General features: G+C 51.5%; 3 protein-coding genes across 3 annotated transcripts in view; 1 reads left to right on the top strand and 2 right to left on the bottom strand.

Annotated features, from left to right (window-relative positions):
- SEMA7A (semaphorin 7A (John Milton Hagen blood group)) overlaps nucleotides 1-34,246 on the bottom strand; it is a 44,130-nt gene extending 9,884 nt beyond the window's left edge. The window contains exons 1-10 of the mRNA XM_054169102.1: nucleotides 33,997-34,246; nucleotides 11,450-11,583; nucleotides 9,402-9,452; nucleotides 8,129-8,224; nucleotides 7,676-7,760; nucleotides 6,578-6,688; nucleotides 3,029-3,168; nucleotides 1,669-1,847; nucleotides 1,378-1,486; nucleotides 20-218 (exon numbers count right to left, since the gene is read on the bottom strand). Of these exons, the coding sequence (XP_054025077.1) occupies nucleotides 20-218; nucleotides 1,378-1,486; nucleotides 1,669-1,847; nucleotides 3,029-3,168; nucleotides 6,578-6,688; nucleotides 7,676-7,760; nucleotides 8,129-8,224; nucleotides 9,402-9,452; nucleotides 11,450-11,583; nucleotides 33,997-34,108 (1,216 nt within the window). The 5' untranslated portion in view covers nucleotides 34,109-34,246. The remainder of the gene's footprint in view (nucleotides 1-19; nucleotides 219-1,377; nucleotides 1,487-1,668; nucleotides 1,848-3,028; nucleotides 3,169-6,577; nucleotides 6,689-7,675; nucleotides 7,761-8,128; nucleotides 8,225-9,401; nucleotides 9,453-11,449; nucleotides 11,584-33,996) is intronic.
- Nucleotides 34,247-53,004: 18,758 nt separating this feature from the next.
- On the bottom strand, nucleotides 53,005-63,399 carry LOC128898013 (ubiquitin-like protein 7). Its single transcript, XM_054168871.1, has 8 exons — nucleotides 63,285-63,399; nucleotides 60,301-60,385; nucleotides 58,005-58,126; nucleotides 56,944-57,077; nucleotides 55,204-55,253; nucleotides 53,850-54,017; nucleotides 53,529-53,651; nucleotides 53,005-53,209 (listed from the first exon to the last, which is right to left on the bottom strand). Exons 2-8 carry the CDS (start codon nucleotides 60,349-60,351, stop codon nucleotides 53,072-53,074), a joined length of 786 nt encoding a protein of 261 aa, XP_054024846.1. The 5' UTR covers nucleotides 60,352-60,385; nucleotides 63,285-63,399; the 3' UTR covers nucleotides 53,005-53,071.
- Nucleotides 63,400-84,523: 21,124 nt separating this feature from the next.
- Nucleotides 84,524-139,814, top strand: PSTPIP1 (proline-serine-threonine phosphatase interacting protein 1). The gene is made up of 15 exons (XM_054168961.1): nucleotides 84,524-84,844; nucleotides 101,857-101,957; nucleotides 104,975-105,049; nucleotides 119,451-119,485; nucleotides 120,595-120,701; nucleotides 122,836-122,898; nucleotides 123,948-124,046; nucleotides 125,789-125,834; nucleotides 126,271-126,350; nucleotides 129,499-129,597; nucleotides 130,237-130,333; nucleotides 133,817-133,901; nucleotides 135,429-135,499; nucleotides 137,483-137,583; nucleotides 139,459-139,814. Exons 1-15 carry the CDS (start codon nucleotides 84,812-84,814, stop codon nucleotides 139,588-139,590), a joined length of 1,224 nt encoding a protein of 407 aa, XP_054024936.1. The 5' UTR covers nucleotides 84,524-84,811; the 3' UTR covers nucleotides 139,591-139,814.
- The last annotated feature ends 597 nt before the right edge of the window (nucleotides 139,815-140,411 follow it).

Raw genomic sequence — 140,411 nt, 5'->3', positions numbered from 1 at the left:
GGGGAGCGGTGCCCAGTACCTGTGGCCAGATAGAGGACGTTGTAGCGGTGTCCGTCCCCCGCAGCCACCTCGTGCACCCCAATCCTCTGGTAGCGGTGCTTGTTGTGGAACAAGGGGCTCTTGGTGGGGGACAGGGGCTCCACACGCTCCTCCACCTCTGGGTGGCTGTCTGCTATCTTGAAGGTCTCGCTGGGGGTGTGCTGTCCAGAGGAAACACACTGCAGGAAGAGGGGACAGAAGCCACCAGCAGTCAGACAGGTTCCCTGCGGAGGAGGCTCGAGGCAGGAGAGCCTGGCACGGGGCCTGCCCTGGGGGCAGACATAAGCCCTGGGGCTGCTCTGACCACGCTTGGGGCAGGTCCTACCAGCCACCTGCCCTGCAGAAGTCACACTTGAGGAAGGTGACACCTTGCCAACCCCTTGCAAGAGGCTCAGGGCCGTCTCCCCTGTCCCTGCTCTTGGCTGCCATGGCAGTGGTGCACCCTGAACCGGGTCACAGGCTCACAGGATGCTAGGGATTGGAAGGGACCTCCTGAGGTCATCCAGTCCAACCCCCCCTGCCAGAGCAGGAGCAGAGAATCCAGCACAGGGCACTCAGGAACACATCCAGGTGGGGCTGGAAAGCCTTCAGAGGAGACTCCACCACCTCTCTGGGCAGCACATTCCCAAGGCCAATCTCTCTGTCTGGGAAGAACTTCTTTCTAAGATCAAACCTAAACCTCCCCTGGCACAGCTGCAGACTGTGTCCTCTTGTTCTGGGGCTGCTTGTCTGCCTGGCAGAAGAGCCCAAGCCCCAGCTGGCTCCAACCTGCCTGCAGGGAGTTGCAGAGAGCAAGAAGGTCTCCCCTGAGCCTCCTCTTCTGCAGGCTAAGCAAGCCCAGCTCCCTCAGCCTCTCCTGCCAGGGCTGTGCTCCAGACCCCTCCCCAGCCTCCTTGCCCTTCTCTGGACACCTTCAAGTCTCTCAATGGCCTTCTGAAACTGAGGAGCCCAGAGCTGGACACAGGACTCCAGGGGTGGCCTAAGCAGTGCTGAGCCCAGGGCACAATGACCTCCCTGCTGCTGCTGGCCACACTCTGCCTGCTGCAGGCCAGGCTGCCCTTGGCCTTCTTGGCCCCCTGGGCACACTGCTGGCTCATGTTCAGCTGCTCTCCACCCCTCCCCCCAGCTCCCTCTCTGCCTGGCTGCTCTCAGCCACTCTGTCCCCAGCCTGCAGCACTGCCTGGGGTTGCTGTGGCCAAAGTGCAGCCCCTGGCACTTGGCTGTGTTCAATCTCCTGCCCTTGGCCTCTGCCCATCTGTGCAGCCTGGCAAGGTCCCTCTGCAGAGCTCTGCTGCCCTCTGACAGATCAACTCCTGCCCCCAGCTTGGTGTCACTCACCTGCCCAGGCTTGATCTCTGGGTTGGGACCATTGTAGCCTTTGAGTCTGGATGTCCTAAACACTCTGTCAATGTCCTCAAAGGAATAGACACAAACAGCAGAGCTGCCCCTGTGGGCAAGGAGACAAAGAGACGGTCAGGGAGACAGCGGCCACCACCCCTACAAGCCAGGGCACGGCCTTGGGCGGCGTGTTGCTACTGAGAGCATCCACTGTGGCCTCCAGGTGCCTGCCAGAGGGGCTAAGAGGGCTGGAAGGAGGGATCTGGGGCCAGGCTCTGCAGAGCCCCTCACCAGGTGTTGGTGAAGAGGCCGTAGGCTTTGGAGCGGCGCCAGTCCCTGGCCGGGACGAAGAAGACATCCTGCAGCCAGTTGAAGTTGCCCTTGGTGACTGGGTCCACACAAATCAAAGTGGCCTTCAGGAAGGTGGTCCACTTGGAAGCAGAGAGTGAACTGGTCCCCCCTTTATCTTCCTAGAGGGAGAGGGGAAGAGGGAGTCAGGGTTTGGCAGAGATGAACACAAAATTGGCCCCCTCCCCCCTGGGCCTTTGCCTGGACTAGAATCACAGAAGCAATAAGGCTGGAAGAGGCCTCAGAGCTGATCAAGCCCAAGCTGGCACCCAACACCTCCTGACAGCTCAACCATGGCTCCAAGGGCCACATCCAAGCCCCTCTGCAACACCTCCAGCCATGGGGACTCCACCACCTCCCTGGGCAGCACAGCCCAAGGGCTAACAACTCTCTCTGGCAAGAACTTTCTCCTCACCTCCAGCCTAAACCTCCCCTTGGATGGATAACTCTGGGACATGTTCCAGAGGTGCATTTGATGCTGGTCACTGCAGCAATCATGTTGGAGAGCCAGATAATGGTTGGACTTGATCTACTCCACCTTGGTGAGACCCCAGTTCTGGAGCCCCTCTTACAAGAAGGGTCTGGAGGGGCTGGAAGGTGTCCAGAGAAGGATGAGCAGAGGGCTGGGAGCTGCTCTGCTGTGAGCACAGCCTGAGGGAGTTGGGGTTGTGCAGGCTGGAGAGGAGAAGGCTCCCAGGAGACCTTCTGGTAGCCTTCCAGGATCTGCAGGGGGCTCCAAGAAAGCTGGGGAGGGACTTTTGAGGGTGTCAGGGAGGGATAGCACTGGGGGGGATGAAGCAAAACTAGAAGTGGGGAGATTGAGATTGGCTGTGAGGAAAAAGTTGTTGCCCAGGAGGGTGGTGAGAGCCTGGCCCAGGTTGCCCAGGGAGGTGGTGGAGTCCTCATCCCTGGAGGTGTTCAAGAAACCTGTGGCCATGGCACCTGGGGAAGTGGTTGAGTGGGCATGGTGGTGTTGGGTTGACAGTGGGACTTGATGAACTTAGAGGTCTGCTCCAACCAAAGCAATCCTATGACTCTATGACCTTGAAGGGTCTTTTCTAAGACAAAAGATCCTCTGATCCCAGTGAGACAGAACAGGGCTTGCTCTCCCCTGTGGCAAGTCAGGAGACAGAGGATGGGAAGGCCAAAGGACATGGCCATACCCACACAAACTCTGTGGCAGAGGAAAGAATCAAGCCCAAGGGGCCCAAGAATGAGCTAACATCACGAAGTTGAGGTGGTGTGTCCATTCCTCACCCCTGCACCACTCCTCTCTCCCCACCACACACTGTCCCCATAGTACCTTACACAGCTGGGCCACTCGGGAGATGTTTCTGGGGGCCTCAGGACTCTTATCAGGGTTGTCTTCACGAAAGAAGTAGTAAATCTTGTCCTGGTGAGGCTCTTCGTGCCTCAAGGTGGTGGCTTTGACAAACTGAGGGTCTGGAAAGGGAAGTGAGGCATCAGCAAACCTTGGCCTGAACGCAGAGGTGTCGTCTGAGCAGCCCTCACGTGCTCTGCAGCCACCCACAGCCCCTCAGACAGGATGAGGAACCACAAAGATCATTGGTGCTGCATGCAGAGGCCAGCTCCAAGCCCATCCTCTAGCCCTGCCCAGCCAGCAACTGCCACTACCAACTGCCCTTCACATGTCACTTTCCCAGGGGATTGCCCTTCCTCTCCCTCCTGCCCAACTCCATGGCCCCATTCGTTAAAGGCCACATCCAAGCCCCTCTGCAACACCTCCAGCCATGGGGACTCCACCACCTCCCTGGGCAGCACAGCCCAAGGGCCAATTCCTCTGGCTGGCAAGAACTTTCTCCTCCCCTCCAGCCTCAACCTCCCCTGGCACAGCTGCAGGCTGTGTCCTCTTGTTCTGGGGCTGCTTGCCTGCCTGGCAGCAGAGCCCAAGCCCCAGCTGGCTCCAAGCTCCCTGCAGGGAGTTGCAGAGAGCAAGAAGGTCTCCCCTGAGCCTCCTCTTCTGCAGGCTAAGCAAGCCCAGCTCCCTCAGCCTCTCCTGCCAGGGCTGTGCTCCAGACCCCTCCCCAGCCTCCTTGCCCTTCTCTGGACACCTTCCAGCATCTCAGCATCTTTCCTAACCTGAGGAGCCCAGAGCTGGACACAGGACTCCAGGGGTGGCCTAAGCAGTGCTGAGCCCAGGGCACAATGACCTCCCTGCTCCTGCTGGCCACACTCTGCCTGCTGCAGGCCAAGAGGTTGTCCTTGGTGGGGAGAAGTTGTTTGTGCCTGCTGTGGAACACCCAACAGTGTTCTTTCTATTACAAACACCATGGCCACAAAGGGCATCCCCAGCAGCAGCAGCAGAGTCCCACTGAGCATCATTAGTTGGTGTCCCCATGGCAGGGAGCTCTTGGGATTGGCCTCATAACTCTGGGTCCACCAGGCTGGCTTGCTGGAGTCCTGGTTTCACCCCTTCACTGCCCTGTGTGAAGCAGTCCTCCTGTGCCCTGGGGTCACTTGATTTGATTTTGTTGTTGGCCAAGGGTTCCACAGTCTCCCATTCCCCACTGGCACTGGGAAGGCATCCCTGGGGTGCATCAAGAAGATGTGGCCAGCAGGTTGAGGGAGGTTCTCCTTCCCCCTCTGCTCTCCCCTGGTGAGGCCACAGCTGTGTCCAGCTCTGAGCTCCCCAGTTCAAGGACAGGGACTTGCTGCAGAGGGTAGAGCAAAGCTGCTGAGGGCAGTGGAACATCTCTGTGATGAGGAAAGTCTGAGAGCTTTGGGGCTTTGTAGTGTGGAGAAGAGAAGACTGAGGGGGAGGCCTCCTCAGTGCTGATGGGTGGGTGTCAGGAGGATGGGGCCCAGGGACAGGACAAGGGGCAGTGGGCACCAACTGCAGCATAGGAAGCTCCATCTAAACACAAGGAGGAATTTCTTGACTTGGGGCAGTGGAGCTGGCTGCCCAGAGTGGTGGTGGAGTCTCCATCTCTGGAGAGATTCTAAACCCAGCTGGAAGTGTTCTTGTGTGACCTTCTCTAAGGGAAGCTGCTCTGGACTTGATGGCCTTCAGAGGTCCCTTCTGACCTCCACCATTCTGTGACTCTGAGATTCTGTGCAAGCAGCTGATGGAAAACTGAGGAGGGTCTTCCCCACCCTGTGCCATGGCCAGCCCCAGACATTTCCTCTCTCAAGCTGTGCCCCTGGCTGGGGATGTGGAAAGAGTTACTGCCTGGAGTGGAAGTTGCCCTTCCTGTTTCCAGCACAGCAGGCAGCTGATTGGCATCTTTACATCACCACATTTCCTTCCAGCATCTGACAGGGGACTTGCCACCCATTTCTCTCCATTTCCCCCTCACCCTCAGCAAGAGGAACTCCCTCATCAGCTGCTGTTTTGCCCCAGAAACAAAGAGGTGAAGTCTTCCCAGCTGGCAGCATGAGAGCTGGGAGCGAGCTGCTGGGTCCCTCCTCACCAGCACTGAGGTTGGGACCAGAGGATGGGGACCAGATCAGGCCTTCCAGTACCTGAAGGGGCCTCAGGGAAAGCTGGAGAGGGACTTTTTATAACTGATAGGACAAGAGGCAATGGTTTGAAACTAGAGCAGGAGAGATTTAGATTGGCCATTGGGAAGAAGCTCTTATGAGGGTGGCAAGGCACTGGAAAGGGTTGCCCAGAGAAGCTGTGGAAGCCTCATCCATGGAAGTGTTTAAGACCAGGCTGGATTGATGATCTGGATGAGGGCATTGAGTCAGTCATCAGGAAATGTGCAGCTGACAGCAAGCTGGGGGCAGGAGTTGAGCTGTCAGAGGGCAGCAGAGCTCTGCAGAGGGACCTTGCCAGGCTGCACAGATGGGCAGAGGCCAAGGGCAGGAGATTGAACACAGCCAAGTGCCAGGGGCTGCACTTTGGCCACAGCAACCCCAGGCAGTGCTGCAGGCTGGGGACAGAGTGGCTGAGAGCAGCCAGGCAGAGAGGGAGCTGGGGGGAGGGGTGGAGAGCAGCTGAACATGAGCCAGCAGTGTGCCCAGGGGGCCAAGAAGGCCAAGGGCAGCCTGGCCTGCAGCAGGCAGAGTGTGGCCAGCAGGAGCAGGGAGGTCATTGTGCCCTGGGCTCAGCACTGCTCAGGCCACCCCTGGAGTCCTGTGTCCAGCTCTGGGCTCCTCAGTTTCAGAAAGCCATTGAGAGACTTGAAGGTGTCCAGAGAAGGGCAAGGAGGCTGGGGAGGGGTCTGGAGCACAGCCCTGGCAGGAGAGGCTGAGGGAGCTGGGCTTGCTTAGCCTGCAGAAGAGGAGGCTCAGGGGAGACCTTCTTGCTCTCTGCAACTCCCTGCAGGGAGCTTGGAGCCAGCTGGGGCTTGGGCTCTTCTGCCAGGCAGGCAAGCAGCCCCAGAACAAGAGGACACAGTCTGCAGCTGTGCCAGGGGAGGTTGAGGCTGGAGGGGAGGAGAAAGTTCTTGCCAGCAAGAGGAATTTGCTCTTGGGCTGTGCTGCCCAGGGAGGTGGTGGAGTCCCCATGGCTGGAGGTGTTGCAGAGGGGCTTGGATGTGGTCCTTGGAGCCATGGTTGAGCTGTCAGGAGGTGCTGGGTGACAGCTTGGGTTTGATCAGCTCTGAGGCCTCTTCCAACCTTATTGATTCTATGGATGAGGCTTTGAGCAACCTGTCCTGGTGGAAGGTGTCCCTGCCCCATGGCAGGGGGGTTGGAGCTGGCTGATCTTCAGGGCCCCTTCCAACTCAATCCATTCCACGACTCCCACAGCTCCCTAGGCGCCCCCAAGCCCAAGGCAGAAGTTCAGCTGGGCAGAAAGGACTTCTGGCCCACAGCTGTGGACTGAGAGAAGCCCACTGCTCTGCCTGGGTGGGTGCTGGGCCTTCAGGATGTGCCCCACACTCACTCTGCATCACTGTGTCGCTGGTGTAGAGCTCCCCACCGCCCCTCACGCGCCGGAACCGCGGGATCTTGCCGTTCTGCTGGCTCTTCTTGATGGTGGAGTAGATGTCAGGACCTGGGGGGAGGGGAGAGGAGAGGAGGGCTCATTTGTGCTGGGCTCTTGCCCCAGGGAGCAGAAGGCTTGGTGGGAGGGAAGCAAAGAAGCCAAGAACTGACTGGCCACAAGGAACTCATAGAGGTGGTGGACAGAGGTGGAGAGACTCAGTCCTCACTGCTTAGTGCTGGGCAGGCCTGGTAGGACTCCTTCAATCCTTTTGCTTAAGGAGTGGACAGAGGGAGATCCTCACCTCTCCCTCTGCCAGGTCCAGAGCAGTGGAGTTACTGCAGCACCCTCCTTCCCCGTGGTTCTCATTGCACTCTGCCCTCCCTCACAGAGACTCAACCCTGGACCCTGGGCAGGTCCAGCCTGGTGCCATGCTCTGTCCTACAGGATGTGAACTCAACAAGAGCAAGAAGCACCCAGGCCAGAGGGAGCAGAGGGTCTTGAGGAGCTCTTGAAGCAGCCTCAAGCTTTTCATAGAATCATAGAACTGTCAGGGCTGGAAGGGAGCTCAGGGCTCAGCCAGCTCCAACCCCCTGCCATGGGCAGGGACACCTCACACCACAGCAGGTTGCTCACAGCCACCTCCAGCCTGGCTGCAAACACCTCCAGGCAGGAGGCTGCCACCACCTCCCTGGGCAGCCTGTGCCAGGCTCTCACCACCCCCATGGGGAAGAACTTCTTCCTCACATCCAATCTGAATCTCCCCACTTCTACTTTTGCTCCATCCCCCCCAGTCCTGTCCTTCCCTGACAGCCTCCAAAGTCCCTTTTTTGCTATGGGGAGCCCAGAGCTGCACACAGAACTCCAGCTGGGGCCTCACTCAGGCAGAGCAGAGCAGGAGGAGACCCTCCCTCAACCTGCTGGTCACCTGCAGTGGCACCTCAGGAGACCACTGACCTCCTTGGCCATGAGGGCACACTGGTGGCTCATGGTGCATCCTTGCAGCACTCCCAGGTCCTGCACAGCACCAGGGATGGAGGTGTGAGCAGCCAGACTTACCATCAACAACCACCAGGGTGTTGGAGTCAGGGGTGAAGGGTGCAATGCCTCTCCCATCCCACGGAGTGCTCTCCTTCCTCTGTGTCTGGGGAAGGACAGCAACAACCCCTTAGAAGGGTGCTCAGGGCAGGGCAGCCAGGTGCCCACCCCCTAAGGCAGGAGGAAAGTAGCTCTCCTGGGGCTGGCACAGCCCAAAGGCAGGCAGGACAGAGGGGGCAGAGCCCCTGCTGCAGGCAGGGGTGACAGGAGGGGAGCTGTGAGCAGGGAGGTGGCACACGCAGACCTCTGCCATCTGGGCTGATGCAGCGAGCAGCTCAAGGAAGGTGGCAGCTGGGTGTTTTGGAGCAACCCAAGAAGGAAAGAGGAGGGGGTCAGGGAAGCCTTTGAGAGATGGAGAGACCACAAAAGGAAGCAGTGAGAGCCTTGGTCCCGGCTGGGGCGGCCACAGCATACCAAGTTCCAGCAGGTGGGAGCGCAGGCGCCGGTGCCACAGACTAGCAGCACATCTCCATACTTCTCCACCAAGGTGAGGTAATTCCTGTTGGCCTCCTGCAGCACAAAGGAGAGGAGCATGGGCAAGACGGCAGAGCACAGCCCCAGGACTCCACTCCCAGCGCCCCAGCCTGGTGGGGGCTGGAAGAGACCTCTGGGGATCACCCACTCCAACCCCCTTGCCAGAGCAGGGCACCCACAGCAGCCTGCCCAGCAGCACCACGGCCAGGGGGGGTTGGGATCTCTCCAGACAAGAGAGATCAGAACCAAAAGAATCCTGACTCGTTGGATCAGAATGGTGGGAGCTGGCAGGGACCTAGGGACACCCTCCAGTCCAACCTTCCTGCTACAGCAGGGCACCCACAGCAGCCTGCCCAGCAGCACCACGGCCAGGGGGGGTTGGAAGCTCTCCACAGCAGGAGGCTCCACAGCCTCTCTGGGCAGCCTGCTCCAGGCCTCCAGCACCCTCACACCCAACAACTTTCTCCTCCTGCTCAGATGGAGCCTCCTGGGTTCCAGTTTGTGCCCCTTGCTCCTTGGCCTGTCCCTGGGCACCAGTGAGAAGGGTCTGGCCCCAGCCTCTTGCCCCCAGCCCTGCAGCTCTCACTGAGCATTGCTCAGCTCCCCTCTGGGGCTGCTCTGCTCCAGGCTCTCAGCCCCAGGGCTCTCAGCCTGTGCTGCTCCCAGAGCTGCTCCAGGCCCCTCAGCAGCTTTGGAGCCTCCCCTGGACTCTCTCCCTTAGTTTCCTGTCTCTCTGGAACTGGGGAGCCCAGAACTGGACCCAGTTCTCCACATGTGGCTTCACTAGGGCAGAGTAGAAGGGGAGGAGAACCTCCCTTGGCCTGCTGGCCACACTCTTCCTCAAGCACCCCAGGACACCATTGGCCTTCCTGGCTATGAGTGTGCATTGCTGGCTCCTGGGGACCTTGCTGACCACCAGCACTCCCAGGTCCTTCTCTGTGGAGCTGCTTCCCAGCAGGTCCACCCTTCTCCAGTCCTGCTGCAGGAGGTTGTTCCTCCCCAGGTGCAGGGCCCTACACTTGCCCTTGTTGAACCTCATGGAGCTGCCTCTTTTCATGGCTCTCAAACCCCGAGGAGCTACCCAGCATCATCTCATCTGATCTGCTTCACAAGTGCTGGAGGCCTTCAGCACGAGGAGCACACACAGAGCTCCTTCAAGCCAAGTCCTCCAGCCCTCACCCAGCACAGCTCTTCCACCACAGGTAGGACCTACCAGGCTCCCGGGCATCACGCACTGTCCTTCATTTTTCACTGGGAAGTCTTCCTAGGAGAAAAGAGGAAGAGAGATGCTTTAGCTCCTTCCCCCTGAAAGCCACCTGAGGTGGGCTCAGCCCCATGCACCCCACTCCCTCCACAGAGAGGCAGCAAAGGAAGCTCCTTGGTGAGAAGGTCACCGACCGTTGCATTGCAGCCCCTTGGCCCACCCCAGCATCTGAAACCCTTGGGGAGGTTGGGCTGGGTCTCTCAGAGCCTCGAGGTAATGGCTCTGTCCTGCTTCTGTCCAAGGACTCAGAGGAACTCCTGAGCAAGTGCTTTGGCTGCTGGAGAAGCTGGCACAGAGTCCTCTCGGGGTGACTGTGCAGCTCCTTCGCCCTCCAGGCAGGGAAGGCAGCCAGCTGTGCCAGCTGGCCTGGAGAGCCTCTGAAAGCCCTTGGGGAGGCTGGGCTGGGTCTCTCAGGCCCTCGAGGTGAGCCTCAAAGCACCAGGACAAAGCAGCCAACCTGGGCTGCTCTCCAGAGGAGCTTGGGAGAGGATCTGTCGTGAGGAGCTGGTGGTGGCCAAGGTAGCCACAGGAACCACACTGCTCCTGGGAGCAAGCAGGGAAGTTTCTGGGCCCAGAGTGGAGCAAATGGCTCATTGGAGAAGGACAAGAAGGGGGCATGAGGGAGGTATTCCTGTTGTGTGCACTCAGTGCCCAGCTGGTGCAGACCTTCCTGCTTCCAAGGAAAGGGATGGGAAGAGAGCTTAGAGAATCACAGAACTGTCAGGGTTGGAAGAGACCTCAAGGATCAGCCAGCTCCTGCCATGGGCAGGGACACCTCACACCACAGCAGGTTGCTCACAGCCACCTCCAGCCTGGCTGCAAACACCTCCAGGCAGGAGGCCGCCACCACCTCCCTGGGCAGCCTGTGCCAGGCTCTCACCACCCTCCTGGGCAACAACTTCTTCCTCACAGCCAATCTCCATCTCCCCACTTCTAGTTTTGCTCCATCCCCCGCAGTGAGCTGAGTCTGAGCAGCCCTTCTCACAGTGAAGAAATGGTCCCTCAGAAATAAAACCTCTCCCTGGCTCAGCAAAGACCTCAGAAGGACCACAGCCAGGGAAGAACCCATCCACAGCTACCTAGGACACTTCCCCCTTACCACAGAATCTCTTAGCCTGAAGCCCTTCAAGCTCCTCAAGGCCAGCCATTACCCAACCCATTTGCCAAGCCCACCACTAAAGCCACGTTCCTCATCCACCACATCTGCACAGCTTTTAAATCCCTCCAGGGCCACTTCCTGGGCCAGAACTTGACAACCTTTTCTAGGGAAGAAATTGTTCCTAACCATAGAATCAATGAGGTTGGAAGAGGCCTCAGAGCTGATCGAGCCCAAGCTGGCACCCAGCACCTCCTGACAGCTCAACCATGGCTCCAAGGGCCACATCCAATCCCCTCTGCAACACCTCCAGCCATGGGGACTCCACCACCTCCCTGGGCAGCACAGCCCAAGGGCTAACAACTCTCTGGCAAGAACCTTCTCCTCCCCTCCAGCCTCAACCTCCCCTGGCACAGCTGCAGACTGTGTCCTCTTGTTCTGGGGCTGCTTGCCTGCCTGGCAGAAGAGCCCAAGCCCCAGCTGGCTCCAACCTCCCTGCAGGGAGTTGCAGAGAGCAAGAAGGTCTCCCCTGAGCCTCCGCTTCTCCAACCCAAACCTCTCCTGGTTTCCTCTTGTCCTATTGCTTGTTCCTAGAGAGAAAAGGCCAACCCTCACCTCACCACAGCCTCCTTGTAGAGTGTGATAAAGTCTCCCTCCTCTTCTCCAGGCTAAACATCCCCAGTTCCCTCAGCCCTCCCCAGCCCTCTTCTCCAAACCCTTCCCCAGCTTGGTTGCCTTTCTCTGGACCTGCTCCGGCTCTCTGTTGCCCTCTCTCTGGACTTCCCAACTGGATGTGGCAGGCTAAGTAGAGACTAGATCCTTCCAGGCCTGGCTTTTCTGCTGGCAAAGACACTGCTTTAGGGGGGCTGTGGGGCCAAACCTGCCAGCAGAGGATCCTTACCGTGTAGTTCTCAGAGGTGGCAAAGTCGTAGTAGTAAAGCCTCCCCTCGCCCCCGACGTAGATGGCTGAGCTGTTTTCCTCGTGGTAGAAGACTGGGTACTTCTCACTCCTGGGGAACACATACTCTTTCACACCTAGGGCCAGCACAGAGAAGACACTGGGTGAGAGAAGCCAGCTGCAGAGAGCATCCCCAGCCACCCCCACCGGGCCCCTTCCGCAGCCTCGGTGCAAGCGACAAGGAGCAAGGACGGGGAGCTGGGAGCCCTCTGGGCTGCCAGGATCAGAGCCAGGCAGGCAGGGGAAAAGGCAGTTCCCAGGCTCAGAGCTGAGCTATTGTCCCCTTGGCCCCAGGGGAGCAGGAGAGCTGCACAATGGAGCCATCACCCCCTCCCGGTCTGGCCCCCGGCAGGGCTGGTGATAGAGGAAGAGGAGGAGGGAGGGAAACTGCTGCTGGAGCTCTTAGAATCACAGAATTGATAGGGTTGGAAGGGACTTCAAGGCTCAGCCAGGTCCAACCCCCCTGCCATGGGCAGGGACACCTCACACCACAGCAGGTTGCTCACAGCCACCTCCAGCCTGGCTGCAAACACCTCCAGGCAGGAGGCTTCCACCACCTCCCTGGGCAGCCTGTGCCAGGCTCTCACCACCCTCCTGGGCAACAACTTCTTCCTCACAGCCAATCTCAATCTCCCCACTTCTAGTGCTGCTCCATCCCCCCCAGTCCTATCCCTCCCTGACACCCTCCAAAGTCCCTCCCCAGCTTTCTTGGAGCCCCCTGCAGATCCTGGAAGGCCACCAGAAGGTCTCCCTGGAGCCTTCTCTTCTCCAGACTGCACAGCCCCGACTGCCTCAGTCTGTGCTCAGAGGAGAGCAGAGCTCTCTTGTAGGAAAGCAGAAGTTCAAAGTGACTTAGAACTGGCTCTGTAGGCTGAAAACCCTCTGCAGGGTCCACCTCCCTCTGCCCACAGGGAAGATCATCTCCTGCCAGCCACAGCCCAGCATCACAGCTCTCCTCGCCCACCTCCAGCATCATCCCCTCAAGGGTGTGGGAGGGATGGAGACGGTTTGAAGCCTCCAGGCCAGAGCTCACATGTGAAGGGAGCAACAAAAGCCACAACTCATGACTTCCCACCCCCTACAAGTGAGATGCAAGACCTAGGACCTGTGTCACAACCAGTTGCTGCAAACAGGGAGCTTTTCAGGCCCAGCTGGGAGGAAGCACTGCCTGTCCTCCCCTCTTTTCCTTCCTCTTTCACCTTCTGGCTTTTCCAGCCCCTCTTTCCTCTAAACATCTTCCCTTCCCCTCCATGTTGCAAGCTCAGGCGTGGGAGGCTGGCCCCACACCACAGCACAGTTGTGAGCTGCCTGCCCTGGGGCTTCTGCTTTCACTCAGTGGGGTCCTGCATCCCTCTCTGGGATGGTGCAGCCGCATCTGGGCAGCTCTGAGCAGCTGTGCTGGGGCCCAGCTCCACAGCAGGCTGCATGTGAGTTGCAGCCTGAGCAGGTCCAGAGAGGGGCAGCAGAGCTGGGGGAAGGTTTGGGGAATAGGTCTTGTGAGGAGCAGCTAAGGGACCTGAGGTGGTTTGATCTGGGGAGGACACTGAGGGGAGACCTCCTGGCTCTCCACAGCTCCCTGAAAGGAGGTTGGAGCCAGGTGGGTCCTGGTCTCTTCTCCTTAGTGTCAAGCAATGGGATGAGAGGAAATGGTTTCAGGTTGCCCCAGGGGAGGTTTGGGTGGGACATCAGAAGAAGCTTCTTGCCTGAAAGGGTTCTCAAGCACTGGCACAGGCTGCCCAGGGAGGTGGCTGAATCCCCATCCCTGGAGGTGCTTCAAAGAGGCAGAGCTGTGGTGCTGAGGGACCTGGTTTGGCAGCAGCCTTGGCAGAGTTAGAGAATGGTTGGACTGGATGAGCTGAAAGGTCCTGGCTCTGTGATCCCACAACAGCCTCCAGCAAGGGCATGAGAGGGATTGCAGCGAGGAGGAGGAGGAACAGGTCTCCCAGCAGGCCTGCCCTGGAGCTCAGTCAGAGCAGGCTGTTTCCAGCACTCCCTCTCTGCCCTTTCCCAGAGGAGAGGGGGGCCTCTCTCCTGGCAAGTGCTGCTGCTCCCAGCCAGCCAAGGGCACCAGACAGGCCATTAATCAGTGGCACGTGGCCTCTCTATTTATAGGGGGCTGCTTGGCAGGACAGCCAGAGGACAATCCTTGCACAGCCCAGAGCTCCACTCTCTGCCCCCAGCTCCCTGAACCCAGGCTCTGCAGAGCCTCAAGTACAGAAGGCTTCTTAGAGCACCGCAGGGCTGCTGAATGCCTGCTCCATGGGTGGCTTGCTCCTCCACTGTGCTGCTCACAGCCCCTTGGGGGGTCACACAGTCATAGGCTGGCCTGGTTTGGAAAGCCCTTGAGATCATCAGGTCCAACCAGAACCTAACATCTGCCTGACCATAACTGTTAGACCCTAAGCTCCGTGCCCAGAGGTCTTCTAAACACCTCCAGGGATCATAGAATCACAGGATTGTCAGGGTTGGAAGGGACCTCGAGGGTCAGCCAGCTCCAAAAGGCAGTTCCCAGGCTCAGAGCTGAGCTATTGTCCCCTTGGCCCCAGGGGAGCAGGCACAATGGAGCCATCACCCCCTCCCGGTCTGGCCCCCGGCAGGGCTGGTGATAGAGGAAGAGGAGGAGGGAAGGAAACTGCTGCTGGAGCTCTTAGAATCATAGAATTGATAGGGTTGGAAGGGACTTCAAGGCTCAGCCAGCTCCAACCCCCTGCCATGGGCAGGGACACCTCACACCACAGCAGGTTGCTCACAGCCACCTCCAGCCTGGCTGCAAACACCTCCAGGCAGGAGGCTGCCACCACCTCCCTGGGCAGTGTCTCACCAGGGATGGTGACTCCACCACTGCCCTGGGCAGGCTCACTGCACCTCAGCCACAAAGGGAGAGGATGGAGCCTCTGCCCTCCAGCCTGCAGCTTCTCACCAACAGGGTGCCCTCCCCTGCCCCGGTTTGCTGCACAGCAGCATGGGAGAGGTCCAGCAGTTGGGATTCCACAGCCAGAAAGCCTGGCTGGACGATGGTCCCTGTCCCCTCCTCAGCATGACCACCCTGCCTGTGTCCAAGGACTCAGAGAAAGTCCTGGGCAAGTGCTTTGGCTGCTGGAGAGCCTGGCATGGAGTCTTCTCAGAGTGACTGTGCAACTCCTTTGCTCTCCAAGCAGGGAATGCAGCCAGCTGTGCCAGCTAGCCTGGAGAGTCTCAGCAGCCACAGGCTCAGCTTATGCTTGCTGGGGGGGGGGGGGGGGGGGAGAGGACTTAGCCCTTTCCACCACCCCACTGCCTCACAGCTCTCTAAACATCCTTCTTGTTCCAACCTGCAGAGGAGGAAGGCAACAGCCCCTGCACAGGGAAGCCCCCAAAGCCCTTCTCCTCCCACTGAGCTACCACAACCCATCACCAGCACACCTCAGACAGGCCTGGCCAAACTTCAGCAACCTTTGCTCTTCTTTTCAAGCCTCCAGCCCACAGATTTGCTGCTACTCCACCTGCAGCCATGCCCCAACTCTTCCTCCTCCTCCACCTCCCCCCCTTTCTCCTGGCCCAGCCCTGGGTGCCCTTTGCTTTAGTTTTGAGGCTTTTCCCTTTAAGTTTCAGCTGTGAGAGCCATAGCAACCTGCAAGGCCACCCTTCTGCTCCATGCAGCCAGGAACAAACAAGCCCCAAAACAATCATTTTGGTTGGCTCCAGAGCATTATTTATCCTACAGCTCCCCAGGGACCACACTGAATCACTAAGTGGAGAGTAAACAGCTCTGCTAAGCCAAGGCCCAGGAGTGTGCTTGCAGCTCTGCTGCTGATTCAACTGGATCTGGAGGATCACAGGAAAGCCTGGCTGGAAAAGACCTTAAGAAGATTGAGTCCAACCAGCAGCCTAACATCTTCCTGCACACAGCTGTCAGACCATGGCCCCAAGCTCCTCATTCAGACAGCTTTTAAACACCTCCAGGGATGGTGACTCCCCTGCTGCCCTGGGCAAGGCTGTTCCAGTGTGGGGCACTGCCTCACAAGGGCACCTCAGCCCCAACAGGAGAGGCTGGAGTTGTGCCATGGCACAGAAGAAGAAAGCCTCTGCCCCTCCAGCCTGCAGCTCCTCACCCACACCACACCTCCAGGGTGCCCTTCCCTGCCCCACAGGGCTGCACAGCAGCAGGAGAGGGAATTGAATATAGGATAGAGTAAAATAGGATAGGATGGGATAGGATGGGATGGGATAGATAGGATAGGATAGGATAGAATTAACCAGGTTGGAAGAGACCTTTGAGATCACCTAGTCCAACCTATGACCCAGCACCAGCTGATCAACTAAACCATGGCACCAAGGGCCTCATCCAGGCTCTTCCTAAACACCTCCAGGCATGGGGACTCCACCACCTCCCTGGGCAGCACAGCCCAAGGGCTAACAACTCTCTCTGGCAAGAACTTTCTCCTCCCCTCCAGCCTCAACCTCCCCTGCCACAGCTGCAGACTGTGTCCTCTTGTTCTGGGGCTGCTTGCCTGCCTGGCAGAAGAGCCCAAGCCCCAGCTGGCTCCAAGCTCCCTGCAGGGAGTTGCAGAGAGCAAGAAGGTCTCCCCTGAGCCTCCTCTTCTGCAGGCTAAGCAAGCCCAGCTCCCTCAGCCTCTCCTGCCAGGGCTGTGCTCCAGACCCCTCCCCAGCCTCCTTGCCCTTCTCTGGACACCTTCAAGTCTCTCAATGGCCTTCTGAAACTGAGGAGCCCAGAGCTGGACACAGGACTCCAGGGCTGGCCTAAGCAGTGCTGAGCCCAGGGCACAATGACCTCCCTGCTGCTGCTGGCCACACTCTGCCTGCTGCAGGCCAGGCTGCCCTTGGCCTTCTTGGCCCCCTGGGCACACTGCTGCCTCCTCTTCAGCTGCTCTCCACCCCTCCCCCCAGCTCCCTCTCTGCCTGGCTGCTCTCAGCCACTCTGCCCCCAGCCTGCAGCCCTGCCTGGGGTTGCTGTGGCCCAATGCCAGCCCAGCAGTTGTGCAGCAGGAACAGGGAAGCGGTGGAGCCCCCATCCCTGGAGGTGTTTTAACAGAGAGCCTTGGGAAGGTGTTTCTGTGAGCAGGGGCTGGGGAGCCTCTGCCCTGCACAAGTGGCACTCAGCCTCTGCTCTGCCTCGGGTGAGTGGTTTGGGGGGGCGGAACAGAGGAGGTTTCACTTGAGCTTCTCTTTCTTCCCTTTCACTTTTGCTTCTCATTTGGCAGGATGAGGAAGAGCAGCCCTGCAACCCCCAGCCTGAGAGCTGGCTGCAAGAGGCGAGGCTGACTCTGCAGAGGGCAGGTGAAGGCTCACAGTGGGGTTTGAAACTGGAGCAGGCTTGGATGCCAGGAGGAAGCTCTGCACAATGAAGGCAGCGAAACATTAGAAGAGGTTGCCCAGGGAACTGGTGGAGACCCCATCTCTGGAGGCACTCAAGGCCTAACTCCATGGGGCTCTGAGCAACCTGATCTAGTTGGACCTTCTGGTGGCCTTCCAGGAGCTGCAGGGGGGGTGTCAGGGAGGGATAAGGGTCTGGGAGAGCTCTGAGGGGGGCAGGAATCAGGCCTGGGACAGGGAGGCAGCAATGGGCACTGGCAGCCCAGAAGGCCAAGGGCAGCTGAGCTGCCCTTGGCCTTCTGGGCTGCCAGTGCCCATTGCCAGAGGTGGAGGGAGAGGATCCAGAGGTGGAAGAGGTGGAAGCCTCCTGCCTGGAGGTGTTTGCAGCCAGGCTGGAGGTGGCTGTGAGCAACCTGCTGTGGTGTGAGGTATCCCTGCCCATGGCAGGGGGTTGGAGCTGGATGGTCCCTTCCAACCCTGACAGTTCTATGATCCCTGCTGACTGCAAGGGGGTTGGACAAGATGACCTTCGAGGGTCCCTCCCAACCCAATGCACTCTGTGGTTCCATGACTGTGTCCCCACAGAAGGGGGTCACCCCCATCCTGGCAAGTCCAAGGCTGCTTTTGACACTTCTCACTCCTCCTAGAAAGGGGAAAGCATGACCCTGCCACCACCCTCCCTCTGAAATGAAGCCCTGGAGCTCCAGAAGACACAGAGCTTATTCCCAGAGCCTCTCCAACCCTGCTGAGTCCCTTTGCCTGGCATTTGCTGCCAAGCCCCCAGCAGCAGCAGCTCAATGGCACAATTGTCAATTGAAATGCTAACCCTGGGGCTGGGGGGGGAGGGGGGGGGTGGGAGGGATGGGAGAAAGAGCAGCTTTGTGCTCTGCACACAGCAGATTGGGGAGGAACAAGATGAAATGAGGGAGAAATGGAGCCCGCTGCAGCTCGGAAGGATGCCTGCAGGGTGAGGTAACAGAAGAGGAGGAGGGGGGAAAGGAAGAAGGAGATGCCCCTGGATGAGGTCCATAGGATCAGAGAATGTCAGGGTGGAAGGGACCTCATGGACCATTTTGTCCAAGCTTTAAGCCAAATATATCCAAGTAAGTCCAGCACCTTCACATGGGCCTCCAAAGGAGCTGGACCCACGCTCAAGCCTCTGAAGCACACACAGACAGCATCAGCCTGAAAGAACCCCTGAACCCCAGCATGCTGGGGGCTGGAAGGGAGCTCTGGAGATCATCCAGTCCAACCCCCCTGCTAAAGCAGGGTCACCCACAGCAACTTCCCCAGGATCACAATGTCATAGAATCAATCAGGTTGGGAAAGACCTCAGTGCTGATCAAGCCCAAGCTGGCACCCAGCACCGTCTGATCAACTCAACCATGGCTCCAAGGGCCACATCCAATCCCCTCTGCAACACCTCCAGCCATGGGGATTCCACCACCTCCCTGGGCAGCACAGCCCAAGGGCCAATTCCTCTTGCTGGCAAGAACTTTCTCCTCCCCTCCAGTCTAAACTTCCCCTGGCACAGCTTGAGACCGTGTCCTCTTGTTCTGGGGCTGCTTGCCTGCGTGGCAGAAGAGACCAACCTGGCTTCAACCATGTCCAGGTGGGGCTGGGACCTCTCCAGAGAAGGAGACTCCACAACCTCTCTGGGCAGCCTGCTCCAGGCCTCCAGCAGCCTCACACCAAAGAAGTTTCTCCTCCTGCTCAGATGGAGTCTCCTGGACACCAGTTTGTGCCCATTGCTCCTTGGCCTGTCCATGGACACCACTGACAAGAGTCTGGCCCCAGCCTCCTGCCCCCAGCCCTTCAGCTCTTGCTGAGCTTTGCTCAGATCCCCTCTGGGACTGCTCTCCTCCAGGCTCAACAGCCCCAGGGCTCTCTGGGCACCTCCAGCACACCCTCACAGCAAAGAATTTTCTCCTCAGCTTGAAGTGGAACCTCCTGGGTTCCAGTTTGTGTCTGTGCTGAGAGCAACAGCCGGAGGAATCCTGCTTCCCATCTGACAGGGTGGATCAGGATTGCCTCCCATCAAACCCAGCTCTGCTGACACACCCAAGAGCTCTTTGGCTCCAGGAACACACTCAGCGAAGCCCTATGAGCCTGGGCAAAGCCTGGCCCTCCCCAGCACCTCTGCAAGGCTGGGGGGCTCCCAGAGCACCCCAGAGCTTTGTGCATGGCCCCAACCCCCAGAACAGATGTCCCAGCAGAGCAGCAGCCTGTGGGCGTGCAGGCTGGCTGCAGGCACGCTGAAGAACCCAGCTCTGCTCCTGACTCAGCTCAGTCCTTCCTCCCTCCCCGGTCTGGCAGCTGACTCCTGCATCCCAGACAGGGCTTAGTCACCAGCTTGCAGGGCTCCCAGTATTTTGGAGGGGGGAAAGGGAGGTGTGTGTGTGTCCAATTCAGAGGTGCTGAGGGAGGACTGTGGCTGCCTGAAATGGAGCTGATGGCCCATCAGCTGGTGCCAGCAATTTAAAATGAGGAACTGAGATAAAGCTCTGGGGAGGGGAGGGAAGGAGCATTAGAACCCTCTGCTTCTTGGGAGCAGCATTGATGCAGAGGAGAGGCAAATCCTTCAAGGGCAGGCTCACAGGATGTTAGGGGTTGGAAGGGACCTCTGAAGATCATTGAGTCCAACCCCCTGCCAGAGCAGGACCACAGAATCCAGCACAAGGCACACAGGAACACATCCAGATGGGTCTTGAATGTCTCCAGAGAAGGAGAATAGGATAGGAACCCTCTGCTTCCTGGGACCAGCATTGGTGCAGAGAAGAGGAAAGTCCTTCAAGGGAAGGATAAGAACCTTCTGCTTCTTGGGAGCAGCACTGGTGCAGAACCTTCAAGGGAAGGAGGATAAGAACCCTCTGCTTCTTTGGAGCAGCACTGGTGCAGAGGAGATGCAGGAACTTCAAAGGAAGGAGGATAAGAACCCTCTGCTTCCTGGGAGAGGCACTGGTGCAGAGGAGAGGAAGGTCCTTCAAAGGAAGGATAAGAACCCTCTGCTTCCTGGGAGAGGCACTGGTGCAGAGGAGAGGAAGGTCCTTCTCTTGCTCCTCATGAAACCCTTGTTAAGTGTGAGCCCTGTTGAAGGTTGGACTCAATGATCATAAACCAAATCTCTTCCAACCAAGACAGGTCTATGATTCTGTGACAGCATGAAGAGGGGGAAGCAGGCAGGGCCTGGGGCTCACCTGCTCCTTGGCACCACCTGTGCTGCCCTGAGCTCCTGCGGTCTCCTGAACTCTCCTGCTGCTGCCCTGTGAAGGGGACAGAGGGTTGGGTCCATGGGATTTAAGCTGGTGCAGCATGAAGCTCACCACTGTGCTGACTGCAGCCAAGTCCTCACTGCCACCCCACTTGCTGATGCCCCAGGAGTGCACCCAGCAGCCCCAGGAGCTCCTCTCACCGCCACACGCTGTAAGCCCCTCAGCTGTCGCTGCAGCGTGTCCCAGCTTCCCTGGCACACCGCCGGTGACACTGCCATCTGCTCTCCCTGCCTGAATCAGGGAACTCCTTTCCTGACTCCCACCTTTCACAAACAAGTTCTCATTCCCCAGGTGTCACTTCTTCCTCTTTGGACAGGCTGAGCAATCCAGGACCTTGACCCCACCACATCCCTGCTGCCATCCGGCTGCAGGAGGCAAAGCTGCTGCCCGCCCAACACTGACTCACGGACACAGGGCTCCGTCCCCTCCACCTGTGGCAGGAGCCTCACCCCCCCAGCAATGCAGGCTGGGCTGTGAGTCAGGGCTGAGTGTGTGGCCCGGGCTCCTGCACATCATCCTGCTGCCGGGAATGAGAGCAGCCTCAGCCCGGTGACATCCATCCCTCTTCCTCAGCCGCAGGACTTGTGACGAGCAGCCCAGCACGGGCAGGGCTTCCCTGTAAGGGCTGGGAACGGGAGTCAGCTTTGCTTCTGTTGCCTACTTTGGGAGCAGGATTCCTGCTAGCAGCTCCCGGTGACATCACTCTGAAACGTGGTTGCAGTTTCAGTATTCCCCAGGCAGGACCGGGAGTGCAATCCCCGGATTCCACTCCTGCGTGGTCAGACATCAACCTCGGCAGCCCTGGATTCCACACCTGCTTAGTCAGACACCGGCCCTGGGAGGCTCACCAGCAGCCTGTGCTCTCCAAGGGGAGCATGACTTGCTGGAGCGTGTCCAGAGAAGGGCAACAAGGTTGGTGAGGGGCTTGGAGCACAGCCCTGTGAGGAGAGGCTGAGGGAGCTGGGGTTGCTTAGCCTGCAGAAGAGGAGGCTCAGGGGAGACCTCATTGCCCTCTACAACTACCTGAAGGGGGGTTGTAGTGAGGCAGAGGTTGGTCTCTTCTCCCAGGCAACCAGTACCAGAACAAGAGGACACAGTCTCAGGCTGCATCAGGGGAGGTTTAGGCTGGAGGTTAGGAGGAAGTTCTACAGAGAGAGAGTGATTGCCCATTGGAATGGGCTGCCTGGGGAGGTGGTGGGGTCGCCATCACTGGGGGTGTTCAGGGCGAGGCTTGACAGGATGCTTGGTGCCATGGGTTAGTTGGTTAGGTGGTGTTGGATGATAGGTTGGACATGATGATCTTGAAGGTCTCTTCCAACCTGGTCTATTCTATTCTATTCCATTCTAAGAATCAGAGAACTGCTTCATAGAATCATAGAACTGTCAGGGCTGGAAGGGAGCTCAGGGCTCAGCCAGCTCCAACCCCCCTGCCTCACACCACAGCAGGTTGCTCACAGCCACCTCCAGCCTGGCTGCAAACACCTCCAGGCAGGAGGCTTCCACCACCTCCCAGGGCAGCCTGTGCCAGGCTCTCACCACCCTCCTGGGCAACAACTTCTTCCTCACAGCCAATCTCAATCTCCCCACTTCTAGTTGCTTTTTTTTTCCATTCCCCCCAGCCCTATCAATTGTTTGGGTTGAAAAAGACCTCCAAGATCATTGAGTCCAACCAGAACCCAGCTACCATGGCTACTAAACCATGTCCCCAAGTGCCATGGCCACACCTTTCTTGACCACCTCCAGGGCTGGGGACTCCACCACCTCCCTGGGCAGCCTGTGCCAATCCCTGACCGCTCTTGCAGCAAAGGAATTTGTGTTCAGCTTCAACTTGAACCCTCCCCTGGCACAATTTCAGGCCATTTCCTCTCCTTCTACCACCTGATACTAGGGAGAAGAGACCAACCCCCACCTTACTCCAACCTCCTTTCAGGAAGCTGTAGAGAGCAAGGAGGTCTCCCCTCAGGCTCCTTTCCCCCAGTTCCCTCAGCTGCTCCTCACCAGACCCTTCCCCAGCTTCACTGCACTTCTCTGGACACAACTCCAGCCCCTCAGTGTCCTCCTTGTAGCGAAGAGTGTCATCACCCAGCCTAGAGGGATGAAGACAACTCAGAGAGCTGCCATGGGTCCCCTCCATCCCTGGCAGAAGGGCTGGACCGCAGCAGAGTGCTCCCACCCAAGAGCCACTCGTGCCTGTCTCCACAGCTCTGCCACGGGTGCCAGCAGAGAGCCATTGAGATGTTTTGGCAGGGAGGAATTCATACCCTCGGGGAGCTGCTGTGCTCGTGGAGGTTTTCCTCCCCAAAGGGGAAGCAATGTGACGTGAGGAAACCACAGCTGGGGTTGAGAGATGCTCCCCAGAGCTCACCCAGCAGCCAGCCTCATCCCAGGGGAAGCTTGGTGAGCTTCTGGGACCCAGGAGATCCTTGCAGTGATGGTTTCCTTTCTGGGTTGTTTTCAGAGGAACAATTTGTCTCCAGCTGAGACAACCCAAAAGGGACACCCTGGAGGGTTTGCTCTGGCCTGCCATGGAGGTGTGGGGGAGAGCTTGCAGCTCAGCTGCAAGGGGGCTGGGAGCTGCAATGGGAGCTGCAAAGGGGGAGCTGGGAGCTGCAAAGGGGGGGAAGGAAAGCTGCAAGGGGGGGCTGGGAGCTGCAAGGGGGGGGGCTGGGAGCTGCAAAGGGGGGGGGGGGCTGGGAGCTGCAAGGGGGGGGGAAGGAAAGCTGCAAAGGGGGGGGGAAGGAAAGCTGCAAAGGGGGGGGGAAGGAAAGCTGCAAAGGGGGGGGGGAAGGAAAGCTGCAAAGGGGGGGGGAAGGAAAGCTGCAAAGGGGGGGGGAAGGAAAGCTGCAAAGGGGGGGGGAAGGAAAGCTGCAAAGGGGGGGGGAAGGAAAGCTGCAAAGGGGGGGGGAAGGAAAGCTGCAAGGGGGGCTGGGAGCTGCAAGGGGGGCTGGGAGCTGCAAGGGGGGCTGGGAGCTGCAAGGGGGGCTGGGAGCTGCAAGGTCTCCCCCACACCTCCTGGGAAATGCTTTTGCAAGAGGGGTTTCTGAGAGAGGGACCAAAAAGGGGCCCCCTGGTGCAGGCTGAACCTCTGCTCTTCCTGCCCTGACCGCATAGCACCAGCAGGGACCCCACTGATGACAGACTCATTTCTAGCCCCAGGTGCTGGCTTCCCAGAGCAGTCAGCAGCTGTGGCCACAGCTCTGCCAAGGGCAGGGTCTAGAGAGCAGCTCAAAGAAGCCCTGCTGTGGGCATCAGTCCTCTCCAGGAGCTTCCCAAGCAGGCAGGGTATGGCAGCAACACCGAGCTGAAGTCCACCACGAGTCAGAGCAAGCAGCTTCAGCAGCTTGCTCTTTCTCATCCTGCCTCTCCCCCAAGACACTTTGGAGATAAGCAGCATTTGATCATCACTCAAGAGCTCTCACACTACCCTTATGCACAAGCCCTCCCTGAACTGCTCCAACCCCCCCCACTACTAAGCACCCTCACAAAGGAAGGAGGAGGCCATAGATAGAGCAGCAACATCTACATCAAACATCCTCTCCACAGAGGGACTTCTCCACCCATGGCCAAACCACCCTCCTGGCTACCACCCCATGCTGGGGCTTGTTTCTTTTGAGGGGGTCAGGGCGGGATAGGACTGGGGGGCATGGAGCAGAGCTAGAAGTGGGGAGATTGAGATTGGCTGTGAGGAAGAAGTTGTTGCCCAGGAGGGTGGTGAGAGCCTGGCACAGGCTGCCCAGGGAGGTGGTGGAAGCCTCCTGCCTGGAGCTGTTTGCAGCCAGGCTGGAGGTGGCTGTGAGCAACCTGCTGTGGTGTGAGGTATCCCTGCCCATGGCAGGGGGTTGGAGCTGGCTGAGCCCTGAGCTCCCTTCCAACCCTGAGGATTCTATGATTCTTTGGCTCTTCTCCCAACCACTCCCTCCAAGACCCTGCAACCACAGGGGTGTTCATGTGGCTGCTTCCTGCTTGCCCTGCAGAGATCTTTGCCATCAGCAGCAAAATGCTTGGGAGCAGAGGAAACCATTCAGCCCATACTTATGGTGGGGGGAGGAGGAGGAGGAGGAGGTAGAGCCTCCAAAAGCTCTCAGCCTGCCTTGTGTGCAATCCAAATGCCCGGGAGGGCTTTGCTGGAGCAGCAGAAAGGCTCCAGCTCCCAGAGTACACTTCTTAGCTAGGCAAATGTGCTGCTTTTTCCTCCTCTTCTTTTTTTTTCAGAGTTACACTACAGAAGGCAAATATTCAGTGCATTAATGATTTCCACTCTATTTCTGGTAAGCTCTGGAGCATCTTGGCAGCAGGCAGCAAGCATTCAGCAGAGGGGTGAGCTAGGGCAGGAAGAAAAGGGGGAGATGGGGAAAAGAGGGGGAAGGGGGGGTGGAATATCAAGCCACCCTCTTTGGGTGCTAGAGAGGTGGCAACAAGCCCAAAACCTCCAGCAAGCAAGCAAAGAGACTCCCCTTGACCTGCACCCTAGAAGGAATGAGCCTTGAATGCCAAGCCTGAGCTATCAGGCAGGGCTTGGTGAGCAGGGGCAGAGCCATGGGGCCCGCTGGGCAGGGCTCTGCCTACCCTCTGCAGGCTGCCCCCCAGAGTGCTTGGGGCTCCTGGGAAGCTGCTTTCCTCCTCCTGGAACACAAAATGACTACCTGAGAGGGCAGGCTAAGACAAAAGCCACCCTCTTGGGTGGGTAACCCAGCTGCTGGGCGTGGGCATGCCCTGCTCAAAAGCTGCATCACCTCTGTGAGGTGGCCGCCAAGACACAGCCAGAGAGGTGGCAACAGGCCCAAAACCTCCAGCAAGCAACAAAAGAGACTCCCCTTAACCTGCAGCGTGGAAGGAACAAGACTTGAATGCCAAGCCTGTGCTATCAAGCAGGGCTGGCTGAGCAGGGGCAGCGCCGCGGGGCTGGCTGAGCAGGGGCAGCGCCGCGGGGCTGGCTGAGCAGGGGCAGCGCCGCGGGGCTGGCTGAGCAGGGGCAGCGCCGCGGGGCTGGCTGAGCAGGGCTCTGCCTACCCTCTGCAGGCTGTCCCCCAGAGTGCTTGGGGCTCCTAGGAAGCTGCTTTCCTCCTTCTGGAACACGAAATGACTACCTGAGAGGGCAGGCTAACATGTTAGCAATATCCCCTGCCCATTCCCACCCCTTTTCCTGCATCCTCACCCCTTCCCCTCCCCAAATTCTGCAGCACAGGAGCTGGTGCCCCTGCAAGAGGAGTCCAGGGCCTTTGATTGTGGGGACACAGCCTCACCATCTAGCAGGCAGGGTTTGGTTTTGGGGTTATTTTTGCCTTTATCCCCCAGCAGCCCTGAAGCCAAGCAGCTCGCTGCACCCCCACGGATTGCAGGTGCTAAATTTAGAGGCAGGTTTTGTTCCTTTCCCCAGAGGCCCTTCCCTGTAATGAGAGTCCCAGGCTCCTGCTGGAAGCTGTGGAACTTTGGCCTGTGATGATGGAAGGGGTTTTTTTGGGGGGTGGGGGTGGGGGGTGTGTTCTTTTAATTCATTCCATGGTCACTGGAACAATAGCAGAGCAACAAAAGGATGGTTTGAACAGGACAGCATGGCCACCCCCCTCCCTACTAGCAAGGATCAGCTTCCAGAGGTTGATTTATCATCAAAAAAGCCTTCCAGGATGAAAAAACAAAAAAAAGAAAAGAAACTGCCCCCAGCCCTTCTAGGAGCATCCACCAGCAAACCAGCCACTGTGCCTTCTAGCTTTAATTGGCAGCCAGCTCCCCACCCCTGGCCCTGCTGCTGCCGCCCAGGCCAGCTCAGCAACCCTGCTCAGCCGCATCTGCCCTCTTCTCCCACCCCAGGGAAACCAGCCAGGAGGCAGACACAGGGTAAGGGGACCTGTGTGGTCCCCCAGGTAGCCTCCAGCCTCTGCAAAGGTGTAGAGCTGAGCAGAAAGAGCTCTGGCTGCACAGTCACAGAATGGTTTGGGTTGGAAGGGACCTTAAAAGCTCATTCAGTTCCACTCCCCCCCCCCCCCCCCCCCCCCCCCCCCCCGCCCCAGCCAGGGGCAGGGACACCTCCCACCAGCCCAGGTTGCTCAAGACCTCATCCAGCCTGGCCTTGAACACCTCCAGGGAGGGAGAATCCACAACCTCCCTGGGCAACCTGTGCCAGTGTCTCCCTACCCTCACTGGCAAGAATTTCTTCCTAATCTCCAGTCTCAATCTCCTCTCTTCCAGCTTAATTCCATTCCCCTCAAATGGGGAATGAGGATGAAGTCTCAGCTGTCTAGAGTGAACAGAAGAGCAGCGGCAGTAAGGAGCCCTTTGGAATCCTCCAACTCACTGCTGCAGGCTTCCCAGCCCTGTAATGAGCATCAGCTAGGTCTCAGCCCTGCAGCCTCCTGGTCTGGTGCCAGGGAAGGCCAGGCAGACCTTCCTAGCAGCCCCTGCCTGCCCCCCTCCACCGGCAGGAGCCCTCAGCAACCATTCCTCTCACGTCCATCCTTGGCTGCAGCAGGGCAGTGCTCAGCCTTGGAAAGCCAAACCAGAGCCTTACTGGCAGTCAGCTGAAACCAGACACTCAGCTCTGACTCCCCCCAGAACTTCTCTTATCCCAGGTAGGATCAAACCCACGGCCAGGGTTGCTGTGAGCAGCCCAGAGGAGGGTGTCTGGCTGAGCTTCTCCCTGCATTCCTCAAGGAATGTCCCCCCCAGCTCCTTCAAGCCTGTGCTGCCCTTTTCCTCCCAGCACAGTCAGAGACAGAAGAATAAACCACAGTGCCACAGTACATTAGAGGTTGGAAGGGACCTTAAGAGATCACCCAGTCCAACCCCTGCCCAAAGCAGGATCACCCAGGGTAGTCCACACAGGAATGCATCCAGGTGGGGGTTGGAAAGTCTCCAGAGCAGGAGACTCCACAGCCTCTCTGGGCAGCCTGCTCCAGGGTTCCAGCAGCCTCACTGTGAAGAAGTTTCTCCTCATGTTAAGGTGAAACTTCCCACATTCAAGCTTGAGCCCCTTGTCTCTTGTCTTGTTAGTGCACATCACCATGAAGAGCTTGGGCCCCTCCACTTGCCCCCCACCCCTCAGCTATTGACAGACATTGATCAGATCCCCTCTCGGTCTTCTCCTCTCCAGACTGAGCAGCCCCAGGGCTCTCGGTCTCTCTTCACAGGGGAGATGCTCAAGCCCCCTAAGCATCCCCATGGCTCTCTGTTGGACTCTCTCCAGCAGCTCTCTGTCTCTCTTCAGCTGGGGAGCCCCAACCTGGACACAGGATTGCAGCTGTGCTCTCAGCAGGGCAGAGCAGGGGGGGGAGCAGAACCTCCCCAGCCCTGCTGGCCACACTTCTCTTGCAGCACCCCAGGCTTCCCTTGGCTCTCTTGGCCCCCAGGGCACATTGCTGCCCCCCAGCACTCCCAAGCTCCTTCTCCATGGAGCTGCTCTCCAGCAGGGCAACCTCTAACCTGTCCTGGTGCCTGCTGCTGTTCCTCCCCAGGTGCAGGACCCTGCACTTGGCCTTCTTGAACTCCAGGAGGTTTGCCTGCAGCCAGCTCTCAGCCTGCCCAGCTCTTGTTGGATAGCAGCACAGCCTGAGGGGTGTAACCCAAGAGGGCAATTAGGAGTGGAGCAATTACTGCAGGAGGATGCTGACACCAGCTGAAGGGTTCAGGCTGGGGCCTGGGTCATGACAGCAGTAGAGCAGCAGAGCTGTCCTTGAGGGCAGCTTCTCCTCCAGAGCCTGCTTGCTCAGACTTCAGCTGCTCTGAACTTGGTGGGAGATGCTTCCTACAGCCACCTCCTGCAGCACTCCTGACAGCATTCCTGTCACACCACACTCAGATGGAGCCTACTACACCGGCTGGAGCTGGGATTGAAGAGTGGCCAACAGAAGGAACAAATCCTATTCTGGGAGCCACCAGGAATAGCTGCACACCAGAGGATGTAGCTCAACAGGAGACAGCTGGCTGCAAAACAAGCAATTTCCTCCTTCCACCTCACCTTCCAAGCCCTTTTTCTGGCTGCAAGGGCTCTTTAAAAAGCACCTTGCCCTCAGCCCTTTGCTTTACTTTGTACTCGAGTGCCCAGGCACAGATTTAGCTTGCCAGCTTCAGAATACCTTCCCAGGCCAATTTTCTCCAGCTCTGACCCCAAAGCAGGCCGAGGGCTGGCACAGAGCTGGGGCAGCAGGGCAGCAATTTGCATCTGGCTCCTTTTCCCAGCCTCGAGGCTTTTCAGAGCAGCAGCCACAACTTTTCCTGCCTTGGCCCATGCCTGTTGTTTTTGTGTGTGTGTGTCACGCTCTTTGTGACAGGAGGTGGCTGTGATTCACTGCCTTGGTTTGTTTTGCTTTGGGTTTTCTTTTCCAATCTGCCCAGAGCAACACAAAAAAAAAAAAGAGAGGAAAATACAAATTTGTTTCAACATTTCAACATTTTCATGCTACCAGCAGCACCAACCCTGTGAAAAATGAGCTGGCTGCAGAAAATAGCAGTGCTGGGAAAGTGAGAAGCCTTCTCCTGGAAGTGGTGATGCTCTGAGAGCTCGATGTGAAACTGTCCTGCCAAGATGTTTCACGCCCGTGGGGGGGACCACAGCTCCTGAGAAAGGCCTCCTGCATTCAGTGAGGAGGGAACACTGGTGCTAGCACCACGATCTTCTCCTTTTGCCACCTCTCCCCAGCAGCCTCACCTCGGAGCAGCTCTTCCTGTGCTAGCTGAACGCAGCACCCTGAGAGCCCAGAAGAGTTCCTACGGCCCTCAGAGATCACAGAATGGTCCAGGACCTCCAAAGCTCATCCAGTCCAACCCCTTCTGCAGGCAGCAGGGAAAGCCTCAACTAGATCAGGCTGCCCAGAGCCCTCTCCAGCCTCACCTTGAGTATCTCCCAGGACAGAGCATCAACCACCTGCCTGGGCAACCTTTGCCAGTGTTCCAGCACTCTCATGGTGCAGAACTTGTTCCTAACAGCCAATCTCAATCTGCTCTGCTCTGAAGTCCTTGCCCCTGGTCCTGTCCCTGCAGGCCTCTGCAAACAGTCTCTCTCCATCCTTCTTGTAGCCCCCTTCAGGCCCTGGCAGGCTGCTATTAGGTCTCTCTGGAGCCTCCTCTTCTCCAGGCTGAACACCCCCAGCTCTCTCAGCCTGGCCTCAGAGCAGAGCTGCTCCAACCCCCTGAGCATTTTCATGGCCCTCCTCTGGAGCCTCTCCATCAGGTCCAGGTCCTTCCTATATTGAGGGCTCCAGACCTGAGATGCTTGACTTGCTGGAAGGTGTCCAGAGAAGGGCAAGGAGGCTGGGGAGGGGTCTGGAGCACAGCCCTGGCAGGAGAGGCTGAGGGAGCTGGGCTTGCTTAGCCTGCAGAAGAGGAGGCTCAGGGGAGACCTCCTTGCTCTCTGCAACTCCCTGCAGGGAGGTTGTAGACAGGTGGGGGTTAGTCTCTTCTCCCAGGCAGGCAAGCAGCCCCAGAACAAGAGGACACAGTCTCAAGCTGTGCCAGGGGACGTTCAGGCTGGATGTTAGGAGGAAGTTCTAGACAGAGAGCGTGATTGCCCATTGGAATGGGCTGCCCAGGGAGGTGGTGGAGTCCTCATCACTGGAGGTGTTTAGGAGGAGACTGGATGGGGGGGCTTGGTGCCATGGTTGAGTTGATTAGATGGTGTTGGATGATAGGTTGGACTGGATGATCTTGAAGGTCTCTTCCAACCTGGTCTATTCTATTCTATTCTCTGTTAATGAGAGAGAAGGGAGTCATTAAATTGCCAGACCCCATCCTCCCCCAAGGTGGAAATGCAGCAGAGAGGGGCTGGGGGGAGGCTGCGGTGGTGTTCGCCTCGGCTCTCCACACGTGCGAGTGAACAGGGACAAGGGACGAGACAAATCTTCAGCCTGGCAGGAGCTAAACATTCTTCCTGTGCTGCACCAAAGCCCCCAGGCCAGAGCAGGCTGCCCCTCCCCAGCCTTCAGGCTGTCCCAATGCGCGGTGACTTTCCGGTCATCAGACAGGCAGGCTGGGATGTTACCCTCCCGCCTGCCGCGCAGGGGCTGGAGCCGCCTGCTCCCTCACTCTGATGGAGCAGAAGAGCAAACAGGCTATGTGTGCTGACAGGCAGGAGCTCCACGTGGGATGTGGATGCCACCTTTTCCACAGCAAAGCCCAGCTGGTCAGGGCTTGGTTAGGAAAAATAAGTAAGTGGTAATACAGGAGGGCCAGGAGAGGAGGGAGATAAAAAGGAAGATAAGCAGGAACACAGCGTGCGAGGCTGAAGCTGCTGAGAGCTGAAGTTGTTCCCCATCAGCAAATCTCAACAGATAAGGAACTTGCCTTTTAGAATCGCCCTTGGCTAGCAGGCTGCAAAGGGTAACAGCCAGAAGAGCCCCTGGCTTGTCTGTGTGCTGGGTCAGCAGCAAAGGCAAAGAGGAGACAGAGAGCCCTATGTCTGGAAAAAAGGACCTTTAGGTAGGAGCAGTGCCCTGGAGCTGACCTCAGCCTCTTTCCCCTAAGAGGAACAAATCCTGCAGAGTCAGACCTGCTCTCAAATAGCTGCTTCCCCAGCTGGAGCTGAGAGCCAACCACCTGTGCCAGCTGCTAGCAGGGCTCCAGGGATGCCCTCACTCTGCCCTGGGTGCCAAACACTCCCTGCTGGGTTGATCCCTCACCTCTTGGCAGCAAGGAGGCAAAATAAAGGCAGAGCAGCAGCCAAGGCATTGGGGCTGGCTTCAGAACCCTGGAATTGTTTTGCTTGGAAGAGCCCTTTAAGACCACTGAGTCCAACCATAAACCCAAAACTGTTAAGCTCAGCACTAAACCACGTCCACATCCACATGACTTTCAAATGCCTTCAGCAGTGCTGACTCCATCACTGCCTTGGGCAGCCTGTTCCAGGCCTTGACAACCCTTTCAAAGAAGAAATTGTTCCTCAAGTCCAACCTAAACCTCCCCTGGTGCAACTTGAGGCCATTCCCTCTTGTCCTATCGTTTGTTCCTAAGGAGAAGAGGCCAACTCCCACTTCGCTCCAACCTCCTTTCAGGGAGTCGTAGAGAGCAACGAGGTCTCCCCTCAGCCCCTTTTACCTCCAGGCTGAACAACCCCAGCTCCCTCAGCTGCTCCTCCCAGGAGCTGTTCTCCAGACCTGGGGGAAGATCTGCAGAACACAGTGCTCCCTCCAGCCACCCACCACCCTGGCCCAACGCCACCAGCCCAACTCCCCAGGACTGTGAAACTACTTAAATCCAGGAGCTCCAAGTCCTGAGGCAGGCTGACTCTGTTCCTTTGTCTTTAGGTCTGAGCTTGGGATTTTGCTGCCTGAGCCCAGGCACTTTCCTCCCCCCCCCCCCCCCCAGTTCACAACGAGGGAGCCCAGGGCACAGCAGCAAGGTCAGGGCTCCCAGCCTGGGTCTGGTGGGGCGCTGGCAAGAGGAGCAAAGCTCAGAGATAGAAGGGAAGCCGCGACCGTGCCCAGCACCCATTTCCTGCTCTCCCTGAACGCTGCAGAGCCTGGAGAGGGATCCCACACACAGCCTCTCTCCTGCTGGAGCGAGCTGAGCTCTGGGCAGCAGCGGGAAGCTCTGCCTTGAGCCGCGGGCTGCAGCATCTCGAGGTGTTTCTGCTGAGGCTGCCGTACCTGACGCTACTGGTGGGCTGTGGCATGCGAGACGTTTAATTAGGTGAAGAGCTGCCAGCTCCTGCAGAGCCCAGGGCTGAGGCCAACCCTGCAGCACAGCACAGGCAGCCCCAGCCCCGCCACAAATGCTTATCTGAAGGTCCCAGAGCGTTTCTCTTCTCCACCCAGCTCCCAGCCTCCCACACCAGGGCTCCAAGCCACAAGCCAGCAGCCCCGTGGCCTTTTGCCCCGTGTGTGTGTGGAGCATTGGGGAAGTTCAAGAGGGCTCCCTCTCAGCCACTGCATCCCCTTTGCCCCTCTCTCATTTCTTCACCTTCCTCCAGAGCCTCCACTCTTCACCCACAGACCTACTTCCTCAAGGCTTGCACCGGGGGAGGGGGGGTTGGGGAGGCTGGCTGCTAACGAGGGTGCCACACATCACCGATGCCTCCCTGAAATCACCCTTGGGCCGTGCCACAGCTGAGCTCAGAAAACTGAGAGAGGCACAGAGCTAAGCACAAGCTCATCCCTCTGCAGGGAGGTGTCCCAGCACTAATTAGCTTTGGTGTTCCTGGGTGACAGATCCGCCCCGGGCTCAGTGCCGGGAAAGCCACCCCCTGACAGCTGCAGGGAGAGGCCCAAATGACTGTGCTGCAGGTGCACACAAAGCACAGCCCACAAGAGACAGGTGCAAAGCAACCACCTGGAGCCCTCCTTTTCCTCCTCAGCACAGTTTTCACTCCAGGACAGGTGTTTCAAACCACAAATTCAACTCCCCCCCCATTTCTCCCCTAAGCAGAGCAGGAGAAATGTCTATGGAGATAAGCATGACCTTCACACCCCCCCCCCCTACATCCCCACTGTCAGGCTCTGTGCTTTCTCCTCCTCTTGCTTCCCCTTTTCTAGAGTCATTAAGGTTGGAAAAGACCTCCCAGATCATCAAGTCCAACCCAACACCACCGTGGCCACCACACCACATCCCAAAGTGGCAGGTTTTGAACACCCAAATGCGTTTGTGTGCAGCAACCTGCTGATGCCCTCCGTGCCCTGAGCATCTTTTATTTTGAACACCTCCATGGATGGTGACTCCACCACCTCCCTGGGCTGCCTGTTCCAATGCCTGAGCAGATAAAAACCAAGGATGCAGTGCTAGGAGCAACCTCTCGCTGCCCTCCCTTGCCGGGGGGAGGGGGGTGGGTCTCTCCTCTTTGTGCAACCACGGCACCTCCAAGCCACCCACCGAAGCCTTCCCCTCTTTCTCCTGCAGGCAGCGATGGGCCTGAAGGAGAAAGGGACCAGAAATAACAGCAGTGGAGTAACAGATGGTGCAGGGGGGAAAAAAAAAGCAGGGGGAATTGGGTGTCCTCTGAAGTTGCTGCTGAATGGGAAGCACAGAGGAGCTGCTGTGCTGCAGAGCAGCGAGAGCTCTGCAGCCTGCCTCAACCCGCCGGGCTCTGAGGGGAGAAGAGGAGACAAGCTGGGGGCTTTCTCTTAAAGCCTCCCTGGAGGGTATTAATCCCTCCCCCCCCCCCCAAAAAAAAAGAGGGGGTGGTGGTGGGAAAAAACCCACCCCAAAATCCAACAAAAAAAAAGCTTGGATGACAGACATGGGAGCAGTAAATGTTAGCCTGCTCTTTTCAACACACGAAGCTGGAGGCTGGCCTCCCAGCTTGCCCCTTGCAAACATTTCTTTGTTCAGGTTTGTGCTGAGATCAGAGGTCCTGGAGTGGCATTTTTTTTTGGGGGGGTGTGGTGTGTGTGAGCTTTTCAGAGAGCAGAGCTTCTCTGCAAATATTTGCTCCCATCCCTCTGTTTGCAGCTAAGAGGGTGAGGACACAGCAGAGGAATAAGGAAAGGAACTGCATTGTGCAAAGAGATTTTTCTCTCCCCATTTCTCCCTGCAAGTTCAGGGGAAATGGTTACCGTGGCTGGGGGGCGGGGAGGGGGCATTGGGCTGGGAGGAAAACGGGGGGGAACACACCCAGCTGGGAGGAAAATGGGGTTAGGATACACACATGGAGGGTGGGTAAGAAAAAAAAAGACTAGATGATCTTAAAGGTCTTTTCCAGCCACAACAATCCTCTGTTTCTGTGGTCTAACATTTCAATTACAAGCAGTCAAGCAAATCAGGAGGAGAAGCAGGTTTGGCTCATTTTAAGGAGAGCCAAAAAGTCTCCCTGAAGGCACCAAGGAAATGGCAAACCCACCACCAACTCTTCTGCAAAGGCCGAGAGGCAGGTGAGCAAAGCTTCTCCGCCAAGCCGCCCCGTCCCCCCGGCAGGCACAGCGAGTAGCTGTCAGCTGCAGCCGGCCGCTGCCGCATCTCAAGGTTGCGGCGGCGCCGGCAACTTACCTTGCGGAGCTGTGATGATCCTGGGGTTCACCTTGGAGCGTCCTGCCGCCCACGTCCCCGCTTGGCTGACCCACAGGACCACAAAGAAAGCGACGGGGGATCTCCTGCCCATTTCGACTCATTCAGCGGAGCAGAGAGCTCTTGAAGCTTGTGAGGCTGACAGCTGCATTGCTGCTTCATACAAAAGAATGGGAAGCCTCCGCGGCAGCCAATGGCTGAGAGCAGGGAGGAGCTTCGTTAAACTTGAGGCGAAGCTCTTCGGAGCCCCAAAGTGACACTTTCATTTAGGAGCCTGCCCCCCACAGCAGCCTTTTCTGGGCTTCTTGGCCCTTTATTTTGTTTTCCCTGTCTCCTTTCCCTTCTTTCTGGAAGGGGAAGGTGGGAACCTGCTGCCCTTTCTTCAGCTTCTGGGCAACCTGATCTAGCGTGAGGGGTCCCTGCCCATGGCAGGGGGGGGTTGGAACGAGATGATCCTTGAGGTCCCTTCCAACCCTGACAGTTCTGTGATTTAGGCGCTTGAGGCACGCTGCAGGCAGCAGAAGGCTTAGGGTAACTTCTCGCAGAGGAAGGGTGAGGTTGGTGCGAGTGAAAATGAGGGTGAAAACCTGCGTGGAACGCCACACACGAGGAGTGACAGCAGACCAAGGGTGCAGAGGGAGACGACAAAAGATTGCAGATCCCACTAGCTTAAATGGGAGGGGTGGGGGTGGAGGTGGGGGCAGAGAGCCAAGCAAGGGTGTGGAGGCAACAGGACCAGCTTGCTAAAGACCCCTCTCCAGCACCGGGAGGATGCAGCAAGGCTGCGGCACACAGCCGGTGCCAGCGTTCGTTCCTGCCACTGCTTCAGCCAGAGAACAGCCAAGGGCCACTCCTAGCACAACGAAACGCTGCTGAACCCTTTGTCATCGGCAGCCAGGAAGGCTCTGAGACAAACAGCAGCCTGTCCTTCAGTCGGCGCCACACACCCTCACCAGACCAGTCCAACCCGCGCCGCGGTGCCCGGCAAGCGTGCGGGAGCAGGCGTGGGGCTGAGCGCCGGCCCCCAGCGCCCGGGGCACAGCCACTCGGGACTGGAGTGCAGGAAATCCTCGGGTTTGGGATGGGATTGGACTCGATGATCTTTAAGGTCCCTTCAGGGTGCAGAAATCCTCCCTCCCCCAAAATCCTGACCCTATTTTTGGGATGGGATTGGACTCGATGACCTTTACAGGTCGTGTCAGGGTGAAGAAATCCTCCCCCCAACTCCCACCCCCCATTTTTTGGAGATGGGGTCGGACTCAATGGCCTTTAAATGTCCCTTCCAACCCAAAGCCCTCTGTAGTTCTCTGATGCCGATGAGGATGCTGGGCACACCTGGCTCCAAGGCTCATCCTGGCGCAGGGCTGTGGCACAGCCCTTGGGAAGTCCTTTCTGCTTTGCCCAGCCCTTCCCCATCCTCCCTGACTGCCTGTCAGGAGGCCAGGAAGGGCTCTGCTGGGCTTTGTGAAGCATTGTGTGAGGGTTGTTAATGAGCAGAGGAGGGCATTACGTGCAAGGGAAGCGAGGTGGGACGTGACCAGAATAGGAGAGCCCCACGGGGAACCCGCAAGGATGGATGAGAGACGCAGCTGCGCCCTTTAAAGTTGGGTTTGAAGCTAGAGCCAAGCTGCTGAAGGAGATGAAGAGCAGCAGGACAAGGGAGGGCATTCTGGAGGAAGGGGAAAAAAAACCCCACCCAAAACACCCCTCCCCCCCCCCAAAAAAAAAAACCCAAACCCCATAGAAATTAATGAGCCAGCTAATGGTGAATTTTAAAGACCCAGAGGAATTTCCCCACCAGCTCTGAGTGTGGGGTTTCATCTTCAACCAACTGATCTGCTTGGGTAATTACAGGATGACAACACTGGGCAGCATTCTGGGCTTTTCTGCTTCTCTCATTCTGGTTTTTCACTTCTAGACATGGTGCTTCCCAGCACTGACCCATGTGGTGCTGCGTTCACCTCTGGAGTATCCTCAGCAGAAGAATCATAGCATCAGTCAGGGTTGGGAGGGACCACAAGGATCAGCCAGTTCCAACCCCCCTGCCATGGGCAGGGACACCCCACACTACATCAGGCTGCCCAGAGCCTCATCCAGCCTGGGCTTAGACACCTCCAGGGACGAGGCCTCAATCACCTCCCTGGACAACCCATTCCAGGGCTTCACCACTCTCATGGGGAAGAACTTCCTCCTCACCTCCAGCCTGAATCTCCCCACCTCCAGCTTCAGTCCATTCCCCCCCATCCTATCACTACCTGAGATCCTGAGCAGTCCCTCCCCAGCCTTCTTGTAGCCCCCTCCAGATACTGGAAGGCCACAATGAGGTCACCTCAGAGCCTTCTCTTCTCCAGACTGAACAGCCCCAACTCTTTCAGTCTGTCCTCATAGGAGAGGGTATTAACCTCCTGGGAGTGGCTCCAGAGGAGGCCACAGCACTGATGGAAGGGCTGGAAGGGCTCTGCTGTGAGGCCAGGCTGAGAGAGTTGGGCTTGTTCAGCCTGGAGAAGAGAAGGGTCCAGGGAGACCTTCTGGTGGCCTTTCAGTGCTTGAAGGGGACAAGAAGAAAGCTGGGGACAGACTTCCAGCAGGGCCTGTTCTGACAGGCCAAGGGGTGATGGTTTTACACTAAAAGAGGGAGGTTCAGGCTAGATTAATGGAGTCATTTTTTCACAGAGGATGGTGAGACCTTGCCCCAGGTTGCCCAGAGCAGTAGCAGATGCCCCATCCCTGAAACCATTCCCAGTCAGGTGGCTTGGGACTCAGCACCCTGCTCTAGCTGCAGATGTCCCTGCTGACCGCAGTGGGGCTGGACTAGGTGACCTGAGAAGGTCCCTTCAACCCAAGCCAGTCCAGGGCTCCATTCTCTGATTTTGCATTCCCACTCTCCTCCAAACATCTGCTCCTTCCCTACCTGCCACAGCTGCCCTTCTCCACCTGCCCCCTTGCTCCCAGAGGTCCTGAATCCCTCTTATCACTCCTTTCCTTGCTGAGGAGGCTTCCTGAAGGAGACTTCACTCATTAAGACACTTTCAGAGGGTCAGGAGTGACAGAGAAAGGTCCTTTGTGTATCAGCAGCTTCAGACACACAGCCCCTGCTGACTCCTTAGCCAATGTGGGGACTTAGCACGTTGCAGGCACCCCAAATTGGGCTGCACCAGAGGAGCTGCACAAGTTATTGTCAGCTTTGCCTTTGCAACACAGCTGGGGCGGGGGGAGAGGCTGGGCAAATGGCTTTCAACTCCCACTCTTGCCAGAGTTGCCAACTGGAAACACAGAAGGGTTCTGATAGGAGATGAAGGAGGAGAGTTTCTGCCTTTATTAGAACAGTAAAATCCTTTTGCTCTCTCCCCTTTTCCTCCCCCAAACCACACAGCTGGGCCCTCTGTGCAGTTGCCTTTCAGGTTTCTCCCCCCACCTCCAGCTAAATAGAGTCCTCCTGGGCACAAAGTTCAGCTTCAAGCTCCCCCAAGGCCTCGGAAGCATTCAGCTCTAGGCTCTTTCTGCTTCAACAGATTCACAGAAGGGTTTGGGTTGCAAGGGATCTTCAAGATCACCTATTTCCAACCCCCCTGCCATGGGCAGGGACACCATCCACTGGACCAGGTTGCCCAAGGCCTCATCCAACACATGATGTCACTCCACCTCCTGGAAGAGCAGGAGCTGAGCCACCCCATGGATGTGACTTTTGGGGTCACAATGATGCTGCAGCACCTTCTGCTGAGGAAGAGGCTCAGCAGACAGCTTGCTGTGCCTCAGACACAAAGCTCTGTGAGACTCAGCTCACAGGGGGAACAGCTGAGGGAACCAGGCTTGCTTCATCCTCAGGAGAGGAGGCTGAAGGGAGACCTCATCACCCTCTACAGCTACCTCAAAAGAGGCTGGAGTGAGGCTGGCATCGGTCTCTTCTCACAGGCAACAGGAGGCAGGACAAGAGGAAACAGCCTCAAGTTGCCCCAGGGGAGGTTTAGGTTGGACATGAGAAGAAACTTCTTCCCTGAAAGGGCTCTCAAACCCTGGAACAGGCTGCCCAGGGCAGTGACAAAGTCACCATCCCTGGAGGTGTTTAAGAGACACAGAGATGCGGTGCTGAGGGACGTGGTTAAGCAGAGGACTTGGGGGTGTTGGGCAAGTGGTTGGACCTGAAGAGCTTAAAGGTCTTTTCCAGCCTAAACAATTTTCCATTTCAGTGCTGAGCCTCAAGCAGCAGCTCATTAGTCATGGGGAAAAATCATGGGGGGTGGGAGAAAAGGAAGGCCTGACTCCCACAGACACAGAAACATCAGACCACAGCAGAGGATAAGGCTGGGAAAGAGGCTTCAACACACAGGCAAGACCTGCTGGAGCAGCTCTCCTACAAGGACAGGCTGAGAGAGTTGGGGTCTGGTTCAGCCAGGAGAAGAGAAGGCTCCAGGGAGACCTTAGAGCAGCCTTCCAGTGCCTGAAGGGGGCTCCAGGAGAGCTGTGGAGGGCTTGGAGTGACAGGATGAGGGGCAATGGCTTTGAGTTGGAAGAGGGGAGACTGAGACTGGAGATGAGGAAGCAGTTCTTGTCAGTGAGGATGGGGAGAGACTGGAACAGGCTGCCCAGGGAGGTTGTGGCCACCTCATTCTTGGAAGTGTTCAAGGCCAAGCTGGACAAAGCCTTGAGCAAGCTGGTCCAGAGGGAGGTGTCCCTGCCCATGGTGAGGTGGGTTGGGACCAGATGATCTTCAAGGTCTCTTCCAATTCAAGCCATCCTGCGAGCTGGGAGGGTCAAGGCCACAGCATGAGACACAACTCATCAGGGAAATGACCTCACTGTGAGGTGTGCTGCTGCCTGCATCTGCATGGAAATGTGACCACAGAGCAGCACAGCTCCTACACCTGGGAGGAGCACAGAGCTGCTTTCAAGGTTACTCCAACCCTGCAGCAGTGTTTCAGAAGCTGCTGAAGACAAAACACCATTGCCCTGAATACAGTCGGGGGGGGAGGCCCCCCACATCACTCAGCAGGAATCACACATCCCAAAGCAGGCACTGCTGGGGGAGAGCTCAGGAGCTGCTCGGCCTCCTGCCATGTCCTCCTCTAACCCAGGAGGAATTTGAACACTAGCAACCAGATCCCAGGCACCAGCCTCCCCCCCCTTCTCAACTCCTGAAGAGCTTCCCTCAAGTAGCAGAACTTCTACAGTGCTCTGGCAGCTTCTGCCAGCTCTCTCCTGCAAACCATCAGGCTCAGCCTTTTCCTTCAGAGGAAAGCTTTTTTATGCAGAGGAGACAGGCTGCTTTGAAGCTTCATGGCTGAGGCAACCTAGCCCTTATGCAACATCCCCTTCCTGTTTCAGCTGACAGGTAGGGCTCAACTCCAGGTTAGGAATATGACCTCTGGAAGCACGCAGGTAGGTGTGGCGGCGGCTCTGACCACGGGCAGCTCCTTCCATGGAAGGGAAGAAAAACCCACACTCCCCAAACCACAAACATGTTTATGTCTGCTCAAGCCAGACAAGAGCTCTTCTCTGTTGTGTCATCTCTTGCAGCAACCACGAGGGCAGCTCCAGAGGGACTTTCTGAACGTGCCACAGAGGCCTGAGGGTGGTCACCAGGTCCTCGGCGTCACAGATGGGTTGGGTTGGAAAGGACCTTAAAGACCATCCAGTTTCAACCCCCCCCACCCTGCCATGAGCAGGGACACCTCCTACTACATCTAAGCTGGCTTTGAACACTTCCATGCTTGAAGCCTCCCCACCAAGGTGGCTCTTTGACTGTGTGAAGGCAGGAACAAAGAACTGCCACACCGGTGTGGGTTTCACAGCCCCTGCCTGGATGAGGCTGGGGACCACCCACGGTGACATGGAGCATGGGTAGCTCCTGAGTGAATCCCTGCTGAAGGATGGACTCATGTCCCATGATGCTGGGTTGGACTTGATGATCCTTGGGGTCTCTTCCAACCTTAGTGATACTGTGCTACATCAGTATAAATGACAGCTGCAGAGCTTTGGAAGGTCACAGCTTCCACTTCTCCCCCCCTGCACCTCACCTTTGGGGAGCAGTCGACTTAAAGCCTGCACTTGGAGAGGCAAGATGTGGAATTCCACTCACTGCTTCTCTTGGCACTGCCTTGCAGCTCTTTCATTCCTCAGCTGACACAGTGAGTGAAGGAGGTCATTGATCAGCAAGCTGCTGCATTTTGCTCTGGACACACACACTGGAAGGGACGTTCTGACACACAAACCCTCCCCTCCAACCCACAGGTCCTCCTCTCCAACCTCCCTTCCCTGCAGACAGCTCCCCCAAAGCACAATCATAGAATCAATAAGGCTGGAAGAGACCTCAGAGCTCAGCAAGTCCAAGCTGGCACCCAGCACCTCCTGACAGCTCAACCATGGCTCCAAGGGCCACATCCAAGCCCCTCTGCAACACCTCCAGCCATGGGGACTCCACCACCTCCCTGGGCAGCACAGCCCAAGAGCAAATTCCCCTGGCTGGCAAGAACTTTCTCCTCCCCTCCAGCCTCAACCTCCCCTGGCACAGCTGCAGACTGTGTCCTCTTGTTCTGGGGCTGCTTGCCTGCCTGGCAGAAGAGCCCAAGCCCCAGCTGGCTCCAACCTCCCTGCAGGGAGTTGCAGAGAGCAAGAAGGTCTCCCCTGAGCCTCCTCTTCTGCAGGCTAAGCAAGCCCAGCTCCCTCAGCCTCTCCTGCCAGGGCTGTGCTCCAGACCCCTCCCCAGCCTCCTTGCCCTTCTCTGGACACCTTCAAGTCTCTCAATGGCCTTCTGAAACTGAGGAGCCCAGAGCTGGACACAGGACTCCAGGGGTGGCCTAAGCAGTGCTGAGCCCAGGGCACAATGACCTCCCTGCTGCTGCTGGCCACACTCTGCCTGCTGCAGGCCAGGCTGCCCTTGGCCCTCTTGGCCCCCTGGGCACACTGCTGCCTCCTCTTCAGCTGCTCTCCACCCCTCCCCCCAGCTCCCTCTCTGCCTGGCTGCTCTCAGCCACTCTGTCCCCAGCCTGCAGCACTGCCTGGGGTGGCTGTGGCCAAAGTGCAGCCCCTGGCACTTGGCTGTGTTCAATCTCCTGCCCTTGGCCTCTGCCCATCTGTGCAGCCTGGCAAGGTCCCTCTGCAGAGCTCTGCTGCCCTCTGACAGCTCAGCTCCTGCCCCCAGCTTGCTGTCAGCTGCACCTCTCCTGCTGCTGGACTCCATCCCCTCCTCCAGATCATCAATGAGGATATTGAGCAGGCTGGGGCCCAGCACTGCTCCCTGGGGCACACCACTGGTGCCTGGCTGCCAGCTGGCTGTGGCACCATTCACCACCACTCTCTGGGCTCAGCCTCCAGCCAATTCCTCACCCAGCTCAGAGAGCTGCTGTCCCAGCCAGGGGCTGACAGCTTGGCCAGGAGGTTGCTCTGGGGGATGGTGTCAAAGGCCTTGCTGAAGTCCAGGCAGATTCCATCCACAGCCTGCCCCACATCCACCAGGCAGTCACCTGGGCATGGAAGGAGATCAGGTTGGTGAGGCAGAACCTCAACCATCCCCTGCTAAAGCCACAGCCTTGGGATGGCCACCAGGACTTCAGTCTCTCCAGGCACACCAGCTCACCTCCACCCAGCCTTGAAGCTGGACTGAGTCTGGAGGGGCTGATCAGTTGGAGACACAGCAAAGCTACTGCCCCATGAAGGGTCACTAAAAAGGTCAGAAGCCAGCCCCAGGGTTTTAAAAGGGAGCCAGAAAAGGGGTGAAGGAACCATGTACCCCAGCACAGCCTTTTCCAGTAGATCAACCCCACTGACTACCAAAGGCTGCCCAGAGAGGTTGTGGAGTCTCCTTCTCCAGAGACTTTCAAGATGTGTCTGGCCACGTTCCTGTGCGATCTGCTTTGGCAGGGGGCTTGGTTTCAATGATCCTCAGAGCTCCTTCCCAACCCCCTGCCACCCACAGGATCATTTTGATTGGGAAAGACCTCCAAGATCATCATCCCAACACCACCATGGCCCCTAAACCACGTCCCCAGGTGCCACAGTCACATTTCTTGAACACCTCCAGGGGCAGGGACCCCACTGCCTCCCTGGGCAGCTTGTTCCAGTGCCTGACCAGTCCTGCAGGAAGGAAATTGCTCCCAATATCCAACCTAAACCTCCCCTGGTGCACCATTTCCTCTTGTTCTGCAAAAGGGAAACCTGTGGCAGAGACACCTTGCACTCAGCTCCTTGAAGGGCAGCACAAAACCCCTCCCTGGGACTCCCTCTCTTCCTCTGCACCTTCCCCTTGCCTGCTGAGGAAACCCCCGGGGGCTCAACCCCAGGCAGGGCCTCCCAAACCAGAGCTGCATGATGGCAGGAGCTTACAGAGGTCCTGCTTCAGGACTAGCCACCAAATCAGCTCACCTGGATGACCCTGAGCCTTGCCCTTGGCATTTCAACCCCTCCCATTTGCCTGGCAAATGCTGGTGACGTTCACAAGCAGCACCCTTCACAGTGAGGACCTGGGGCCAAAGCAGGGAAAGAGGCAAAACAGCCACAGGTGGGTGACACAGGCTGCCAAGTGTGTGCCCACCCTCCAGAGCAGGGTGCCAAAGGCTTGGGGCAGAGGAAATAAAGCCCAGTGCAGAGCCCTACCCAATTCAAAGGGAGAAAACAGAAGAGGAATGAAATTGCTCTGCAGAGATCCACCCAGGAGAGCTGCACCTTGATCCACCAGTGCTGCACAGCCTGCCAGCTCTGTCTTCCCACCAAGGCTCAGCAGCCTGGGCTGTGTTTTGCTCATCTGAGGCTCCTGGTGGTTCTCCTGCCCACAGTGCTCCTCTGCTTCCTGGCAGGTGCTGGAGCTCAGGGTAGAATCATCATGTGCTGCAGGGCAGCTCCCAAGGGAATAGCTATGCTCAGGGTGATGGAGCAGGCTGCCCAGAGAGGTTGGGGAGTTTCCTTCTCTGGAGAGCTTCCAGCCCCCCCTGGCCCCTGTGCTGCTGGGCAAGCTGCTGTGGGTGCCCTGCTCTGGCAGAGGGGTTGGAGCGAGCTGCCCCCAGAGGTTGTGGAGTTTCCTTCTCTGGAGAGCTTCCAGCCCCCCCCCCCGGCCCTTGTGCTGCTGGGCAAGCTGCTGTGGGTGCCCTGCTCTGGCAGAGGGGTTGGAGCAGGCTGCCCAGAGAGGCTGTGGAGTTTCCTTCTCTGGAGAGCTTCCAACCCCCCCTGGCCCCTGTGCTGCTGGGCAAGCTGCTGTGGGTGCCCTGCTCTAGCAGAGGGGTTGGAGCAGGCTGCCCCCCAGAGGTTGTGGAGTTTCCTTCTCTGGAGAGCTTCCAACCCCCACTGGCCCCTGTGCTGCTGGGCAAGCTGCTGTGGGTGCCCTGCTTTAGCAGTGGGGTTGGACTGGATGATCTCCAGAGGTCCCTTCCCACCCCAACATGCTGGGATCCAGCTGGGCAAAGCAGCCTCCTCCACAGCACTCTGAATGGCTCCAAGGCCAGCAGGGGCTCTCAGGGTCCCAGCACACACCACACCCCATAAAACAAGCTCCATTAAACCCTCCAAGTCCTCCTGGTAGCACTCAAACTCCTACTGCCCCCCCTGCAATCTGCTCTCCCATTCCCTGCCATAAGAGAGAGGTTGAATTGTAAGGCCACAGCTTTCTCTGGGGAATCAAAGCAAGTCCACCAGGTCCCCACAGAGCCACTTGGAAGCTGCTGCTGCTGGGGGAAAAGAGCCAAGCAGCTCCTCCACACTGGCCAGGAACAGAAGATGAAGTGGAGGCTGCTCAGGAAAGTAAACTCCTGTCAAGAGGTGATGCTGACCTTGCAGCACTCGAGCACGTCCAGCAGTGCTCTCTGTCTCGCCAGGAAGGGAAGAGGCAGCTAAGAAGTGGCTTATCTGCTGCTCCTCCTTCACATTTTGGCCCAAAGAGGCCTCCTGCTAGCCAGCCCTGGGCCAAGTGACGCAGAAGGTGAGTGTCTGCCGTTCAGCAGGGTCCTTGGCTGGGCCTTGAGAGCCTTGCCTGGTGCCAGGGAGGCTCAGCACCACTCATGCATTGGTTTCTCTTCCCCTCCCAGCCGTGGGAAGCCAGCCAGCTCTCCCAGCAGGACAGTGGCAGCAGCTCAGGATCTCAGTGTGTGCTGGACCCATCTGACTGTCCTTTCCTGTGTGACCTGTCAAAACTCTCAACAGGGACACTGACCTGGGCAGGGAAGAGCTCCTCTCTCATCCTGCCTCCTATCTGCCCTTCCTGGTTCAGGCTGGGTGCTTGTCAGCTGCTTCCTGGTTGTCCTGTGTCCCAGACCACCTCATTTGGGAAGGGGATTGCAGGAAGCCAGGAGCAAGCAGGTCACAGGCTTTATGGGAAGGGAAAAAATGAGGCAGAAAGGAAATAAGTGGAGGTAAACTTGCCTGACCAGCTAGCAGCTGGCAGGATCCACAGGGTGATGAAATCACACACAGCTGAGAATTCCTGTGGGCTCAGAGCACTTCATGCTAGGCAGCTTCACCTCAGAAAGGAATGTGCTGGAGACAACACAACATTCCTCTCCCTCTCACCTCATGCTGCTCCAGTGCTCCCAGCAGTCCCAGGCACCCCAAAAGTAGAACCTCAGAGCTTGCTGGGACTGTCACCACCCCTGGGGAGTGCAGCAAGCCAGCAGTTACCTGTGCCACAGCCCCACAGCTGACATCCTCCAGCCAGCTGCTTGTGGGTAGGCTTTGAACCTGTGCCTAAAGCACAGGGCTCCTGCTGCAGGATGCACAGAAGAAGTTGTATGGGGTCTGTTACCACCCCACAGCTGGCTCTGCAAGTCACAGAACCCCAGCATGCTGGGGGTTGGAAGGGACCTCTGGAGCTCATCCAGTTCAACCCCACTGCCAGAGCAGGGCACCCACAGCAGCCTGCCCAGGAGCACCATGGCCAGGGGGGGTTGGAAGCTCTCCAGAGAAGGAGGCTCCACAGCCTCTCTGGGCAGCCTGCTCCAGGCCTCCAGCACCCTCACACCCAACAAGTTTCTCCTCCTGCTCAGATGGAGCCTCCTGGGTTCCAGTTTGTGCCCCTTGCTCCTTGGCCTGTCCCTGGGCATCACGGAGCAGAGTCTGGGCCCAGCCTCTTGCCCCCTACCCTGCAGCTCTCACTGAGCATTGCTCAGCTCCCCTCTGGGGCTGCTCTGCTCCAGGCTCTCAGCCCCAGGGCTCTCAGCCTGTGCTGCTCCCAGAGCTGCTCCAGGCCCCTCAGCAGCTTTGGAGCCTCCCCTGGACTCTCTCCCTTAGTTTCCTGTCTCTCTGGAACTGGGGAGCCTCCCCTGGAGATCCTCCAGTCTGCCCCACCTGCTAAAGCAGGGCACCCACAGCAGCTTGCCCAGCAGCACAAGGGCCAGGGGGGGTTGGGATCTCGCTAGAAAAGGAGGCTCCACAACCTCTCTGGGCAGCCTGCTCCAGGGTTCAGCAGCCTTGCACCAAAGAAGTTTTTCCTCCTCTTCAGATGGAGCCTCCTGGGCTCCAGTTTGTGCCCCTTGCTCCTTGGCCTGGCCCTGGGCACCACTGAGCAGAGTCTGGCCCCAGCCTCTTGCCCCCCAGCCTTCAGCTCTTGCTGAGCATCGCTCAGCTCCCTGTGGCAATGCCAGCGATGAGCAGTGTGAGCAATCTGGCAGTGCAGGCCTAGAGCCTGACATGGTGGAAGGCCATGCTCAGCATGAGTGCAGAGCCAGCTAGCAGTGTACCAAAACAGTGCTGTGCCTGCAGCACTGTAACTAAAACAAGGCGCTGGTAGCTAGAAACGTCGTGAGTTATCTGGGGACAACAGGACATGCACCTGCATCAACAAACCTCCTGTGTCATCCATAGCTGGACCAATAATCTACAGTAGTGTGATGTGTGGTCACTCAGAGGGGACCAATGAGTCCATGCCAACAAGGCACACCAAGGTTATATAAACTGTAGCAGCTCCCTTGCTACGCACTTCTTCTTCTTCTTCTTTTCCTGCCTGTCCTATCTCCTTTCCTTCCATGCTTTACTGTGCCATGCTTTCACCACAGGCCTGAGCCACAGGCCTGCAATACTGGAACAATAAAGGATCAATACCTGATCATATTGGTCAGCTGTATTGATTCCAAGAACCTCCGTCGTCGCCAAAGCTGGCTAAAGATCCCCTCTGGGGCTGCTCTGCTCCAGGCTCTCAGCCCCAGGGCTCTCAGCCTGTGTTCCTCCCAGAGCTGCTCCAGGCCCCTCAGCAGCTTTGCAGCCTCCCCTGGACTCCCTCCAGCAGTTCCCTGACCCTCCTGAGCTGGGGAGCTCAGAGCTGGACACAACACTCCAGAGAAGACCTCAGACAGCTGCATGCTGGAAAATCTGTCAGAGCTGGAGCTTTCTCTGCTCGCCCTGCTCTTCAGTCTTGCTGCAGCACCTGCTACCTGGCCACTGCAGAAGACAGGGGACCCAGGCTGTGATCCTGCAGAGCCCATCTGATGTTCTTATCACCCCTGGAGGGGCACTCTACAGCCCTCCAGCTTCTCCCTCCAACTCAGCACCTCAATTAATGCAGCCTACTGAACAGGGAGGCCTTGCTCTTAAAGCAGGAAGGCCTCCCAGTGCTCCTGGGACAACCACTCTGCAACACCCAGCAGCCAGCTGCAGAGGCTGTGTGGGCAGAAGTGCTCCCCCAAATCCCTGGCTTCACCTTAACAGCTTGGGAGTTTCTGTTTGGTTTTGAAGCTTGCAAGGCTCAGCTCAAGAGGCTCAGCTGGAGCCAGGAAGCTTCTTGGTGCCCAAAGCCAGCATTGTTTTGACTTCAAAGGACACGTCAGGGGATGTTTAGCTTCCTCCCTCTGAACTTTGCTGTTGTTTACCATCCCCAGGCTCCAGCCCCCTTGTAAGGCTGAACTACAACTGCACACACTGCTATCAATCCCTGAATCCCAGCGTGGTGGGGGCTGGAAGGGACCTCTGGAGATCATCCAACCCCACTGCTAAAGCAGGGCACCCCCAGCAGCTTGCTCTGCATCACAGTGGCCAGGTGGGGCTGGAATCTTTACAGAGAAGGAGACTCCACAACCTCTCTGGGCAGCCTGCTCCAAGCCTCACACCTAACAAGTTTCTCCTCATATTCAGGCAGAGCCTCCTGGGCTCCAGTTTGTGCCCATTGCTCCTTGTCCTCTCCCTGGGCACCTCTGACAAGAGTCTGGCCCCAGCCTCTTGCCCCCCACCCTTTAGCTCTTGCTGAGCATTGCTCAGATCCCCTCTGGGGCTGCTCTCCTCCAGGCTCAACAGCCCCAGGGCTCTCAGGCTTTCCTCCTCAGAGATATTCCAGGCCCCTCAGCAGCTCTGTAGCCCTAAAAAATCAAAGGGCTGCTCCTAAATTTTGCAACCTATAAATATCAGAACTCTCTAAATACAGAAGAGTATAGAAGGAAATTAGAAGCATCCTCACAAATGTGACACTTCCAGTACATTTCTGCTTTCAGCAAGTTAGAATGAGTCAGTTGCCTCCAAACTGCACTGGTTTGCTCTGCAGTTGGCATCACATGGACTCAGCTGAGCAGAGCAGAGCTCCTCAGAGGCCCCCTCAGTGGCAGCTCACTGAAGCAGCACAAAGCCAAGTGAGGACCAAGACAACGTTTTCTGTGTTTCCTGACACTCTGGCATCCCTCACAAGGACAAAGCTGAAAGCAGCCAGCAAACCACAGAGTCCTTTGCAAAGGAGCTCCAAGGGCTGCCAGGTCAGCTCCCCTGCTGCTGTTTGGGATGTGGATGCAGCCTGCCAGGCTGCCCAAACTTACTGCTCCAGCCCCAGCAAACCCTGAGCGGCTGCGCTCGGGAGCCCCTTTCAGCAAGGTCCTCAAGCTGGGGTGGGAGGCAAGGTGTGGAGCCCCACACTGTGCTGGGGAGAAGAGAAGCATGTTCCCCCAGCTCATTGCCACGATGCCCAGGGCTGTGCTGATGGTTTGTGCTCCAGCTCCTGCACGTTTGTCTGGGATGGGGCAGGGCAAACCAGCAACACTGCTTGGGTTCAGGTGCCCTGCTGCCTCGGTGTGCCCACGGTCCTGCAAGCAGGGGACACTCAGAGCCTCTCTTTGGTTGGAGGAGCAAGGAAGCTAAACACTGATCCTGAAATCCTGGAGAGGTGTGGGAGGATGAGGAGGCATTCCCAAGTCAGAAAGCAAGGCTGAAGAGCTCAAAGCTGGGGGAAGTTTATGGTCTGAAACACTTCACCCAAACACAACCCACGCCAGGCACCAAAGTCTGCTCCTGGGTCTTGCTCCTTGTGGTTACTTCATACATGGGAAGGTTCCAGTGGAAGAAGGATGGAGGTGGGAAGCCATCCAGGTTGAGCTGCTGCAAAAGCCATCAGTGATGTGAAGCCTAGGAGACTGTCCTCTGTCTCCACTTCACCCTTCAGCTGGAAAATGATTGCTGTGCTCCACACAGAGACAGGCAGCTCAGGGCAGTCTTAAGCACAGAGACAAGGCAGGAGGAGTGGATCTGTTGGAGAGGGTCCAGAAGAGGCCACAAAGATGATCAGCAGTTGGAATAGCCTATGGGGACAGGCTGAGAGAGTTGGGGTTGTTCAGCCTGGAGAGGAGAAGGCTCCAGAGAGACTTTAGAGCAGCTTTCCAGTATCTGAAGGGGGCTACAGGAGAGCTGGGGAGGGACTTTTTGTAAGGATTGGTAGTGACAGGATGAGAGGGAAGGGATTGAAGCTGGAAGAGGGGAGAGTGAGACTGGAGATTAGGAAGAAATTCTTTAGTGAGGTTGGTGAGACACTGGAACAGGTTGCCCAGAGAAGCTGTGGACACCTCATGCCTGGAAGTGCTGAAGACCAGGCTGGATGAGGCTTTGACAACCTGTTCTAGTCAAAGGAGCCCCTGCCCATGGCAGAGGGGTTTGAGCTAGATGATCCCTTCCAACCCAACCCCTTCTATGAAGAAGCAGAAGTGAAGAGCCCAGATCCCAACCAAGCCCTGCAGGTGTCCACAGCATAGCCACCACTGATGGTCAAGCAGCTGAACAAACAAGGAGATGACTGAAAGCAGAGGAGTGCCAGCAGCACTGCTGACATCAACCCCTGCAACTGCTTCCCCTGGCAGCTCCACTGCTGAACCAAACACTTCTCTTTGATGTTCAGAAGCAGGAAGTCCCTACTGAAAGCTCTTACACTGAGGAACCATGGTCTGACCTCCACCTCTTTCCATGAGGTCAGCCTAGCAGCTCCCACAGCAGCCAGGCAGGCAGGCCACAGATGCTTCTTAGCTGGCAGAGGCTGGGCACACAGGCTGGATACAGATCAGCTGAGACTCAAGGAGAACAGATGTACCTCTAACCCAAGTATGCAATGGGCAACCAGGGCTGGTGCAGGAGGAGGAACAGAAGGTGTCAAGGCAGCAGCACCAAGGATGGGCCACAGGGATTAGGGCAAGTGGGAGCTGGGAATTTCATACAATCATAGAATTGTCAGGGTTGGAAAGGACCTCAAGGCTCAGCCAGCTCCAACCCCCCTGCCATGGGCAGGGACACTTCACACCGCAGCAGGTTGCTCACAGCCACCTCCAGCCTGGCTGCAAACAGCTCCAGGCAGGAGGCTTCCACCACCTCCCTGGGCAACCTGTGCCAGGCTCTCACCACCCTCCTGGGCAACAACTTCTTCCTAATATCCAATCTCAATCCACCCATTTCCATAATTGTTCCATCCCCCCAGTCCTATCCCTCCCTGACACCCTCAGAAGTCCCTCCCCAGCTTTCTTGTAACCCCCTTCAGATCCTGGAAGGCCACAGGAAGGTCTCCTGGGAGCCTTCTCCTCTCCAGACTGAACAACCCCAACTCCCTCAGTCTGTCTTCATAAGAGAGGCTCCCAAGGAGCAGAATCTGTTGTGTTCAGCCACTGGCTTAGCTGCTGTCTCAGCAAACAATGGATACCAGCAGCTCCCAGCTTTGCCCAGCACCTCTCCTGGGACACAGGCTCCTGCAAGGCCTTTAGCAGTCAGGACAACAGGCTCAGGGAACAGACCTCACACTACCTCCCCATAAGGCATGGTTAACCTGCAAACCCCAGACCTCCTCCTCAAGTGTGAGTGCTCTCTCCCCTCAGCAGAGCTTTTCCCTGCACTCAGAAGTGGAACTTTCATCTCAGAGCTGCTGAGAGGGCCAGAGGCACTGAGCCAGCAGAGCAGGTGGGTAGGCAGCGCTCACCTGGCTGCCGCAGAGCCAGCGCTCAGCGGCTCCGAGCTTCCACTCCCTTTCAAGTGCTCCTGCAGCAAAGCTTCCCCTTCCTCCTCCTCCTCTTCTTTCTCCTCCTCCTCTATCAGCAGCCCTGCAGGTGCCAGCAGAGCCTCTCTTCCCCATCCCTCCAGCTCTAAATTTGCCTGGTTGCTGAGCACGTCTATTCCCGGCAGCCACAGGCAGGGGAGATGAGGGAAGCGAAGCGCACGCAGCAGTCATGAACAGCAGCAAGCTCTGCCAAGTCCTGCTCTGCTCCAGCCAGTTCAGGGAACAGCTCTGATGTGACTCCAAAGAATGGGAAAGAAATCAGAGCTCTTCCCATACCAGAAGCTCAGGTTGCTCTCAGTTCCCTTGGCAGAAGCAGAAATAAACCACCTAAAAAGAAACTGCTTCGCGCAGGAACGTGGGGAGGAAGGAATCGGATCAAGGGCAGGAGGGACAAGCAGCAGCCACGTGGCTTGAGCTGAGAACTGAGGTGCTACAGCAGAGCAAACTAGTCACCCCTGCTCCTAAAGCAAGTCCTGCTAGCCCTGAGCAGGTCTGGGAGAGCTTAAGGCAGCAGCATCTGTGATACAGCTAATCCCCAGTCAGCACAGGAGGATTGAGGGCTGACAGCAGGGCTTGGCCCCACGGCGAAGGGAGAGAGGGAGGGAGGAAGGGAGAGAGGGTGCTGAGTACATGCTGCCCACTCCTCCAGCAAAGCATAAGAGATGGGAGCAAAGGAAGCAGTTCTCATCCACATCAAGCCCCAGCCATCACCTAGGCTGGGTTTGCAGAGCAGTAATGAGAGCAGCAACCTGGCAGGCTGTGGAGTCAGCAAAGCTGGTTACGTCCATCACATCTTATCTCATCTCCTACACCCTGCAGAACAAAAGCTGTCCCTCCCTCCTGAGACCCTTAATCCTCTAGACAGGATTAAAGTCTATCAGTGAGCCTCCCTGCAGAGAACAGCCCAGCATTTGCTGGGTGATAGCTGAGATGGTATCAGCAAGGCTTGGAGAGGCATTAGAGGGGAGCACAGGCAGCTCCGAGGCAGGGAAGTGCTCTCAGCCTCCCCGGCAGCGCAGGACGGAGCTGGGGAAGAGCAGCTCCTCAGTTCATGCCTTGTTAATCTTGATGGTACAATCAGAGTGAAGCCAGCCCCAGCTTCTCTCAGCTCCCCAGGACTGTAAGCACAGGCAAATGCCTTCCATTGCCTTTGCAGCTCAGCCTTGAGGCACAGGTCTGGTGGCCCCCATCATAAGGAGGATGTGGAACTGTTGGAGCGAGTCCAGAGGAGGGCCACAAAGGGCTGGAGAACCTCTGCTGGCTAAGGGAGCTGGGGTTGTTCAGCCTGGAGAAGACAAGGCTCCAGGGGGACTTTAGAGCAGCCTTCCAATACCTGAAGGGGTCCTACAGGAAGGCTGCAGAGGGACCTAAGGGTGTCAAGAGACAGGCCAAGGGGGAAGGGTTTGAAGCTGAGGGAGAGCAGGGTTAGAATGGAGCTTAGGAAGAAGTTCTTCAGTTTGAGGCTGGTGAGACTCTGGAACAGGTTGCCCAGGGAGGCTGTGGATGCCTCCTCCCCAGAGATGTTCAAGGCCAGGGTGGATGAGGCCCTGAGCAACCAAGTCTAGTTGGACTGGATGATCTTCAAGACTCCTTCCAACCTAAGCCCTTCTGTGATTCTATGATTAGAAGACACTTTGGAGGAGATGGCCAACAGACTAACCTGTGCTGACCAAGAGAGTAACCTGTGCCAGGCAGGCATTCCTCCTCCTGAGCCACCTGGTGATTGCTTCAACCCTTGTGGCTTGTCCTTTGTGTGCTCTCACCCTGTGGTGGCCAGGAACCTCTACCCCTGCTGCTCTCATCAGCTCACAGGACTCTGCCAGCCTCACCCAACACATCTAAGGACAGGTTTCTGCTAAGGAGGAGCCAAGAAGCTTCACTGCAGAAGCACAGAAGGGCAGGGGTTGGGAGGGATCTCTGGAGATCATGGAGTCACTCCCAGAGCAAGCTGCTCAGGTATGGAATGCCTCCAGAGAAGGAGATTCCACCACCTCTGTGGACAGCCTGTTCCAGTGCTCCACCACCTCAAAGTCAAGGAGATCCTCCTCATGTTTAGATGCAATTTCCTATGTTCCAGTTTGTGCCAGCTGCTTCTTGTCCTGTCACTGAAAAGAGCCTGGCCCCATCCTCCTGCCACCCACCCTTTCAGTATCAAGCATTGGGAAGATCCCCTCCCAGCCTTCTCTTCTCCAGCCTAAAAAGCCCTAAGTGCCTCAGCCAGGTGCTCTGGTCTCCTAACCATCCTTGCAGCCCTTTGCTGTACTCTCCAGCACTTCCCTGACCTTCTTGAGCCCAGAACTGGACACAGTACTCCAGATGAAGACCTCTAACACTAACAGTTCCCTTCTACTGGCCCCACCTCCTGGCAGAATGGCTGTGGAGGTCAGCCCCAGCCCAAAGACAGCTTTGCTGTGTTGGAGCCCTCTGCAGTCCTGCCACAGACAAAACCTTTTCACTGCCTTCCTTCATGCAGTGAGCATGAAGACAACCCAGGACAGATCACAGCCCAACCAAGAGGCAAGTGAATGAATGTAGTCCATTTAATACAGTCTGAGGGACCACAACAGCAGAACAAGAGACACATCAGGGGGGCGGGAATGAAACAGCAGACAGGAGAGGGTGCTGGCACATCTAAGACAGAGGAACCATGCTGGACAAAGGTCTGAGGTCTTGTTTCTGGTGGCCAGAAGGCTGGAGAGAGATTCCTGGAGCAGCTGCCCTCAGCATGGTCAGTGGCTCTCAAACAAGAGCACACTGCCCACCTACAAGGGAAAGGAGCAACCACCCCAAGTCCCAGACCAAGGAATGTGACAGCTGCCTCAGTCCAACTCCCCAGTCCAGCCTCTCCTGCCCCCAAAGCTAGGGAGCCCCACCAGCAAAGATAAGCTCCAGAGCAGCCTGAATGTCCCCTCCAGTGGCCTGCAGGGCACGGAGGCTCAGCTCATCGTCGTGGATGCCCATGTCTCGCAGCTGCTGGAGCTGGGGCTGCCACTGGCTCTGCAGGCAACAAAACAGAAGAAGCTGAGAGGAGGTGCTAGAGGTCCAAGCAGCAACCAAGCAGCCCTCTCCACAGCCTGCTCTCCCATGTTGCCTTCTGCCACCCCTCTCCAGCTCACAAGCACAGACCTCGAAGCTCGCAGGCTTGCTGCCAGCTCCCACGAGCCCATTTCCACCCAGCTCCTCTGCAAGATCTATCAGGCCCCCAGGAAGCCCTTCTCCAGTGATGCCTGCAGCCTCATGCCCTGCCTCAGGAGGCAGCTGGAAGAACCACCTGCCCTCTGCAGTGAGAGGTGGGGCTGGAAGCTGTGGCACTGACCTGCAGGCTGGGCTGCCCTGAGGCCTGCAGGGCGTGCTGTAAGGCCTGGCTGAAGAGGTCATTGGTGATGGGTGTCCCTGACTGCACGCTGGATGACATTGGGGAGGTCCCAGAGGAGTGACCCTAGGAGGAAAGAAGTTGCAGATGCATCAGCACACTTGGCACAGGAGCCAGGGCCAGGCCCGCTGCCCCTCACCCTCCCGGCCCCTCCGGCTCGCACCGGAGAGCCTTCAGCCAGAAGGAAGCAAAGCACAGGGAGGGCTCCCAGAGCTGCTGTGACAGCCCAGGAGGCCCTCCCCGGCCGGTGCTGCGTCTCTGTACCTGGGTGCCAGGGGTGGGTGTGTGGGAGCTGCTCTCTGGGGTGCTGGCCAGGGCCAGGGCGGTGGCCAGCTCGCTCTGGGTGATGGGCCGGGGGCCGGCAGCCCCTGCGTAGCCCAGGGAGGCCGGGCGGGAGCCGGAGGCGCTGCCGGACGGCGTGGATCTTGTGCTCTGCGTGGAGGAAAGGAACAAACACCCCTGAGCACGGAGCCCCAGCCTGCTGGGCTTGGAGCAGACCTCTGCAGATCACCCAGTCCAAGCCCTCTGCCAGAGCAGGGCACCCACAGCAGCCTGCCCAGCAGCACCGTGGCCGGGGGGGGGTTGGAAGCTCTCCAGAGAAGGAGGCTCCACAGCCTCTCTGGGCAGCCTGCTCCAGGCCTCCAGCAGCCTCACAACAACCAACTTTCTCCTTCTGTTCAGGTGGAACATCCTGGGCTCTCGTTTGTGCCCCTTGTCCATTTTCTAGGTACCTACAAGGAGAGTCTGGCCCCAGCCTCTTGCCCCCCACCCTTCAGCTCTCACTGAGCGTTGCTCAGATCCCCTCTGGGGTTGCTCTGCTCCAGGCTGAACAGCCCCAAGGCTCTCAGCCTTTCCTCCTCACAGATATTCCAGGCCCCTCAGCATCCCTGCAGCCTCCCCTGCACTCTCTCCAGAAGTCCTTAAACTGGGAGCCCAGAACACAGAACTCCAGAGCTGGCTTCACCAGGGCAGAGTGGAGGGGGAGGAGAACCTCCCTCGACCTGCTGGTCACACTCTTCTTAGTGCACCTCAAGACACCATTGGCCTTCTTGGCCACAAGGTCACACTGGTGGCTCCTGCTGACCTTGTTTGTCCACCAGCACTCTGAGGTGCTTCCCCATGAAGCTGCTTTCCAGCAGGTCAAGCCCTCAGCTGTCCTGCTACATGGTGCTGCTGGTGTCCACATGCCAGTCCAGTCTGGCTCACCTGCTTGTCCCCAGGGATCCTTTTCCCTACAACTCTCCCAGCTCACAAGTGTGGAGGTAAACAGGACAGGATGTGCTTTATTCCTCCCCACAGCCTCTTCTCTTCCAAAGCCATGGAAGCTGGCAGCAACCAAAGGCTATAACAGAACAACTGGCTGCTGACAGGCCTTTTCTTGGCCTAAATATGCAATTTCTCTGCTGAAAGTTGGAGAGGAAAAGCTCCTTCCATTGCAGAAGAAGGGCAGGGACCAACACTTGCATGTTTCCTAACATGGACAGCATCCAAGCATGCCACACTCAATATGTTTGGCATCACAACAGCCCTAAGGAAGCAGAGCAGCTCCTGCTGCTCATCAGCCTGGAAGATTGAAGCTCACTTCACACCCCAGGCAGGAGTTCCACTGGCTGCTTACCTGGTGGAAGTCATCTTCATCATCAGACAGACCTTCAAACAGAAAGCCACCTGCAAAGGAAAGGAGAGGAAACAGAGGCAGAGGCGAGAAGCACATGGAGTCCTCAGCTGCCATGCAGTCAGGCACAGCCCCAGGTCAGGACAGAGGCCTCAGCACCCACAAGCTCCTGTGCAGCAGATCAGGACAGGCCCAGCAACATCTGCACAACACAGACATTGTACACATCTGGTTGGGAATGGCCCCAAGGCCAAAGTGCCCCAGAAGAACCTCACAGTGCAGGAGCTTTGTGGCTGGAAAGTGCCCAGTGCAAAAGGACCTGGGGGGGTTGGTAAACAGGGGCTGAAGGTGAGCCAGTGTGTGTGCCCAGGTGGTCAAGGCTAACAGCATCCTGGCCTGGATCAGCAACAGTGTGGCCTGCAGGAGCAGGGCTGGGATTATCCCCCTGTACTCAGCACTGGTGAGGCCACACCTTGAGTATTAGGTTCAGTTTTGGGCCAGTGACTCCAAGAAGGACATTGAGGGGCTGGAGCAGGTCCAGAGAAGGCCAGCAAAGCTGGGGAAGGGTCTGAAGAACAGGGCTGGGGAGGAGTCTGGGGTTGTTCAGCCTGGAGGAAAGGAGGCTGAGGGGAGACCTCATGGCTCTCTATAACTCCCTGCAAGGACGTTGGAGTGAGGTGGGGGTTGGTCTCTTCTCCCACGGAACAAGAGGAAAGGGCTCAAGTTGCCCCAGGGAAAGTTTAGGTTGGACATCAGGGAAAATTTCTTCCCTGAAAGAAAGGTGAAGCCCTGAACAGGCTACCCAGGGAGGTGTTGGAGTCCCCACCCCTGGAAGTTGTTAGCAAGCCATGTAGATGTGGGGCTGAGGGACACAGAATCAGAATCAAGCAGGTTGGAAAAGACCTCAGAGCTCATCAAGTCCAAGCTGGCACCCAGCACCTCCTGACAGCTCAACCATGGCTCCAAGGGCCACATCCAAGCCCCTCTGCAACACCTCCAGCCATGGAGACTCCACCACCTCCCTGGGCAGCACAGCCCAAGGGCCAATTCCTCTGGCTGGCAAGAACTTTCTCCTCCCCTCCAGCCTCAGCCTCCCCTGGCACAGCTGCAGACTGTGTCCTCTTGTTCTGGGGCTGCTTGCCTGCCTGGCAGAAGAGCCCAAGCCCCAGCTGGCTCCAAGCTCCCTGCAGGAAGTTGCAGAGAGCAAGAAGGTCTCCCCTGAGCCTCCTCTTCTGCAGGCTAAGCAAGCCCAGCTCCCTCAGCCTCTCCTGCCAGGGCTGTGCTCCAGACCCCTCCCCAGCCTCCTTGCCCTTCTCTGGACACCTTCAAGTCTCTCAATGGCCTTCTGAAACTGAGGAGCCCAGAGCTGGACACAGGACTCTAGGGGTGGCCTAAGCAGTGCTGAGCCCAGGGCACAATGACCTCCCTGCTCCTGCTGGCCACACTCTGCCTGCTGCAGGCCAGGATGCCCTTGGCCTTCTTGGCCCCCTGGGCACACTGCTGCCTCCTCTTCAGCTGCTCTCCACCCCTCCCCCCCCCCCCAGCTCCCTCTCTGCCTGGCTGCTCTCAGCCACTCCGACCCCGACAGTGTACTGCTGGGCTTGGGTTCATCGTTGGACTCAATCTTGGAGGTCGTTTCCAACCTTATTGATTCTCTGAGGAAGCCCTAGCTGAGGAACCCAACTCTCTTTCCCTGCCAGGGAAAGCCTCCCTCCCCAGGGGTGAGGCTGTGGCTGCCCATACCTGGCATGTCACGGTAGGAGCCGGAGGCCATGCCTCGGGAGGAGGTCTCAGGGGCTGGCAAGGGAGTGCTGCCAGCCACTGAGTGCAGCACCAGGACAATGGCATTGACCAGGGCAGGGTGGGCTGGGATTAGCCTGCAGGGAGAGAGCAGAAGAATGAATGATGTGCACAGGGCACCTGGGAAAGCAGCAGCTCAACACTGGCAAAGAAGCTGGGGCACAGCCAGCCCCACCTCTGCCTCTGCCTGTCCAGCCACAGACATCTAAGTTCTGCAGCAGGAGGGTGGTGGAACACTGGGACAGGTTGCCCAGGGAGGTGGTTGAGGCCCCAGCCCTGGAGATATTCAAGGTGAGGCTGGACAGGGCTCTGGGCAACCTGATCTAGTTGGGGATGTCCCTGCTGGCTGCAGGGAGGTTGGACTGGATGAGCTTTGGAGGTGCTTTCCACTCCAGACCATTCTAAGAGTCTGTGATCTCTCCATGTTGTTCCACGTGGCTCCTTGATCCTCCTGTGACACAAACCATCCTTCAAGCTCTCACAGGAGCAACTCTCTGCTGTGAGCAGCTAGCTCCAGATGTGAACACAGCACCTGAGGGACTTTTGAGGGTGTCAGGGAGGGATAGGACTGGGGGGGATGGAGCAGCACTAGAACCGGGGAGATTGAGATTGGCTGTGAGGAAGAAGTTGTTGCCCAGGAGGGTGGTGAGAGCCTGGCACAGGCTGCCCAGGGAGGTGGTGGAAGCCTCCTGCCTGGAGGTGTTTGCAGCCAGGCTGGAGGTGGCTGTGAGCAACCTGCTGTGGTGTGAGGTGTCCCTGCCCATGGCAGGGGGTTGGAGCTGGCTGAGCCCTGAGCTCCCTTCCAGGCCTGACAATTCTATGATCTGGAGGTGATGATGGCCTTGTGTCCTGCTGTATATCCTCTAGTTTAACCCAACAGTGGGGTTAGATGGGTGTCCAAGTGTCAGCTCCCTCTTTCCTCCTGCTGAGGGAAGTGTCCCACCCGAACCTCTGGCCTGGTGTAGCCTTCCTGGCAGACAGGAGCAGAACTCTCTCCCCCTCACCCCAAGGAACAGTGCCCACAACAAAGGCACTGCTGAGTCACTGCCCCAGCTGACGTCAACTTAGGTGTCCAGCACGGTGGGGTCTGCAAACACTGAGAAGAGATCCTTATCCTGCAGGACTCCTGAGAGGGAAGAGGAAACACGAGGAGTGTGAGAGAGGATATGAGGAACAGGAGCCAGTCAGACCTGAGCCATGGGAAAAATAAACCAAAGAATGAATTGCTTTTCAGGAACTGAGTCACTACCCAGCACCATAAATACTTCATCACTGTTCTCCCTGAAGCTTTTTACCCCTTCCTGGGGAGACCTTCGACGGCAGGTACGGCCCTGAGGCTCGGGGCCGCCGCAGCACATCCAGCGCTGACAGCGCCACCCGGTGGTCAGGATCGAATCCAGCACCCAGCTGGCTCCATCCCATCATTCCACCCGCCCCGAAGCAGTGGGTCAGACCGGCTGCAAAACCCTGGGCCAGCAGCAGCAAGCTAAATGTAATGATCCCCTGTAGCAGGGGAACAGCAGCTGAGCTGCTCCGGGCTCCACGCTCCTGAATTCCTCTCAGAGCAGTAGGTCTGTGTGAACCTCAGGAGGTTCAACGAGACCAAGCACAAAGTGCTGCAACTGGGCCAGGGTAGTCCCCATAGACAATCCAGGCTGTGGATGGAGGGCTGGAGAACAGCTCTGAGGAGAAGGACTTAGGGGTGGTGGGGGGTGAAAAGCTGGACGTGAGCTGGCTCCGAGCGCTGCCAGCCCAGACCCAGCCTGTCCTGGGCTGATCCCCAGCAGCATGGGCAGGGAGGGGATTCTGCCCCTCTGCTGAGACCCCCCCCTGCAGTGCTGGGGCCAGCTCTGGAGCCCTCAGCACAGCACAGACCTGTTGGAGCAGGGTCAGAGCAGGTCACAGCAACGATGAGAGGGCTGAAAGCTCTCTGCTGTGAGGCCAGGCTGAGAGAGTTGGACTTGTTCAGCATGGAGAAGAGAAGGTTCCATCCTGGGAGACCTTCTGGTGGCCTTTCAGGGCTCAAAGGGGCCAGTCAGAAAGCTGGGGACAGACTTTTGAGGAAGGCCTGTTGTGACAGGAGAAGGGGTGATGGTTTGAACTGAAAGAGGGAGATTCAGACTGGAGAGGAGATTTTTCACACTGAGAGCAGCAGGACCCCAGAGAGGTGGCAGGTTCCCCATCCCTGGAACCATCCCAGGTCAGGCTGTTTGGGCCTCTGAGCAACCATTGCTGGTTGCAGATGCCTCTGCTGACTGCAGTGGGGCTGGACTAGAGGACCTTCAAAGGTCCCTTTCAGCCTAAAGCATTCCATGATTCTATGGAGCCAGCATCTATCCCAAACACGACCACAGGAGCACAACCCTGATGCCTGAGCAGGCATCGATTCTCACACTCCACAAAGGGACCCAAAAGCCACTTTGTCCCCTTTCCCTGTGCCAGGAATGAAAACCAAACTATCTTTATTTGCTCCTCCTTGCATCCTCTGGATCCCACCTAGACACCCAAAGAGTGGCTGTCAGTGGGTGCACCTCCAAGTGCAGGACAGAGACAAGAGGAGTCCCTCAAGGATCAGTACTGGGACCAGGCCTGGGGCAACCCCAGGCACCAGTATAGGCTGGGCAGGGACTGGCTGGAGAGCAGCCCTGAAGAAAAGGCCTTGGGGGTGCTGGTGAATGAGAAGCTCCACAGGAGCCAGCAGTGAGCACTTGCAGCCCAGAGAGCCAAGCAGAGCCTGGGCTGCAGCAAGAGAAGTGTGGCCAGCAGGGCAGGGAGGGGATTCTGCCCCTCTGCTCCACTCTGCTGAGCCCACAGCTGGAGCTCTGGGGCCAGTTGTGAAGCCCCTAGTACAGGAAAGATCTGGAGGTGCTGGAATGTGTCCAGAGGATGAGCAGAGGGTTGGAGCTTCTCTGCTGAGAGACTGAGAGAGTTAGGAATGTTCAGCTTGGAGAAGAGAAGGCTCCCAGGAAACCTTCTTGTGGCCTTCCAGTATCTGAAATGGGCTCCAAGAAAGTTGGGGAGGGACTCTTGAGGGTGTCAGGGAGTGACAGGACTCGGGGGGATGGAGCAAAACTAGAAGTGGGGAGATTGAGAGGAAGAAGTTGTTCCCCATGAGGATGGTGAGACTGGCAGAGGTTGCCCAGCGAGGTGGTGGAAGCCTCATCCCTGGAGGTGTTTGCAGCCAGGCTGGAGGTGGCTGTGAGCAACCTGCTGTGGTGTGAGGTGTCCCTACCCATGGCAGGGGGTTGGAGCTGGCTGACCCTCAAGGTCCTTTCCAACCCTGCCCATGCTGTGACTCACCCAAAGCAACAGGGTCGCTGCTGAGGCCAGGAGTAGCTGCAGTGATCTCATCCAGCAACTCCTTGTTCCCCAGCATCTTGAAGACCTGCCAGAGAAACCAGAAGGGCTCAGAAGTGTCACACAACAGGGCTCCACTGTGGGACTCTTGCCACAGATGGGCCAAAGAGCAGACACCCTGACAGCACAACCATAAGGCCCCTGACTCACTGCATCTCTGTAGGCAGGGCTGCAGTGCAGGGCAGTGTGGGGGACTCGGAACTCCTGTATGGCTGCAACCTTGTCCACAGGCTCTGAGGGAGGAGCAACAACAGAACAAAAGGTGGCTGTCCCTCTGCCAGCTTCACTAGCTGCTCTGCTCGTCACTGGGATCCTCTAACACCCACCCTAGATGCAGCTCATCCAAAGAGAGCAGGACTAACCACTGGCAGTGTCTGAAGGAGCTGCACTGTGAGCTCCCAGACAGGAAAACACAGAGGTACATCCTCCTGGACATAGACAAGGGAGCTGTGTTAATGCCACAGCTCTAAACTAACCCAGCTTTACACCCAAGCAGACCAGGGACACACCCCTGCAGCTGACTAACCACCTTCTTTGCTCCCAGTTCTCTGGCAACACCCTAAAATTGGTCACAGGCACTTATTTGCCCTCTACATGACAGAGCTCATTCCTTACCACTGCCATCAGCAGGGACACAACGCCACTCAGTGGCTGCTGTTAGAGGTGCACAGCACACACAGCCCTCAGCCATTACCAGCAGGGACACACAACACTCAGTGGCTGATGAGGAGCACACAGCCCTCAGCCAGTTCCATCAGCAGGGACACACAACACTCAGTGGCTGATGTCAGAGGTGCACAGCACACACAGCCCTCAGCCAGTTCCATCAGCAGGGACACACAACACTCAGTGGCTGGAGTTAGAGGTGCACAGCACACACAGCCCTCAGCCAGTTCCACCAGCAGGGACACACAACACTCAGTGGCTGATGTCAGAGGTGCACAGCACACACAGCCCTCAGCCAGTTCCACCAGCAGGGACACACAACACTCAGTGGCTGATGTTAGAGGTGCACAGCACACACAGCCCTCAGCCAGTTCCATCAGCAAGGACACACAACACTCAGTGGCTGATGTTAGAGGTGCACAGCACACACAGCCCTCAGCCAGTTCCACCAGCAGGGACACACAACACTCAGTGGCTGATGTTAGAGGTGCACAGCACACACAGCCCTCAGCCAGTTCCACCAGCAGGGACACACAACACTCACTGGCTGATGTTAGAGGTGCACAGCACACAGCCCTCAGCCAGTTCCATCAGCAAGAATCCTTGAACAGAACACAGGTTGGAAGGGACCTCAAGGATCATCTGGTCCAACCTTTCTTGGGATAAGCACAGTCATAATTTCTCCCCAAACCTCTCTGTTCCCATCTGTAAGGATGTTGTTTCCTACTGAAGGGGTTGGGGAAAGCCAGTGAAGGATGAAACCAAAGGGCTGCCCACCTCCAATCTCTCAGTGAGGCACTGAAGGAGGCCATGGCTGCCTTCACCTCCGGCCTCCTGCTCAGGTGTGCAGCCACAAAAGCATGAGATGGGGATGGAGAAGTTGGTGCCTGTGAGTGGGGGAAAAAAATACCCATAACCCCAAACTCTTAGAAAAAACTAATACTAATTACAAATCCAAAACCTGCAGGCTTTTGCACAAAGCCATAGTGGTTAATTGCAATTCTGAACCTCTCTATTGCAGCCCACGACAGGCTGCCAAGAAGGGATCTCCCCTATCAAACCACTGGGAGTTGGCTGATGAAGTGTAAGCCAGGACCCTGCCCCATTTCCCCCATCACACACACACACACACATATCTCGAATGCTGTAACCACTGATTTTTTGTAGTCCCAGCATTCCAGCATGCAAATAAAACCAAACAAAAAAGCTCCCCTGTTAAGGAGCACAACTCAAAAAAATAATACTAAAAAAAGAGTTATGCCCCTGCCACAAATAAAGTGCAAAAACCAAGCTGTGTTTAGGTACCCACACACGTGTGTGTGTGTGTGTGCAGGTATATATATGCATTAAATTAAAAAAAGAACAAGAAAACGTGGACAAAAATGTCCCTTATGGGTGTTTTTTGCAGGCAGACAGGGACTCCTGCATCCTGGCCAGCTCTCTGAGCAGCTCCACAAGACCTGTGCGGCTGCAGGGACACAGCGCCACTCAGTGGCTGATGTTAGAGGTGCACAGCACACACAGCCCTCAGCCAGTTCCATCAGCAGGGACACACAACACTCAGTGGCTGAAGTTAGAGGTGCACAGCACACACAGCCCTCAGCCAGTTCCACCAGCAGGGACACACAACACTCAGTGGCTGAAGTTAGAGGTGCACAGCACACACAGCCCTCAGCCAGTTCCATCAGCAGGGACACACAACACTCAGTGGCTGATGTCAGAGGTGCACAGCACACACAGCCCTCAGCCAGTTCCATCAGCAGGGACACACAACACTCAGTGGCTGCTGTTAGAGGTGCACAGCACACACAGCCCTCAGCCAGTTCCATCAGCAAGGACACACAACACTCAGTGGCTGATGTTAGAGGTGCACAGCACACACAGCCCTCAGCCAGTTCCATCAGCAGGGACACACAACACTCAGTGGCTGCTGTTAGAGGTGCACAGCACACACAGCCCTCAGCCAGTTCCATCAGCAAGGACACACAACACTCAGTGGCTGATGTTAGAGGTGCACAGCACGCACAGCCCTCAGCCAGTTCCATCAGCAAGGACACACAACACTCAGTGGCTGATGTTAGAGGTGCACAGCACACACAGCCCTCAGCCAGTTCCATCAGCAAGGACACACAACACTCAGTGGCTGATGTTAGAGGTGGGCAGCACACAGAGCCAAACTTCACATCAGGACACAAGAGCAGCTCTTCCTCAACAACCACACCCCAAGGAGTTCTAAGCAAGGACCTGCACTGCCTCCTCACCTGGTTTCAGATCAGGCTCAGGCCAGGACTAGCGCAGGACATGGACAGTGGAGCCGGACTGGATGCCATAAACATCCTGGGTCTGGTCATCCCTCAGCTTATTGCCACAGTAGATCAGATCTAGGAGAGAGAAACCCCTCAAGATAAGCATCTCTTCTGCTGGAGAGTAAGGGAGGCTCTGCAGACAAACCTGGGCCAAGGTCAATGGGCTGAGGGTCAACAAGGCCAAGGGCTGGGCCCTGTGCCTGGGTCACAACAACCCCATGAATGCTCTGGGCTTGGGGCAGAGTGGCTGGAAGCTGTCCAGAAAAGACAGACCTGGAAGTGATGGACAACAGCTGGCTGAAAATGAGCCAGCAGTGTGCTCAGGTGGCCATGAAAGCCAACAGCATCCTGGCCTGGATCAGCACCAGTGTGGCCAGCAGGAGCAGGGAAGTGATTGTGTCCCCAGTCACACCTCAGATAGTGGGGGAAGTTTTGGGCCCCTCATTCCAAGGACATTGAGGGGCTGGAGCAGGTCCAGAGAAGGGCAACCAAGCTGGGGAAGGGTCTGGAGAACAGGGCTGGGGAGGAGCAGCCGAGGGAACTGTGGTCATTCAGCCTGGGAAAAAGGAGGCTTGAGGGGACACCTCGTTGCTCTCTACAACTCCCTGAAAGGAGGCTGGAGCTAGCAGGGTGTTGGGATTTCTTCTCCCTAGGAACAATGGACAAGAGCAAATGGCCTGAAGTTGCACCAGGTGAGGTTTAGGTTGGATATGAGAAGAAACTTCTTCACTGAAAGGGTTCTCAAGCACTGGAACAGGCTCCCCAGGGAGGTGGCTGAATCCCCATCCCAGAAGGTGTCTCAAAGAGACAGAGATGTAGTGATGTAACACATGGTTTAGCAGTAACCTTAGTAGAGCTAGGGAATGACTGGACTATTTTAAAGGGCTTTTCTAACCAAAAGACTAATGTGAGCCTATGCTGAGCCTGCACACCATGCTAGCTGGCTGTGCCAAGTCTTCCTACCAGCCAAAGGGCCACCAAGAGAAAGGTATCAAGGAGAGGAAGAGGGTAGAAAAACCTCAACACGACCCCCCACGGGCACCTACCAGAGAGCTCAGGGTCCGGGACAGACTCCTGCAGTCTGCCAGTGATGAGCTGCTTGAGGTAGGAGATGCTGCACCCTCCGAGGGGACATTCTCCCAGCTGTCTCCGGCAAACGCAAGATGGATTTGGGAGCCAGGGGCTGGTCCGCCAGCTTCACCGCGATGTGCCACTCCGGCAGGGCCATGGCAGCCTTTTCACCCAAGGGAGCCGAGCCAGCCTAAGCCCCGCAAGGCTCTGGGAAGGGAGGAAAACAAACCGAAACGAGACACTCTCTGTAACCAGACACTTCACACACCCACAAGCCTCTCGGGAGGCCCGACCAAAGCAGCGCCGGGCTTTTAAGGTTCCTACCTCAGTGCGAAGCCATATCTGAAGCCAAAGGCAAGGCAGAAAGGCGGCAGAGGAGAGGCAGAAACGCCCCGGCCAGGCTCCACGCTCAGCCGAGGAAGAGCCACCAGCAGGGCCTAGCCCGCCTCTCCCCACCGAAGCCCCGTTCCCCAGCCCCGAGACGCTGGAGGGCAGAGGAAGATGCGGAGCGAGGGGTCCCAGCAGCGCCACTCCCCCGCCCGCCCCGGCGATCCCCGCCCCGGCGATCCCCGCCCCGGCGATCCCCGCCCCGGCGATCCCCGCCCCGGCGATCCCCGCCCCGGCGATCCCCGCCCCGGCGATCCCCGCCCGAGCGCCGCAGCTCCGCACTGCCGCGGCCCCGGCGAGCGCCGGAAGCGATCCGCCCCTGGGGGAGGCAGCTTCAGGACTGACAAGGATCGCTGAAGGCTCTCAGCTGCTGTGCCTGCCTGGAAACCTTCTTTGCTGACTCTTCCAGGGAAGATTATCCCCTAGGACTGGGTCTCTAGGAGCCAAATCCCACCTCAGAGGACAGGCACTCCTCTGTAAGCCAAGACTTGGACCTTCCCCCACCTCCAGCACCTTCAGGGGGGCTGCACACAACAGGAAGGTCGAAACTCTGAGCAGCCAGGAGGAAGTGGCACAGGGAGGTGGCACAAGGACACTCACCCCTCTGGCTGGCAGTCAAGCCCTGCAGGAGGAGGCCTGCTTCCTTTGCCTCCTGCTGCACATCTGCCTGCTGGCTGGCTGGGGGAGACCTTTCCTCTGCAGCCTGCAGCAAGCCCCCAAAGCAGCATTAGGCCATAGCTGAGCTGAGCCTGGGCCCCAAGCTGCCCCTTCCCTGCGAGGCTCAGAGCGTTCTCGAGCAGTCCACAGCCCAGCACCTGCTGAGCCAAGACCTCCCAGAGCAGCTCAGCTCCTGCCCTCTCCCAGCTTGCCCAGTGCAGCCCAGCAAGGTACCTGAGCTCCCTGCTGGGTCCTACTCACCAGGCCAAGCTCTCCTCTCACCTCCTCCAAGGCTAGCTGCAAGGGAACAGGACACCCAGCTGCCAGCTTCTGCTGCTCTCCAGCACTCTCCCCACCAGTGAGGTCCAGGCACACCTTGGGCACAGCCTCCTCCACCCTACAGGAGTCACAGCAGCAGCTCCTGAGCCAGGGAAGACCCTCTGGGGAAACCATCCCTTTGCCTACCAAGTTTTGGGATGGAGCCAAAGGAAGCTTTGGCCTTTGTCCCCCAGCTGTGGGGGTGGGGGCTGCCAGGCTCCTAACTCCAGCTGGGCAGTGCAGAGGCTGTGGCACAGCAGCAGAGCAGCTCAGCTGCATCCTGGCAGCCACTTGGGCTCCAACCAGCAGCCAAACTCTGCAAGCTCCTGGCCATGGGGGACCCCAAGATGCCAGCCCAGGCTCCATCCCTCCTGCCCCAGCCTCACCTGGGCAGCTGCAACGGGCTGGAGCTGAGGGCAGGCAGTGGCACTGGCGCCTGGCTTTGTGCCCTCCGGGCAGCATCCTCATAGACATGGAGCTTGGCCTGCAGCTCTGCCACCTGTGAGCAAGGGGCAGCCCTGGCTCAGAGCATGCCATGAGCCCCAGCAGCTCAGCAGGCTGGGTGCCAGGCAAAGCAGAGCCGCAGACAGAGCCCAGCTCTGCCCCCAGCAGCTCACCTCCGCTCTCAGCTGCGCACACAGCACAACATGCTGACAGACGTGGGAGTCCAGGCTGAGCAGGTTGCTCTTGAGCAGCAGGGAGAGGGAGGAGCGGAGCTGAGAGCAGCACCGGGACAGCTCCTTCCCCTCTGCTGAGGCGGCAGCAGGGCAGCTCCTCAGCCTCCTCTGGGCTGATGGGGCCCGAGGGGCTGCAGCTGACTCTGACAGGGGCTCCAGAGGCAGTCCAGCTGCAGCAGGGAGGCGGCAGCAGCCCGCAGCAGCCTGCCCCAGGCTCCTTCCCAGCCAGCCCCAGCAGCTGCCGGCCGTGGGGCCAGTGCTCACCGAGACCTGGATCTCCTTGGCCCTGCTGGCATACTTGAGGGTGATGAGGGTGTCCTGGCAGCAGAGCGGCGAGGGGCTGAGGGCAGCCGCCGATGGAGTCCTTCAGCAGCCGCCTCAGCTTGCTGTCCCGGTACGGGATGCGGCTCTGCTTGCCGTGCCCGGCACACCAAGGCTCTGCTCAGCTGCTGGCCCTTGGCTCCCAGCCCTGCCCACGCCCAGCCCACGGCAGCTCTCCCCTCAGCAGCAGCCTTACCTTGGCCCCACCAGAGCCTGGATGACGCTGAGCAGGGCCAGCAGCGAGCGGTTGATGCTGGCTCCCTCCCGCGGCCGCTTGCCCCTGGTCTTGGACACCGCGGCTCGCTCCGAGCCGGCCAGGCAGACCAAGCTCGTCTTGGCCACCTGCACAGCCCCACCGAGGCCCCCGGCACAGTCCTGCTGCTTCACGTAGACCTGGCAGGGCACACACATGGTAGGCTGCAGCTCCACAGGGCGCTTGGGCTTGCCGCTCGCAGCCGCGGCAGCAGTAGCCCTAGGACGCCGGTCCTGGCACAGCATCGCCGCCTGCCCCCTTCTGGGCACCGGTGCCAAGGGCTGCCCCAAGCACCACCCCTCACCTGCAGGACAGCGTGGGAGCGGGAGGAGGAGGCGTTGGCATCGGTGGGATGCTGCCTCCGGTTCCTGCTGCCCCTGAGCAGCATCTGCAGGAGCTGCTCTGCCGAGCTGGGCTGGCAGGGAGCACGCAGAGGGCAGGGATCAGTGCAGCCCCAGCAGCGGCACCGAGCGGCCGCTGCCCGAGCAGCCACAGGGACACAGGCTGAGGCCTCCTGCAGCTCTGCAGGGCTCCTCTGGCCTCGGGCTCACCTTTGCTGCCAGCCAGCACCCACCCAGCTGGCACCCCTGGGTCCCCATAGCCCCTGCCCTGGGTTCCTACAGCCCTCCCCTTCCCCCTCCAGGTCCCCCAATGCTCACTAGCACCCCTGGGGCAGGCACAGCGCTGCCCACACCTTGTGCCTGCTTCCACCCCCACCTGTGGGTTAAAATCAGAGGGCAGCCTAACAAATCTGACATCCTGGTTGGAGTCTGTTATAGACCACCCAACCAGGATGAGGAGGCTGACAAATTATTCTATAAGCAACTGGAGGCTGTCTCAAGATCATCAGATCTTGTCCTTGTGGGTGACTTCAACCTGCCAGATATCTGCTGGGAACTTAATTCAGCAGAGAGGAGGCAGTCCAGAAGATTCCTGGAGCGGCTGGAGGACTGCTTCCTGATGCTGCTGTTAAGCGAGCCTACCAGAGGTCAGGCTCTGCTTGACCTGCTGTTCTCCAATAGGGAAGGGCTGGTGGGGGATGTGACCGTGGGAGGCTGCCTAGGGTGCAGTGACCACGAGATAGTGAAGTTTTCAATATGCAGGGAGATAGGGAGGAGTACCAACAGAACCTTCACCTTGGACTGCAGGAGGGCAAACTTCAGCCTCTTTAAGAAACTTGTTTGTAAATTTCCCTGGGTATCAGCCTTCAAGAACCGAGGGGTCCAGGAGGGTTGGAGCTACTTCAAACAGGAGCTCTTGAAGGCACAGGAATTGGCAATTCCCATGTGCCGAAAGATGAGCCGGCGGGGAAGGAGACCGGCCTGGATGGACAAGCAGCTCCTGGAGGAGTTAAGGGAAAAAAAAGAGGCTGTATCACCTCTGGAAGGAGGGGAAGGCTTCTCCAGGTACATTCAAGGAAGCTGTTGGATTATGTAGGAAAAAAATTAGAAGCAAAGGCCCAGTTGGAACTGAAGCTGAACACCTCTGTGAAAGACAATAAAAAGCATTGTTACAAATATATCAACACTAAAAAGAAGGGCAAGAAAAACCTCCACTCCTTACTGGACCTGGAGGGGAACACGGTGACTGAAGACGAGGAAAAGGCTGAGGTCCTGAACGCCTTCTTTGCCTCGATGTTTAACAGCAAGGAACAGGAACTATGAAAACAACTTATTTGCAACAATTATTGAGATAACAAAGAATGGCAGTAACAAAAATAAGGATAACAGCACAAATTGAGACACCTAACAGTGAATAAACTAACACTGTAAGCCACCTTCGATCCACCACCTCAACGTCTGGGTGCAGCATGGTGGGACGGGTGGTGCCAGCTCTCCTCCTGAGAAAAGAAGAAATAACAACAACAAAAAAGGGAATATCCTTGATTTCTTTTGAATCAACCGTGTGTGGTGAGGAGGTTATCCATTTATGAATTATGAAATATGAATTATGAAAATATTCTTTTTATTAATATAATGAAATTGTTAATAACCAATGGATCACCAACTTATATACATGTTCTAGTGCACGTTCATGAAATAGATCCCATAAATGGCGTAGTATTATGATTAGAACTTATTTGAACTAATTACAGCTTATTTACGTATTTATATACAAGAAGGGTGCAGTTCTGCCGCTTGGCCACTAGATGGCGCCTCGGCGGGACGCGGCGGCTCTGATCGAGTTGAATGCAGAGGTCGATCTTGTTCGGGGCCGGGCGCGGGGCTCGGCCCCCGCGGAGCCAGCTCGGAGGGGCTGGCAGGGCTGGTCCCGGGACGGGCTGGCCCCCAGAGTCGACCCGTACCACAGGGCGGGGCGACGGCTGCCGGCAGGCGTGCCCGGGGAACGCAGCGGCAGGAAAATCTGCAGAGGTGGCCCTGGGAGTGAGGGATGCAGGTGGGGCGGGCCCGACAGGGGCCGGCCCGGGTCGGCAGGTCTCCAGGACTGAGGAATACAGCCTCAGAGACAGGAATGCGGCTGTGACAAGCGTCGGCTTCTCATTCGCTGGGCTTAGAGGGACAGCAGGATACCCGGAGCGGTCCGAGGGTTTGGTGCAGTGTAAGCACGAACGATGTTTAAGTAGTCCCTGGAGTTAACAGGGCTCAGAGCGGCACACGTGGTGCTCTTTTCTCCCACTACGGTGGGGTTAAGCGACTGGGCGGACTACCAGACTCGGTCAAGTCCTATCTCCCCGGCAACTGGGCAGATCTTACCCTCGGGGGTTGGTCCAGTCCATACGATGGCAACGGGGGGGCCTCTCCCAATCGATATGACTGGCTGTGGCGACGCTGGCTCCTTAGCTCAGCGTGGTGCCCTTCCTCTGTGGAAATAATTCTTCCAGTCGCTTCTTACATGCAGATGCTTTGATATGCATGCATGTATATAACAGAAGCTAGACAACAATAAACTCAATTGCTGAGGCTGCGGCTCGGACTTACACTCTCAAGCAAGCACAGAGACAGAATGGAGGAGGAGGGAACTTGTTTACTAACTGGGGTAATACTTATAGAATCCCTCAAGGCTGGGTTTGACCAATGGGCGCTCTCATAAACAACTGGCTTCAACCTATGAGAGAACATGAAGCTAGAATTCTACCATATTTGGCGAATGCACGAGCACAGCATGCACTAGATGCGTGCTAGCCTGGCAAATGCCTTGGCTTTTGTCTTCCTCCTAAAGGAGGGGGAGCTCGCCCCCATGCTGGGGCAAGATTCAGTATCTGGGCATAATGTGCCTTCACCACACCGTGTAGGCTGAGCGAAACTCTAGAGCCTTAACAGAACGAACCTCTCTGGTTGTTGCGGAGGGCGAACAACTGCTCGTCTGGGCCTCTCCTCCCTGGAGGGTGACAGTGGCCTACCAGCCTAATGGTGAGAAAACACTGCAGCGTCACAGCCAAGTTAGGAAAGAGTCTCTGGTTTTTTACTAAAATACCGTAGAGAAACATTACCATTGGTGGCCTGGCTGGCATCTCAGAAAGCTCTGGAAATGGATCCAGGGTGGTCTCATCCTCTCTGGCAGTGGCCATCTCTTCCAGCTCGAGTGGTAACACCTCACGATTCGGGTGTGAGAACGCGCAGCTCCACCCCTGCGCATGCGCTGTAACCCTCTATGGTTCAGCCACCATGCTGTGACGCATGTTGAAATTGGGATATTGGGATTGGACGTGGCACTTGGTGCCATGGTCTAGTCGTGAGGTCTGTTGGGACAGGTTGGACTTGATGATCCTTGGGGTCTCTTCCAACCTTAGTTATACTGTGATACTGTGAAATCAAGGCCCCAGCTAGCAAAAGAGTTTCTGTTCTATATGATTGTTTTAATTGTGTTGTATGGATCTGTTAGATCGTTCAGTCTCAATGCATAAGCATATTCAAGAACTGGACTAGAGAGTAACACATTTGCAGATTGATAATGAAGGTTGGTTTAAAGGATGGGAATTCTCTGGTTGGTTTCTTTTGATTGTTAATGTTACTGATGTTGCCTTGCCCGATTAATCTGTTGCTGGGAAATTGTGATGAAGTTGTGGCCCCTTTGATGGGCCAAGAAGAGCTTGCCCTTGAAAGTATTGCTGTGTATCGGTGAGAAAATATTGTTTTGTACCCATGAATGAATATATTGCCACGTCCCTTAGACTAGCTGGCAAATCCCTGAAATGAATGTCATTTGTAACAAGCTCTCAGCAGAGCCTGTGTCCGTGCAAATTCAAAACAGGGGCTTGTGCGCCTTGTGGCTTGTAGCGTGAACAGAAAACATACTGAGCAGGGCGGAGCCGAGCTGCTGCCCACGCCCAGGGAAGTGCTCAGTGCTGCCCCGCGTGTGTAATGGCACTGCAGCTATGGATACAGCACATGTGCCACAGTGGGGCCGGTCCCGTGCCTGCGCCCTTCTCGCGCGCTGTGCTTTGCTTTGATGGCTCTCTCACAGTTCTTCCCAGTGCCTCCCACTTGAGCCTCCACTACCTCTTAGTCTCTACCAGTTTCCTCCCAGTTTTCTTTCAGTCTCTGACAGTTTCCTCCTCCTTCCCTCCCAGATTCCACCTAGTGCCCTCCTGGACACTCTCAGTTTCTTCCCAGTTGCTTCCAGTTCTCTCCCAGTCCCTTGGTGGGAGGAAACTGTTGGCACTGGGAGGAGGCCATTACTGTGTAGTTTGGTAATACTGACAGCTGCAGCTGGCGCTGAGCTAAACAGAATGATCACAGAAGGCTTTTGCTCTGAAGCCAGAGCTGCCTGCTGGGGGAATGAACATTTTTCTGACAGCTCTTGGAGGAACATTTCTGTACAGGTGTTCCCCAGGGCTCCTCAGCTGCTCAGAACTCAGCAGTCTCGGAGGGGAATAAAACCCATGGAAAGCTGAGTGTGAGGTGACAAAGGGGTTCTGGAGACACATAAATGGGTCGGGGGGCACCGAGACAGTGCCGCCCTCCGCACGACGGCGACCTTCCTATCCCAGATGCCGGCGGCGCTCCCCAAAAAGTCGTCGCCCTGCCCAAGATGGCCCCCACCCTCCTGAGCTGGCACCGCCCTCCCCAAGCTGGCACCGCCCTCCCCAGGATGGCACCGCCCTCCCCAGGGTGGCGGCAGATGCTTTAAAACGGCTCAGTGCAGGGTTGTGGCTGGTAGAGCTTTTAGCTCCTTCGCTGTGTCCCAGGTCAGTGCCAGCCCCTGCTGCTTTCTGCAGTTTCTCTATAGCAGCTGCAAGACTCCATCTTGGCTCTGTTTGTGAGGCCGGGGGGGAGGTTCTTGGAGCTATTGCCAGGCTCACAGTGCCGGGACGGTGTGGATCCACAGTAGGTAGGGTGGCGGGGGCGGTGGGCAAGTGGCGGCAGCAGGTGCTTGGGGTTTCGGCTGGGGATGCGTGGGACTGGGGGTCGCCGCCACCGCGGGGCTGCGTGGGGCTCTCTGCTGCTCTCTGGGGTTCTTTGCCCTGGCGGCGGGCTGCCGGTCCTGAGGCCTTGTGGATACAGTGTGTGGACGGGGTGTCGGAGGCAGCGAGAAGCGGCAGCCGCGGGGGGCCGCCGGCAGGCAGGGTTGGGGCTTTCAGTCTGCAGCGGCCTGAAAGAATCAGGAGGAGTAAGAGTATGTGCAGAGTGTGTAGATTGGTAAGTCAGGAAGATATGTAAATGGTATGCTTGGGTTATTGCTGAATTGGTTTATGGAGGCATTGATATAAACTGCCTCAATCCATTTGAGGTTGAAAATGAATCTAAGTTAGATACAAGCACTGTCTTACCCGTGACAGCTAGAGGGTGTAGGTGTTTCACCCTTACACCTAAATAGTGAGGCAGGCACAGCCTAAAAAAGCAGCAGGATTTGCAGTCGTAGTGCAGTGAAGCAAACCTACCTTTTAAAAGAAGCAGAATGTGTGGTTTTTAGAGAGGATAGCTCTAAACGAGTGTCTGAGCAGCCACATGGTTTATCTTTGCTGTTTCTTACTGTGCAGGTGTTGCAGGTCAGAGGACATTTTGAAATGGGAACTTGCAGTTTTGTTAAACCCAGCCAGGCTGTGCAAATAATGACACTTAATGCTGTGGCGAAGGGCATGAGGTGGTCGTTTTTTCCCTCGTCCTCTACTTGACATGCTAAATAGTCCTTTGGCTTTTGGATCAGGTTGAAAGTGAGATATACTGGAAGAGCTATGTAGTCAGTTGGCTCAACTGTACCCAGAGATACTTGGAACTCTGGGCTCCTAGTGCATGCAGTAATGACTGAAGTGTGGAACTGTAAGCAATGACAGAATTGGCCCTTTATCTCTGTTTCTCCTTTCTGGTACACCCAGTGTTTCCCCACTCCTGTTAGGAGTCTTGTCTGCAGGACTCTTGCTGTTCTATACATGTTGTATGTGTGTGTATGTCTACATCAGGAGCGGCCTATACGTTGTGCTTTGGAGACCAAGACCACAAGTAAGTCTGCATTGTGTTACACTCATGAGGAATGGGCTGCCCTGGGAGGTGATGGAGTCACCGTCACTGCAAGTGTTTAAAATAAGACTGGATGAGGCACTTAGTACCATGGTTTAGTTGATTAGATGGTGGTGGGTGATAGGTTGGACTGAGTGATCTTGAAGGTCTTTTCCAGCCTGGTTAAATCTGTATTCTATTCTGCTTTCCCAGTTGCTCCCAGCATGGCCCCTGTGTTCTCCCTGTTCCTCCCAGTGACTCCAAAATCCTTTTCTAGTGCTCCCAGTACCTTCCCAAGTCTCCCAGTGCTCCCAGTAACCTCCAGATCTTCTCCCAGTGGGGCCCCAGGTCTTCCCCCAGTGGGGAAGTGTCCTCCCAGTATGCCAAACTCTCTTCTTGGTGCTCCAAGTACCGCCAGATGCTGAGTTTTGGGACGGCATCAGTCCTCAGCTCTGTGAGTTAAATGAACACTGAATGAAAAACAAATGATTTTGTAGTATTTTTATTGGATGCATGCAAACCTCCTCACAGCTTTACAATGTGAGTAACTGAGATCTGTTCTTTGCTTTTTGCTTTACTCTTTACAGATTGACACTTTGCTTTCCACTTCATTGACCGAGCAAGCAAGACGTGCAGCAGCTACATGGTCGGCACAAGGGCTGTGGCAGCCACGATGGTACAGCCTCATCCTGCAGCCTAGCAGGGGATCTCCTTCTCCTTGGCTTGTGTGGGCTCCAGGTAGGGTTTGATCTCTGTCAGTCAGGAGGGAAAGGCTGAAAAGAAATTGTTCAGTCCACACTTTTACCAAGGAGCTGAAATTTCTGCCAGTGTAGACTCCACCAGAGCAGGTAGGTAATCAGAAATCCTGTGATGGGTATAATGGGGGTGGCAAAGAGACTTCCCTTGTTTCCATTGTGGAAAACCTCTTGTTTGTCCCCTGACCCAGGAGCTTCTCACAGGGGCTGTGTTCCTCTCCAACAGGCTATCGGCGAGGCTGCACTCGGCACCTGGGGATGCTGCAACCAGAGTAGAGAAGCTGTTTTCCTGGCAGTTCTCTCTCCACCTGGATCAGGACGAAGGTGCAGGCCGTTGCTCTGCAGCTGGGCACTGCTGAGAGCTGCAGCTGGTGCCCAGATCAAAGACAGCTTTGTCTCCAAGGCCAGCGCTTCTCCATAGAGGAACCAAGATTTCTCTGCAGGTGTTCCCCAGGGTTCCTCATCTGCTCAGAATGCCCAGCTCCAGTGCCAGGCTGATGTCACCTCACAGCTGTCACTCTGTTGGTGCTTGCCTAGGAGTGCTGGAAATCTTCCTGGAACTATTGGAGAACAGGAAGCTTTGTCTCTCTCTGTTTGTGGTGCCCTGAGAAGGACTTGTACCGACACAGGCTCAGAAAGCTGAAACAAAACAATGAGAGCAACAGATGGAAGAGATTGGTTGATTGCCAGCAAGAAATGCACCAACTGCAGGGTGATTTTGGGGTAGTAAATCCCAGACAAGGTGTAACACACTTGGAGATGCAGACCCTCACAGCAGCTCTCACAGAGAAGCGCAGCAAAACCTCAGCTGTGTGCTGAAGGTGCAAATCCTACCGAGAAGGGCGTCCGTGGGGCAGAGTGATAAAAAGCAGGGCAGCCCCTCAGCTGTCTCTCTTTCCTTCCATGATACCACATGGGGGTGGGTGATGATGCAGGAGAGGAGCAGGTGAGTGAGGGGTGGGGGAAGCCTCCCAAAAAAGCTGCTTGAAGGCCTGAATGCTCTCAGAGGGGATGAAAACCCATGAAAAAAAAGGTAAGTATTAGTGTGAGGTATTCCAGCAGAGAAAAAGCTGTGCTCTTAATCGAGAGATTGCAGAGCAGTAGTAATGTGGATGCAAAAAGGTTTTGAAATTACTCTTATTTATAAATTAAACCCCACAAGACACACAAAGGAAACATCACTGGTTTTATTTTTAGTTTTTTCATTTGAATGGGAAGTCAAGGGGAATTTAGAGGCATATAGAGGCATGTGGGGGCCAGTGGAGGGTCTCCTGTGGGTATTTTAGTTGGATGGTTAGGGTTAGTTGTGGTTGGGGGGTGGGGGGGAAGCTTTGCAGTAGTGGCCTTTGGGGGGGGTTCCAAATAACCCTAAATAATCCTAAATATCCTAAAAGATCCTTTGGGAGACTCTCCAGAGGCCCTCCTGATCCCTCTATGTGCCCCCAAATTCCCCTTTGATACCCCTAGGTGCACCTTAGGTGTCAACCAATCCCCTTAAGAGGGATGGCAACACTGACCAGGTAGGGACTTCTCTTGCCCCTGTGTGTGGGGAGCAGCTGAGTGGGGCCCTCTTTGAAGGTTTTTCCATTTGTATTGAAAACAAAGAAACAAAAGAAAAAAACCCCAAAGAAACAAAGAAGGGCAACCCCCCCTCCCATGACAGACAAAAAGGAAGGTCCACTGTTTTTACTTGATACACATGTTATATTTATGCTTTGAAACCCTGCTTTGCTCTCCCTGGAATTTGCTTTTACATTCCAGAAGCCTTTCTATGTAATAGAGATACAGTGGAGGTGATTTCAAAGCCTTTTCACATAGCAATTAATATCTTTCTTCAACATCTAGATAAACGGGAGAGATTTTTAATCTTAGTGTGAGTTGGCTTCGTGCTCTCAGCGAAGACAAGATTTCCTTCCCCTAAAAGGACAGTGGCTTCATCCAGCTTGGCTACTTCCAACTGCACCCAGCAAGGCTCGGCTCCCCTCACTGCCTCCTGGCTCTGCTGATGTCAGCTCTTTGCTCTGCTTTTACTGGTTTCTGTGGGCTCCCTTTGGTGGCTTGGCTCCACACCAGGTTAGTGCCTTTGAAATGCCTGAAGGTTCTTGGAGGAGATTAAAAGCCCTAGGAGACCAGCAGACTCTGACCCTACCAACTCAACTCAATAGCTCTCCTGTTTAACTGGATGTAGAAGAATGGTATTATGTGGGAAGATGTTTTGGGATAGCTTTGGAAGACTATAGGAAAGGTTTGCCTTTGCTCAAGTTAGAGAAAGCTATGTTTTGTCTTTGAGAGTAATGTAAACACTTGGGAACTGAAGGAGAGAAACTGGGCAGAATTTGGATGTGCTAAAATAGTTTTGTTATTATGACCTATTGTATGCCTTAATTACACGTATGCCAGTAGAAAATGCCCAATTGAGATGTGCCACATGTGCCTTCTGGTAGACTATATAACTTTGCTGTATAATGTAATAAATGTCTTTGCCTGCTTACATCTGGTCCAGAAAGCACTGCTTGAGGTAATTAAAACATCTATGCTGCAACAAATGATCACCCTGGACAGAGGTAAGCGACTGGGGAAACTGGGGGTTGGTGCCTCCTTTTGATGAGCATGTATGGGTAATCAAATAACAAAAGATAACTTGATACTGGGAGTCATTACTTACACCTTGGAGGGGAAAAAAAGGGATGAAAAGACATGGGAGCGGGGAGCGATGGCGTTGTTCAGGGCAGCAACAAAAGTAAACAAAATTGTTACATCTTCCCTTACAACATGGGGACTAATTAAAGATTTTCCCTTACAACATGGGGACTAATTCAAGATTCTTTAGATCAATTAGCAGAGCATTATAAAGCTGTTACAATAGTAATCAATGCCATTTCACCAGAACAAAGCTCTTCTTTGACATCTATGGTAGGATGGTTTGTGTGGGATCAGGGGAAGTTCTTCACAGAACTTTAAATGTTTGACACCCTGTTGATGTTTTGAATGTGCGGGTGAGTGTGGGGACGACTGAGATGTAGAAAATATCTACGAAGCGAGCGGGAGTCCCAATCTGCGGTTCCACGTCTCCGCGAGGAGCGCAGCCAGAGACAGACGAAGCGAAAGTTGTGAATGGGTGCGTGGCCAGTCATGGAATGTTTAGGACCGGTCATTGTTATTGTAATAACATTTGTTATGTGTTCTGTACCTTGTAAAAAGGTGGTACCATGTTGTATTATGCCACTTTTTCCCCTTTTACATTTCACAATGTGTAAGGGATGAGGGGGATCACTTAAGAACTTATGAAATGTAGTATAGTCTGTGTGGAAGCAGGGGAAGCTCCTGCAAGAATTGAAAATGTTAGAAACCTTGCTGATCTTCTGAGTGTGTGGGGAGCATGGGCACGACTGAGACGTAGAAAATATCTACGAAGCGAGCGGGAGTCCCGATCTGCGGTTCCACGTCTCCGCAAGGAGCGTGGCCAGAGATGGACGAAGCGAAAGTTGTGAATGGGAGTGTGGCTAGTAACTGTATGTTTAGAACAGGTCAGCAAAGCAAGAGAATTTCCTTTCCATAAAAGGATGGTGGCTCCATCAAGCCTGGCTACTTCAGACTGGGCTCAGTGGGGCTCAGCTCCCCTCAGTGGTGCCTGGCTCTGATGAGGTTGGCTCTTTGCTCAGCTTTTTTTGGGTTTCCTTGGGCTACCCTCCAGGTAAGTGCCAGCCTCTTCTGTTTTCTGGGGTTCCTCTGTATCAGCTTGGAATGTTTGAAATGCCTGATTGTTCTTGGGGGGAATTAAGACCCCTAGGAAGCAGGATAACCCTGACACCCTCCCCAACTCCATAGCTCTCCTGTTTAACTAGGTGTAGAAGTGTGGCTTTAATCTGTCTGAAAAGAGGCTTTGAAATGAGCTACATGGGGTTCTGAAATATGTAAACTTATAGTGTGTATCTGTAATACACAAAGAATGGCTTTTCCTTTGTGTGTGTTGTGGGGTTTTAAAATATTCATTGGTTTGGGGGGGTGTGTATGTTTGTTTTTAAATTTGAATGGAAACCCTGAACAGTGGCTGGCTGAGCTCCTTCCCATGCACAGTGGCAAGAGACATCCCTCCGAAGTGGTCAGTGTTGCCACCCCTCCTAAGGGGCTCTGTTTGCATCTGTGATGGGTGTGGGGCTGCCCAAAGAGAATTTAGGGGTGTGTGGGTGTCAATGGAGGGTCTCCCCTTGGTGTTTTAGTTGGATGGTTAGGGTTAGTTGAGGGTGGCTGGTGGCAGGCACTGTAGTAGTTGGTGGTGGTGTCTGGTGGTGGGTGCCATAGTAGTTATTGGCTTCAACTAACCCTAAATGTCCAACTAAAAGATCCTTTTGGGGTCCTGTAGAGGCTCCCCGCATCCCTCCATATGCCCCCTATTCTCCTCTAATATCCCCCAGACCCACCTCAGATGTCATCAGAACCCCTTAAAAGGTGTGTTAACAGCCCAGTTAGGGGCTTCTCTTGCCCTTGTGCATGGAGGAAGCAGCTTTGCTAGGCTCTGAGAGGGTTTTCCATTCAAATTAAAATCAAAGAAACAAAGACCAAGTAATTCCACAAAAAACTAAAAACTAAACAAAGGATGATAAATGCCTCCTGATACACACAACAGAAGATCACCTGTTTGTAATGGATACACTCTCTATAGGTTAGTTTTCAAAAACTGTTTTGCTCTAATTAGAATTTGCTTTTATGTTCTAGAAGCCTTGGTATCAAATAGAAGAGATCCAATGCTGCTACTCAACTCTGTAAAATGCTCATTTTCACTGACTCCAGAAGGCAGATCATTTGGAACATGGAATTTGGAGCTAGCCTTTTCCCTTTAGGTTTTACCCCAACAATATTTTGGTTATATTCGAATTGTCTCAGAAACGTGCAGTTTGCCACTGCAGAGTACATCATGTATCTCAGCACAGGAAAGAGGTTGGCCAGAATTCAAATGCTCATTTTCACTGACTCCACAAGTCAGACCATTTGGAACATGCAACTTGGTGCTAGCCTTTTCCCTTTAGGTTTTACCCCAACAATGTTTTCATTAGTTTTGATTAATCTCAAAATCAAGCATTTTGCATCTGCAGAGTACAGCATGTATCTCAGCACAGGAAAGAGGTAGGGCAGAATTCAAATGCTCATTTTCAATGACTCCAGTAGGCAGATCATTTGGAACATGCAATTTGGTGCTAGCCTTTTCCCTTTAGGTTTCACCCCAATAATGTTTTGTTTGTATTCGAATTGTCTCAGAAAAGTGCAGTTTGCCCCTGCAGAGTACATCATGTATCTCAGCACAGGAAAGACGTAGGCCAGGATTCAAATGCTCATTTTCACTTAGTCCTGAAGGCAGATCATTTGGAACATGCAATTTGGTGCTAGCCTTTTCCTTTAGGTTTTACCCCAATGATGTTTTAATTTGTTTTGATTAATCTCGAAATCAAGCTTTTTGCATCTGCATTGAACAGCATGTATCTCAGCACAGGAAAGAGGTAGGCCAGAATTCAAATGCTCATTTTAACTGCATCCAGAAGGCAGATAATTTGGAACATGCAATTTATTGCCAGCCTTTTCCCTTTAGGTTTAACCCCCAAAATGTTTTGTTTATATTCAAATTGAATCAGAAATGTGAAACTTGCAACTGTAGAGTACAGCATGTATCTCACCACAGGATTGAGGTAGGCCAGAATTCAAATGCTCATTTTAACTGCCTCCAGAAGGGAGATCATATGGAAATAGCAATTTGGTGCTAGGCTTTTCCCTTTAGGTTTTACCCCAACAATGTTTTCATTAGTTTCGATTAATCACGCAATTAACCTTTTACAATCTGCATTGAACAGCACATATCTCAGCACAGGAAAGAGGTAGGCCACAATTCAAATGCTCATTTTCACTCACTCCAGAAGGCAAATAATTTGGAACATGGAATTTGGTGCTAGCCTTTTCCCTTTAGGTTTTACCCCCACAATGTTTTGGTTATATTCTAATTGTCTCAGAAACGTGCAGTTTGCCACTGCAGATTACATCATGTATCTCAGCACAGGAAAGAGGTAGACCAGAATTTAAATGCTCTTTTCATATGCCTCTAGAAGGCTGATCATTTGGAACATGAAATTTGGTACTAGCCTTCTCCCGTTAGGTTTTACCCCAACACCATAGGCATCTATACACGTTCCATAAGCCACATTAGAGGCTCCATAGGCCACATTAGAGGGTCCATTGGCTTCTATAGAGGCTACATAGGCCTATATACGGGTTCCACAGGACTCTATAGAGGCTACCACAGTCTATGTAGAGGCTCCATTGGCCTGTATAAAGGCTCCATAGGGCTCTATAGAGGCTATTTTGGGCTCTATAGAGGCTGCATGGGGCTCTGTAGAGGACCTATAGACTCATTAGTGCTTTATACTGGCTGCATTGAGCCCCATCCAGGCTCTATAGAGGCTGCTTTGGGCTCTATAGAGGGTCCATATGGGCTCCATAGGCTCTATAAGGTTCAATAGTGGCTCCATAGGGATCCTTACGGTTCTATTGAGACTGCATTGGGCTCTATAGAGGCTTCATAGGGCTTCAAAGGCCTCTACAGAGCCCCCACAATGCTCTTTTAGTAGCTCTATAGAGCCTTGTTAGGGCTTCATAGGGCTCTATAGAGGCACCATAGAACACTACAGAGGCTGCTTTGGGCTCTATTGAGGCTCTCTTGGGCTCCTTAGGGCTCTATAGGGGCTACATTTGGCTCTATAGAGGCTTCATAGGGCTCTACACAGGCTGCAATGGGCTCTATAGAGGCTGTATAGTCTCCATAGGGCACTGTAGAGGCTGTGTTGTGATCTGAACAGGCCCTATGGAGGCTATGTAGGGCTCTATAGAGGCCCCTTAGGGCTTTATAGTGGATGCATTGGGCTCTATAGAGGCTCTATTGAGCCACCACAGGGCATGATAGAGCTTCATAGTGCTCTATTGAGGCTCATTACAGCTCCAGAGGCTGTTTTAGGCTCTATATAGCAACTATAGAGGCTCTTTAGGGCTCTATAGTGGGTCCATAGGGCTTTTTAGAGGCTCATAGTGCTCCACATGGGTCTATTGAGGCTCCCTTGGGCTAGGCTCGGGTGGACTAAGGATAGTCTAGGGTGCGGTAGGCAAGGCTAGGCTAGGGTGTGGTAGGCAAGGATGGGGTTGGGTGGGGTAGGTTCTACATGGCTACATAGACATCTCTAGAGGATCCACAGGGCTCCATAGGGCTCTATAGAGGCTCCATAGGTCACTATAGAGGCTAAGTTAGGCTCTATAGAGGCTCTAAAGAGGCTCGATAGGGATGTGCAGACACTCCATGGGGCTCTACAGAAGCTCTATAGAGGCTGCATTGGACTCTATAGAGCCTCCCACAGGCTCCATTGGCCTCTATGGATGCTCCCCTGGGCTCTATCGAGGCTATCACAGTCTATATAAAGGCTCCATAGGCTTCTATAGAGGTTCCCACAGACTCTATTGAGGCTCCATAGGCCTCTATGGATGCTCCCTCGGGCTCGATCGAGGCTACCACACTCTATATAAAGGCTCCATAGGCCTCTATAGAGACTCCATAGGTCGCTATAGAGGCTGAGTTAGGCTCTACAGAGGCTCTAAAGAGGCTCCATGGGGCTCTACAGTAGTTCTATAGGGGCTGCATTGGACACTGTAGAGGCTCCCAGGGGCTCTATCGAGGCTACCAAAGTCTATATAAAGGCTCCATAGGCCATTCTAGAGGGTCCATTGGGTTCTATAGCAGCTACCTAGGCCTCTACAGGGGGTCCACAGGCCTCTATAGAGGCTACCACAGTCTATATAGAGGCTGCATTGGCCTGTATAGAGGCTCCTTAGGGCTCCATAGAGGCTATGTAGGGCTCCATAGAAGCTGCATGGCCCTTTATAGAGGCTCTATAGAGGCTCCATTGAGGCTCCATAGGGCTCTACAGAGGCCCTTTAGGGCTCTATAGAATCTCTGTAGAGGCTCTATAGAGGTTCCATAGGGCATTCTAGAGGCTCCTTAGGGCTCCATAGAGGCTGCTGCGTGAAGAAGAAATCATGGCATGGTGTTATGGATTCTGTGCCTGATGCACAATGCTGGCTGATGATGCAGCACTCACACCTCAGCAGCTGGGAAGCATAACCTACTGGAGGAGATTCCATCATCAGCATCACACTAACCCTGTCCCAGGACTTCACCTCTAGCACTGCCATATTTGCCAGGACCATTTGCTATAGGTTTCAGCTACTTCACCTGCAAAACTGAGATTTTTTTCCTCCCTCTTTCTACCCCTGCAAAGCCTTTCTACCCCTGCACATAATCCAGCAACACTGGGACACATGAGCTCCAAATCAAGGATCTGCCCAACAGCTCTGCTTCATAGGGACAGGGGCTACAGCTCACACTAGCCAATTTCCCATAGCTCATCGAAATACCTGAAGTAGGAACACTCTTGGTCTAGGGTCTTGCGCAGCCAACAGTAAGAGAAACTCATCCACAGCACAAAGCTCCCTGCCTGTGCTTATGGTATACAGAGAGGCAGCCCTGCATCATCCTAAGGGAGGTGACTATGCTGCACCAGTGCTGTTGGGTGGGACAGATGCAAGCACAGAGCTCAGCAGGAGATTCAATCAAATAATTGGCTTTTGGGTTGGAGGCTAAACTAAAAATAATGGGAAAGATGCATATCACTCTGGAGGTCCAAAATGTAGCTGACGCCTTTGATGAACCCCACTAGCAGCAAAGTTATCTGTTCATAAACAAAGTGGCATGTTGGAAATAGTAAGAGGAAACATTTAGGTTTAGAAAGACTGAGATAAACCATCCTTAAAAATACTTTTTTGACTTACTGATCAAGTGCTATGCCTAGTGCCCACACCCTCAAAACACACTTTTCACACTTTCCACTTTTCTTTCTGGAAGAAAGATTCACTCAGTCCTCCTCAGCACACTCCGCGAGTAAATCCTCACAGTTCTCCTTCTGCTTTCACATGATGACATTTTGTCCCTGCTGCTCATGAAAATCAAAGCAATTTCTCTCCTCTGGCCCTGCAAACTCCCTGTTTTGCCCTCCTTTGCTTGCATATCTTTTTCCCTTTCAAAGTCTCTGCACCTTCCCTTTCTTCTTCAGAACACCAGGAAGGAAACTTGCCAATTCTCCCAAATACCAGCCATAAGCTGCCCATGGAGTGACTACTGATAAGGCTGGCCACCATCTGCTGCAGCTCTCTGTGCCCTGATGAAGCTCTGTGAAGCTCCCAGACTTCCTCACCACCAACAATCAGCCCATGTGGCTGCTACTGCTGTAGGGCCAGTAAGAAAAAAGCCACACCCAGGCATCAAGAGCAATGTTAATTAGTTATAACAAGTAAGTCAGGATGTGTTCTTGGTGTGGAAGGGCACAGTTTGCATAGGCAACTATGGCTAGAGTTCTTTCCTTTTGTTTTTTTGGGGTTTTGTTTTCTACTCTCTGAAAATGCCAGTGAGGATTTGAAAACAAAGAATCCTTAAAATATCCAAAGGAGACGAACGGAGGTAAACCTGGCATGCAGGAGAGGCGTTCTGAAGAGGGTTCTATGGAAGTGTTAGACATATTACCTTGTAATCAACAGTTTGCAGCTGCATCAGGACAGATTGGTTAGCTTATTTAACTAGCTGTCTGAAAGAGATGATGTCAGGGGTGTGCTGGGCATGGCGTTGGGTGTACTGTCAGTTTGAATGTCTGTGAAGCTTAATTTCAGGGCTTGGTACTAATAAAATCTTAGCTCTCTTACCACAGGTGTTTGTGGTGGTGTTTTTTTTCCTAAGTTTGGATTTTACTTCTAAATTTGACAATAACTTGGTTATTCATCTAAACATTTACATGAGGGCATGCAAATCAGAAGGGTTCCCCATATAGACATACAGGCATTAAGAAGTGTGCAGACACCTGCACACTGTGCAGCATTCTTCATTTAAGCAGTCTTGAAAAGCCTTTTCAGTTGCTAAACACAACTTTCAGCTACAATTCCCACATGCAGATACATGGGCCTCTGCCAGCCCCAGAAGGTACTGGAGAAAAGTGGCACAGACATTTATTTTGCATCTTTTCCTTTGTAAGACCACAGAATTTGACACTGACACCACATCCACATCTCACCTCTTTGTATTGTGCTGGTTTCCTTTGCACTCTGAGTGCTCTCTCTGCTCCTGTAGTTGTTCAAATCATATCACTGAATGTCACATTTTTTTTTCCCCTCCCTTTATTTTTTGTTTTACTTGCCAGCCACTCACATGCACACATGACAGGGAGCAGCCTGACATCATTTGACATCTCCTTGCTTCCTCATTTCAATATTAACTGTTTACCAGAAGAGAAACAGGTTTGGGGTTAGGGTGCTGAGAGAGTGCATGTCTCTGTGTGTGAGCAAGAGCTTCTTTCCCCTCAGTCCCTTCTTAGGTCATTACACCGAGCTGCCTGAAACTGCCCAATGCTATTTTTCACCACCTTGACTTCAGAAGAGACAGGTCTGTGGATGTGCTTCACCTTCTGCTTCAGCTGGGCGATAGCAGCAAAACTGAGAGCTGTGGCTGCTGCTGCTCTCGTTTGAGAACTGACTTGTTGAAGGATTCCTGCCCTTCCACAGAGCAATAATAATGACACAGCTGCAGTTTAAAGATGCATTTTGGGTAAGTGAGCATTTCCTACGTGTTTTCTGTATTTGATACCTATTTTAAAATCTTTACAAACACAGTTTAGTTCTATGTATAGTTTAACACTAATTGAATCCTGTTCAGTTTCAAATTTAGTTTAGTACAAAAGCAAATTTGTCTCCAAGTAAAAAGATGCTGTTTGATAGCGCAAGCGTTTGGCCAAGGCAGAAGAACACATTGTAAAGAATGATATCCATTCACACAACACAGCTGACATCCCCAGTTTCTGTGCTAGGTCCAGAAACCATTTTTGGGTGGGACACGGGCTGGTCTGCCTCATAGTCCTGTGAGTGTCCTGAGCAGGTGAACTGTTGCTGCTCACAGTTTGGATTCTCTCACATTTTCCTGTAGAGCAAAGCGAGCCAGTTGTGCGCACAGAGCTGTTGCTCACCCACCTACAGAGTCTGTGCCTGCTCTGAGGTACAGGAGGGCTTTTGGGTGCCCAGGAGTCATACAGCAGCACTCGAGAACTAAGTTCAAAGATTCACAGCTGGCTTAAAACCAGTGAAGATTAAAGCAAGCAGATATGCTCCATTCTTGCACTTTGACTGTTGGTTGAAGTGTCTCTTGGTGTCTTGATTTTAAGCTCTTTATCTGCAGTTGCAAGGTAGAAAGACCCCCGTCATTTCAAGTGTAATCTGAGGTTCTCTGGCAATTACATCTGGAGTAGAAGTTTTAGGGGAAAACCAAAGCAACTAAACCCTAACGTTGCAAGACTGGGTAAACAGGGTGTTATGTGGTTGCCTCTTGTCTGAGCAATCATTTTTTTCAGCATCTGGGACTGACTTTAAAAAAGCACATGAAGGCATTTCTATCTTCCTGCCATTTCCCTCTCAGGGCAAGCAGCATAGAGCCTTCATGGTGTATTTGCTCTTCGTGCTTTATGTCCACCCACCCTGCAGGGTAAACCCTCACTTAGTATGAAAGCCTAGGGCAGACACAAGAACACAGAGCAGCAAACCACCTTCCTCCTTGCACTTCCAGGAAGCCTTCCCCACCCCCACTTCAGCATCAGAACTGAACAATTTAAAAAAAAAATAAAATTATAATGAGGAAACACCAAAGTTACTTTTGCTGTTAACCCTTACTGGAGCAGCCCACACTTACACAAGATGCTCTTTTATATGGCTACTAACTGCATAACCCAATACGTGGAGTAGGACACAACTACAAGGCTTCAGCGTCTGCATTTCTGGACTGCCTTCCAAAATGTGCAGTGTGACCTTTTAGAATGGGTACATTTGGTACATTCACTTTTCAGGGTCTGGGTCTTTCATGAGAATGAATCAGGTGTACTCTTCAGACCGGAGAAGGGTTAGGGAGACTAATGCCAGTTGACAATCTGGCCAGGCCAGTTCTTTGCTGCTCTTCTTCCCTAAACTTCTCTCTTGGGCTTGGTCATGTTAGAATGACTATAATCCTTGCTTAGTTTTGAAGCCAGCACCTTCCTTAAAGGAAAGTATCTTTGGTTTTAATATTGTTTGGTTGGGGACATTGTTTTGCTGAGCTTGATTAGCAGGGCAGAAACACATCCAGTTGCAGGACGGCAGTTACAGCTATGCAGTAAGGGCTCTTTTAAAATGAAAGCTTACAGGATATTGCTCAATGCAGCCAAAGAGTACAGCTTGCCCTCCCAGATGACAAGATCAGCAATTATTTTTGCATTCATAAGGTTCTGTTATCTGCATTAGTGAGAGGGGAATGTGTTTGCTTGGCTTGCTTCAGTGAACAATTCCCTGCTTTATTTGATTTGTACCATGAATGGAAATCATCTTTATGACTGAAAATCAAAAAGTACACTTGCACCTTGGGAGATCACTCAACAGAAATCCCTGATTTCTGAGACCTACCTAAGGACACTGCTGCACCCCCTCCATGTACCATGTCACCCCGACAAGGTACACCCTGAGCGACAGCTCCTTGCCCTTACCACCAGTACACGTTTGGATAGGCAGAAGCTTCTTTAGTACCCATCATAATGTATAATATGTGAAGAAACCCTAAAAGCAGCAGAGAAAGAACACCACTCATACTTCCCCAAGGCTCCTCAAACTTTTTCAGAGCAGGGATGACTCTATTTGCAGGGAAACACAAGTAATTCCCTACAACAGGTATCAATCTTAATCTCTCTTTCCCCCTGTGAAATGCAGCAGTGATAGCACTATACTAACTGTCACACCTGTGCCAAGGTTTTTTGTTTTCTTTGTAGCGTGGCCTGGGCTAAAACCAGTCTACTTTTAAACCACAATGTTTGGTTTTATGTCTTCCACACCGTCTGTTAGGGCTTAAGGCAAAGTTGTCCAAAGCCTCTTCACAGAAGTTTTCTAACCTCTGATAAAATCATTTAGGAAACATTAGTGAGATAAAAATACAGCTTGGGGTGGATGGCCAGTGCAGGGCAGTTGCTAGGGGATTAATAGTCTGCTGGGCTGCTGTAGAAGTGTAACAGATGTTAGCTGTCTTCTCCAGCATCCTGCTAGACCGGCAGGTGAATTCCCATGTTATTGGGGAGCAACCCTGTGATAACAGCCAAGCTTCATGTTCAAGCTTCATAACAAGGTTATATTAATAGGCAGAATCCTGAGCAACATCATTTTTTTTGTTTGTCACCAAAAAATCCCCACTAAACAAGAAAATAATTCCTCTTCCATCTCTTTCTCTTGTAGTCAGTGTTTGCTTTTCCTTGGAAGTTCTTGTCATTGCCTTTTCCTTCTCGTTTGCTTTTCTTCAGCATGCAGCTATTTCTGGCTAAGAGGTAGGCAGGCAGATGCTTACTGGCACTATTTGCTGGATTTCCCTTACCCACCTGGCATGAGGAAGACTTGCAAAGGAGGTGTTTGGTGTTGGGGCAGGCTTCAAAATGCCCTCCCCCCAGCTGTGTGGGAGCAAATCTATTCTAGGCAACTTTGAATCAAACTCAGATGGCCAATTTGATTCAAAAAAAAAAATGTGTCCTGGGCTCATAAGGTTCTTAGGATTATTAATTATTTATTTATTTTAAAAAGAAGCTTTATCTGTGAAGTGCTTGTTTGTTCTTGGCTGAAGGAGGAGCTCAGGGCTTGGGGTTTCTCACAGCTCAGATTTAAAAGCCCGAATGGACTGGAGACATGGAGCAGCAAATACAATGCAGGCCTTTAACAGGAGATAGCAAGGTTTGTATCCTTGCCCTGCTGCAGACTTCTTGTCACATTCCTGCCTGCGCAGCACACGCAGCTCTGGTCAGACACTAGAGCAGCGGGAGCCATGGAAGCGCTCAAGGTAAAGAGCCTGTTACAAAGATGCTCCCTCAGTCCTTGTTTTGACTTCAGGCTGTATTCTTCGTTGGGTTCAATACAAAGTTGAGTTCATAGGTGAACCTCTCAACTGTTACTGTAGCTTCTCCCTACAATGCTTTCTTACATACTCCAAAAAGGATGTAATTAGTTTCATAAATAATGTACCTTCTAATGAGCCTCTTAACTGTGGCACAAGAGTGCAAAGATGATTCTAAAAGTCACAGTCAAACTTTTTTGTAGACTTACAAGGTAACATACTAAGGAAAAACACTATCAACTGTTTCACTCAAAAAAGGAAGTCTTTGTGACACCAGCAGTGACCCTGCTTTCCTGCAGAGGTTAAGTTGTTCTGGAGCAGGTCTGTGAGGAGGAAGTGAGACCAAGCAGGTTTGCTGGGAGGCATGAACCAGGGCTGGTGAGGGCCCCCAGTGGCCAAGGTCCAGCTGAGCTTGGGCAGGGAAGGATGTAGCTACCAAGCCTTTTGTCCTGGCATCTCAGCTATGCAACTTCTTCCCCATTGTGGATCATTAGAATGAGTCTGTGTCAGCTGCATCTGTGCCTAGTGACATAAGGCAAATGGAAACAGTCTCATGGCATACTGGCACACACAGGCCAGGCTCTGGTGTTGGTCCAGCCCGTGTCTCACTAGACACCAGAAAGCCCGACTGGAGACAGATGTGTGGCTGTGGCCCTGCTGACATCCAGGGTAAGTCATCACTGGTAGAAGTGTAGAAAGAGGGAATAAAGGGAAGCCAACTTGGAAAAGTCGAGTTGATAGTCCAGCTGATATCTTTCTTTGTTGTGAAGTCAACTTCATCTCCATGGAAAAGGTTTTTCTACTCTATTTTACATGTAATTCCTTCCTACACTCCCCCAAGGGATCTTGGAAGGTATGCTTAGCTCACTAGGGGAACGAGAAGCACCCATGAAGGGGGATGCAATCTCTTAACAGTCATTGAAACCACAAGTAGCTGTGCTGTTGATTAGTTGTTGTGGTTATGGAAACACTGATGCTTCAGAAATCACTTATGAGCAGAGTATGAGCAAAAATGAAGCTGAAATGAACTCACACTCCCAGCACATGTCAAGGAAAATGTCACTGGCTACTTCCATCTCTCACACTCTTAAAACAGCACCTAGGAGAGTCTGTGAGGAGCCATGTGCAACATATTTGAGGCAGTTCATTTCCTTGGTGATGAGCTCAAGTGGAAGGACTAGAGCTTTATGATGCAGCTTTTGGTTATATGTTCTGTTACAGTCTGCATGTGGCACAGCAGGCTGTGCATCTTCTCTGCAAAAAGACTATCTGGGGGAGGTTTGAGCACAGTGGGCTCACCTTAAGGTCCAGAAGGCTTTCTAGACCAGGTAGATTGGAAAGTTCATTTTAGGTCAGTGACTGAAATAATTAGCCAGTTAAGTAATTACATCTTACTTAAATTTTGTGATGACCATGCTGCAACTGGGTACCTCATCTAGGGGTTCTGACTGCTTAAACTGGTTGATTGATGAAGTCACTGTGACAATTTTGTTAGTGTGGTCACATAGTTATACCTGGTTTGTTTTGATCTGTCCTGCTCTGCAAAAGTTGTTTGGGTTTGCTTGGGCTCGGAGAAGTGGAGGGTTGTCATTTAAGCCAGCTTTAACTGTGTCATGTGTATGCATTTGACATATGGAATAGATGAGTAACCAACTCACTTTGCACCCACACATACACAGACAGGCCTAATGAACAGCACCTAAGAGTTAACTGAGCATTTGTTGTGCTCTCTGCTTTGCTAAAGCAGCCCATTGAGCTGCATTTTCTCATGGTAGTCACAGAACAGGTGAGGTTGGAAGGGGCTGCTGCAGTTTGTCCAGCCAACCTCCTGCTTGTTGCAGAGACAGCTACAGCAGCTTGCTCAGCACTGGGTTTTGAGTATCTCCAGCGATAGAGACTCTACAAGCTCTCCAGCCAAGCTATTGTAGTCTCAGCACCCTTGCAGCAGTACTGCTTAAGCAGTACTTTCAATTTGTGCCCACTGCCTCTTGCCCTGTTACTGGGTACCATCGAGAAGTCCTGTCTCTGTTTTCCCTCCTCCCTCACACCATGTATTTAAACCCACTGAGCCAGCTTTTCAGCAGGCTGAGCAATCCCAGATCTCAGCCTCTCCTCCCACAACAGATTCTCCAGGGTGAATCTCAGATACTTCCTGTGAATCTCACTTCAACACATATTTTCCTCGCAGGACTGGGTGATTCATGACCCATCCCTTTCCTCCCCCGAGGCTTGCACTCCCGCAGTACAGAGTTGCACCACTTCTCTGTCATCAAAGCCTGCAGTCATGGGCTAGGGACGCTGACCACAGGCTGTTCTGCAGGAATGGTGGAAGACTCTGACTTTCAATCCAGTTACACTCACTCCATCATTGTATGGAAGGCAAAATTAGGCTGCTTCATAAAGAGATTATTTTGTTGTTGCTGTTATTCTTCAGCTCATTTTACCTCAGAAACCCCTCCCCCCCCACCCTACCCCCGATTTTGTTTTCATGCCATACTGCAGTCAGGTAGATTGTGTCTGGCAGATGGCACAGAAAACCCTTGTTTCATCTCCTGTTTAATCTAAGGTTTGTAATAAAACTTTTCTCAGCAGCCACAGTTCACTAACAGAGAGAGTTCACATAGTAAGAATTTGGGGATTTGAGGCTGGAATGAGGTGGGTGCTGGGGGCACAGCTCTGCATGGGGAGCACTGAACATGGCTCAGGCTGTCAAGGTTAAGAACAAAAAATAATATTGAAAATATGCATCTAGATCCCAACAGCTTTTCAGTTCTTCAAAGTGTCACTCCCTTACTATAAATGGAGTTTAGCACTTCACAGTGGTAGAAAAAACATCAGTGAGCAAGACTGAGGAATGGAAAAGTCCCGTAGTTCTTGGTGTAGCTTCATTTTTGCTTGGAATGAAAGGCAACAGTTATTTACTCTTAGCCTTGAGAATCAAGTGAAAAGTGAGCAGCTTGGGCTAGCTTAGCCAAGCTTCTGTTTTGCCATTCAGAGCAAACAAACTCGCTCACTCAATCTTTGTGTTTCGTTGTTTTCTCTAAAAGTAACAACTTTCCCAACCAAGATGCTCTTCGGTGTTGCTCTCAATTTGTCCAGGCCTAGTTAATTCCTAAAAAGAAAGAAACAAAACAAAACAAACAAAAAATACCCCAAACCCACAACCAACAACAAAAAGTAGGGGCAAAGGAAAAAGGAAAACAGGTGGCCAACAACAGTGAGAGCTGAGCCTCATCACCTCGTGCTTTTTGCAACAGGTGCTGTAATAACTGCAGGGTTATTAACAAGGCAGCTCTGGCCTACAGCTTTGGGAGCTGCAGCTCAGCAGGATGGAAATCCTCAGGAGCACCAAAAGGAAGAAGGCACCTGCCATTGAAAGCCCCTGGCTGCTCATTTGGTTGGGACTCATGCTTTTGATAAAACCTTTTTTTTGGGGGGGGGGAAAACAGTTTTACTGGAAGTAAAGGAGATATTTTGGAAGACAAAGCTGGGTTTAGATGAAAAAATTCACAGCTGGAGAAGGCTTCCTCCGGAGATGGAGATTTAAAGTGAAATTTCTAGCCAAAGAGGGGAAGAGGAGAGCAAATTCATATAAAAACATCCCTCTGAGATCCTGGGAGCTCTGCAGGGGGGGGAGACATAGTCCGGCAGAGGAGTTGGAGCTTTCATTGCCCTACCCACAGCCTGGAGTCAAGGCATGCCTTCCCTCAGCTCCGGTAGGTTCATCCACAAATAAAATAGCTAGAGAGAGGTTAAAATGAAATTCCTCTTCCCTATACAGAGAGCAGATGGTGGAAAGTGTGTCAGCTAAGGCAGCGGGAAGTCTCAGTCAGACCTGCCTGATGCAGAGTTTCTCCTTTATGTCAATGTGAATGTCTTTGTTGCTGTCAAGAGGTGAGATGTGGACTTTTCACATCTTACATAAATTTGCAGGGCAAGAAAACTGTTTCTCACCCTGCTCAGGAAGTGATAGTAGTTCATTTCATACAAGAGAAGCTCATGAGAACATAAAAATAATACTGAGGCTCTTAGTGAGTGGAACAAGAACTTTACTCTTGCTGGTTAGAAGACAAGGCAGTTTCAAGTGAATGCACACCCACCTCGAGTACTGTGTCCAGTTCTGGGCCCCTCCGTTTAGGAAGGAGGTTGACCTGCTGGAGCATGTCCAGAGAAGGGCAACAAGGTTGGTGAGGGGCTTGGAGCACAAGCCCTATGAGGAGAGGCTGAGGGAGCTGGGGTTGCTTAGCCTGGAGAGGAGGAGACTCAGGGGTGACCGTATTGCTCTCTACAACTACCTGAAGGGGGGTTGTAGTGAGGCAGAGGTTGGTCTCTTCTCCCAGGCAACCAGTACCAGAACAAGAGGACACAGTCTCAGGCTGCGTCAGGGGAGGTTTAGGCTGGAGGTTAGGAGGAAGTTTTACACAGAGAGAGTGATTGCCCATTGGAATGGGCTGTCTGGGGAGGTGGTGGGGTCGCCGTCGCTGGGGGTGTTCAGGGCGAGGCTTGACAGGATGCTTGGTTGCATGGTTTAGTTGATTAGGTGGTGTTGGATGATAGGTTGGACATGATGATCTTGAAGGTCTCTTCCAACCTGGTTTATTCTATTCTATTTTAAATTGAGCTGCTGAAACAGTAACAACAATCAGGGTTCCAAAATAGCTATGCAGGTGCAATCCCTTGGTGTAGAGGCACCCGGTGTATAGATCTTGCTCATTTCCTATACCCTAGGAGCTTGCAGTGGAAAGGGGGGCACACCAAATAAAATACCTCATTCATGCAGCAACTTCTAAAAGCCCAGAATTAATCATTTTTGTGTAAAGCAAGAGAGACATTTATGCAACTGGGAACAAACAGAGAAATGCCTGCCAGAAGCAAATGTAACACTGGTATAGTTGCCCCCACTTGACCAAAGTTGGCCTAAAGTTGGTTTTGTTCTGTTGCACAACACCCCAGGACTTTGTGAGGTACCATGCCAAGGGAGTGCAATAGTATGTTGCATCATTATTAAGTAACAGGATATGTTGAAAATTACTGTTTAGGTGGCAAAAATTGGAAGTGGTAACACGTAGCTGCCAGAAGGAGCCTCTCTAAGAAACACACTAAATTTGTTATGAATTCCCCTTGTACAGCAAGGCTCTGGGAAGAGTTCATGAAAGTTTATCACAGTATCACAGTATCACAGTATAACTAAGGTTGGAAGAGACCCCAAGGATCATCAAGTCCAACCTGTCCCAACAGACCTCACAACTAGACCATGGCACCAAGTGCCACGTCCAATCTCCCCTTGAACACCTCCAGGGACGGTGACTCCACCACCTCCCTGGGCAGCACATCCCAATGACGAATTGACTCGCTCAGTGAAGAACTTTCTCCTCACCTTGAGTCTAAACCTCCCCTGGCGCAGCTTGAGACTGTGTCCCCTTGTTCTGGTGCTGGTTGCCTGGGAGAAGAGACCAACCCCTTCCTGTCTACAACCACCTTTCAGGTAGTTGTAGAGGGCAATGAGGTCTCCCCTGATCCTTCTCTTCTCCAGGCTAAACAACCCCAGCTCCCTCAGCCTCTCCTCACAGGGCTGTGCTCAAGGCCTCTCCCCAGCCTTGTTGCCCTTCTCTGGACACGTTCAGTGTTTCAATGTCCTTCTTAAACTGAGGGGCCCAGAACTGGACACTGGACGCACTGGACTTCCCTACATGCCAGGAAAGACCCCTACCAAAATGCCTGGCTCATTTTGTAGCGGAAGCAGAGCACGTGGGCGCAGCACTGCATTGCATTTGGTGCCTTTTCAGGGCTAAGAGGAAGCCATTCCAAGTTTTCGAAGATAGGGAAAAGAAGAAACAGGGTATTTAAAATGAATTAAGGTTCCAGCTAAGCAGGTCTGGCTCAAGTGGCTGTGTAAGACTTTCTTGAACAACTGTCTCTGGGCCTGAGCAAGGGTTGTCTCATGTTGCCTTGCTCACGGCAGTCTGGGACCTACTGCAGGAGGAAAGGGGCTTTCTTATAAAAGAGAAGTGACTTGGAAGCGGATGAACTAAAGAGGAATAGAAACAAAAATAAACTCTGACCATCAGCCCTTGATAGAGCATTAGAGCAGATCAAGAGTTTGAGACCTAGAAACACCCCCTTTAAGCAGTGCCAGTGCACAGTGGCATGCTGCCATGATGTAATTCATTGATTCCGAGGCTGAGGGACCATGGGTTCCAGACAGAAAGGAGTTCTTTTTGACAGCTGAAAAAGATATTGGCAGAATGATGCTTTTTCAAATCTTACTCTCCCTGTTCTCTGTAAAATTCCTCTTCACATCCGTCATGGTTTCATTTTAAACCTGGAAAAATTGATCTAAAGCTTTTGTTTTGTATCCTGAGGTTTACTCTTTCTGTGTACCACCTAGGACTTAGATCCTTACACAAAGTGAGCAGGCTTTGCAGCTGGAGATGCAGGGCAAGAGACCTTTTTTTGTGGGCAGCCAGAACTGCAGCTCCCCTGAACAGAGAGCTGAGGTGGAGCTGCAGAGGCGCTTACCAAACAGGACATTCAACTGCAACTGCAAAGCACTTCCCTGGGGGAAGAAGCCAAGCCAGCTTATCCTGCAGAACCAGCTGGAGGTATGAATTGCAGTATGTAAACGACCTCAAAAAAAAAAAAAGACTAGGTGGGCAAGCCAGGTCCCAGGATGGTGTTAGAAATGCTCCAAGAAAAGCAGCCACACCAGCAGAGCCCACAGTTCCTAAAGCACAACTGCAGTGACTGGCTCAGTTCACATCACTTTCTGAACGCAGAACTTGGCCATGCAAGGGCCTAGGATTTAGTGCAGGCCAGTCAGCCTGACCTCAGTGCCAGGGAAAGTGATGGAGCAGATTATCCTGGCAGCAATCACTGCGCACCTGAAGGAGGGCCAAGGGCTCAGGTCCAGCCAACATGGATTTAGGAAGGGCAGGTCCTGCCTCTCCAACCCGATCTACTTCTATGATCAGGTGACCCGTCTGGTGGATGTGGGGAGGCCTGTGGATGTGGTCTGCCTGGACTTCAGCAAGGCCTTTGACACTCTCCCCCACAGTAAACTGCTGGCTAAGCTATCAGCTTGTGGTTTGGACCACAACATTCTGTGCTGGGTTAGGAACTGGCTGGAGGGCCAAGCCCAGAGAGTGGTGGTGAATGGTGCCACATCCAGCTGGCAGCCAGGCACCAGTGGCGTCCCCCAGGGATCAGTGCTGGGCCTCATCCTCTTTAACATCTTCATTGATGATATGGATGAGGGGGTTGAGTCAGTCATCAGCAAGTTTGCAGATGACACCAAGTTGGGAGCAGATGTTGGTCAGTTAGAGGGTGGAAAGGCTCTGCAGAGGGACCTCGACCGACTGGACAGATGGGCAGAGGCCAACAGGATGGCATTTAATAAGTCCAAGTGCCAGGTGCTGCACTTTGGCCATGGCAACCCCATGCAGAGCTACAGGCTGGGGTCAGAGTGGCTGAGAGCAGCCAGGCAGAGAGGGACCTGGGGGTGCTGATTGACAGCTGCCTAAACATGAGCCAGCAGTGTGCCCAGGTGGCCAAGAAGGCCAATGGCATCCTGGCCTGCATTAGAAATAGTGTGGCCAGCAGGAGCAGGGAGGTCATTGTGCCCCTGGACTCTGCATTGGTTAGGCCACACCTTGAGTACTGTGTCCAGTTCTGGGCCCCTCAGTTTAAGAAGGACATAGAAACACTTGAAGGTGCCCAGAGAAGGGCAACAAGGCTGGGGAGAGGCCTTGAGCACAGCCCTGTGAGGAGAGGCTGAGGGAGCTGGGATTGTTTAGCCTGGAGAAGAGAAGGCTCAGGGGTGACCTCATTGTCCTCTACAACTACCTGAAAGGTGGTTGTAGACAGGAAGGGGTTGGTCTCTTCTCCCAGGCAACCAGCACCAGAACAAGGGGACACAGTCTCAAGCTGCACCAGGGGAGGTTTAGACTCGAAGTGAGGAGAAAGTTCTTCACTGAGCGAGTCGTTCACCATTGGGATGTGCTGCCCAGGGAGGTGGTGGAGTCACCATCCCTGGAGGTGTTGAAGAGGAGATTGGATGTGGCACTTGGTGCCATGGTCTAGTCGTGAGGTCTGTCGAGATAGGTTGGAGTTGATGATCCTTGGGGTCTCTTCCAACCTTAGTTATACTGTGAGACTGTGAGACTGTGATATACACAAGCCTGGATATTCTTGGTTCACTTCAGTCCAATCTAAAGCCATTTACCAACCCCATGCTTCAGTAACCAGCAAAGCATTGTAGTCTTTCCCACCTGGTATTGTTGCAATAGCACCCTTATGAGTTAAAAAACTAAAAAGGCTTGCAGTACCCTCTGAGCACCCAGCAGCACAAGGCTCAGAGATGTGTTGTCAAGCTGATTTTCAGCTAGTGGAAGACAAAAGACTTCGCACAAGGTTACTCAGCTTTGTGCCACCAGAAGGGAAGAAGTATGTGTGTCATCCCCCAGGTATCTTCATACTGAACTTTCTGCCCTCTGGGCAGAGAACTGACACCATCAGTCTTCCCACCTGAAGCCTTTCCAAACCCATGTTTTCAGAGCCTCTCCCTCATAGCTGCAGGAAGCAGCTGAGAGCCAGCCATGAATAATCTCTCCCACAATTAACTCCTGATGTTTACCTGCCTGATTGCCTGTGGAGAAACTTCTACCAGATGGGATGGCGCAGTCCTGAGGCACCTATCTCTTCAGAAAAGTGTGAATGTGAAGCAGCAGCAGCATTAAGCCTCAGAGGAAGAAAGAAATGGAAAGAAGAAAGCGTATCCCAGTATGCTTGCTGTCAACACCTCTGCTTGCAGTTTTCCATGCCTCCTTTCAAGTATTCTAGGAAAAGCTATTCTGGTTAAACCAGAGCATAAAATTTGTGTTTTTCAATCATACACTCCCTTCCACATTTCTTTCATCTCTGAAGGAAGTGTTGCTCATTGCTCTGGAAGGAAGCAGCTTCTGTAACTGGCAAGAGGAGCGGAGATGCTGCTTCTCCATTAGCTGCAGTTTTTCCCTATGAGAAGAAAAGGCCCGGGGCAGAGACCAATGTATATGTGAAATACTGATGAAAGAGTCTCAGGACAATAGGAATCTGCCTGCAACACTGAACTCCCTTTGTCAAGCACTTTCTTAGTAGTGATTATAAGTCTGTTGGAGCAATCTGGTTTATTACATTAGCAGTGACTCAATCCTCTTTCCCAGCAGCACACGCTTTGGCTATGCAGAATCACTTTGTTAGCAAAGAGACAAATTACTAGTGGTGATTCAAATCACCCTCTTGCAAGCAACTACCTGTATTTGGTAACAAACAAATTAAGTTTTACACATTTAATGAATGTATTTGTTACCTAATTAAGCTTTCCCCCCCTCCCCCCCAATTTCTTTTGAAAAATAAAATAGATATTTCACTATTCATTAGTTCTTATATTCACCACAAAGTCCCAGCTGAGAGATGCCCAAACAGTAGTTGAGTAGTGCAGCTCTAACATCCTTTGCAAAACCATTTGATAGCACTTTGGGTCATGGTCTAGTGGTGATGGAGGTGTTGGGTAGAAGGCTGGGCTTGCTCTTAGTGGCTCGTGCTGAAAAGGAAATGCCTAAGCTGAAATGGAAATACTGGAGATCAGCATCTCAAGTGCTAGTCTTAATTTTAGTCATATTCATTTGAGATACTGGCATAAGGCACTAAGAAAAGGGTGGAAACAGCTGAAACAAAGAAGTAGAATGGAATATTGTACAGGAGGTATCCAATAACCTTCAAGCCTGGGGTAACAGAAAGCAGATAAAGTTTCAAAGTATAACATGAGAGTAAGAGATCGGTAGCAAAAAGGCTCAATAGCCTCTGGGACCTTGTTAAGTCAAATAGCAGGAAAGGGGGAAATTGCAGGTATATCAATAGTTAGGTGCTACTGGTATGATTCAATAGGGGAAGAAGGCAAATAGGATCCTCTGATGTACTAGAAACATTTCGTTGAAAACAGCCATTAATGCTACGGTATAAAACATCCACTCTGTACCGAAGTAACAGAGCACCATCCTTGCCTAACAGCCTTGAACAGGTGTTACAAGAACACATGGGAATCAATGAAATGAAAAACTGGTGTCTCAGGGAAGGGCAAAAGTGGCTTAAGTGGATTCAGGAAGAAGTGGAGAAGGTGCAGTTGTACAACACATGAAAGAAGAAAAAGAGGTTGAAACGAAAGGGCAATGTTTGTGTAGGTAAAAATCAGCCTAAATCATTTATGGCTACACTGCGGATGGAAATTAAGAAACACTGTTGCAGGGTGAGTGACCACAGCAGCTTAAACTTGCCTAAAGCAGGGCTGTTTTTCCTCTCCTTCCTTGCTGCAGCCTGGGACGTGCAAGCTATTTAGCCCAGAGCCCGATCTGCTGCCTGGGAGGGTGAAGCAGCCTTGGTTTACATTTTGGATGCCGTGGTTTCTGAAATATGTCTTCCATGTTCTTCAAGAACATACAGTGAGGACAACAAAACACCTTCTGAGCTGGATCCTCCCATAAAAGAAGAGAGGTGAAGAAATGAGTGCCTGTGGTATGAAGTCCTTTTTAGACCTGCATGTAGCCGCATCCAAATGCCTCTATGAAGGTCAGCAACAGGGACAAAACCCAGATGAATTTAGCAGGCAGGAACTAATGTCTCCACCAGAGGAGATTCCAGCTCTCCTTCAGATCTGGTTGCAATGGCTTCACTTTTAACAAAGTCAAGTCTTACTCATGTTAGCAGGCAGCAGACAGAGAGCAAAGCTGTTGAGTAAGGCACTGGCTGTTTGCACGTGGCATAGACACATGCACACAAGCACACAGAATGAAAAGGAAGAACACTGCTCCCAAACCCTGCTTGGCAGAAAGCTTGAGATCCAGGGATGTGCAAGTGCTACCGCAGGTGGCATGTTTGGAAAGATATCTTTTTGTACACACTAAAGGGCTAAAATATCCCTATAGTTCTAATAAGCAAAATCTGGCCTCTGCATTTCAAAACTGATTGAAGTAAAGAAGTAGGAAGGCAAAAAAAATGGAGCTCAGAGTTTGCTGTGAGCAGCGGGGTGCAACACTAACCTGTTCCCCCTGCATTAGCATCAGGAAAAATGGCTTGGAGCAAGAGGTCCAAATGGCTGCACCAAGTTCATTAGGCAATTTATCAGGCCTCAATAAGGGTCAGCAGGCTGACCCCCATCATGGTGTTTTGTTTGTGTGCATGTTTTGGAGTTGATAATGAGTTGGTGCTGCATACTCCATTTAGGGAATTCCATATGTAGTTCTCTCAGCCATACAGTTTGCCATCCTTTCATCATTAGAGCAACTGCTATAATGGATATTATTTCCCACTTTCCTCTATGAATGGCAAAAACTTGCTGCTTTTCATTTGTTTCACAGCAGGATCCCTCCCTGCTATGTGTGTGTAACTTGCCCTTGGAAACATTAGGAAAACTGACATTTTTGGTTTGAGATCCTATTTCTTAAGGGGTGATCACACACACCAGATGAGCATACATAATCCTATCACTTCCCTGTGGTTGCAACAGCGATCACAGGGCACTCTCTCCATATTCTCTATCTAGCTTATTATCTTTCCTGGCTATGTTTTGCAGACACTTTGATGGTGGAGGCATTTGTTGGTCTCTCTTGTGAACCATTATTCTACAGTCCTCCTTCTCCTCTGCTGGTGATAAGAGAGTCCATTAGGGAAGAAGGAATTACTGTTGTCAAGAAACTGTGATGTTGGAAATGTTAGTAAAACTGTAGGTTTACAAAGACTGCAAGAATTTATCCTAGCTCTTGAAGAAGAAAAAAAATCCCACTCCCAGGTCTACAAATCTCCACAGAAGCCCCGGGACCTGGGAGAGCAGCAGTGAGGCAGCCATCAGCCACCACCATTCATCTCCAGAGCTTGCCTTATTCCTCTCCAGGCCCAGCAATAAGGAAGCAAAGCTGCAAGCTCAAGGGTCCAGCAATTTCTTGCCAGAGGATCCTCCTCAGGTCCCAGAACTCAAACAGTTGTCTTCTTTCCAGTCATGATGAAAAGCAAAGAAATAACACAGATTAAAGGATTAGTGCTTAGGGGGCAGTGCATAGATGCATACATGATATTCACTCTGTATGTAAGCAATTGTGCTGTACATAAACTGCTCGAGGGGAGGCACATAGTCATTCTCTTTATGGCCACACAGTCCATGGTTTTCCCATAACACTACAACATAAAGCTCAGATAACATTCACCACTGCATTTACAACAATGTTATCATTACATACTAGTTAACTGAGGCTCTCAAAAGAAAAATGGCTTGTTGTGATTCTGTCTCAATCTTGCCATGAGTCAGTGGGAGGACCAGGAGTCGAACAAAGAAATTCCCACTCAGAGAGCATCACAGCTTTATCCCCTTTTCTGAGCTACCAGCATCGCCTCAGCAGCACTGACTTTGATAGGACTCTGATTTACCATTGCTGCAGCATGATCTGGAAGCTGGGAAAAAGAGGAAAGTGCAAACCTAATTGTTATTCTTCTCCTTACTCAGATATGTTTGTTTACAATGGACAGGGCTGTGCTCTGATGCATCAAGTGGACAGGGACAAGGCTGGTGCATGGACTTGTGTGCTGCGGGAGGAGGGATCTGCAGTTCTAGACCACAGCAGAGGAATATGACCCTGAGCCACACAAACTGCAGAGCCCTGGTAGGAGAGAGGAGCCCTGGGATTGAAGCAGTAAACTCCACGCAGCTCCACCTGTCTAATGTGGCTGGTTGGCTGGAAATACCAGTTTGCCTTGGCTCACTTCATTTGCCATGTGAGGTCATGGAGCAGGACAGGCTGCAAAAATACCCAAAGGCACAAGAGAATCCCATGCACTGCACAGGAGATTGGGTGGGGAAGGCAAAAGCAAGGGAAGCAGCACTCATTGTCAAGCATCTCAGAAGCACACAGGCTTTCAAATTCCTGCAGAATCTACACCCTGAACCCCTCCACATCTGTATCTTCTGCCTTTTTTTTTTTTCTTTAAATGAAGCCCTGTCATGTTGAGCTTACACTGGAGACAGACCAATTCAAACAGTGGGAAGAACTGTTACAGTCCCAGAAGACAGCAGAAACCAAGTGCTGTCTAATGGCAAACTGTCTCCCTGTGCTATGAATCCTGCCATTGAAACACTCCACCACTGACTGGGTGGCACAGCCACTGCCTGTGGATTGATGTTCATGTGACAAGAAGATTCCTTCACTTTCCCACTGGCATCTAGGCAGCAGGTTGCTTCATACTGAGAGTCTTGTGGCAGTGAGCTGACTCCGACCATTCTTTTTAGAGAACATGGTAAGAGAAGCTGTTATCCTTACGAGCTACGCAGCTCTGCTCTGCACAGATCCCCACACTCAATCCTGAAAGTGACCTCCCCAAAAAGACAGCTAGTGCAATTTTCCATACAGCAAAATTGTGACCTGCTTCACTTTTTCAGTATTAAAAATTAAACTTGATTTAATAAATTATTTGTTAACAGATTTTTCACTTGGAGAACCCTCAGCCGTACCAGTGCCCCGAGCCCTGCCGCAGCTGCCATTGCTCTGGGGAAATCTAAGCGTCCATTTGGATTTTCCAGACAGATAATTTGCTGCATATGCCAGACCTGCAAACTGCACCTAAGTCATCCCAATTCTATCTCTTTCTGGTTTCAGTGCAAGGAGTTCACTTTCCACACTGGCTATGAGGTGCTCGTACAGCGGCTGTTGGACGGGAAGAAGATGTGCAAAGATGTGGAGGATTTGCTCAAGCAGAGGTAAGAAAATTAAGAGTGAAAAAAGTATGAACAGCCTCCGTTTTCTCTCCTGTTTGGCATCTGGAAATGAATAGTAGGCTGTTTGCAGATTTGGTAGTGACAGTAGTTTACACGTGAAAGCCTAAGTGATTTGAATCCTAGCAATTTGATGAGGTTTGTGAAGGTAGGTAACAAACAGAAATGTCAAAGATTTGAGAAGGCTGAATACAGAGCTCCCAGAACATTCCTGGTCCAGAATCACATCCATCCACCACTAGCAGCAGTTACTGAGTTTCCCCTTCTACATAAAGCAAGTTACTCGCCCATTCTTCTCTCTCTTTGAGCATGCTGTGGCCACAGGCACTGTTTCAGGTTCCTGTAACTACCGAAAGTGGGCCATTTTCAAACCAATAAAACCTACATAAGATGCTACTAAAAGCCCTTCCCAGACACCCTGACGACCCATATAACTTGCCAGCCCTATCAGACTTTGAATAACAGCGTTGTAGGCTATGTCCACCCATTCCATGCTTCTTAGGTGCCACTCAACAGCAGCTGTGGACAGCTGATACTTTTTGTGTGAGGAAACGCATATTACACAGCTGCTCTGACTCATTTGCCTTTCATTTTTCTACTTCTGACTTAGAAAAGTGTATCTGAAATTTGGTTGTTTTTAAGTGGCTAGATTTCAACAGTTTCCACATGTAGCATGAGGCACATACATGCTCAAGCATAACCTGCAGGAAAGGCCACACAACAAGGATCATATATTCAGCAGTTAACCCATGGGAACTGCTTCCTTATGAATGCCGCTCTGCCTTCCTCAGTCACAACCTGCTTTTTCTTCCCACGCTGTCCCCATCTAGTTTTCTAGTCTTAGGTTGGTTCTCTGAAGGCTAGTCTCCAAGCACTGGGACTTTCAAGGGCATATGAGCCATCCAATTGCAAGTTGAATATTTCACAGTGTGAAGAGTCCCCCATCAACATGTGAAGATATTTGAATTGCTTTTCTTGACCACCAGTGGAGGCATGTTTTATTGCTGCATGTCACACCATCCTGAAGTTACATCTGTCTGACGGTAGCTTAACTTCAACTGTTTAAAATAGCTCCTTTGTGAGTCATAACTTAGAGAGATCAGAATTACATTGCAGGCTTTGGGCAGGCTCTGCACTGCAGCACGTCTCTAACGCTACGCACGCCTCAGTTTCTTTCCGAGACGTTACAGAGGTTCTTGCAAGTTGCAGGATAAGGTTCTGCCTGGTTTGTGGTAGAAACACAAAGGACTTTCCACAGTGAAATACAATAAATACATGTACAGTCATTCTGCAGATCTGAAAGCTAAAAGAGCAAGCGTTTCCACGCACTTTTGCTCAGCCCCAATACATTCCCGTGAGCGTGCATACCTGTGCATGCCCGTGGGCACAAGCATGGCAGAGGAAGAGAAGAGCTAACAGGCACTGAGCTGCAGCAAGAAGGTATAATTTCCAGTTTATTTCTGGAAGATGTTTGTTGCAGCTCGTCCTCATGGCATTTATGGGAATAACCTAGGAGGAGATCAAAGCATGGGATGAATTTCTGTTCTTAGAAGCTGCCCATACCATGGGCTTCTTGCCAGAATTTCAACAAGGACTCCTCTAGCAGTTGCCCTATGGCCTGAAACCAGCTTCCCTGGCTTCACTAATCCTTGATCAATTTTCTACTTTTGCTCACAAAAACTCCTGTCTGGTTCAGCAGAGGGCCTAGGAGGTTGAGCAGTGAGAAAACAGTTGTACTCCAGGACAAAGGTGGTTGCAAACCTATGAACCTGTGCCAGAGCTTCTGGTACAGATGGCTGCAACACCAGGTGCTCACAGCTACCAGATGCAGAGGAACAGTCAAAAGGGTAATGGCATGTTCTCAAACAGAGACTTGCCCCAACAGTTGCTGTGCTGCATAACTGCAAGACTGGCCCTCAAACCACTGGAGCTCAGCAAACAGCAGGAACAAAGCACAGTGTGGCTGAGTGGGAAGACATCCAGAAGAGCAAACCAGAGAGGTGCATGGCCTCGTACCCACATCAAAATTCCTTTCCTGAACAGAGAGTACATTGCTCCAGGATGTCAGGTTTCAGGCTCAAAACTGTCTGAAATGCTTTGAAGCCCCTTTTGAGAACCGGACTTGCTCTAAAGAAAATCCAACATCCCTAATCCTAGAACCAGGCTGTCTGTTCATTGCTTATTATGGACTTGATTATTGGATAGATTTTAGCAGCTACTCAAAGACTGAAAACTCAATTCTGCCCTGGTCTTGCACCCAGGAGAAAGCAAATAGCATACTTGGTACAGATATTTATTTCTTTTTTAAACAGAGAAGATAAATTTCTTCCAGAGCTGGGGGAGGGGAAAACAGCAAAGAAGTAAGTGTATTTCTTTATTAACCATAGAAACAGAACCACTTTCCTGAGTCACTAGTTACAGTTCCCCATTAAGTGAGATCTCACATCATGACATCCCCTCCCTAAAACTGTCAGGGCCCCACCTTATCACTAGCAAGGTTCCTTCTCCTTTTGCCTTCACTGCAGCTGTTCCAGCAACACCTCAGTGGGCAGAATTTTTCCTGCTGCTCCCAGCTGTCACTTATTCCCAAGCTCTCTTAAATGAAACCCACTCTTCACTCTGCTCCCAGCCCTCATTTTCATGGATCAAGTCAGCCATCATCTTTTAGGTTTCTTTTGCAAAAGCAGCACTCCATTCTGAGCATCCTCACTACAGTTCTGTATACTTCTAATTGAATCCAGCTCTTCAGGGACAGAGTGGTGTGTAGCACTCCACAGGAATCAAAGCCATGGGGCTAGGCTTCGTTTTTCCTCATTTCTTCTAGAAACAGCTCACTCAAAATACATTGGAGGTAACTAATGGCACTAGGATTGAGTAGATAGGGAAAGTGAAAAAAAAACACTGTGTTTCTTGTGTTTTGCTCATTGGATGCAATTACTTGATTCATGTAACTGTGGTCCTGGTACTGTTAAGGGAAATTGAGTAAGTTTTTCTTTTAACAGAGCACAAGCAGAAGAGAGATACGGGAAAGAGCTGATTCAGATTGCCCGGAAAGCAGGAGGACAAACAGAAATCAAGTAAGGGATTCTGGTATTATCAGTACAAATGAAAGAGTTTGGAAGCACTATCTAACTGAGGTGTTCTGCCTATGATTAGAGCGATAAGATGCTGACTTCAGTGTGTTACACAGCACTTTACAAGGTATAGAAAAATCAGGGAAATGCCAAAGTCCTTCAAAGCAGGAGTCTCAAAATCTCAGGGAAGAGGTCTTTTCTGAGAAATGTTTTTAGAATAGAATAGAATAGAATAGAATAGAATAGAATAGAATAGAATAGAATAGAATAGAATAGAATAGAATAGAATAAACCAGGTTGGAAGAGACCTTTGAGATCATCGTGTCCAACCTATCATCCAACACCACCTAATCAACTAAACCATGCAACCAAGCATCCTGTCAAGCCTCGCCCTGAACACCCCCAGCGACGGCGACCCCACCACCTCCTCAGGCAGCCCATTCCAGTGGGCAATCACTCTCTCGGTGTAAAACTTCCTCCTAACATCCAGCCTAAACCTCCCCTGACGCAGCCTGAGACTGTGTCCTCTTGTTCTGGTACTGGTTGTCTGGGAGAAGAGACCAACCTCCGCCTCACTACAGCCTCCCTTCAGGTAGTTGTAGAGAGCAATAAGGTCACCCCTGAGTCTCCTCCTCTCCAGACTAAGCAACCCCAGCTCCCTCAATCTCTCCTCACAGGGCTGTGCTCCAAGCCCCTCACCAACTTTGTTGCTCTTCTCTGGACTCGTTCCAGCAAGTCAACCTCCTTCCTAAACTGAGGGGCCCAGAACTGGACAGAGGACTCGAGGTGCAGCCTAACCAGTGCAGTGTACAGGGGCAGAATGACCTCCCTGCTCCTGCTGGCCACACTATTCCTGATGCAGGCCAGGATGCCATTGGCCCTCCTGGCTGCCTGGGCACACTGCAGGCTCATGTTCACCCTACCATCAACCAGCACCCCCAGGTCCCTTTCCACCTGACTGCTCTCCAGCCACTCTGACCCCAGCCTGTAGCACTGCATGGGGTTGCTGTGGCCAATGTGCAGAACCCGGCACTTGGATGCATTAAATCTCATGCCGTTGGACTCTGCCCATCTGTCCAGCCTGTTGAGGTCCCTCTGCAAAGCCTCTCTACCCTCCAGCAGATCAACTCCTGCCCCCAGCTTTTTTATTTCGGGATTCCTAATGGCATTTAGTTTTTGCTTCTGAAAGCAGATTAAGTGATGGGGGAAAGAAAGGAAAAAGATTGTTAAATGGTTAGGATGGTGACTTGGCAGTTCTGGAAAGCCAGTGGACACTGAGAGACTGCGACAAAAGCAACAACAAAGATACCAAAAGACACACACCGTGTGCTTGAGAACAAACACAAAGTGCAAAGACAGCAAAAAATAGCTTCTGCTGCAGAAAACGAGACTTTGCTTAGCAGTACAAACTCCAAACTTCTTTGAAGGGATTTCATTTGAAACAGGTCAATGGAACTACTGAAATAGACTAAAATGACATATGTTTTTCTCACTCTCCTCTATTGATATCTTAGATCACATATAAATTATGTTGGGAGGGGAAGACACATGTTGGCATGGGATTTAACTTAATAAACACTGCTGATAAACTGCTGCTATTATTGATGGCAGCAGCAATAATGAGACATTTTGTCATTATTGTAACAAGTAATAATACAGTAATAAGGTGGCAGAGGATGAAGATTTGGGGTCACAGAAGACAGATTTGAAAGAGACCTCAATCTAAACACAAACCAGCTCTATTGATCCCTGGGGGCTGCTAACCTCATCCATCCCATCTCTCGGTTCTTAATTGCAGTCTCCTTTTCACATTGATTTATCACTCTTGGTGTGCGTGTGGTATCCTGCTCGTACGTCATGGGAAACCTTGACTTCAAAGCCTTGCACCACCATGACATGGAAGCCCCAGGCAATCACCCATAGTGCTTTCTAGAGGTTTGGTGGTGGCAAAACCATTACATTAACCCAAGCGTCTGGTTGCACAGAGAGCAGTGAGGCTCACCTCAGACTATGTGCAAGCTGCTCCTCCCCTAGGGCTCCACCTTGCCCCTGAACAAGGCAATAAGGCACTGCAAGGTTCCTAGCAAAGGCTGCCAGAGATGACACCTTCCTGGTGTCTCAATTTACAGATGTAATAAAAGAAAAGGGAGAAGAAGAAACATTATGTTGCAACCAAAAGAGCAGATTAAGGATGGATGTCTTCTTCCCAAACCAAAGGCTAAGGTCAGTATTCCACGATTAAGGAAAGGCTCTACCTTTACTTCTTTACTGGCAGTTCAGGGCTGGCAGAGCAAACCTGTTCAGAAACAGCTTTGGCTGCCCTTCTGTGACTTAGTGGAAAATTCATGGCTCTGACTTTTCTTAAGAGATTATAAAAGCTTGATTTAGAGGCAGAGTGAAGTCCCAGAGTTGGGATATGGATCCAAGCTTCCCTCCACTTCGATTCAGCAATATTCTCACTTGGCACAGAGAGAAGGCTGAACGTAGCAACAAAGCATGCTGCAGGGCTGATTTACTGCATTGCCATAAGCCCACACCCGGCCTGGGTAGTGACCAACTTTGCACTGATATTTTTATCAAAGCAAATGTCTTACTATATCTGAGGTGGAGAGAGGACACTGCTTTCTGCCCTTCAGCATTCACTGGCTGTTTAAGGAGTTACAGATGGGCAGTGAAGGGCATTAGTCCAGCATAAACACTTTTAAACTCAGAGAACACTAGGGTCTATCCAGGGTGGGAACAACTCAGGAAAAGGAAAGGTTTAGTTTAGTTTTAATGTCTTAAAGTTTTGGAGATGGTGTGAAGCTTCTGTTTAGATGACATTGATTGCTGACAGCAGTTTGCTCCCAAGGTCAGTCCAGCAGTAAGACCTATAATAAGGAAAGCTGGAAAGGACTACGCTACAGCTATCCCTGTCCATTATTCCAAGTGCTTCCTCTTTCACAGGACTCCCTGCTATCACCTGACACACTGAGTCCTAGTGCTATTACAGGTGCTTGACAGGCTGAACGGGGCCGTTCACATCTCTGAATACAGCTTTGGGTAGCAGCATTTCACAAACAAAGTCCAACGAAGCCCTTGTGCAGGTGTTTGTATCTAAAGCTTGCATTTGACAATCACCAGGAAAAAACCAAGAAGCTTCCAGGTTTCTTTGCAGACCATGTTACAGAACTTCCTGTGCCATTCTATGCACTGCAGAGGAGCAGAAATTACCAGTTTTGGATTGCTCATTTTCTTGCTAATGTAGAATTATTGTCCTCTAGTCTTAAATTCAGTCATCTGTTAAACATCTCACATAGTAAGGCTTTCTGTCACTTCTCCTGGGAAATTATTTCACACTCCAGTTGTTCTCAGTATTGGGAAGGTACCTGACACCCTTTCAAAAAAAAAAGCAAAATCAATAAAAGAATTTAGAAAATCCATCTCTAATAATTACCCCAAAACTTCCAGTATCAGAACATACCCAGAAGACCTTAAGAGAAACAACTATCAGGCTAATTAGTGCTGATTAGCACAACTTCTGAAAGAAATAAACGGGCTGCAGAACCCCTCCCATCACTGCACCAGGTCCAAGCAATACTCTGTAGCTGCCATGGAAAGCAGAGGAGGAGAGCAGCATCTCAAAGATGAAATGAGCAGCAGTCCCTGTGCAGGGGCCTGTTGGCAGAGTATCCATGGCAAACCTACGCTGCAGCCAGTGCCAAACCTGCCCAACTGGAGACAATGGCATCAATTAGAATCCTAGAATGGCCTAGCTGGAAAAGCCCTTAAGATCATCAAGTCCAACCACAACCTGACATCACCCTGTACACAACTGTTAGACCATGGCCCTAAGCTCCTCACCCAAAAGTCTTTTAAACACCTCCAGGGATGGTGACTCCACTACTTCCCTGAGCAGCCTATTCCAGTGCCCCATGACCCTTTCAGTGAAGAAATTTTTCCTAATAGCAAATCAAGACCTTCTGTGGTGCAACTTGAGTCCATTTTCTCTCATCCTGTCACTTGTTACCTGGGAAAAAGGCCAGCCCCCACCTCACTCCAATCTCCTTTCAGGGAACTGTAGAGAGCAATGAGGTCTCCCCTCAGCCTCCTCTTCTGCAGGCTGAACAACCTGAGGTCTCTCAGCCACTCCTCGTAGGACTTCTGTTCAAAATTTGTGTTCACCACTTCATGTGGTGGACAGCCCAGCAGAGCCTCGTGGGCTTATGTCCTCCCAGTACCGCTGTGAACAGCTTTTCTTTCCACCTCCAGAAACTCAGTTGTTGGCAGCTACCGAGCTATTCTGACCTCAAACCCTTGGGTGCTAAAAAAAAGGGTAAAACAAAAAAACCCCTTTTCTATTGCTTCCTGTGCTCAGAGAGAGGAGGGTCTGCTCAAAGGAGAAATCAGGCAGCAGCGGGGAGGTACTGCCCAAGTTGTTACTTCAGCACAGCCAGGACTGGCACAAAACAAAGCACAGAACACAAACACAATGAGTAAATATAAGCAGCAGGGAGAAGCCTAGGGAGGTCTGTAGCACACTGCACCAGGCAGTGGTTGCGGCTGAAGAAAACGGCTTGCTTCCAAGCCTCCCCTGTATTGTAAAAGCTTTTAGTGCTGAATCAAAGTCAAGAATAATTGCAACATTTTTTCAGGCTCTTCTTTTCTGCCCCCACTTTTGCTTCATCTGAAGCAAACTGCTGAACTCAGCTAAATGTATAAATAGAGTCAACTGCCCATTTCTAGTTACTGAAAGACACAGATGAAGACATATGCTGCTGACTCCAAAGAAAGATAGCCGTGAAGGCTCGCTGAAATGGAACAGAAACTCTGGGACCTCTCTGCACTGCCTTGAGAAAAATCTACGTGAGAGCAGCCATCAGGTTTCAATCCTATATGCTCTGCAGTGCTTGTTCCCTCAGCATTGTTACAGCTCCTCAGATAGAGAGCTGACCACTCAGGGCCTGGCACTGTTTGTGCTTGGCAGAGGCAACCATGAGGCAAGTCTGTACTAGGACACTTCACTACTGAGTATCAGCAGAAATGTGTCATCACAACCTGGGAAAAGGTATGGCATCTCCACCTGCAGACTCCTTAGCACCAGAAATGAGAGAAACCACTTTGACCTAAGAACTAGTAGAGGACCAGTTTCTAGTGCTGTGATGACTTCAGTGAGGTCCTCACTGTTTTTCAGACCAGCATTGGAACTGGCCATCGCCAGCCTACAGCTGCAGACTAAACTAGAATGGGAGAGGCAGACAAGCTTCAAAGAAGTATAGAGGAGGTTTCTCAAAGAAGCTGGCATTGGTTACCATGGACATGGCAAATGAACATTCCAGCTCCCGGCTCAAGAAAGAGAAGTTCCCTGTAAGTGCTGCCTACCGGCCAAACGACACAGACATTCAATAGTCCAGCCTGGTTCAAGCAAATTCAGGCGTTCTGGCTGCTTGCCCCTGCCTCCAGCACTGCAGCTAGTAGAAATGATTTCCTCTAGGGAAGGGAAGGGAGAAACCCTCTGTCCAACCCCTGACACAGATCTAACTCAGCACTTCCTACAGGCCTTGGCAGGTTCATTCCAATATAAAGAAAGAAGTCTAAATGCAAGAATGCTCACATGGGCTCAGACCAAAATCCCTTCGGTCTAATATTCTGACCCCAACATTAGATGCCAAGGGATGAGTAGAAAAGGGCAAGAATATGAATGTATTTCTCCTAAACAATGTTCCAGCCTGAGCAGTTCAGGGTCTGCCACACCAGCAGAAGCTTTCTATGTAGTAGCCTCCAGTGGAATTCTTCTCTCTCTCTCATTTAAAACCCTGAAGCAGTTTAGCACCCACTGAATCCTGAGATAAACCAATGTCCTTTCCTGTTAAGTGCAGAAGTGTCTTTTTCTGTGTTGATTTTTAGCTCACTTCACTACACTAGCTATATCAGATCAGACACATGTTGCAAAAGGAGATTGGTTTCCTTACAGTGGGGTTCCTCAACACACCTCAGCACCGGTGAGCTGCAGTCCACTCTCTACTATGGTTCTTACAAACAGTTACACTTACAACCAGTTAAAAACTCAGCTCCATTATGACACCAAAACCATGGAAAAGGCTGGCAGCTTCCCTCAAGCTCACCACCTGGATGTGCCAGCATGGTGATGCATGCAGGCTGTGCCTGGGAATACAGGTAGCTGGGGAGTCTTAGAGAAAGCACTGGAAGGAGAACAGGTATTGCAAGCGAGCATGAGACAGTATTAGTTGCAAATGTACCTCCTGAGTGGGTTAGGGCTAGAAGAGGACAGGGTAGGCCTTGAAGAGTGGGCAAAGTGTGAGGAACAGAACAATCAGAGTGGCAGGATGGATCCTGCATGCAAATGAGCTGTGTAGCTCGCCCATCCCAAGTCAGGGCTGAAGTGTATTTTTGAAGTGCCTTCATCCCTACACCTTGTACTAAGTTTAAAGGCCTGTTACTTACTTTTAAATAACAGGAAACACCATTTCATGTTCTCTAATTATAAAAGAAATCATGCAAAAGATTATTACAAAGCTCCAGATGTGTATTCCTGGCAAATGTCAGGCTACACCAGCATCCAAGTGGGGGAGAGGGAACCATATGTTATGGAGTGTAAACTGTGGTGCGCTCTTCGCACTCTGTGTTGCAGAGATGGGAAAGGATGTACAGAAACTGGGGATTTTCAGCTAGCTACAAACTCAGATCAAGTTTGCAAGTGTGTGTTGGTAGCATACACAGTAGTGGTGTCTTGATATGCTAGAGATGACTCCCAGCAGAGCTTGTGCCTTTAAGAGGGAACACCTTTCAGGCTGCAAGGTGACAGGGAATTTCCATCCACTACCTTTGGGCAATTCCTCAGCAGAGTAACATGAAAACAGAATATACTAAAGCCCAGTTTTCAGGTGCATCCACAGTTTCAGCTGAAAAAGAGTCTCTGGGAACTCTGTTCTTGTGTAAAATAACTGCTGCAAACTCGCAGTAGCTGGTTCAACCCTGCCTAGTCTGACAACAGCTATTTTTGTTATTTGCTTTGCTTGTCTCTTCTTATGTATATGATTTTCCCTCTTACCACTTTCTTCTTTCCCTCTTTTCTACTACCATCTTCTTCAGAACTCGGGAAAGGGTAGTCTCTTCAAGTCTGCCTCTGCTCTGCCCTTCTCTGCAGTGAGCGTGAGGTGAGGGCATCTGTGACGAAATGCCAGTTGCTGCTTCCTCTGTATAAATAGTGTGCATTTGTCATGTAATACACAGAATCCTCTGTATTCTTCACACAAAGCAGGCATTTTTGAACTGAAGCTAAAAGTCATTTTGGAAGGGCACATCCTCCCATGGCAAGTTACTCTCTACTCAAATGTCCTGAGCCCACACATACTTTATACACTTGTACATTGAATTTTTCAGGGCTCTGTAAAAATGGACCTGAGTGCATACTCTGAAAGACTTCTGCTCAGTTCTTGTTAAATCCAGTCTAGATACTCTCTGGTGATGAGGACAGGCATTTCTGAGCAGCATTGCACTCTTTTCAAGAGATGTGAGGAAATTCAGTTTTATGTTCAAGGCATAAAACTTGTTTTGAATGTTTTCTCATTTGATTTGAACGGCATAGGTCGTTTTTGAGTCACAAAGGTTTCTAATTTGTGATCTCTGGGCACAGTTTCACAGTGAAAAGAAGGTACTTGGAAATGCCATCCTGTTTGCTTCTCTGCCTGTGGCCGTTTGACGCTGTGCCTTTAAGAAAGGGGCACACTGGCTAAATGTTTGTAAAATATTTTGGTATTCTAAACGAATTTCATTGGTAGGATTGTGGGAGGAGAGATTGGACCCGGGGGAGCTGGGAACTTTCTCTCAGTCTTCCTTTCTTCGCTGTCCCTTTCGGCTGGATCTGCTTCTGGGCTTCTTGCCAAAAGATAAGAACTAACTCCCTGTGCATAGGCCTCCGCTTGCTGTACTAACTTCCCTTTCTTCTCGTCTTCTACCTCTTTGGGGGGGAAGGGAGGTAGGGGGGTGAAGAGGCCACAGGGGGAAGCCCCCTCTGTGGGGGGTCTGGTTTCTAGGCGGAGTTTATTTGCTGTATATTCCTGTATATACTGTAAAATACCTGTATTTGTTGTGTTACATCTAATCTGTTTCCTTGTAAAATATACTCTCATTTCTCCGACTGGGTTTAGCCGTGGTCTCTTTCTCAGTGGGGGAGGGAAAGCAGAGCCTTTCCTTTCAAACCACCACACTGCCTTAGCAAAGTCTGGGGTAAGGCATCCATGCTCCCTGTAACCAGACCACTCCTTTGGGGGCTTTTATCTGCTTCTGACACATATGTGGGAATATCCAAGCACCAGAACCAAAACACAGGTGCAGGCACACCACAGCACTTCTGTTGCTACTTTCATGAGAGATGAACTACACCCCTCCTGACACTACTCCCTGTCTGATGCACAGTGCAGCCTCCCATAGTAGTTTGATATGACTACTCATGCTGTCTTGCACCTTGCTGTAACAAATTTATAGACAAACAGAAGCTTGGACTCCCCTGATCATAGAAAAGGTGCTGCTCATGCCTGTTCTTCACCACAGGTGGCTTCAACATCATCCCACAGCTGGATCCCTGTGCAGGGATCTTTCCAGCTACCCTAAGTGGTTTGGCCTTTCTGTTTATAGATCCTCCTGGCAAAATTAATTCTTTGATGTTTCCCCACATCCCCAATAAGCAATTTTAGACATGGTTCTCGTGTGAAATACTCTGTTATGTGCCTGGCCTAGGACTTGTCACTGACTTAGTTCCCTCCCTGTTAGAGAACACGCCACTTCTCCCTCTCTGTGTGAGACCAGACGCTTCTGAACTTGTTTTCTCACACTTGGTTACCACCACAGGTCAATAAGGAAAGAAATGTTGGTAGAATAACAATGTGCAGCAGGAGAAAAGAGAGATATTAATTGTGGCCTCAGAGAAGACTGGCATTGGGTTGGTTTTATAACCATATTATCAGGATCTAAGTTACCAGAGGTGAAGGGGGAATAGGACTGTGGGAAAGTGGCCTCACCTGAGAGTTCATCTGGCAGAGGCTTCTCAATTTCAGAAAGAATATCTTTTTAAAGTAGGAAGACAATATTGTAGATCATACTGATGTTAAAATGGAAAGCTACCAGGAAGGAAGGTGGGGTTCTTTCACACTTCTATTTACCAAGCCAAGGTAGAAAGGAAAGAACATTTTTAAAGAGCTGTGGTTTTCCGGTTAGAAGAACCTGTTTTACCTTCCTGTGTACAAGATGAAAAGGCACTCTCTGAATTACTCAGTTCAACCATCAAGCCTAGAGCTGCAAAAAACCCAAAATCCAGCATAAAACCTGTGTGGTGTAACAGCCTATGCTGCCCCTGATGGAGCTCTGCTAATCACATCTCTAGCACAATAAGATTCAGCTTTGGATGATTGTGAAGCAGTAGGCACCAGAGCCCTATCTACTGTACACTTCCTGGTGATCCCTGTGTCACCTGGAACTGCCCAGTGCAGTCTGCTCTCCAGCAACAGCCTCGTTCTCTAGCCAAAATGAGGCCCAAAAATGAACAGAGAGAAAGCAAACACAGAATGAAGCTGGGACAGGTTCTCTTTGAAGTGCTGTAATCCCATGCTGTTACAACTGTGTTCCCCTTCTGAACCAACTGTAAGATAATTTTGCACAGTGTATAAAATGGATTTATGCTCAGATGCAGAGGTTACCCACCACTCCTCACACCTATCCTGTGGTGGTGGGTGAGGGTCAAACAAGACACCTCCGCTCAAATACAGGATTCATTTTCTGTCTTGAAAGCAGGGGACAGGCTTTACTGGGAGAAAAACAAAACAAGGTCTCTTATGCTGTTAGAGAAGAGCCACAGGAACTAGTGATCAGTGCCTTACTGAGAGTGAGTTGCCCTTTCAGCTTTGGTGTGCTGGGTAAATCTGGGTAAGTTCCCTTTAAAGTATTTTGCAATCTACAGAATAAGAATGCTAAACAGTGGGTGAGCATCAGTGTAATGAGCTTCTCTCCTTGGTTTTCACGTTCCCCTAAAAGCTCTGTTATTCTCCTCCTCCACTTGGAACAGCAAACACCTAAATATGCACATTTTACAAGAGCAGCTCGATTCCGCTGCCCCTGAGTAGTGGGAGACTACATCAAATGCAGGCAGCAGCCAGGATCGGTATTCCAGAAAATGATAACAACCTTTGAGCCACTAGATGGCAAAACCCACCAGAAGTTGCAGCATAGTGGCTGTTGCACAGGCTCTACCTGTTCCCCCTTATTCCAGATTCAGAATCAATCCTGTTTCTGCCAGAAATTCATTTTGACAAATCCAATCTCTAGATGTCCAAGGGGGAGTCGTTTAACAAACACACAGAGTAAATTTGTGTCTGAGCCTATTTTCAATGAGGTATCTGCAGGATGCTCCACGTCAGGATGACCCAAAGGGAAGGCTGGTGGTGCTCTCTCTTTAGCTGGACTGGTTTAACAGTCTTCCAGAACTGACAAAATAATGCCAGGAGTGAGCAATAATAAAAAGGGCAATTCACAGATTTTCCATTTGGCTTGAATGATTTTCAACCCTAGATTTTCTGATCTGACCACAGAACAGACAAACAAACAGAATCAATTACTACCGCGATGATAAGCAGTGTAATAACCTGAGAGGATAAACTCCTGATAATAAACTGGGAGGATAAAGTGAGAAAATGAGACACCCTGTGACCATTTGAGGCTGTGCCTTTAAGGAAGGGGCACACTGGCTAAATGTTTATAAAATATTTTGTATTCTAAACGAATTTCATTGGCTAATTAAGTGGGGAGGTGAGATTGTTGGACCCAGCGCAGCTGGGACTTTCCTTCAGTTCTTCCTTCCTTTGCTGTCCCTTTCAGCTGGACCGCTTAAGGTTGGTGAGGGGCTTGGAGCACAAGCCCTATGAGGAGAGATTGAGGGAGCTGGGGTTGCTTAGCCTGGAGAGGAGGAGACTCAGGGGTGACCTTATTGCTCTCTACAACTACCTGAAGGGGGGTTGTAGTGAGGCAGAGGTTGGTCTCTTCTCCCAGGCAGCCAGTACCAGAACAAGAGGACACAGTCTCAGGCTGCATCAGGGGAGGTTTAGGCTGGAGGTTAGGAGGAAGTTTTACACAGAGAGAGTGATTGGAATGGGCTGCCCAGGGAGGTGGTGGGGTCGCCATCGCTGGGGGTGTTCAGGGCGAGGCTTGACAGGATGCTTGGTTGCATGGTTTAGTTGATTGGGTAGTGTTGGATGATAGGTTGGACATGATGATCTTGAAGGTCTCTCCCAACCTGATTTATTCTATTCCGTTCTATTCTAAAGCTGCTTCTGGGCTTCTGGCCAAGAGATAAGAACTAACTCCCTGTGTCTAGGCCTCTGTCTGCTGTGCTAACTCCCCTTTTTTTCTCCTTTTCTACCTCTTTGGGGGAGAAGGGAGGTAGGGGGGTGCAGGGGGCACAGGGGGAAGCCCCCTCTGTTGGGGGGCTGGTTTCTGACTGTGCTCATTTGCTGTGTATTCCTGTATATATTGTACAATAGCTGTATTTGTGGTGTTGCATATAATCTGCTTCCTCTACATGCTTGTGAAAATATAGCCCGCTTTTCTCTGACTGAGTTAGCCGCGGTTTCTTTCTCGGTGTGGGAGGGAAAGCGGAGCCTTTCCTTTCAACCCACCACACACCCTCAGAATAAAGCCTTTATCAAGCCTATTAGAAAGTCAGACCCCCCCAGAAGAAACAGGCACTAGGTGGTGTACGCACAACCCAGCACGGGCACAGCCCAAACTCCCTGCACAGCAGTGACGGATTTCAGTGGCCGAATCGCAGCCCCTAGCAGCAACGAGGAGTTGATCTGCAGTGGTGCTGCTGCAGCCAGCACATCCCTGCAGCCCAGAAGTCATAAAGTAACACCTGATGGATCCAGGGGTCAGCACCAGATTTGTGCAGTCTCTCCCACACATAACATGGCACAATGGCATATTTGCTGCTCCCTTAAGTCTCATGAGAATGAGGGATCTGATTCAATGATTTTAGAGAATTATTATGAATAGAATAGAATAGAATAGAATAGAATAGAATAGAATAGAATAGAATAGAATAGAATAGAATAAACCAGGTTGGAAGAGACCTTCGAGATCATCGTGTCCAACCTATCAGAAGGAAGTAGTTTGAGTCTATTTCAATTCACTTATGGACTAGGGCTTTGCCCCAGTCAGCACCTAGGGAATCGGCTAGAAAAATCTTTCATGGGAGGATCAGGAGGCCAGAGCTTTCTGAAAGGGCCATTAGAGACCATGCAGGGGGCAAAGTGGTCACTCTCCAGGTCAGAGGCAGATGCTTTATTACAGCAGAAGGCGCACCCATCCCTAGGGAAAGCTTTGCATATGGCTTATGACCATGAACTATTCTGGTAGCTCAGGTGCCTGGAAACCAGAAGAGCAGCAAATTGCTTTTGTCCTTGATATGTACTGAGAAAGTGCTGTTTTTCAGTATCCACTACAGCAATTTTGCCAGTCTCTGCATAACCTCAATCACCACAGCAAAGGAAAAAAAATCTCTGGCAATAACAGGGCAACACAGCATGCAAACAGTAGGTGCTATTTGCAAGTGTCCTCTACTTTTTAAATTCCAGTATTTACCTATTTCAGGCAGGAAGCTGCTGGCACATTCCTCATCTCCTATTGGATAAGCCACACTTAAAAAGGGAAATTTTATCACCTGTAGATATGTAGTTTTTCCAAGTAACCCCTTTCAGATAAGAAGAAAGGGCCACCTCTGCTGCTGATATTCAACTTGTCTTCTAGTTTCTAGCTTTTAATTATCTTAGCTGGAAAGAATACTGTTTGTTTCCTTTGTGTTGTGAAAATGAAGTCTCTGTCGACCTCACTGCAGTCTTATTATTGGAAAAAATGAACCTTCAAACTTTTAAAGTATTATTAGGACAATATTGGAAAGAAATACTCAGTCCAGCCTCTTTTCCCCTGAATGATCTCAGGAAATCCATCACCCCAAATGTGGCTGAAAGAGTCAAACAGCTCCTTACTCATCTCTCCTGGCTGAAAGTCTTTTCCATGTGTTTCTGCAAATTTAGATTTGGCAGTGGATGGCAAGGCAGTGAGGACAGGCCCAGCCTTTCCCCTTGCCTGTGTATTTTTCTTAAGCCTGGCAAGGCAGCCTTGCTACTGGGAGAGCAAGCTTTGATTAGGAAACAGATGTCCAGATGAAATTAACCCAGGGCAATTAGGATCCTTCTTGTGTCTCTCATGACTCCCGAAATGGCCCAAGAGATACAGGATTTCCCTACCCATCTGCAGTCACACATGGCTGGGAAGCTACATGAATCCTCTTCTGGGCTATTTTAGTAGCCAGGCTTCAGTCAGGGAGACTGCAGCCTCTCCACAGGCTTTTGCCTGGGCTCCTGCCTGGGATAGACCAGGGCTCTGTGGAGCTGCCAGAACTGTTTCCTTCAGGGAACAGCACACTCTGGGATTTGTAGAGCTGCTTTCTAACTCTGAAAAATCTCCAAATCTCACCACACCTTGGCTTCTGCATATACAAATGCCCTGCCAGCCTGCAAACTTGGAGCTGGAGGAAATGAATAAGGTGAAAATGCCTTTTACAGGCTGCTTGTTCCATTCTCCTTATTTATATGCTGGTATCTTTGGTGCTTTCTTAAAATGGACTCCAGCTTGCCAAAAATCAGTGCATCAGTACCCTTCTGCACCTTTACATTGTAGGACTACTTAGGTATGTAGAACCATGCAGACAGGCAGGATAGCAATTCTGTTGGCTCATCTCCATGCAATAACTTCACAGCCCAGCACCCATGCCTGATTCCACGGCATAGTTTATTCTTGCTGTGCACCATTTGTGTCTTCTAAAGGAGAGTGAGCTGTGCCACACGGGGGTGCTCAGAAGGCATAGTACAGAGGATGCTGCATAGCAGAGCTGCTCCGGCTTCAGCGGTGACTGAGAAGGAAGTAATTGCTGGTGCTGCATTCAACACAGAGGGTGGAGCTGGTTTCACTCTACCCTTCAGACTAATGCTCCAAACCCAAATCCCCCTGACTGTCTTTATTACACCATTCACTTGTATCCTTTGGCAAGGTGTGAGAACAGAGAAATGTCTGCTAAGGCTCCCAGACACAAATAGAGTGGGGTTAAAAAAGAGGGTGCACATAAAGAGTGATGCAATTCCTTGCTTCATGGAGCATTTTATTGCATTTCCTGATGGTAACAGACTGATGCTATTGTGCTTGTTAGCATGGTGAACTTTTATTACCAGACTATTAAGAGTTTTATCTTTATGTGGATCTTTCAAGATTCTGAGGGGAAAGGTTTTTTTTTCCCCAGATTCACAACCCATCCTTTGAGACCTGTACTAACAAAAGTGCTCTTGTTTCTGCCTCACAGCACACTGAAGGCAGCATTTGAGAGGCTCAAACAACGTGAGTATTTACATCTTCCTTCCTGACCTGGGCAAGACAGGTACACAACCTGTGCCCTCTGGGGTCTTTCACCTCTTCCTTCCTCCATTTCCAACTTTTCTATCCCAGTCTGTAGTGCAGAAAATGAGGAGAAAGGAGGCGGTGGGAGTCCTCCAAGGCTGGGCACTCAATCAGCTCTCTGGTGGCGAAGAAAATGGCTTGTTCCTCAAGTTATTGTTATTTGGATCAAGTCACAAAATACCAGCTCTGTTCCCTCTTTTGCAAATCACTGATGCCAAGCCAGCATGCTTTCTAAATGTGCCCAAGGCTAAAGGAAACCCCTTCACACACAGCAATGCAGGCCAACAGGACAGTGTACCTGGCTTCCAGCACCTGCTGTGGAGATAAAGCCCCTTTTGATAAGCAGCTGGTCAATTAAGGTATCTTTAGAGCCTGGGTGGGGAAGCTCAATGTTTCTGCAAAACATGAGCTTCCATTTCAGAGGCTCCAAAGCCAACAAATGCAGAGAAGCCACCAGCTACATCAAGCAGCATCAGCCAGGTGCTCTGAAATTCAATCCATCTCTGCTGAGTCTTGGATATTTGCAGCTTGCAACCTCCTCTATAACCATTTTTGCACAAAGCTGGATACGACTGGAAAGCAACTGCCCAGAGCAATGACAGTCCAGCAGTGTAACAAAGGGAAAGCAGACACAGAGGGTGGTGATGGAGGTAATTTCTCCTTCCCTCCCTCTGCACCACAGCATCTGAGCCCCAGCCCCAGAAGGAAGCGGGGTATCTGGGGTAAATGGGGCAATGAGGATATCCTCAAAGTGCAGCTGGCCCTGCACTTGCCAAGGCTGTCCCTGAGTGGGTGCTGCAATTCTGCAGCAAGCAGTCTTGCCCATGCGCTTTGCAAGCACTGAAAGAACCTGCAATAACGCCCTGATTAGGTTGGGTGAACCCTCAGCAATGCCAGTGCACACGGAAATCCAGGGAAGTCCTTTTTAAGGCTGCCCTGTTCATGCCAAGTCAGACATCAGTCACTTCCTAGAAACACCTCCTGAAAAGATGTGACATCATATTTAAAAAGCTTTCTACTGACTGTGCATGAATTCTGATTTGCTTTAGAAATCGAAAGTGTTGGAAACTCTCATATCCAGCTGGCAATAATGCTGAAGGATGAACTGAAAGGAATAGAGGAGTTCCGAGAAAGACAGAAGGAGCAAAGAAAAAAGGTGAGGAACTAGAGAAACACTGAAACAAACTGGCTCAGTGCTCCATGCTGATGACCTGTCTCCAGCCATAGGCTGTGAATACTGCAAAAGATGGTCAAACATGCCCAGAGTGCCCTGTTCACTCCATATACTAGACTGTGAAAGAAAATCTCTCTCTGATCCCAGCTGGACATAAAAGTAGTTCTCTGGACTCAGGAAACAGAGGCTTTAGTCACTTTTACTCTCTGCAGTGTAACTACAGATACTATTATTATTCCTGTAAGAACTTAATCCTTTCTTTTCTCTTCTTTTACTTCCTTGCTAATTGGGTTTCTTTGCTACCATCCTGCATGATCTCCAACATGCACGAAATTAAAGGGGTAGCACAGATATTAAAAGCTATAAAAGGAAGCGCGGATCGTGCTGAATGCAACGCCAATATGTACTGAATTGCAAATATGTGGAATAAACAGCACCTAGTTGATGCTGTAGAATAAAAACTGGAGCATATTTAAGGTCACATAATCCCCTGTGATCTTATCAAGCTCTAAGTCCCTTGAAAAAGTAGCTCTCAATACAAGCAACAGCGGTCAGGTTTGCACCTCCTCTGGTTGCATGGGGGCAGTCACTTACCACCAAAGGAATAAAATAAAGTACCCAGTTCTTTGCTGATTTTTTTAATATGACCATTATCCAATGCCATAAACACCTTGTGTCCACAACCCTGACACACAGGACCCAGGTATAGCAAAGAACTCTAAATATGGAACTGGATAAAATCAGCAGTGTTACTGAGATTTGAGGTTCACAGTGATCTGATTCTGCCAATAAGGCAAATCACAGAATCATTTCAACTGGAAAAGACCTTTAAGATCATAGAGTCCAACCATTCCCTAGCTCTACCAAATGTGGTGCTAAACCACATCTCTCAGCACCACACTTCAGCAGCTTTTAAACACCTTCAGGGATGGGGATTCAATCACTTTCCTGGGAAGCTGTTCTACTCTTTGAAAACCCTTCCATTGAAGATGTTTCTTCTAAAGTCCAATTTAAACCTCCCCTGCTTCAACTTGAGGCTGTTTCCTCTTGTCTTATCACTTGCTATTAGAGAGATGAGACTGACCTCCACCTCACTACAATCTCCTTTCAGGTAAAGGCAGAGAGTGTACAGCTAGTTCATCAGCACCTGTATCTTCCCCATCACTTTGCCACTATGATTTGGTGGGGAGGAAGAAAGAGCCTCTGTCTCCTGGTGACAATAATAAGCCTACAACTTACCTGGAAACAGAGGGGCCTAGAGAAACTGCTTTGGAATCTTAGGCAAGATTTTTTCCTCCATCTAGTGTGTGGCTGTAAAGAAATCAGTATTAGATAAGCTAGTTGGTGTCAGCACTTTTGGTAACCTCCCAAACTGCTGTAATTTCACTGTGCTGTTTAGCCCAGGACGAAGCAAGCCTCTGGGTAGCCCTGGAGAGAGTTTTGCTTGAGCAGAGTGTACAGATTAAAGGACTACAAGTCCCACTGAAGAAACTTAGACCCTGCCAAGCAGGAGCATATCTCACTGTTACATAAGGCTGGGCATATCACAACTAAAACTATGAAAGAGAATTCAGCACTGTCCTTCCAGATGTTATGGAAATCCAACTGCATTGAGCACACATTTGCCAGAAGCAATGGAATATAAATTAAGATGACCTTTACTCATACAGGTGAGACACTGATCTGGTCTGCACAGTTGTGGGATTATGCTCTTGTACTAACAAAGAACTCTGCTGGCAGAGCTGATGGGCACTGTCACTTGGTGTGCCACTATTTAATCTCCACAAGGGGAAGAAAAAAAGGGAGGGAGGAAGAAAATTAAGATCTGCATCCTCTCTGCTATTAATGGAACCACTGAAGCAGAATTATCTTGGGTTTTTGGTTGGTTGGTTGGTTGGTTGGTTGGTTGGGGGGTTTTTGTTTGTTTTTTTTTTTTTACCTGGCACACTCTTTGCATCACTTAGAAACCTGTCATTTATAAAAGCAGAGTGAAGCAATTTTTCCCACAGGCACATGGCTTGTGGAGAGGCCCTAATGATGGCTTTTCTAATCCTGACACCAAAAAGCAGAGGAAGAATTCCAAAGTGAGAAATGCTTACCTCTGTGTTTCTTACAGTATGAGGCGGTGATGGAGCGCATGCAAAAGAGCAAATTGTCCCTGTATAAGAGAACAATGGAGGTAAGCAAGGTTTGTGTGGCTTTCTTGGTGCAAACTGGCTCCACTTTGAGACTGGGTGAAAACTGTGTCACACAGACCTATATTTAAAGAGAGATCAAGAATGTGTGAATGTGCAAGAGTGTGTATGAGAGAGAGAGGAGGCAATTCCTGCTATGAGGAGGAAGCTGAACCGATCTTCCTGCTGCATTCACTGAAGTGTCTCCAAAACAAACACTCAGAAAGTGGATGTGGAATGAACAATGCCCCTGGTCAAATAGAATTTTCTTCATTCTGGGCAAGGATACTTATAGGCCCAAACAATTTTTCAGTCTGTGTAAACACAATTTTCAAAAGAGTGAGGGAATCTTGTAAACAGGAGGAAACCTCTCCAACTGGAAAGCTTCCAGGTACAGGAACTGCAGGCAGCTGGTTTTGGTTTCCAGTGGGCAGTTGCCTCTAAAGTAGTTACAGGTCTGTCAGTGGAACTCTACTAATTTTTTTATTTAAACATGGTTGTTCTAAGTGAATCTCTATGGCAAGGGAGAGCTTTAGGTGCAAATACAGATTTCTTCTTCCCATGGACTACACCAAGACTGTTACCTATGGGGTGCTGGCTATGCCTCGATAGCTTGGAGCAACGGGTGAGGCAACACACTGACTTCATCCACCCAGTGCTCCAAGTCACGCTGTAGAAATGACAATCCAGCCCCAGGGGCAGCCTAAGAATGTGGCCTCCTAATTCTGCTAGCTCAGACAGACTTCTGATGGTGCTATAGTTGCCTACACAATCGTGACCATCCCTGGAGGAGCTGGCTGCAGTTGTACAAAGCAAAAAACTTCAGGGCTGCGTGAAAAGCACCTGATTTATGCTGCCAGACTCTACACTCATTTTTCAGCTCTATATTTCTCTCTCTTTACAGTGTCACCAGGAAGTTCTTCAGTTGCCCAAAGCTGGGCACTGATTTGCTTCTCCAGATTGCAAACCAGAAAACACCTATAACATCATGCTGGAGACAAGCCAGCCTTGTTCCCTAACCCAGACCCTTGCATTCTATTTCATTCCAACACAGGCAAAGAAGACCTATGAACAGAAGTGCAAGGAGGCAGATGAGGCCGAGCAGTCCTTTGAACGGACAAGTGCTTCAGGCAACCAAAAGCAAATGGAGAAGGTACCTTAGGTGACAGTGTTATTTAGAGAGAAAAACTGGTTTTCTTTCATTTTCAAGGTACATAAGAGTGCAATTGAACAACCCATTCTGTGAGATGCTAGGGGCTGGTTTCCCTTCTAATTAACCCTTGGGAATCAAGGTTAAAACAAAGCCTGTTACCAAGGAGGTCTTCTTCACTGACTCCTTTGGTAACCCTGATCTGATTCTGCAATAAGCCCATGTTTTTAAAAAACACTGGGAAGGGACTAACTTCCCTAACGAATTTACCCAATTGCTCTGTGACTCTTGAAGGGAAACAGAATGAGATTTTTCCCTGAAATGGTTCATAAAGAAATGAAACAAGTGCCAGAAGTACATCATGCAGTTAGATTTGCCTTTTGGACAATCACATCAGGTAGGCAAAGTGTCTTATATTAAACTGCAGATTTTTCCTCAACATTTTTCTCCTTATGCTTAGTTTCATTTCAACTAAATTTACAAACTCCAAAATAAATCATTGGAAATTAAGGCACTGAAGTCCTTCATTGCCTCATCTTGATACTTGTAGCTGACAATTCACTAACTTTTAATGGGAACATTTTACAGCGGAACAGATGGAGAAAACAAAATAAATGAACTCCCTTTGGCTCGATAAAAATCAGTGCAGTGTAAGCAAAAAGGATCAAAAAATTCATCTTAAGGAGCAGGGGGATGGAGACTCTAAAAACAGCATCAGAATTTCAGATTTATTTCTAGCAGTCACTAATCTTTGAGGAATAAAACCCTTCAGCTTAGCTGCAAAGAGGGGATGAAATCCTAGCCCTGCTGAATTTCTGCCAGGACGTTTAGCAACTTCAATGGCATCAAAATCTGACCCAGCTCCCTTCATGCAGAAGGCTCCCAGGGTGCTTCACTGCCATTACTTCCACACACATGCCAGCATGGTTGAAATGCGCAGAGGCATCTCACAAGCAACATGTCAGCTGTTTAATTCTGCCCAGCACTCACAAACGGTTTGGGCCAGGAAGCAGATAAGAATGAAGCTTATGTTCCCAGCTTACTACACATTTCCCAACCAGCTGTGAGGAGGAATATGGCCATAAGAACCCCTACCTGAGCCTTGTCTTGAAGGGCAGAATGGAAGAGTGTATTACACTGATGTCTAGAGCTGCGCATTAATGTGTTGTCATCACCATCTGTGCAGAAGGACCTGGGAGTGCAGAGCTGTCAATAATAGCTGTATTTTAATTTGTTAAAAGACACAGCTGTTTTTAAAAGAAGAAAAGTCCTACCTAGAGTGAATTTTGCTTTTAAGCTTTTGAGTTGTTAGGGGAAATAGTCTGACATTTGCAAAATATTTTAAAGGCTATGTATTACATGAAGAGTTTGGAAGAGGAAGAATTCTAACTGCCATTTAGTTCTGCTTAAAAATATCTATTAGATGAGCACATCAAACACTGGAGAAACAACTAAGCCAGCAGACACAGGCTGGATCATACTAGCACTGAACTCCTGTGGCAGAGATATCTGAATGGAAAGATGTGAATTGCCAGATTTCCCTTCAAGGCAGTGGACCTATGAATGCATCTGTGAAATTCTGGTCCCTTCTTCTCCATAGCGTGCATTAAAACAGAAATGTGCATAAAGGCAGAACAGCCAAGAGGTGTCTGCAAGCCCCTGCCTTTCCCCTAGAAGGTGAAAGGGAGCAGGCAGCAAAACACTGGGGCAGAAATTAATTGGGGGTGTTTCTTTTCATGTTTCAGAGCCAGAACAAGGCCAAGCAATGCAGAGATGCAGCAAATGAAGCAGGTGATGCTCCTTTTGCCTCTGAACTAAGATTTTTCTCAGCAACGATCCACCAGCACACTGATTTTAAGAGAGCACCATCCAAATCACCCAGGCTGGCTCTGTTTGATGTCCAGTTTCCCAAAGTCACCTACTTAAAGATTATTGAAGAAGCTTCTAAAGAACAGGAACCTGATAGACACATCCATTCACTTTGCTCTGTGGAAATGAGAGACTCCTGCTTTCATTAAAGAATTTATAGAAGGCCTCTTGCAGGGACTTCACCCTGGAAAGAAAATACCTTCCAGAAGCAAGTTGGAAAGCACAAAAGAAAGTGCAAACCACTTGCCTCCAGTGTAAAGAGGCACAGCAGACTCCTCATAGGAAAAAAAAAGAGAAAAAGCCTGTCCCATTTTCTGTTTCTAACTACCAGGTTTCTGTTATGTGTGTATGTTTACAGAGAACGTGTACAAACAGAGCATTGAGCAGCTGGATAAGGTCAGGACAGAGTGGGAACAGGAACATATCAAAACCTGCGAGGTAAACATTGACTTTTGCAGATATATTTGTGCACTCTATTTTATCCTACTAGCAGGTATCAGTCTAAGACCAGGTATATTGTCCCAAGGGTTCTGCTGTTGACTTTATGTGAAGTCTCAGCAGATGCCTTTGCAAAAATACTGCAAAACCTAGAGTTGATTTAGACATAGCTGCTAGCTGTCTCCCTTGCCTCCATTCCCCTTGCTTGTTTGTCTTATGTAAGTAAATAGAAAGCAGGGGAATAAGTACAGAGGTGCGAGAAGTGGAGCAAAGGATGAACTGGTACAACCTATTTGCAAGTACTTGCTGCCAGTCTTCACCCACAACTTAACATAGCTCTAGGAATGATCTATCACAGCCAGGATAAAGTTGTTTCCCAAACACCAGCTTTGTGACAGAATATCACTCCAGGAGCAAATGAAGAGAAATGTCAACATGAAAATGACTTTTTAGTTAAAAAAAAAATAAATATAAAAATAATTCAGCATTGAATCAAAAAGAATTCAATTAACCCATGAAAAATGATCAAGAAAAATATTCTCTTTAGATTATATATTTCGCAAGTGGCTTCCAGAAGGGCTTTATGTTCGAGTGCAGAAGAGGTTTCTGTATTTGTTTCTCACTTTCCAATCCCCTCCCTTTTCTTTTCTCTTATTTTTTAATTCTCACAAGTTCAATGGAGATTAAAAATAAAATTTGGTGACTAAGCTAAAAAAAAATAAAATATAAAGCACCACAGCATTCTGAGAGCAATGATATCCAAACTACTTGGAAACTTCTGCTTGTACAGCACTTTATATTCACCTGTAAGAATATTTGCCCTCCATCACAAGAGTAATCTTTCCACTGAAAGGTGGGGGAGTAAAGAAGTCACTACTGACATTATGCTGAAGATGGACAAGGAGATTTGCACACTGATTTGCAGGAACTGGTTGACATCCAAATTAGCCACACATTCAGTCATATTAAATCCTTCAAATGCATTTGCCCATCTGCTAAAGTATGATTTTGTTCTGTTTACTAGTTGCAGGCTTTATTCCCACATAAAATAAAATGCCAGGAGCATAGCTTTCCAGTTCTCTGCTTCTCTTATCTGGAAGGATTGGAAAGTCCCATGGCTGGCACAGCAGACTTCTCATAGAAATTGTGCCAAGCCTTAATTTTTCCAAGATACACTTTCCCCCCCTTCTTAAAAAAGCCTAAAAAAACAAACAAAAAAAGGTGTTCTACAATCAAACCCACTTCACTTCTTCCACATGGCTACATTCTGAACAGCCCAGAGAGCTTGTGGCCTGCCTGCTGCTTAATTCAACCAACCGTTCTTAAAGGAAGGGCTTGCCTTCTGCTCTGGTGAGACCTCACCAGCTGGATGCAGAACTGCATCCAGTTCTGGTGTCCCAGCACAAGGAGGAAATGGGACTATTGGCATGAGGTCAGACATCACAAAGATGATGAGAGGAGTGAAGCACCTCCCCTGTGGGGACAGGCTGAGAGAGTGGAGGCTGTTCAGCCTGGAGAAGAGAAGGCTCTGGGAGACCTTAGAGCAGCCTTCTGATACCTGAAGTAGCATACAAGAGATCTGAGGAGGGACTTTTTACAAAGGCTTGCAAAATAGGATGAGGGGCAATGGCTTTGAGCTGGAAGAGGGAAGATTTAGACTGGAGATTAAGAAGAAATCCTTTTTAGTGAGGGTGGTGAGACACTGAAACAGGTTGCCCAGAGAGGCTGAGGATGCCCTCTCCCTAGAGGTGTTTAAGGCCAGGTTGGATGTGGCCTTCAACAGCCTGATCTAGAGGGAGGTGACCCTGCTCATGCAGGGTGGTTGGAACTAAATGATTTTTAAGGTCCCTACCAACCCAAACTATTCTATGTTTCTATGATTTTAATGTCTTCTTGTGACAGTGCTTGTAGATGGAAGAACTGACAGAGTTTTTGGAGGCATTTAAGACTAGTCACTGTTACAAAAAAAGCAGCTTAAGATCCCAAACTTCTGGCTGCATAATTGGGAATCTAAAAAGTAGGTCTCTAGCTAAGTGACGGACATCCAGAGCCTGCAAATCTTGGCTAGCAAGTGGCAGCACTGGGATGACCTCCATCTTGGGGGCTGTGCCATACTCCTTAGCAAGGGATGCCCAGGTTCACCAGCAGCCTGTTGCGCAAACTGACAGGGCACGGGGGAATGTGCCAACACAACACCCAGCTGTACTTTGCAAAGGGCTTGACCAGCCCAGAGGCATTACACTTCCCTCTTGGATGAGTTATGTTTCTCAACAGGACACCATATACCTGGAAAATTCCCATGCAGGTCTTGTGCTGTTTCTGCTGCTTCTGAGGGTGCAGACTGCAGCCACAGGCTTTTTGTTCACAATGGACACTGAAATACTCATTCTCCATCCTTCAGATTCTCTTTAAAAGCTTTGCCTCTCAGAAACTGGTCCCAATGCAGTCTTACTCCCTTGAAAAACTCTATTTTCCCTGCTTTGTTATTTTTTAGCTGCTAAGATATTAGATGGCAGGCAGTTTACCCAACTGAATGTTCTGCTGAATATTGTATATATTTGTGGTGTTCTGGACATAATTGCTAGCAAATAGAGATGGAAACAGATGGCTGGAAGCATCTGAGCTTTTCACACCTCATAGAAAACCAAAAATTGATGTTCTCCTTTTAACAGTACAACTTAAAGATCAGGGTGGTTGGTTGTTTTATGCTTTGTTGGTTCTTTAAAGCTTTTAAGGAAATAGTTTATCTGCCTCTTCCCCCAACAAAATTCACACTTCTCCTCTCTCTTCCCACCTCGTTCTTTCCAAGCTGTGCAACAGCATGAGAAAAATCAGACAGCTGAAGGAAAAGAGTAAACTCTAATGAAAGAAAAATGCCTTCTCTTTACCATGAAAATAACCTCACAAATGAACAGAGGGAAGTCCAGAGAACGTCAAATGGTTTTGAAAAGGAAAAATCTGGAAAGATGATAGGCAGAGAGGGATAGTTTTGTCTTTATCATAAATATCACATTATACCAGTACTCTACTGATCTGTTAAACATCAAGATTGCAGTGCAATGGGCAGAAAGAACCCTGTAATCCTTGGCAGCAGAGGTAGAAATCAAATCCAGATCCTGACTCCTTTCCATCTCCTCTTTGGCTTTAGGTCTTCCAGCTCCAGGAGTGTGACCGCATCACCATCCTCCGCAACTCGCTATGGGTTCACTGCAACCAGCTCTCCATGCAGTGTGTGAAGGATGATGAGGTACGAGCACCTGCCAAGCAGCTTCATGTGCAGAGGAGAGGCAAGAGCTCTTGAGTAACACAGCACTAGCTTGCCCTTCTGTGTTCATGCTGTCTCCAGCCAACCAGCTGTTGTGGTGCATGTTCAGCAAGAGGGGTGTACCCTCAATCTAGCTTGTTCCTTCTAGATGTAAATCCAATAAATGCCTGGGTGCAGCCAATCTGTGTCACACTTGGTGACACTTGCATCTTTCCTCTCCTTGGTTTGTTGAGGAACACTTCCAGCTAGCAGAACACTCAGCTGAGTGTATCTGGGCTCACAACTTTCAGGAAGGCATCCAGTCATGGTCTCAAAATTGGAAGGCATAACAAACACACTGGTTTTAACTTTGAATGATTGTTTCCCGATATTCCTTTCTTTATCACATTGAAAATCTCTGGACTGCATTCAACCTCCTCTCTTCAAAGGCTGTCCAAAGAACAAACAAACAATTGTGTTTACATGAACTTTTTTTTTGGGGGGGGGGACAGGCCAAAGATCATCCAGCTCAGACATGAACCAAGTATAAAGTGCTTCTTGTGGGGAGAATTGTTAAAAGAATATTAACTGTTAATGTGAAATGTTAAAAATCAAATTCAATTGTTGGATTCTGTCTTGCAGCTATATGAAGAGGTTCGAGTAAGCTTGGAGAACTGCATTGTAGAGTCAGACTTAGACTACTTCATTAGGACTAAAATGACAGGAACACAACCTCCAGGTAATTACCCCTGTTGGTCGTCACTAGGCTGAGGCTGCAGTTGTGCAGTACATGTCCTTCAGAGGTGAAGCAGCTGGAGGAGTTTCTGCTCCAGCTATTCATTCCTGCCTGCTTCCCCCTCACATTGCTGCCATCACTCCTGTGCAGTACTGTAAGTGGGATAGCTGGATGGTCCAAGCTAAAAATAACCCTCCCAAAAAGAAACAAAAAAGTTGCTTTGGCTTTGCAACCAGGCTCATTTCATAGCACAGCTGAACTGACATCACTAAGGAGGTGGCAAACTGCCTTCCAGGGATGGCAGCCTCAATTTCCTGCAGTGGTGACAAGTCAGAGTCAACTTATCTTGTAACTGCACCCTGGTGTCCTCCAGACAGAAATGCTCACTCTTCATCTGAAGCATGGAGAAGACCAAACTTTGTGTTCCGTTTTGTTCCACCTGCCCAGTGGAGAATAACCTCTTTTGTCCTCTCAGGAAGTTGTCTGTACAAGAGTAAGACTCTAGATGGAGGAATTTTGAATGAAACTGGCTTTGCCCCAGCATGCAGAAGCAATGTAAGGTTCACAAGCTCTGTTGTTCAAGACAATGCTGCCTTTTCACTGACTTAAATGATTAAATCCTCTGGGCTGAAATGGAGATTGAGACAGCAAGAGCTAAGAGCAGTTTTAAAATTAAGAGGTACTGCTCCAGGGTAGGAGTTCTCCTAACACATCCCCAGCACAGAGGCTAAGTAATGTTTCACACAGCCAAACACTTCAACAAGCAATACAAGATATTTACAGACTGAATGAATACTTGCACTTCTGTGCAGCTCTTGCAGTAAACAAAGACTCACAGCTTTTGCAAAAGAAACACCCCTATTTCAGCTCTTCATAAGTGGTACATGTCTATGCTGAAAAAATCTCTTCCTCCTCTGTATTTTTTTTGAAACCTCTACACACTGGTTTACTTCCACTGTCTGCTCTAACATCCTACTGCTACATCAGAGAAATCCCCCCACTGTGCCTTCACCAGCATCCTCCATTCAGAGAGGGGAATAAGTTATGCTGGTGTATGAAAATATTATACTGACAAAAACCTTCCATGCTAGGAACTGTACAGGTACAATGTCCTGTCCCAAGGGATACTTGACTTGTCCAGGAACAGATTACACCCCTTTGATTTCATTGCAGAACTCACAGTATCACAGTATAACCAAGGCTGGAAGAGACCCCAAGAATCATCAAGTCCAACCTGTCCCAACAGACCTCACAACTAGACCATGGCACCAAGTGCCACGTCCAATCTCCCCTTGAACACCACCAGGGGCGGTGACTCCACCACCTCCCTGGGCAGCACATTCCAATGACGAACAACTCGCTCAGTGAAGAACTTTTTCCTCACCTCGAGTCTAAACCTCCCCTGGCACAGCTTGAGACTGTGTCCCCTTGTTCTGGTGCTGGTTGCCTGGGAGAAGAGACCAACCCCTTCCTGGCTACAACCACCTTTCAGGTAGTTGTAGAGGGCAATGAGGTCACCCCTGAGCCTCCTCTTCTCCAGGCTAAGCAACCCCAGCTCCCTCAGCCTCTCCTCACAGGGCTGTGCTCAAGGCCTCTCCCCAGCCTTGTTGCCCTTCTCTGGACACCTTCAAGTGTCTCAATGTCCTTCTTAAACTCAGAGCTGGCAGCAAGCACAGACCAGGAACTTCTTCAGCAGAGCTGGATGCTGCCACTCATTCAGCAGTGAGCTACCTGAGGCCAGCTTTTCACTCACCCTTTGTGCCATTGCACTTGTGAAAATGTGGAGTTGGGATCTGGGGTTGGTTTTTTTTGTAATGAATATATTGATACTGGTGCACTGGATGACGTTTTGCTGCTACAGTTTATTCTTCTTCACTTAGGGGATTTAAATTCACCAATAGAGGAGCATTTAGTAAGGAAAAAGCACATTTTCACTGGCAGAAGTGAGAACTGTGCCTTGCAACAGTGTGAAACAATTTTTGTATACCAGGAAATCTCTAATTCTGAGCTAGTTGGTTGATTTTTTTTTTTCCTTCTATGTGAAATTTCTCATTCTCCCATCTCCTAGGCAATTTTCTACAAACAGACTCATTTCTAGTAAGGTACAGGTGGGAAAAACCCCTTGAGAGCTTTATGAAAGGCAAAGAAACACCTGACTTGCTTTTTTGTTGTTGGGTTTTTTTGGTGTGTGTTTTTGTTGTTGTTGCTGTTTGTTTGTTGGTTTGGTTTTTTTTTTTTGGTGTCACTTTGTCCAGAAGTAACAGCCTAGGATCTCCACAGCTCTGGCTAATGACTTTGCACAGCAGCACATGGTGAGCTGCTTTATTATTTGCAAAATGCAGGAGGAAATTCACAGGTGGTTTTGCATTGTGTAGCAGAGACCTTCATCTTGACCAAATCTTTCGGTTTCTTGATGCTATTGCTCACTCCCCTCTTCTACCTCATTCTACAGTGCATTCTAGTCTAGAAACTACACCAAAAGAGCAACCTACAAGGGCCACAGGGAGATGCTGAAACTGGTCAGCAGACTCCATAATTACTGTGAGTCTTATCTGTAGGGATTCTTCACACTAACTGGTTGCACATGCCTGCTCTACTTAAGAGCTTGGCTGACCCAGTGTAAGACCTTTAGCCCAAGTCCAATGTCACGGTATCAGAACTGAGATAACACAGTATCACAGACTTCACTCCTGTTTGTTTGGCTTTAACACACAGAAGACAGAAAGGGTGCACGGCCACCAGCTCTAAACAGCTATGCTGGGAGCTATAAGACAAAAAATAAATAAATCCATCTGTAAAGCTAGACTTTGAAATGGTCTCAATTTCGCCCTTAATGACACCATAGGGGAGAGTGAAGGAGCTGTAACATAACAGTGTTTGAGAGAACAAAACCCAAATATCTCTGGGTAAACAGCAAAATCGGCTCTTGGGAGGTGGAGGGGGTGATATGAAAGGCAGGGAGACACACAAGCACAGACCAGGAAATTGCTCATTATTGCTGCTGGAAAGAATGTTCAGAAATCTCTCCAGCTGTGACAAAAATTCCTGACTCAATACATTAAGAGAAAAACCAAACAAAACACGCTGCAGCCAAATCTATCATGAGCATGGTCCCAGGCTCATAATGACCAAACTCTACTCCCTTAAATACTGAACTTGAAGGCAACAGAGAGAATAGTCATGAAAGAAACTGCCTTCTTAATTAGTCATGCCTATTAGAATGGTTCTTCAGGACCTTGACTGTCCCAGTCTCAGGTCAAGCATGCCTTTCTGCCAAGGACCTATCTGCTTACAACTGCTTCAATGGCTTTTGCAAGTCCCCAGGTCCTCCTGAGCTGCTCCAGCCACATTACAGGCGAGTACGGATAGGTGTTGTGTTGCGGTTTGCTCCAGCAGCCCTGATGGTTCCAACTGTTGGTTGCATTCTGGTGAGCAGAAACAAAGTTTTGCCTTCCTGAACATCTCATTTTTATTGCCCTGTTGCAGATGCAATAGGGTATGAGAACTACTACAACAGAGAACGAAACAGAAGCAACAGTGGCCCAACCCAGTCTTGTGGGATGATGAAAAGGTGAGTGGCAAACTTCAGTTTCCAGAACAGGTCTTTCTCTGTGTGAACAGCAGCTTATGGTGACAGAAAACAGGACTTGGAATGTTATCACTTCTTGCATCGTAGCAAAAGGCAACTACCTATCAGTAAACCCAGAACTAGACAGAAGTAAATCTATTCAAAGCAGAGTCAGAGTAATTTTGCCATGGCCTAGTGGGAAGAGAGACAGTAGATGAGTTGATAAAACAATTAGTTGGCCAGTAACAGAGAGCAGTCACTTATTTCCTCTTTCCCTGTGAGTCATGGCACACAGCAACAAACCCAGTTTGTTCAAGGCAGGGCAAAGGTGAATCTTGCTTCACAGAGCTGTTTTTTCCAGCAGTACCTCCTGACTGACTGCACTGTCCAGCTGAGCAGGACAAAGAGCTGCTCTCTTATCTAAGCCAAGGAGAAAACACTTAGCAGAATAATTGTGATGATGAGGGAGGCATTTTTTTTTTCTTTTCTTGACCCATTTATGCAGTGGTATCAGCAGAAAAGTATGGTAGATATATTGGTTTAAATACTGTGTACTAAAATGTCTAAATCAGAGTTGGAACAGCATCATATTTAAAGCACAAGGTCTTTGTGTTTTGACAAGCCTTATTGCAAGGCAATGACAAGGAGCAGGCTGGGATCTCCCACTGAAAATGTAGCCCAGGCTTGTTAGTGAGCTGATAAGGTTTATACACAATACTTTGTTTTTTCAGCAGGAAAACAGATCTTCTCCAATACTAAATTCTAACACTGCATCTTACACAATTACAGAAGACAATTGTACTGCCATTTAGAACACAGCTGTGCTCTGCATGGGCAAGTAGCCTAGAGAGGCTCAGGCCGAGTTTGTCAGAAACTGAGTTTGGATGTCCAACTTCCAGACAGAGTGTTCATGAGCTGAAAAAATTAGACCCTTTAAATATGCCTTAAGCATGTAATGCTATTTCTATCTCTACTTGAGAATCCTAACTCATTTTCTCACTTCACTTAGTCTCTAGCACTCAGCTGTGGTACAGAAAATAACTAGGAATAGATTAAAAAAAAAAAAAAGGAAATGAAAAAGTTTGACTTAAGCTCACAGTTTTCAGCAAGGCTCATTATACAAGCTCTGTGTTTTAAATTAGACTGAAGTTTGCCTCAGAGACAGAGAGATGGTAATCTCTTATCAACAACTGATAATTCTCATGACATTAATGCTGTGAAAGGGCTGGAGTTTTGTATCATGAGCTTTTGGATCAACAACTGGTACTATCTGATACATTTCAGTGCACAATTTAGAGATGGCTGCTGGTGGCACAGTATTCTGCTGCATTTTTTTTTAAAACCCTCTATTTTTAACTGAAGATAAATATATCTACAGCAGAAATGGAATTAGATGGCTGCAGGAAGGGGTGACATCTAGCCAGTGCTGCAGCAGATGGAGGGAAGGTTGAGTCAGACAGCTGAGATGAAGGAATGCTCATACCCAGTCCTGCTCACTCATTTTGTTACTGGCTTCTATTGGTTCTGCAGATTCTCTGAACTACTGCATGGAAGCAGCAAAAACAACATGGAAAGTGCCTCTCCTTCAGCCCCTCCTCTCGGTATGCCTCTTCAGAAATAAGTTTACCAGTTGTGTTTGGTTTAGGTCATGGTGCTAAATGAAGCTGTGACATAGACCCAAAATGATACAGCAGATATTTAGAATAGAATAGAATAGAATAGAATAGAATAGAATAGAATAGAATAGAATAGAATAGAATAGAATAGAATAGACCAGGTTGGAAGAGACCTTCAAGATTGTCTTGTCCAGCCTGTCATCCAACACCACCTAATCAACTAAACCATGCAACCAAGTACCCCATCAAGTCTCCTCCTGAACACCTCCAATGATGGTGACTCCACCACCTCCTCGGGCAGCCCATTCCAATGGGCAATCACTCTCTCTGCGTAGAACTTCTTCCTAACCTCCAGCCTAAACCTCCCCTGGCACAGCTTGAGACTGTGTCCTCTTGTTCTGGTGCTGGTTGCCTGGGAGAAGAGACCAACCCCCATCTGGCTACAACTTCCCTTCAGGTAGTTGTAGAGAGCAGTAAGGTCACCCCTGAGTCTCCTCTTCTCCAGGCTAAGCAACCCCAGCTCCCTCAGCCTCTCCTCATAGGGCATGTGTTCCAAGCCCCTCACCAACTTTGTTGCCCTTGTCTGGACATGCTCCAGCAAGTCAACCTCCTTCCTAAACTGAGGGGCCCAGAACTGGACACAGTACCATTCATATGCTAGCGGTCAAGATTGAAGGTAGTCTGGAAATTAATTTAGCTTGGATGCGTATTAAGCAAATTTCCCAGTTTTAAGTGCCAAATAAGCCATCTAATCTTCCAAACCTCTAAGCAGGGTGGAACCATACATTCAGAACACATCCTGACTCAGAACACAGTTTTCTCCTGAGGTGGAATACTCAACCTTGAAAAAGCCCTAGAGAATCCCTCAAGGCCTGACCAAATCAGACTCGTGCCTTATGAATGCAAATACTCAGCTCATTTCAGTTACTCTCTTACTGGAATCCTTGCAACTGGCCCTTCATCAGATGACATTTAAACCAGTATTTTGACTATGCAGAAAGTAATTTTCTTCCTCAGGTCTGTCTGCTAGGGCACCCAGAAAGGAAGCCCAGACTGTCATGTGTTGTTACATTTGCTACTCAGCCTGGGGAGACTCTCCAGGGATGTCAAACACCAGTCAGACCCACCAGGCACCAGCTTGGGTACACAGAGAGCAATGCAGTGCTCAGGGTAGTCACTCCTTAGGCTGGGGACAGGAGGGGAGAGCATTCCCTGGACAAGACTCTGTGTCCATCTTTTTCTACTGCTCCAAAAATCAAAATCTGAAATGCCAAGTTGCTGACAGTGCTCCTTAGGACAGGACAATGCAGCCAAGGACTTCGTGGGGGGAAGTTCAGGAGCCCTGCCCACTCCATGTGCTGTGAGAGCAGTATCATCCCACCAGCCATGCATAGGAAACCTGTTCACCTAAGTAGCAGGGGAAGCTCCCAAGTAGATGCTGGTAAGGAGTAAGAGCTTTCCCTAATTATGACAAGCTGTTAAATAGGTTATGTCAGTGACAAATAGCTGGCTGGGAACTATGGGAACTACCAGCAAAGGGATGGTGACCCATCGAGACAGGATTTTCTGGTTTTCTCAAGGGAAAAAAAGCTCTGTGTTTGTCACTGACCTGCTAGAATTTTATACAACCAGTAGCAACCATTTTAAACAACTTTAATCACATCATTTCCCTCTTTGCACCATTTGGATTATGCTCTGATGGCTGAACAATTTTCCCAACCTGGACAGAGCTAAAGCTAGTTTCTGGCCTCCCACGAAGTTCAATGTCTGTATTGTCATCTAATCAGGGAGGGACGGTTTCCGTTCAAGATTTTACCTACAGTTCACAGCAGCTTTTCTACACATGCACATCTCCAGGCAGAGAGAGAACAGAAACCCTTGTGTTTGTGAAGTCTTGCGTATGATCCCACGCATTATAAGCAACTGAACTCTTTGTTTCTGTGGTGTTTTTTTTCTCTTGCCCCCTAGCAGAGAAAACAGACCAAGTCTATGCATCCATTTTTGTAAATGAACCAGCTGCAATCACGTCATCACAGGACTACAGAGTACTTTATGACTACACAGCCCAGGTAATGGAAGTCTTCAAACAAACTTATTTCATAACATCAGAGTTAAAATGACGACATTGATCCAAACACCTTGAAAGTGTTAATTCTGTGAAGGAGGTGTTGTCTTCACTTTACAGCTAGGGTCACTTGGAGAATGCAAAAGCCAGGAAGTTCAGCTGCTGTTTCTTGCTGCATCAAAATGATATTTCTTACAAGTAATCCTGAATTAGTGCTGAGCTGTTACAAATTCCTCCTAGAGACACAGGAGACCACAACCACATTGAAGGCTTTATTTCTTAAGGGATGATGGCTAAGGATGCAGCACTGTGCATTCTGAACTTCCATCTCTTATGAAATGCTTTTCTAGGGAGAATGGCCACAGATTGCTCATGTGACAGGTGAGTATGTGACAGGTGCCTATCCCTAGATAACTCTCCTCATTTGATCTCACTTATCATCTGAAGAGTTCTGCTCCAGTTTAACACACTAGCTGTCCATGCTGGTGGGGAATGACTCCCATTAAATGACACTTTCCCTATACTTCCATGTTGCAAGTTTCAGAATCACAGGTCCACATACCAGAAGATTGTTACAAAGAGCAACCTGCATCCTTAATTGGGATATTGAACTCTCACTGGCTTCAGATCTATCTGGGCATAGTACCATTAGAAAAACCTTATGAATGGACTGGTTATGAATATTTTCTTACTCAGATGGACTCCAGAATCTGGGACTCTCGCTAAACCATCAGCCTTGCCTAGTGGGAGCCTCACAGATAAATTACATGTCCATTTAAAGGTTCATTTTATTAGTGTTAGTGCTCAGCACAAGGAGCAGCATCCAGGAGGTCTTATGTTAGAGTGCAGAGAGACCAAGGGACCTGGCAGCAGTAGCCAACATTGAAGAAATGCTGGCATGTGGCAAAAGACAGCCAGGTAAACCAAGAAAGGCCTGGAAAAGAGTACTTTCTGTTAGCTACAGCAGTATTCTGGCACTTATTGTTATATGTTCTTTGTTTTGCTTTCTTTTAAAGACTCTTATTATTTACCTGCAATTTCATCCAAACAGAACTGGAAGTACCTTTCTGTTAATGGCAGTTTCCCTAAGGAGACGGATGGATCTCTGTCTGGTCCTTACTCCGGGAGTTGCCTTAAAAATACGACACACATGGATTTTCCCAACTGAGAAAAGAGCCTGTTACTACTTTTAGTATATTGTACATTGAGACCTCTCACTTCAAGTCTGTTCTTACCTACTCAGGTGCATTAAATTTAGATTCCACTGACACATCAAATATTTGGAGCCTCTCTTATCCTGTTTTCTATTTTACTACACTGCAGGTAGCAAAGTGGTTCCCTACAGAAAATAGGGACTGATAGCCACCTGAGAGCTCAGCAATAGCTTGCTTGTAGCTGCTTCATTTGTCAGGGAGATAAAAGTCACCCAGCTCGGGAAGAGTTGCTGTACCTCCACTGGTCACTACTGTTCCCTATTAAAAGAACTGAGAGACCTACTTACAGACTGGATTAGCAGAGACACTGTTATCATCTCCCCTGGGAATTAGGATGTGCCCTGTTTTATTTAGCAGCACCTGCACAGTGGAGGGGTCATGCTTAGCGGCTTTAAATCAGTCATAATTAACCCTTTCCAGCCTTCCCCAGTGATGTAACTGTCAAGTTGCTGGGGAAAAGACAGCATGGAGACTGGGATATTTGAGGGTCTAAAGGAAACTGTCAGCTCAGTAATCTCTCATTCTCTGGCCTTTCAGGCTCATTCCCAATCAGGACACTGGCAGACTGTTGATGAAAGGCAGGGTTAAAAAACTCCATCGGATACATGTATGGGCCTTCCTATGCACTCATACTAATCACATTTCCTTTCCCTGCCTGCTTTCAGAACATGGATGAACTGGACATCAGTGAAGGAGACATTGTAGTTGTCATTGAAGAAAATGAGGATGGCTGGTGGACAGCAGAAAGGAATGGGCAGCGAGGCTTTGTGCCAGGGTCTTATCTTGAAAAGCTTTGATGAAAAGAACCCCCAGTCCCCAGACTTAAAAAAACTTCTATTATGGAAACAAACAGCACACAAGGTCTGCTTCAAGCAACCCTAATATTGTCTTCTACAATTACCTGTCAGGAAATAACCAACTGACCACACTTTACTCTTCCTCCCTCCTGCCCCAGCCCAGCATCTCCTGGCCTACATTGCCTGCACATCTGTTGTCATCTCAGAGAGATCAGGACCTGTATTTCTTAACCAAAGTTTTTCCTACCATCAGCACATTGTGCTACCACCAGTGTTGCAAAACTTTGAGAAATGGGGAAGAAAACCCTGCCCAGATCTTAACTGTGCTAAAGGAAAAAAGATCAAGGAAGCAAGTGCTTTTCTTCAGGATAGAGGATTGCCTCCAGCCAGCCTGTGAGCCAGGAGTTCCTCTTGATGGTGCTCATTCAAGTTCCCCGTATAGCACGCGGTTAACTAAGGAGAAATGTGGGGAGCTCTCCACTGTTCCTCATCAGAGTCACTGATTAAAATACAAACAACAACGGTCACAGCTAGAGAGGAGCACCTGACAGAGTGAGGCACATCAGTAGTAAGAAAACAGAAGGCATGGCCATCTCATGATACACTGAAATCTATGCCTGCCATGGCTGCGCCTTGCACTGAGTTCTGGGGCAGCAAAACAAGGACAGATGATGAGCCCAAGGCTTGCCTATGTCTTGGTTGGATCATTTCCCTGACACTTCCCTGGTATTTTTTGTTTAAAGCAACAACAAAATCAACAAATAAGTAAAGCCTCCAGCGGTGCTGCACTGCCCTGACCCTCTGAGCACCACAGAGAAGTG

This window comes from Dryobates pubescens, chromosome 17 (assembly GCF_014839835.1).
Source record: "Dryobates pubescens isolate bDryPub1 chromosome 17, bDryPub1.pri, whole genome shotgun sequence".
In the NCBI taxonomy this organism is placed as follows: domain Eukaryota; kingdom Metazoa; phylum Chordata; class Aves; order Piciformes; family Picidae; genus Dryobates; species Dryobates pubescens.
The sequence above is the reverse complement of the archived record's forward strand: the minus strand, read 5'-3'. Positions and strand labels throughout refer to the sequence as shown.

Bases quoted from the DNA above. Each gene is read 5' to 3' on its own strand.
- LOC128898013 (XM_054168871.1), bottom strand. From the start codon at position 60,351: ATGAGATCACTGCAGCTACTCCTGGCCTCAGCAGCGACCCTGTTGCTT. The intron at 57,078-58,004 runs GTGAGGGGGAGA...CTCTCCCTGCAG, and splicing joins TGTGGGCACTGTTCCTTGGG to GCTAATCCCAGCCCACCCTG. The intron at 53,652-53,849 runs GTACAGAGACGC...CTTTCCTCCTAG, and splicing joins CACCCACCCCTGGCACCCAG to GGTCACTCCTCTGGGACCTC.
- PSTPIP1 (XM_054168961.1), top strand. From the start codon at position 84,812: ATGACACAGCTGCAGTTTAAAGATGCATTTTGG. The intron at 84,845-101,856 runs GTAAGTGAGCAT...TTCTGGTTTCAG, and splicing joins AGTTTAAAGATGCATTTTGG to TGCAAGGAGTTCACTTTCCA. The intron at 130,334-133,816 runs GTAATTACCCCT...GCCCTGTTGCAG, and splicing joins GACAGGAACACAACCTCCAG to ATGCAATAGGGTATGAGAAC.